Raw genomic sequence first — 144179 nt, 5'->3', positions numbered from 1 at the left:
CAGTTCTTGGCCTATTTATTTACTTCCGGGGTGATTTTACTAGTCTCATGGTGTTAAATACCATCTTTGTGTTGATGACTCACAAATTTATATTTCCAGTCTGACCTTGCTCCTGAACAACAGACTCATGTATACAATTATCTACTCAACAGCTAAGGACGTCCCAAGCTTAACAAGTCTAAAACTGTTCCCCCAGCCCATTCCTTCCCTAGTCATCTCCATCTCAGGAAACGACTGTGCTAGTCATTATTCACTATTCTACTATTCACTGGCTCAGGCAAGTTAACCATCCCACATTCCTCTCTTTTCCTCATACCACACAATCCAAACTATTGGCAAATTCTGCTGACCCTAAAATATTCATCCCCAATCTGACCACTTCCCACCGCTTCCACCAATCCCATCTTGGTCCAAGGCAACACGATTCTTGCTTAGACAATTGCAATAGCCTCTCTACATGTCTCTCTTCTTGCATTCTTGCTCCCCTGTGGTCCATGTATTAACTAAGAATTATCTTTTAAAATGTAACTTCTACTTTAAAATATACCGCATCCCTGTGCTCAAAATTCCCCAGTGCCTTCCCATCACACTTGAAGTAAAATCCAAACTCCTTACCTCATTTCACCGACCTTACCTAATCCGACCCCCAAGTCTCTCTGATCTTTTCTAATTAATTAATTTTGGGACTGCTTCAGGTCTTAGTTGCAGCACGAGGGATCTTTCGTTGCAGTGCGCAGGCTCTCTAGTTGTGGCTTGTGGGCTCCAGAGTGCGTGGGCTCTGTAGTTGCGGCACACGGGCTCTCACGTTGTGGCACGTGGGCTTAGTTGCCCTGCGGCATGTGGGATCTTAGTTCCCCAAGCAGGGATCGAACTGGCGTCCCCTGCATTGCAAAACAGATTCTTAACCACTGGACCACCAGGAAAGTCCCAAGTCTCTCTGATCTTATCTCCTTCCCCTCTCCGCCCTCTGACCCACTGGCCTCATTGTTCTCTTCAAACCCAGGCCTTCCTTCTGTGGGGTCTTTGCATGGGCTGTGTTTTCTATCTGGAATACACTTGCCCCATCTTGTCTCACGTCTGTTGCCCTCACTTCATTCATGTCTTAAGAATTAACTTATCCGTGGAACCTTCCCTGACCTTCCTATCTAAGATAGTCACCCATCTCCATGGCTCGCCGTCCCCTGATCCTGCATTATTTTTTCTCATAGCACTTACACTGTATAAACATTATCTTGTATGTTTATGGCTTATTGCCTGTTTCCTCTACTAGAATGTAAGCTCATGAGAGCAAAGACTTTTTCTGTCTTCTCTTAATCATTGTACTTCCAGTGCTAAAAGAGTGACTGTATATGGTAGGTACTCAGTAGACATGTTTGAATGAATTCTTGAAGAGCATGATTGTTCCTGGCATGCTGCTCTGCAGAGTTTCTTTAAGAGCTTGTGATGGAGGTGAGTTGCCGTGGATCTTAGCCATACACTATCTAAGAAACACAGCCAGGGCTAGTGAAGGGTCTTGCAGCCGGCCTGACTGAAATATGTGAGGGTGCTTCTCCTGAAGAAAAGATGACTTAGGAAGACCAGACTAGCTGTCTTGAAATGTTAAGAAGTACCACGTGAAAGAGGGATTAGTTTCATTTATTATTGCTCTAAAGCTCTACTCTCCAAATTTTTTTTTTTTTTTTTTTTTTGTGGTACACGGGCCTCTCACTGTTGTGGCCTCTCCCATTGCGGAGCACAGGCTCCGGACACACAGGCTCAGCGGCCGTGGCTCACGGGCCCAGCCACTCCGCGACATGTGGGATCTTCCCGGTCGGGGACACGAACCTGCGTCCCCTGCATCGGCAGGCAGACTCTCAACAACTGCGCCACCAGGGAAGCCCTGCTCTCCAAATTTTAAAAGTTGTTCATGTGTATCAGTAAACTATTTCCAGCATCCTTCCAAAAAATGCACACTTATTTTTGAATTATATGCATTTTAGTAATGGATGATGATAAATTAACCCGGTTTCTCTTTTGGGAAGAACCAATGTCCGCTTTTGCGGGTAGACAACCCATTGGATCTCTGGGAGTGCTTATTGGACCTGAAAGACAATTGGCCCTTATTTCAGTTCCCCATGATGGACCCCTGCAATCTGGGCCCCAAGTCCTGTCTTGGAAGCCCTGCCTCCTCTCTTCTGCATGTGGCCTTACACTACACCTTCATCACCTAGGCTCACCTGAGCACATGTCTTCTCAGGACCTGAAAGCACTTCCCTGAAGCACTGTTACATTAAGGAAGAACTTTCTAATGCTAAGAGCCATCCAGCAGTGAAATTTGCTGCCCTCTCAGGAAGTGTGTATTGTCTTATCACTGGGCTTGCTTCAACTCAGGTGGCATGGCTCCCTGGAAATTTGACATTTACTGGACATTTGGACTTGACCAATGACCGATGCCATTGTCATCAGAATCAGCTGTGTGTGTGTGAGGCGGTGGGTATGGTTGAGGAAGGCTGTTTAAAATGAAGGTCCCTGGGCCTTCTCTAGACCCCCTGCAGCAGCATATCTTGGGGAAGGAGCCAGGATTCAGCAAACTTAAGTTGCGGTCCAACTGGATGAAACATACTAAGAGGCCCCTCCTCACTCTGAGAGATTGGGTTCCAATTTCTAATGCTATTTATTAACTGGGACTTGCTGGAGGTCCCTGGGCATATTAGTAAACCTTTTGGTTTTACAAAAGAAAACCTATTTTGTCATCTTGAGAACAGAAGTTAAGCTACAGTCTCTTCTGGCTCTGGAGTCCCAGGCTGTTTTTTCTTAATTTTAAAAATTTTATTAAAATTTTAAAATCGAAAACATTGAGATGTAATTGACATATAACATCGTATTAGTGTACAACATAATGATTTGTTATATGTGTCTATTGTGAGATGACCCTTACCTGCAGTTTTGCTTTCCACAGAAAGATACCTGGTCTCAGTTACCCTTTGTCAACCATGGTCCGAAAGTATTAAATAGAAAATTCCAGAAATAAACAGTTCATAACTTTAAAATTGTGCACTGTTCTGAGTAGTGTGATGAAATCTTGTGCCATCCTGGGACGTGGGTTATCCCTTTGGCCAGCATATCCTGCCTGTTAGTCACCTAGTAGCCGTCTCGGTCACCAGATCAGATTGGTTGTCACAGTATTTCAATGCTTGTGTTAAAGTAACCCTTATTTTATTTAATAATGGCCCCAAAGGGCAAGAGTAGTGATGCTGGCAATCTGGAAATGCCAAAGAGAAGGCGTAAAGTGCTTCATTTAAGTGAAAAGGTGAAAGTTCTCAACTTAATCAGGAAAGAAAAAAAAATCGTCCACTGAGGTTGCTAAGATCTATGGTAAGAATGGATCTTCTATCTGTGAAATTGTGAAGAAGGAAAAAGAAATTCATGCTGGTTTTTTTGTTGCACCTCAAACTGCAAACGTTACAGCCATAGTGGGCAAGTGCTTAGTTAAGATGGATAAGGCATTACATTTGTACAAGATATTTTGAGAGAGAGGGACCACATTCACATAATTTTTATTACAGTATATTGTTATAATTGTTCTATTTTGTTATTAGTTATTATTGTTAATCTCTTACTGTACCTAATTTGCAAAGTAATCTTTATCACAGGTATGTATGTACAGTAAAAAAACATAAGTACATATTGGGTTCGATACTATCCGTGGTTTCAGGCATCCACTGGGGTCTTGGAGTGTGTCTTCCATGGATAAAAGGGGCCTGTGTAAGTTTAGTTAACATCCAACACCACACATAGTTACAGTTTTTTTTCTGTTGTGATGAGAACTTTCAAGATCTAGCTCTTAGCAACTTTCAACTATCCAGTACTGTTAGCCATATTCACCACGCTGTACATTACATCCCCAGGACCAGGCCTCTATTTTCTACCTTGTCTCTCTTTATTTGAAGCTTTTCTTGTAGCTGGGTACAAGTGAGCATGTTAAAAAAAATGTTCGTTGCAGTGAAATGAAAAGTAGCAAGTGCTCAATGATTTTTTGTTGATTGACAGCTTGGTTTAGGGTTAGTCAAAGGAGCCCATTCAAAACAGGAGGAAAGCCACATCATAAAAGCCAGGAGCTTCCCAACCTTGGCTCGCTTCAGACCTTAACATGAAAGCCGTTATTTAAGTTGTGCTTCTGAAGTGGGTTGGCGGGAGGGGCAGTGACTTACCATCACAGGACTGCTACAGGCCAGTAAATGCTCTGCCAGCCATGCTTGCTGTGCAAGAGGCTTTCCCTGTGTGGCTTTATCAAAGGCCATGGGCTGGCAGCTGGACACACAGAGCTGCTCCTGTGTGGGCACAGAGACTCCTTGTCACGCTGCCCATCGGAGGAGCCACAGGGCTGGTTTCCAGCTCCTCTGTAGGGAGGAGGATGCAGTTTGAGAAGGAGGCCTGTGGGGTTTGTCCAGATCCCAGAAGCAGCAGGCAAGACGAGCAGTATTCATGGTCACATCTAGGGATGCAGAAGCCTCAGGCTGGTGACTGTGGCCGCAGTCTCCATCTACATTGTTTCTAAGAGAACACTTAGAAAAGAGAAGAGCTGCATTTTAAAGTCAGGGACATTGTCTGCTGCTGGGAATCTTATAGAGGCGCCTGTCTGCAGGGACCTATGTGGCTCCTGTCAGCTGAAAGCAGCTGTTCAGCGGGCCAGGCGGCCTGGGCGAGACCTGGGCTCTCTCATCAGCGTCTTCCCTCCGTTTCTGGAGAGCCTGCCTTCAAGACATCTGGGTGAGCTCTTTCTGCTGAGGGCCATCCCCATGATCATGGCCTTGGTGAGGACCCCAACGTGGTGACTCAGTGACTCTCATCCCTTAACCTCAGGCTCTGGTCTCATGCAAGCCGTGCCTGGGCTCAGGAGTGAGTCTTCAGGAGACCCCTTCACTTGATCCCCTGCCTTGTTTTTCCCTGAGTCCTGCCTGTAGAGATAAACCTCCAAAATTCACCAGAGAGCTGAGGATGGGAAGACATCCCAAGTGTCTTTTTCCAAGCATGTTCCCCCAGGGAAGAGAATTTGCATCAACTAGGAACCCACTGTGTGCGAGGCACCCATTACGTGTTTTACCCTAATGTTTTCCAAGGTAGGGTGTGAGATCCTCAAGGATGACCCACTGGGGAGCAGGAAGAACATACTAAGACATATGTTTATATTTATTTTCTAATCCAAGGAATAAGAAAGAAATTAAGTATACTTGTATTTAATGGAAACTAGCACCTGCATGTCTGGCACGGGAGGTATCTTAAGGGTGGAATGGGGGTTACAGTCACACAGAGGCTGATGTGACATCCCCAGGCTTTCATTTGCTCATTTTTAGCATATTGAAACAAACTGCAATGAACATGAATGGATTTATGGATTTTAAAATGATCCTAACAAAGTGGACAAATGGCTTAAAAATGAGGCCACAGGTTGAAAATAATACTAAAATTTAAACATAAGCAAAGAACCAAAAAATAGTAGGGAAACACTTCTACTTCCAGAATGAGCTATATCATGTTACAAAACAAAAACAACGGTAATCCAACAAGATCTGATAAGAAGTCGGTAACAAAGGAAAAAATTGGTAAAGAAGACTATTTGAACTACGAATTTACATCCACAATCTTTAAGGGGACCTTCCCTCTAAGTTTACGGCATGTTTTTCAGGGCCTCTCACTGTTGTGGCCTCTCCCGTTGCGGAGCACAGGCTCCGGATGCGCAGGCTCAGCGGCCATGGCTCACGGGCCCAGCCACTCCGCGGCATGTGGGATCTTCCCTGACCGGGGGACGAACCCGTGTCCCCTACATCGGCAGGCGGACTCTCAACCACTGTGCCACCAGGGAAGCCCTTATGGCATGTTTTGAGGTAATAGCTAAGGGTGATATAAAGCCATCACATTTAGCAATGTATTTAAAACTAAGCACAGAAAACATGAAGGCAGGTATCTACAGTTTTTCAGAAATGTTTAAAGTCAAGAAAAATCAGTCCTATTTGTAAGGAAATTTTATTAAATGTAATAATACAGTTTAAAGTCTCTTGAGGTTTCTTATGCAATAGCAAAAGACAAAAAGCCATACACTATTGGAGAAACACATCCTGACTTCCTGGCTGAAACACACAGAAAGCAATACGGCAAAAAACTAAGATGCATTCATCTTTCACAAAAAGAATATTGAAAATTGTTGAATGATGTTTAGAAAACACTGCTTAAGGTTTGAAGCAAGAAGTATTAGAACAAAGTACTAGATTTCTCAGCAAGAGATAGAAGTGGAACATTTGGATGGAAGCAGTGCTGTGTCTAACGTGTTTCACCTTATGGTAATACCTAAATTCTATTTCAATGAAGACATTACATACAAATTTCGCTTCGTTTTAGAACATAAAAAGCCACAAGAGCTTGTTGTGCACACACTAGTAATGAGAAAAAGCTGGATAAAGATTTTAGAAAGTCATTAATTGTTTTTGCATCCATGAAAGAACTGAGGTCTTAAATAAACCAAGTTAACTAAATTCTAAGGTGGTGAGAAGCTATTCTGAGGAGAGACAAGACAGATGAACTATTTCACCTTTGCCAGAGTATGGAGGAAAGAAGTCGCCACAAGAGCCGACAGGTAAGAAGAAAACAGCTGAAATTTTAATGAATTCTTAAGAGCCAGCTCTGGCTCTAGTATGACAATTTAGAATCCCTGGAAAGCCCCAGACCCAAGGGGAGCCCACACTTCCTTGCCAACTGTTTTGCCCTAGCTTCTACCAAGTTCTCATGGAGAAGACTGGGGGTGGGGCAGGAGACCTGAAAGAGTCCTCCTTTCTGCGTTGCAGAGGCATAGGACCCCACTTGTTCCCCAGATTCTTCTTTCATATGATGCAAAAGCCACACGCTTCTGGAGTGAGGAGAGGAAGGAAACTCTGCAGTGCCCCAGTTGTAGGCAAAATCTGCTAGTGCTGGACTAGAGGTAGAAGTCAAAGCCATCTGTTGCCAGGCGAGGGAAAGGAAATCTGCTTGGGGGGTTAGAACATATGTAGAAGCAAAGTATTAGTCAAAAATAGCATGAAGGATGAGCAGTAGAAATGACAGTATACTGTTGCAACGTTCTACTACTATACTTGAAGTGGTATAATAATATTTGATGGTAAACTGTATATTGTAAACCGTAGTACAATCACTAAAAAGCAAAATAAAGAGGTATAATTATTAAGCCAGTAGTAGAGCTAAAATAGAATTATATTAAAGGTTCTCCTTAATACAGAAGAAGGCAGGAAAAGAGGAAAATAAACGAAGATGGGACAAATGATCAAATGGCAGATTAAAATCCAATCATATTTATAGTTATATAGTTATATGTCTAAATACTCCAAATAAAAGGCAGAGATAGTCAGATTGGGGAAAAAAAAGCAGGCCTGATTATATTTTCCATAAAAAACCTATTTTGGATACAAAGACATAGATAGGTTAAAAGTAAAAAGATGGAAAGAGATATCTCATGTAAGCAGTGATTTTTAAAAAGGTAGAATGGCTATGTGAATATTAGACAAAGTAGGCTTCAGAACAAAGATTATTACCAGTTAAAAAGAGGGATAAAAGAAATTAAAATAAATAAAATAAAAAGAGAGATAATACATAGCGATAAAGGGGTCAATTCATTAAGAAAACATAACAACCCTAAACATATATGCACCTAATAAAAGAACTTCAAAATACATAAAGCATATGACGATGGAATGGAAAGAAGGAAGAGACAAACCCACAATTATAGTTGGAAACATCAAAAAACTTCACCCCCAGCTCACCCAACATTTTGGGTTCAGATCCTGAAACTCCTTCAAGCTATTTCCTCTCTTTCTAAAAATCACTTACAGGGAAGATGCAGATACCTTGGCCTGGTTTCCTCATTTCTGTCCTGAGTCGGTAGGCATGGTCAAGTCTTACTTAGACTTTAAGGCCAAAGGCTGTTATGGATGTCCATAATGGAGAAGAGACAGATCAGAGGTTAGAGGAAATACAGACCAATGTCTATTCGGACCTCTTCATTTTACTGATGGGGACAGTGAGGCCAGAATCCTGAAATAACTGACCTGAGATCACACCACTGGATGGCTGTAGAGCCAGGACTAGAACGAGGATACCCGCCCTCAGTTCAGTGCTGTTTCTGGCAGAGGGGGGATCAGAGTGGAGGGAAGAAGAATGAAACAGAGAGGAGGGGAGGAGAGAAGAGCAAGTTTGTAGGGACTTAGTGGTTTGCAGACTTGAATTACACTCTTTGTTATGTTTCCAAACTTCAGGCCCTACAGTGCTGTTGGGGGAAGGAAGTTGGGAACGGTATACACATTGGAAACAGGGACACATTTTAAGACTTTTGAAGGGGCATTTAGAGCCACTTTGAGGAGTGTCAGCGTTCCGGGGAACATTGCATGGGAAAAGTCAGTGATGGCTCAAGAAGTAGCAAGCCAAGGGAAAAGGTTTCCTTTTGGAAATCGAGTGAAGAAGTCTTGTCTTTATAATTTTCCTTATGTCCCCAGTATCAAATAGAGTTTCTGGAACACAGGGGATCAATCCTTCCACAGCCAGCACCCTGACACCCATCTCTACCTGGTTTATTTCAGCATAGGAACGTTGTCTCTGAAGGAACTCTTGTTGGGGCGGAGACACTGCTCAGAGCAGAGTTCCTCTAGTCCAAGTGGGGCACAGCTACACCCAAGGTCCTGCCGGCTGGGTCTCGATGTTCCTCTCCCCTACACATACACAGGAAAATGGTTAGATATGTACTAAAGATGCTGCTCATTGTGGAGTATCTAAAATGTCAGGAGCTAGCGTGAGGACCACCAGCTGGGAAGAGAGTTCTGAACCAAGGCTTATGAATAACAATGTTAGCTTTAGCTGATTCTTTACGGAAGTGCCCATCGCTTTCCCGTACCTGGTCCCTTTCAACCCAGTTACTCTTTGCCGTAATTATGCTTTTCATTTTACAGCTGAGGAAACAGTTTCAAATGCTTAAGTCAGTTTCCCAGGGACATGGGCTGGTAAGTGGCAAAGCTTGGAGTGGGACCCAGTTGACCAGATCCCTACTCACCTTTGGAGGGTGAGAGAGACGTGTCAAGGGAATATTCGGTCTCACGTTGGCCTGGGCTCCCTTAGGGTGCCTGTGTGAAGAATGGGGAGAAGGCCAGGGTGGGTGGTGAGACCAGTTCTGCCTGGAGAGTCAGGGTTTCACAGACGGGGAAAACATTTTAGATGGCACTAAAACAGCTTCCTAAATTTGGCTGTCCATCAGAAACAACCAGAGAAGTTAAAAAAAAAGGCTGATCCTGGACTCCTCCCCAGACCTATCAATTTGGTATCTCAGTGGGGAAAACTGAGAATATACCTGTATTTGTCCCAACAGCTTCCTTGTGGCCAGATGGAGACCCTTGAAGGGCTGGGAGTTGGGGCCAGTCTCAGGGACCTCCCATCTCATGCAGCTGTGGGCAGCCCCCTGCACCCCTCCTCCCTGGGGAGGGGGGAGGGACTTCTGAATGGAAGACCAGGGTCCTGCCTACTCTGGTACCTACCTGGGTCCAGAGACCAGGGTCCCATGGACAGGGCAGGAGCCTCCCAGTTACATGATCTGTGCCGCACAGACTAGTTTACCACCACTTACTGCGGACTGTGCTTACGGAAATGATTTCCTTGTCAAAACACACGACAGTGAACCTATTTTGGCCCCAGGCTTCTGTTTCATAACTCCTTCTATTGGAGCAGAAAGAAGCAGCACATTATTTTTTTTCTGCTCCCTGCTTTCTCATGGCTCAAGACAGCAACAAGCACTTTGTGCAAACAGAAAAGCCGGCTTTGTTGTCTGAGGACAGGGAAGTGAGAGAGACAAGAAGAAGGCCTTTCATGGACCATAAAAGAGACACACAACACAAAGCAGGCTTGGGGCGGGTGGGCGGGAGAGAATGGCAGAAAGAAAGCATTTGCACGCGTTCACTGGCTCATGCAAGTTTCACAGGTTTCAGTAGTGAAAGTGATCTGGGCAGGTATGTGTCAAGGCTGTCTGGCAGAACGCTTTCTACTAGGAGGACTATTCTGGGATGATTTTATGCAACGTTGATGTTTCTGTAAAACCAAGTGAGTCGATCAAGTCGTTGAGGGCATTTTGACGTTTAAGAAACCTTGGTACTAATATATGACAATAAGCAGCGGGCTTTCCATGTGTCACCTGCTCCTCCCTGTGACCTGTGAGGAGACAAGGTGGCCATTGTCATCCTTAGTCACAGAGGAGAAACCAAGGCTCAGAGACTGAGTTCCCTTTCCTCAGCTCACACAGCAGAGCCAAGTTCAGTTCCTGATGTGTGTGTTCATTTTGCTTTACTCTGGTGATGTCGGAAACCATTCAGTAATATAAGTATTTCCCTATGTTATTGGCGTCATGAATCTGAATTTAATAAAAAATTTTATTGAAGTATAGTTGATTCACAATGTTGTGTTTATTTCTGCTGTACAGATGAATCTGAATTTTTACGCGTTTTATTTTCTTCGAGTAGAGCACAGAAGTCGATTCAACTGATAAGTTAGCACAGCCTAGTAAGATGTGTATGTGACTTTGAGAAGCGTTCCTCACTAACAAAATTAAATTTTCTCAACAGTCCAGAAATGAATAAGCAAGCAGAAATTTCCCCCTAAGCTAGGTCTTTTCTCTTTCCACCTCCAGATAAATGCTCTTTCTAGAACAGTGATTCTCAAATTGTAGTGAGCAACAGAATGACCTAGAGGGCTTATAAGCCAGATTGAGGGCCTCAGCCCTAGACAGTCTGATTCAGCTGGTTTGGGGTTGGACCTGAGAATTTGCATTTCTTGTAAATTCCCTAGTGATGCTTAGGCTGCGGTTGTGTGGAACCCATTTTAAAAACCACTGTTTTATAGTGTTCTTTTCTATGTGTACACAAGTGTATATCTCTATAGCTGTGCATATATACACACACAGATTATTAAAATTGGACCCCTGCTTTACTTATAATTTAAAATTTTGTTTGTTTTCATTTAACAAAATAAGATATCATTCCAACTCTGTAGATTAGAATCTGCATCATTCCTTCTTTAAAAAAATTATCTTATTGAAGTTGACTTACAGTGTTGTGCTAATTTCTGCTCTACAGCAAAGTGATTCAGTTATACATATATATGCACTCTTTTTCATATTCTTTTCCTTTATGATTTATCACAGGATACTGAAAATAGTTTCCTGTGCTACACAGTAGGACCTATTGTTCATGCATTCTATATATAATAGTTTGCATGTGCTAATCTCAAACTCCCAATCCAACCCAGCATCATTCTTTTTAATGGCTACATAGGAATCCATTGTATGTCTGTACCGTTATTTATTTAACCAGTCTCTATTACTGGATGTTTAGATTGTTTCTATTTTGTTCCTACTATGAACAATACTACTGTTCTTTTCATATATCTTTATACATTAGTGCTAACATTTCTGAAGGATAAATTTACAGAAGTAGAATTCAGATGGGGGACAGTGATTATGTCTTAAATTACATACTGCCAAGTTATGCCCTACCCTCATAAAGTTTATTCCAAATTATATTCCTAACAGTAGAATTTGAAAAATCCCTCAACACTGAAGGTTAAGAATCATTTTTATCTTTGCTTATCAGATGGGTGAAAAATGCTCTATTGTTATTTTGATTTGCATGTCTTTTATTAGTGAAGTTGGGCATATGTTATTGACCACTTATATTTCCTCTCTTGTGGTGTGCGTGCTTATATCCTTTACCTGTTTTCAGGGGAAAGAAATTCAGAATGGCAGAAAAATGCATGGCAGTTTCCTCCCTGTATTGGGCGTGGCTTGGGCTCCTGATACCCTGTTGAAGCAATTTGGAGGTGCCACAGAAGAGGAACAGGAAACAAGCCACAGAAATGAGCAAAAATTATTAAAGGAATGAGTTTAGAAAAGCAAAATGAATAAAGATTGTTTAGGCCAGAGAATAGAAAAGGGAAGGGGCAATAGGAAGGACTCACCACTTCTGAATGGTAGGCGTTTTAAGAAGGGTGACTGATATGTACTCCTTCTACCAGGAACCAACTTCGGTTCCCATAGAGGGCTTTATTCAGTGTGAGGAAGGCCTTTCTGATTATACGTGCTGGTTCTAGTCTATGTTTCTACTCTTAGAGACATTTCAACTCAGCTGGAGATACACTTCAAATCATGGCACATAATCTTCCAAATAGCTCTGTGTTCCTTTCTTTTTTAACTTAGAGAAATTTAAGATACAGTGGTCAGGTCAATCTGACTTCATTTAATTAAAAATATGGGGCTCTTTCCTACCCACCTTCTGCCGCAGCGTTTGGAACTGTCCCTTCCTGCTTCCCAGCAGCATGTGCCTTTAGCACTTATGGCAGCTCATTTACAAGTTATGTCCTCTGCCTGGATGCTGACTGGGGCGCCAGGGTTAATATGGCAACAACCTAGCTCAGCAGCTGAGAAGTCCCCTCTTTCCACAGGACCTGAGCAAGTGTTTTGCGTTCAGGGAGTTTTCAGTGATCGATACAATTCAGGTGGCAGCCCTCACCTGTGCTCTCTCTCTGCCTCTGCCCCTCTGCGATGATCTTGACTCCAATCTCATTACTGGGCTCTTTTCCCTGTTCTCCAGAAGGTACCCTCTTGAACCAAAAGCATTAGTGAGCACTGCAGTAAGAGGAAGGTACAGTCAAGGACCCGGGACCCCCTGACTTCCCTCTTCTATGAATAGAATTAGACAGTCCAAACTAGAAAACTGAGGCATCACCAACTCCTCCCAAACCCTCCACTCCCCCAGTCCACTAGTGACTGGATCTTATCAAATTTCTCTAAAATGTGATCTATTTTTGCATCCTTATTATCCCTGGTTTAGTCTAAATCCTTTCTCCCTTTCCTGAATGAATGCTTTGGCCTGCTGGCTTCCTCTAGTCACATCACCCTCCAGACCACTTAATCATATAACTATTCATTCATTCATTCACTCGTCTGCCATTCTGTGAGAATTGGCTCGTCTTTGTGCCAAACACATCCAATAAATGCTGTAAGACTGAGTTATCAGTTACAAAGAAGACATCCAGGCAATCAGCCCTCTTGGTTCGAAGGAGCTGGGGGGCTTTCTTGGGTGGGGTTCCAGAGGCAGATGAACTTGAGGTGAGCCTTGAAGTGTGCATAGGTAGAAAATACCATGAGTTGTCCATCCAGCAGTCATTCCCCATTCTTTCTTGCTGCAGTGGTCCACATTCTCATATGCTCAGGGAAGCTGTTTTTGACTCCAGCCATAGATGGGGGATCTTGATTGGTTCAAACAAATCATGGTGATTGCCCTTTCAGTGATTAGCTTAGGCCAATAGGACCTTAGGGGAAGGCTGCTGGGAGGCTGAGGGGAATGCTTCTGGTAAAGGTTTTCTTCCCTCATGAAAACAAATGTATGGGAAGAAAAGCTCCTCTTCTTCACAGATGTTACCATATACGCATGTGATTCCTGAAATCACAGCCACCTACTTGCAACTGTGAGGAGAGATATTGCCAACATGTTGAGGCTGGCAGAAAGGTGGAAAGCATTTGGGTTCTTTAAGGTCACAAGCCTGTGAATTAAGCAACTCTGGAACTACCCACCCGCAAGCTCCCATAACAAACTTATTATTTAAGTCTCTTTTAGTTGGGTCTTCAGTTGCTTGCAGCCCAAAGTACTGTGCAGGTGAGATGCAGCCCAATGGGATGACTATTTCCTGGCTTGCTGTCCTGGGGTCACAGTGGCACTGTTCATTTTTCTGACTTTCCCAAGGTCAGGTTTGCATGCTACAGGGTGTATTATTGAATACCAACTCTGCAGCCTGGCCTGATGGAGAAGCGGAGGATCAGGGGCTAGAACATGGGTCAGAGAGCCTGTCTTTTTTTTTTTTTTTTTTGTACTCAAGCATTGTTATTTATTCAGCAAATATTCTTAAGCACTTACTACGTGTCTGGCACTATTCTAGGTGCTGTAGTGACCAAAGAAAAAGGCACAATTTCTGGGTTCAAGGAGGTGCATCCACTACAGAGGTGACCATGTAGGCTGATGTAATACAGGAACATCGTGATATGCTTTCCAAAAGCATAAAGAAATGGCCAGTGAGTGAACTGTGTACAAATTAGAAATTATAAGGCTTTAGTTTCTTTCCTTTTTTGTGTGTGTTTCTCTGTTCTTTTTTTAAATTGAAGTATAGGTGATTTACAATGTTGTGTTAATTTCTGCTGTACGGCAAACTGGTTCAGTTATATATATGTATATATATATATATATATATATATGCATTCTTTTTTTTTAAAAAAGTGTTTATTTATTTGGCTGCGCCGGGTCTTAGTTGCGGCACGTGGAATCTTTTATTTGTGGCCTGTGGGATCTAGTTCCCTGACCGTGGATTGAACCCAGGCCCCCTGCATTGGGAGCGTGGGCAGAGTCTTAACCCCTGGACCACAGCGAAGTCCCTATACATTCTTTTTTTAAAAATATTCTTTTCCGTTATGGTTTATCATAGGATATTGAACATAGTTCCCTGTGCTATACAGTAGGACCTTGTTGTCTATCCATCCTATATATAAAAGCTTACATCTTCTAACCCCAGCCTCCCACTCCGTCCCTTCCCCAACCCCCTCCCCCTTGGCAACCACCAGTCTGTTAGAGAGCCTCTCTTACCATCTCATCTTATGCCAGAGAGTGCCCAGCACACTCAGAAACCATGAGCTTCCCAGGCCGGAAAGGCATCTTGGCTACCATCTGGGTCAGAGGGCAAGCAAGTGATTTAAATGAATGAACAGGCCTGTGTTAGCTTAGTAAACATGTAGGAATATCCTTTATTTCATGAAGAAAGATGCTGTCTTTAATTTTTTCTTGATGCAGATGGACCTCTTGGTTTACCTTTCATTGTTCTTATGGGAATGGAAAAAGAAGAACTGTTCTATTGAAAAATAAACTCAGCCTCCAGGTTGGGGAGACATAGGCTATATTGGGAGATGTGGTAGACTGCAAAGAGCGCCCATGTAAAGGGGACGGCTGTGGATGGTACCAAGTGATTGCTGCCATATGGAAGTCCCAGAGCAGTATGTTAAGTCTTCTGATTTCTCAAGAGAAGCCAGAAATCTGATTTAAAAATTTTTGGAAGGCGGATATATCCCTTTGTGTGGTGAACATGTGCCTTCTAGGCACAAACATCTGGAAGCAGAACCTAGGGACAGAGGCATTTGGGGTTAGGAGTGCAGAGTGTGTGGGTGAAGATTCAGAGAGAGGGAGACAGGAGCTTGGGCTTTTGAGGGACAGATGTTGAATTCTTGTCTAGGTGACAAACATGAAAATGAGGTTAAAAAGCACATTATAGAAAATATAGAAATGACTAAAGAAGAAAATGAAAACCACTCACAAGCCTGCTATGTAAAGAAACACTAATTTTTAATCTTGTCCCTTATAGTCTTTTTTTTTTTCTCTTATAGTCTTCTTTCCTGACTTTGTTTTTTTTTTTATTTTTTAATTTTTGCCTGCGATGGGTCTTCGTTGCTGCGTGCGGGCTTTTCTCTAGTTGCAGGTAGGGGGGCTACTCTTTGCTGTGGTGTGCAGGCTTCTCCTTGCGGTGGCTTCTCCTGCTGCGGAGCACAGGCTCTAGGCACACGGACTTCAGTAGTTGCAGCATGCGGGCTCAGTAGTTGTGGAGCACAGGCTTAGTTGCTCTGCAACGTGTGGGATCTTCCTGGACCAGGGATCGAACCCGTGTCCCCTGCGTTGGCTGACGGATTCTTAACACTGCGCCACCAGGGAAGTCCCCTTTCCTGACTTTAGATTGTGAGCATTTCCCCCTCATCATTAAAAGCTCTCTACAGACTTACTTTGGAATGGCAATAATGTAAGTCTAATACCAAGGCCATGTCTCGTGTAACTCCAAATATTTTTATTCTGTCAGAATAAAACGCCTTCCTGAATCTTGGCTGGTTGCTGTGTTCGCTACATGTGACACTTGTCATGATACTGCAGTAGGTTGTCTGCATCCCATGCTTGGGGGCAAGATGGGGGGTAATAGGAAGGGATAAAATCTGGCAGACAGAGAAATCTAGGGAGAGGACCAAGGCTAACCAGTCACTGGAGATCTTTAAGTGAAACTTAAATGCCCAAGTGGGATTCCTTTTATGAAACTTTAATTAAATAAACTTCCTGGGTGTAAGCCACATCTGCTCCTGGGTTCTTTAGGGGCCTGGGAGTGTGTAGGAAGTGTTTACATTCACCTCCTACTATTGTTACTCTCAGATCGCCAGGCTAGGAGTGAAAGAAAGGGTACCAGCAAATCCATGCCTGGTCAATTCAAAGTGTTTGCTGACAGATGGCAAACAGGCAAATGAAAAGATGCTCAATATTGCTAATTATGACAGAAATGCAAATCGAAACTACAATGAGATATCACCTCACACCAGTCAGAATGGCCATCATTAAAAAGTCTACAAATAATAAATGCTGGAGAGGGTGTGGAAAAAAAGGAACCCTCCTACACTGTTGGTGGGAATGTAAATTGATACAGCCACTATGGAGGTTCCTTAAAAAACTAAAAATAGAGCTACCATATGACCCAGCAATCCCACTCCTGGGCATACATCTAATTTTAAGATACATGCACCCCATTGTCCATAGCAGCACTATTTACAATAGCCAAGATATGGAAGCAACCTAAATGTCCATCCACAGGTGAATGGATAAAGATGTGACATATATACATATATATACACACACTATATATATATATTTATGTGTACATATATACACACACATTGTACATATAATGGAATATTACTCAGCCATAAAAAAGAATGAAATAATGCCATTTGTAGCAACATGGATGGATTTAGAGATTATCATATTAAATGAAGTAAGTCAAAGAGAGAAAGACAAACGATATCACTTATATGTGGAATATAAAAAATGATACAAATGAACTTATTTATAAGACAGAAATAGACACACAGACATAGAGGACAAATTTGTGGTTACCAAAGGGGATGGGGGTGCAGAGAGAGAGATAAATTAGGACTTTGGGATTAACAGATACACACTACTATATATAAAACAGATGAACAAGGACCTACTGTAGAGCACAGAGAACTATATTCAATATCTTGTATAACTGATTCACTTTGCTGTACACCTGAAACTAACACAACATTGTAAATCAACTAAGCTTCAATTTTTAAAAATTGTTAAAAGAAATACTTGCTGAGCAGCAATTTCCAACAGTTAAGTCCGTCAGCGAGCGAGGCCCTCTAGCTGTCCCCTCTGGAGTAGGTGGCCCTGGGGCCGGCTGGAAGGAGTGTGAGCGATGACGGCCTGCAGGAGTCCCTGGGGAATGAGGTTGTCACATGGCCTCTGAGTCTCATCTTTGTGTCTGTCACCTCTCACTGCCCTCTGGTTTAGGGGAGGGGGGCCCTGGCAGACACACTATACCTACTTTGTGACTGCGTGCATCTCCCTGAGGGTGTGTTCCTGTGCCTTGTGCAATGACGGCTGAGTCGCCGGTCTGAATGCATTTCTCAGGCAGCTGGCATGATGAAAACTGTCTGGCCCAGCTCCCCAGCAAACACTTGGCTCCCCTTCTGTCTACTGTGTTCCCTTAACAGACACTTGACATGGTAGTGGGAACCGGCTTCAAAGATCATTCACAACACACCTGCGCGAGTGAGATCTTGCTTTGTGTGTATGTAACACCATTCCCAGGGATCAATGAGGGTGAAACCAACAAAACAAACTGATGTGCAATGCAGATTGTTTGTAGTGCTAATAATAATTAATACAATAACTATTTATTGAGCATTTGCTATGTGCCATTCTTTGGGTGAAGGGCTTTTATGCATGAACACATTTAAGCTTCATGAAACTCCCTGAGTTGGATATCATTAATATCTTAATTGTAATGATGAGGAAACTGAGGCCCATGAGAGCATATTACAAACAAACAAAACAAAACACCTCCAGGTTGCCCAGGAAGGGTGAAGGACAGCTTCCCAAGAAAATGACACACACTCAGAGCTGGAGTGTTACCAATTTTTTTAAAGGTTATATTTCATTTGGTCAACGAACTGAACTCTTCAAATTAATTGCAGTAGATTTTTCAGTTGCTTTGCTAGGGTTTTTTAAGTGTACAATGAAATCAGTATAATATTTCCTCCTTTTAAAAATTTATATTTCTAATTTCTGTTTCATGTCTATTGTACTGGCCAGATCTTTCCAAATAATGCTAAGTAACCATGACAATGGTGAGAAGTTCATGATTTTAAAATGAATAATTTAGTGTTTTACAATTAAGAATGATGGTAGCTCTTGGTTTGAAAAAGATAATCATGTTAAGAAAGTGGTCTCTGTTCCTACTGATTTTATGTTTTGTGTTGAAAATGGAGATTGTATTTTATCAAATGTTTTTAGGAAAATATTGACCCAAATGTAAGGTTTTTCTCATTTGACTTACTACAGTGTGTTTTCTTAGCTGCCGCTTATATCCCTGTAGTCCTGGATATGCCGCGTCGGCGAGGAAGAAATTTTCTTCTACTCTTCTAGGTTCTTCTGGCTGGTCTAAGAATTACATTGACATGAGACAGACGAACAAGAGAAAGTCACACAAAGTTTGATAACATGTATACATGGGAGAGACCAGGAAAACTGAATAACTCTCCACAATGGCTGAAGCCCTCACCATACATGCTATTCAGCTAAAGAGGAAAGAGGATGTTGGGATAGTGGTTTAGGGCTTCAAAAGGGAAGAAGGCCAGTGCACATGGAGATGTAAAAGTAAATGTTTGGTAAAGAAATGATTGATGGGTCACGCAGAGAAATTGGGACACAGAATTTTAACAAATAGACTTTGCTAGATTCCTCCCTGTCTACACACCTAGCTCAAACTATAGTTACTATGGTGATGGCTCCCATCCTGGAACAGGTCCTCTATCTACATTTTTTAGGCAGTTAGTGGGAAGGTCAAAGTTTCTTCCTGAGTTTTTTGGGCCTTAAGTGTCTTCAGCTTGAAATAATCTGCATGCCAAAGAGACATTTTGGGGTGGCAAATTTTGTTCCCCACAGATCTATTGGTTGTGATACTTTCACTGTTTTGGCCTCTCCCGTTGCGGAGCACAGGCTCCGGACGCGCAGGCTCAGCGGCCATGGCTCACGGGCCCAGCCACTCTGCGGCATGTGGGATCTTCCCGGACCAGGGCACGAACCCGTGTTCCCTGCATCGGCAGGCGGACTCTCAACCACTGCGCCACCAGGGAAGGCCCCTAATCATTTTTGCTTTGAATCTGAAATGAATGCTTCCTAAGCTCCAGAATGATTCTAATTCATTGAAGGAGAAAGGGAAGATTTTCCTAAGCAATACAGGAAACCCAGAATCAATTAAGAAACAGATAGACAAAACTGACTGCGTACATAACAGTTTTTAACACGGCAAAATACACCATAAATAAAGTCAAAGATAAACACTTTGGGAATGCATTTGTGATACAAATGACAGAAAAATCGTTACTATCACACAAAAAGATTCTACAGACTTCCCTGGTGGTCCAGTGGTTAAGACGCTGCCCTTCCACCCAGGGGTCGTGGGTTCGATCCTTGGTCAGGGAAGTTCCACGTGCAGTGTGTTGAGGCCAAAAAAAAACGCACATGAAAAAGATTCTACAAGTTATAAGTGTCAACTACAAATTGGCACTTGCCATTGGCACTTGCCGTCTACTTCTACAAGGATTAAATCATGTGCTGCTACAGCTGCTGACTTTCCCTGAAAGGAGTTCATGGTGGAGAGCAGAAATGCAGCACTCTGTGCTCTGGGAAAAACTGGAAGAACAGGTCTTCAGATAGATATTTTCAGGAGCCAATTTTATGAGCCCAATTCTTGTATCTCCTCATATCTAGAAAAGCACTAAAATCCTTCCTGGTGATGACTGCTCCTTGTGACTAGCAGAAACCTCTGCAAAAAAAATCTGTGCTTGATTGCATGTACTCCCCCTTCACCAAAATCACATATGTACTGACCTTCCCCCCTGCCTCTTTGGAGCAGTATCTCAGAGCTATCTAGAATGCTGTCTCCCGGGCTATAGTCCTCATTTTTCCCCAAATAAAACTTAACTCACAGCTCACATTGTGCATTTTTTTAAGTCGACATAAGGAAAAGAAAAACAAGCCGATTAAAAATGAATAAAGAATTTGAATAGTAATTCAGAGAAGAGGAAATCTCAATGGCCAATTATCATATAACAAGATGTTTAATCTCATTAATTGTTATTAAAACATCAGTGATATACTTTTTCACATATTAGACCAGTAAAAATGAATAAGGCTTCTTTCTGTATATAGAGGTGTTAAGAATGCAAAAAATAGACACTGTCCCTATGATAGGTATGTGAATTATTACAGTTTATTAGGAACCTGTCCTAGCAATAACTATTAAAGTAAAAAACGGTAGACACCGTTTTTTGCCTATCCAATATCCACAACTTTTTTCTTCCTGGCAATAGAATCCTAATTTTGTTTATGGAAGCAAGGCAATAAATTGTAATTGATTTAAACCATCATGAAAATCCTATTCTTTTCTAGCTATTCAATTTCTTAGTTTCCCTTCCACCTGGCAGTGGTCATATAACCCAGTTTTTGTCAACAGAATGTAAGAGAAAGACTGAAAAGTCATTTTGCCTATTTATTTATTATTTATTTTTGGCTGCATTGATGTCTTCGTTGCTGCGCACGTGCTTTCTCTAGTTGTGGCGAGCGGGGGCTACTATTCGTTACAGTGCACTGGCTTCTCATTGCAGTGGCTTCCCTTGTTGTGGAGCACGGGCTCTAGGCGCACGGGCTTCAGTAGTTGTGGCTCGTGGGCTCTAGAGCGCAGACTCAGTAGTTGTGGCGCAGGGGCTTAGTTACTCCACAGCATGTGGGATCTTCCCCAACCAGGGATCGAACCCATATCCCCTGCATTGGCAGGAGGATTCTTCACCACTGCACCACAAGGGAAGCCCAGGCCATCCACCTTGAAACAACAAACTTTAAGGTTGACCAGAAAGTGTACAATTCACACCCTCTAAAGACAATATACTAAAGGAACATTTTTCACATATTATGCTTTATTATTTCAAGAAAGGTAAAAATGCAACTGAAATGCACAAAAAGTTTTGTGCAGTATATGGAGAAGGAGTTGTGATGGATCGAACATGTCAAAAGTGGTTTGCGAAATTTCATGCTGGAGACTTCTCTCTGGATGATGCTCCACGGTCAGGTAGACCAGCTGAAGTTGATAGTGATCAAAGCGAAACAATAATTGAGAACAAATCAACGTTCTACCATGTGGGAGATAGCCGACATACTCAAAATATCCAAATCAAGCGTTGAAAATCATTTGCTTGGTTATGTCCATCGCTTTGATGTTTGGGTTCCACATAAGTTAAGTGAAAGAAACCTTCTTGACCGTATTTCCACATGCAATTCTCTGCTGAAACATAATGAAAATGTTCTGTTTTTAAAACAAATTATGATGGGCGATGAAAAGTGGATACTGTACCACAATGTGGAACAGAAGAGATCGTGGGGCAAGTGAAATGAACCACCACCAACCACACCAAAGGCCGGTCTTCATCCAAAGGTGGCATTGGAAAGGAGTCCTCTATTATGAGCTCCTTCCAGAAAACCAAATGATTAATTCCAACAAGTACTGCTCCCAATTAGACCAACTGAAAGCAGCGTTCGACGAAAAGTGTCCGGAATTAGTCAATAGAAAACGCATAGGCTTCCATCAGGATAACGCAAGACCATGTGTTTGTTTGATGACCAGGCAAAAACTGTTACAGCTTGGCTGGGAAGTTCTGATTCATCTGCTGTATTCACCAGACATTGCACCTTCAGATTTCCATTTATTTCAGTCTTTACAAAATTCTCTTAATGGAAGACTGTAAAAGGCACCTGGAACAGTTCTTTGCTCAAAAAGATAAAAAGTTTTGGGAAGATGGAATTAGGAAGTTGCCTGAAAAATGGCAGAAGGTAGTGGAACAAGAGGGTGAAAACGTTGTTGAATAAAGTTCTTGGTAAAAATGAAAAATCTGTCTTTTATTTTTACTTAGAAAACCGAAGGCACTTTTTGGCCCACCCAGTATATTTAGGTGCTCTTGTATTGGGTGCTGAAAAGAAAAGACCAGCAACCTAGACACTGATATTGATATTTGATAAAATTATGGCTGAAAACTTTCCAAACCTGAAGAAGGAAACAGATATCCAGGTACAGGAGGCACAAAAGGTCCCAAACGAAATGAACCCAAACAGGCCCACACGAAAACATGACATAATTAAAATGATACAAGTTAAAGAGAGAATTCTTAGGGCACGCCACTTCCTTTTGCAGAAAAGGAAAAAGTTTCTGCAGAAAAATCAGCCTTTTGGGGTTCCCTTGTATATAGCTTTTTGTTTTTCTCTTGCTGTCTTAAGAATTCTGTTTCATTAGTTGTTTTTTTCAGGGTTTTTCTCTTGTCCTTTCAACTGAAACAAATTCCTCTGTCTTCTCATTTTGCTTAACTTTCTCTATCCCTATGAAATTAGGTGAAATGGTTACCTATTGTGGTCTTAAAGGGGTGTCCTTGTGTGGGAGCATCCTTATACAGTCTGCGTGTGCTTTGGTGGGAGAGCTGGATCTGACATGAACACCGGTCATCTTCCCTCAGAGTGTGCTGGGAGCTATTACCTTGGTAGGAGGTGGGGCTGGACATGGAAGGGCTAGAGCCAAAACCAGGTGCTGGCGAGGACGTGAAGTAAAGGGAACTCCTGTGCACTGCTGCAGTGAATGTAAATTGGTGCAGCCATTATGGAAAACAGTATGGAGGTTTCTAAAAAAAATTAAAAACAGAACACAATATGGTTCAGCGATCCCACTTCTTGGTATGTAACCAAAGAAAATGGAATCTGGTTCTCAAAGAGATATCCACACCTCCTTGTGCATTGCAGCATTAGTCACAATAGTTGAGATACGGAGACAAACTAAGTGTCCACCAGTGAATGAATGGATAAAGGCGTGCCATATATACACAATGCAATGTTGCCCAGCCACGAGAAAGAAAAATATGTATTCTATGTTATAAATATGTATTATGTTAAATATATGTTAAAATATGTTATAAATATGTATTATATGTTAAAAATATGTATTATACACTTGAAAGTTGCTAAGAGATTAGATATTGAGTGTCCTCACTACACACACAAAAATGGTAACTATGTGAGGGAGTGGAAGCGTTAATTTCCCTACTGTGGTAGTCATTTTGCAATAGATACATGCATCAAATCGTTGCACTGTACACCTTAAACTTACACAATGTTATATGTCATTTCTTTCTCAATAAATCTGGGGGGAAAAATATTCCTGTTAAATTCACCTAGGCTGTGACGAAGTTCTTGGTAAGATACTGGTCAGAACATGTAATGTGTTTTTGCCTAGAAGCAAAGCTCTCATGATAGGTCTTTGGGACTCTCCCTGGTTTCCTATTTGACCTGTGAGGTGTCCAACCGTAGCATCCAACACCAAGTCCAGATAACGCAGCTCCACAGGACCCAGTGATCCCACATGACGTTGCTCTCCTGCCTCCAGAGACAGACATTGGTCCAACCAAAGCCCCGTATATCTGAGGATTTTGTTCAACAAAGAGTTATTGTATCACCTTGCATCCTTCAGCCATCAGGCTAAATGCTGGGGCTACAAAGATGCATAGGACAGAGGTTTTTGACCTTGAGAAGCTCATGACCTGGGGCACAAGATGATCCTGGGCACAGGGCAACTTGTGGAGGAGCTTGTCAACAGTGTCAGCCAGTGAGATGAGTGTCTTAACATAAGGAGGTACAAAGTGCTCTGGGTGCGTTGGGAAGGCTCTGCATGGGGGCTCCAAGAAGGCTCCAGAGAGAAAGTGAGGTGTGAGTCCCTTCTTGAAGGACCAGAAGTTTGCTCAGGCCAAGAAGCAGCAAAAGCCATTCTTAGTAAAGAGAACTGTGAAGGCAGAGAGGCGTGAAAGGGCCTGGCAGAGGTGGAGACAAGTGAACAGCTTGAGAGTGAAGGCTGCCAACGGATGGTGACCTGCAGACAGATTTCGGTGTGGCCACAGAGCGGTTTATGAATTTTAGTCACATTTAGAAACGGAGATATTTCATGAAAAAGTCCAGATTTTCTGCTTCTCTTGGAAAAATGGAAAATCGGGCCACCTTGCTGGATATCAGTTATGGGCTGGAACTGAGACATGATCGCCCCCTTCAGAAGAGGTCTGTGCACCGCAGTTTATCCCAATGCCCACCTCCCATGCCAGATGCAATCTACTCGTGGGCATGTACGCTCCCATCCAGCAGTTGCACTCATTCCCATTAACAGCTTCACTCCTGATAGCATTTGAATTTTTAGCCTCCGGTTAAGTATCCCTGGAAATTAAAGGGCAAGGTGGAGGTTGGGGGGGGCAAGATTGGCAGACTTAAAACTGGCAACTGTGGGGAGCCATTACCACCCCAGAGCAGAAGGGACAAGGGGAGGGAGTGGCGTAAATGAAGTGTGGTGAGAGCTGGAAGGAGGAGGGGCCCTGAGAGCCTAGTGCTGGGGTGTAATTATTGGAGACACAGCACTGGAGCAGGAAGGGAGGGGGGTTAAAATACCTCCGTCTCAGAGAAGTAACAAGACTTTATTGTACAGCACAGGGAAATATAGCCATTATCTTGTAGTCATTTTAAACGGAGTATAATGACTTTATAAAATTTCATATAATCTATGAAAATATTGAGTCACTATGCTGTACACCTGTCACTAATATAACATTGTAAATCAAATATAGGTAAATTTAAAAAACAGAAAAGAGGGCTTCCCTGGTGGTGCAGTGGTTGAGAGTCTGCCTGCCGATGCAGGGGACACGGGTTCATGCCCCGGTCCAGGAGGATCCCACGTGCCGCGGAGCGGCTGGGCCCATGAGCCATGGCCGCTGAGCCTGCGCGTCCGGAGCCTGTGCTCCGCAACGGGAGAGGCCACAACAGTGAGAGGTCCACACACCGAAAAAAAAAAAAAAAAACAGAAAAGAATTGCACCATAAAAACAAACAAACAAACGACCCCGCTCTCCTCCAGGGCCTCCCACTAGCTGAACCAGAAGCCATTGGGCAAGAGAGCCCTACAGAAGCTGTCCATAGTGGGGCACTGGGCAGAGGACGGTGGAGAGTGGATCTGGGAGGGCACTAGTACATCTCGGCACGTGGGGATGGAGGGAGCCAGAGAAGGCCCTCTCGTGAGAGTTACTGGACCTGTGGCCCCTGTATAGGGACCCTCCTGAGTATGGTTAAGCCACAGGGGCTCTAAAGACAGCAGGTGGGAGGGAAGGGGGCTGGGCAGGGCCTGAGATGCCCCTCCATCACCGAGAAGCTCTGGGAGACCACAAGACCCACAGCAGGACAAGGGGAGGACAGAGGCTGAAGTCTGGGCTCAGAAAGACTATTGCGGAAGGGTGCTGTGGTAGGTGGAGGTTTGGAGGGCTGGGGTAGCCCGTGGACTCATGGGCAGGAGATGGTGGTCAGGATACTTAGAGGAAGACTGGCCCCAAGGTCTTCCGGCTCCTGTTCTAGTTCACCAGGCACCCACTGTGTCCCTGGTGGCCACCCAGTCTCTGCTTGATCACTTTGGTGTTAGGGAGAACAGTAGGTGGCTCTGGAACAGGAGGTGGCTCTAATGATGAGAAAGACCCTCTGATGAGCTGAGGTCAACCTCTTTGTCTCTGGCCCTGCAACTTGAGGCCACAGTGAACACCTTCCTACGTCTAAGGAGAGTTTTCCTCACCCTTCTAGGTCCTTAAGCACTTGTAAAGGTGGTGTCCTGGGACCATGACCCTCTGGATGTGGCCCGTTTTGCCTCTGGCTCTCTGGAAATAGTTCTCTTACAATCTCCCCTCCTCATGCCTTTTTTCACCTTGGATTGAATGTCACTGGAGGATGGAGGAGTGAGGCCTCCCTTGAGGTGGGCAACGTGTCAACGGCATTTAGGACAGCACTAGATTTTTTTTTTTTTTTTTTTTTTTGTGGTACGCGGGCCTCTCACTCTTGTGGCCTCTCCCGTTGCGGAGCACAGGCTCCGGACGCGCAGGCTCAGCGGCCATGGCTCATGGGCCCAGCCGCTCCGCGGCACGTGGGATCCTCCTGGACCAGGGCACGAACCCGTGTCCCCTGCATCGGCAGGCAGACTCTCAACCACTGTGCCACCAGGGAAGCCCCCAGCACTAGATTTTTTTATTGCAAGAATCAGGCTGAGCAAGTGGGAGTTTATATGTTTTAACTTAACAGCTCCGTGAGCTAAACGGGCAGGAGCTAAATAGGCAGGGACTGGAGGTTCAGAAAGAATTAGTACCGCCCTAGGGTGACACAGCCAAAAGCAGGGCTGCAGCCAGCCCAGGTCTTCACCTCCAGGCTTCCTTCCACCACGGGGACCCGGAGCCCCTGTGCTCTGTTTTGGGGGCTTCTTTTACAAAGGCAGGTGGGAGCGCCATGCTGCAGGGGAGGGTGCCGCTGCGTGCTCTGCCCTGGTGGGACAAGGTTTAAATGATGCCAGCTCTTTACAGCACAGTCCTTCTGGGATGTCACATTTCTAGACCCGAGGAATCCTTCCCTGGAACAGGCAGGGCAGACCAGCCCAGGGAGTGGAGCTGTTCCCTTGCCCAGTTCTCAACTCCACTCCCCTGACCCCCCTGAGAGGGGCTCCCCTGCCAGACTTGGACTTGCCCTGGAGGACTTCATGGCAGCAGGGGCTCCTCCCGTCCTAGGGCACCTGTTCAGCTGCACATCAGGGCCTGAAGCTTCCATTGAGGTAAATGCCCCTGGAGAGAGGATTTTTTTCCTCTCCTGTTTACTTTTCACTATCAATATCACATTTTCATTCCCAATTGCAAAATTTGGCTCCTGAAAAGCCATTGCCCAGTTGTGCATGCCCTCAAGCATCATGGTACTCCTCGGGGGGCCCTGTTCCCACAGGTGTTATCTCACTTCTTTGCTTTAGATGATCCCACTTGAAAGGAGGTCCAAGCCTCCCTGTTTCCCCAGGGCTAACATCTGCTGGATATTAAGGGATACTTAAGCATGGACTAGGGTGGGACGCCTTGGATGGGTATCTCAGCTCCAGGCATGAAACCTCTCCTGTGCCACGTGCTCCCTGGGGCTTGGCATATTCCAGAGGGCAGTAGGGATTGGATTAGAATCACGGGGAGAGATTTTTAAAAGATGTTCAAGCTCCACCCCTACAGATTCTAGAATTCAATTGATCTGGGGTGAGAGACACTAGCTTAGTGGAAAAGGCATGGCTCGACCCAGGGGTGTGTGACCACGGGCACTTCCTGTTTCTGGAGGTGAAAGGCAGAGGCAGAAAGCTCAGGGCCTGCAGAGCAAGTCCTGTGGATGGCCAGTGTGGAAGAGGGAGTTTCAGGAGACGGGGAAAGAGCGCTGGGGCTAGAATTCCAGGCTGCTGCTGGGCAAGGAGCTCCGAGCTAGAGGGGAGGCAAGGCTAGGTCACACCCCAAGGCCGGGCCAGGCAGGAGTCAGGGCATACAGCAGCCAGGCAAAACAGGGGTCTGAAGTGTGGGCCGACAGCATCCCCAAAGGCTGGGCGCGAACGATCCAGACCATGGATTCAAGCTGGCAGCTGCAAGTCACCTGGATAAATGAGGGAAGGTCTGGCTGATTCCAAGTTCACGGGGGCTTTTTCCTGGATGGGTCCTCTGAGTCCTATAGCACAGTGGTTCTCGAACTTGAGCATGTATCAGAATCATCTGGAAGGTGGAGGGGGCACGGGGCATCTCGAGAGTTTAACAGATTCGGGGTGGGGCCTGAAAATTTGCGTTCCTAAGAAGTTCCCAGGTGATGCTGATACTGCTGGTCTGGGGACCACACTTGGAGAATCATAGCTGTTAACACATCCTCTCTACCTTAGAATTTCGGGCGTTATTTGTATTTTGGCTGGAATTAGTGTGGAATTATTTTCTGCATGTCAGTCAGTCTCAGCCAGATTTTGATTCCTTTGGGGCAGGGACTGTATGTTTCATCTTTTCTTTCACACTAGTTAGTGTATTGTTGGACACATAGTAAATGAAATACTCATATATTGAGAAGAACTTCAGGGAATTTGGTTTTTCCAAGCAGACAGGGATCAACTAAAGTTAATTTTAGGATTCCCACATTTGCAAAAGAGCATCTAGTTTTTTCTCATCATTCACATTCGCAGAGAAAAATCTTAAATGTGCTTCGGCCATCTCCCAATCTCATGAAAGAAAAGCTCTAGTCTTGATTTAGGAAAAAAAAGAGTTCATTCCTTCATCCTTCCAAACAAGGTACAGTACAACTGAACAACAATACACATTACTGAAAAACACAACTGCGTTTTACATTGCTCACTACTCTTTAAATAAGTACAATTCAGACATTAAGGAAAAGAATTGCTAATCTCATTAACGCATTACAGAAATCAAAATTAACTTACCACACAAAATAAATTAAAACATTAAATATTAACCTTTTCAGTGCAACATATACAGAAGTCAGAGTAACAAGTTCTAAAAAAAAAAGCATCAGGTTTGTTATAATAAGATAATGAGAAGTTGAACACTTCAGTAAATTATTACACTAGGAAGAGGGGTTGTGTTCAGTACTATGTGTGTGTTTGCCGTGAGATCTTTTAGAAAGCCTGGTAAGATCAGTAGCTCCAGAGAACAGGTCTTATGTTAGAACATTAAGAACAAACATATGTGTTCATCTTGTTTCTGTGATGTCCCCCTTGGTCCTGGGCTTTTGAATCATCCCCTGCCCCTTCCTCAGCTGAGCAGGTTGGCAGGAATCAAAGCCCAGATCCTACTAAGGGGCTGGGGTCTCCTGAGCACTGTTCCTGCCAAACCTGCCTGGAAGAGTAGCCATAGCCAGCGGTTCTTGTGCCCCGAGGCAGCCCAGACCCGGGAAACCTGAAGATGCCAGACACTTTCTCCACCTGCACAGACCAGGCTCCCAAGAAGCTCTGGAAGCACACCTCCTCCCTCGTCAATATGGATGGGGGAACGTTAATCCCGCCGGCTCCTTTCATGGCAGATAGACTCTGGGGACATTCTGCCCCCCTTCTCTGCTGGCACACAATAGCAAACTCATATCTTGCTTGGTTACATGTGTATCCAGATGTGTCTTCCAGATCAGGATTGGCCGCTGTCTCTCCTTTCATTAGCAGACGTTTCCCGCCAGTATGCTTAAAGAAGTCACAGCCTGTAGAGTAGTGGGAAAATCCGGGCCCCACAAAAGATTTGGAAGCACCCCCTCCCTTTTTTTTTAAATGGGGGCTTTACATTTCTCCTGAGCCAGACATTGGAAACGGCTGTGTTCCCCGCCCCCAGGTGTGTGTGGCCACTTACCATGTCAGATCTTGGGAATGATTCCCTGATCGTAATGAACTTGGCTTTCTAAAAAGCAAGGAAACATGGGGAACCTATGGAGATGGATTAGGAGATGATTTTTAACCTGAAAAGGGGGCGTTTTTACAGCTAACCAATGCCAAAGAAGTACCAATGCCATTAATGGCATAGGAATCCAATGCTTGCTGGCCATCTGATTTCTAAGAGAGAAATCACTAAAGAAGCAAGGTTCTCCTAGCCTGGAGCATGGACAGAGGTCCAACCAGGCCTGCCTTGACCCCACCTCTGCTTCCAACTCCCTTCAGACCTGCTGGTTTACAGAGGACTGTTTTGAGAGGCACTTCTAGGATGGCACTTCTAGCCCATTCTCTGCATGGTTGTACAGGCACAAGGAATGGGGCACCGGCAGCTGTGACTTGCTGGACTGGAGCATTCACAGACCCTAAATATGAGGTCCCCACAGGGAACAAAGAAGGTTCCCTCCGCTTCCATCCTTATATTCTCACCTCTGCAAAGGCTCTTGGACACCTGAAGACTGGACACTGATCCTTCCACTCAGTAGGTGAACATAGCCCCACGAGACATTCTCAACATCAGTTCATACACTTTAAAGGCAACCAGACCTCAAATAGCCTCTAAAAGACTGAGTCAAGATTGTCCTAAAGTAAAAATGTGATCTCAAGTTAAACACAAGTGATGCTACTCCACTTTCATTAGTCTCTCCGAACCGGGATCAGACTTTCAGTAGAGCCTGATGAGAAAAGTGAGTGCACACTGGGGTCCACAAACTAGTGTCAACTGCATTGGTCTCCTATGGTCAAGCCTCAGCCCACAGATCTGCTGCTGTAGGACCAGCCTAAGGAATGCGAACTTAGGCGTATTTTCTTTTATGACTAAAACCCGGGAGCTGTGGTCAGTTACACTGCTGGCGAACGGACCCCATTTCTGCTACGGGCGCTTTGGGGGCTGCATCATTCAATAAAAGTACCAGAGTTAAGACACGTGTCATATAATTGTCTCAACTGTAAGAAATACAGAGAAAATTCACTGAAGTAGACATACTGGGGTAGAAGAATTCGAGGAGGACAAAATGACCTGGTAGGAATTTCAAGCCAACTTGACATATTTTAAAGGTCCCTTTCACGATGTGAGGCGCTACAGGCACTGAAGGGTTAATAGGTAGAAATCTTCCATTTTTCAAATATTAGGGAATAAGAGTTCCCTCACATATGGAGTCTACATATTATTTCATTGTTTCCCGTTTCCAAATTTTAATGACAATTCCTAGGGATGAGCTCCCACTGTGCAGTTGGAGGGAACTGGAATTTCCCACAGGCAGACCCACTGGGTTGGAAAGCACCCAGGAGAACAATTTCTCCTTCCCTGAGGGAAAAGTGAGACCCACACGGTGGAGATGGCTTGTTAGAGTTTTTGTTAAAAAAAAAAAAAAAAAAGGCATCCTGGATGGAAAAGAAAAAAAACGTCACTGGAATATTTCTCCTAATGCTTAAAAATAAATAGGAAAGTTCCATTTCTCCCTTTCAAAATAGAACATCAACTGAGTAGCAACATGGAAAATAAGTGACTGGTCCCCCTTCACGGATGCAGCCCCAAATGCCTACGGCCCTCTGTTAATGCTCTATTTCTAAACAGATTCTCAGAGGGCCCACTAGACGGTTAGCATGTTTAATAACAGAGCGGGGTAGTCTGTGTTTCCCCCATGTGGAGGCACACACAGGCATTCTTCCTCTTCCTTGACAAGATGCCAGATCTCCCCTGCTAGATTTGCTAACTTTTCAACAGGACTGTATCCTGGGGCATTTACTAGTTTTGTGTATTAAATGGCATGACCTCTGAACCCCAATCTTTGCTCCCATCAGCAACTCATCCTCTGCTTCCATCTCCATCTATCCTGGTGGTTATTCCCAAGCTTTAGCTGTTCCAAAGAGACCAGACATTTCTAATCAGTCTAACTTTCTGGCCAGCAACACATACATCATTAATGCAGACGTCTGAAAGGGTTTTGTGCTTTTTACACTGACTTAAGAGATTAAAAATAACACCATCATCCATCTAATAAATAAGAAGTTATCTCTGAGGGTGGCAACAGCTCGGGAAGGTCTTCAACATCATGTGTCTGTGGAAGATATCGGGCTGGTTGCGGGTTTTGTGGACAGAGGACAGACATGGCTCCTCTTACACTGGTGTCTTCACGTAGCAAAAAGCAGTTATGCCTTTTTCCACCTTCTTCCCCCATAAGCGGTAAGAAAAAAACTGTAACAACTAAAGGAATCTCCAGTGTCAGGCAGGATGGAGACTGTTGTGGGGAGATGGGCCCATTAAAAAAAGCACAGCCTGGCATCCGCGACGGGCAGAACACACCTACACACACCTGGACACAGATGCCAACGCGCACAGCTCATTAGGTAAACAGGAGGTCCACCCCGTGCCGTTCATTTCTGACCAGTCTTTAGACTGTGGTCCACTTATTTCTTCTCCAGGTCACACTGGATAACCCCAAGCAGACAGAGTTGTGGACAGAGTTTTGAATGAAGGCCCACAAAAGACAAAAAGCCCACACAGGCGAGGGCAGGCAGAGTAGGAAAGGTCTGCTGGCCCGTCCCAGGCAGCCCTCACCGTGCGGTCCTCAAGAAGTCCTTTCTTTCTCAGGCTGCCGCAGGCCATTTGGAAGAACTCCTCCTCTGGGCTCTTCAGACCACTGGAAGGAAGGAAAAACAGGTTAAGCTCTGCGGGCCAGACCCCAGCCAGGCTGGGAAAACTGGCTTGGGACAGAAACTTGGGGATGCACCAGCCAAAGTCACCAGGCTCTTTTGGGCGGACAAGTCCACCTTCTGCTGGTTAAACCGCAGGGGCAAAAGCTCCTGAAACTGTGCTTTCAGCGCCAAAGGAAACAAGAGAATGGGGATGCGCGCTGTCATGAGGGCCTTCATTCAACTGGAGGTGGTTCAACCCCGTCTGCGGCCAGTTCCCTCACCAGGGCTGGCTTAGTGGGCAGCTCATGAGCTGGTCAGGGCTCTGGCAGCAGAATGGCTTCCCCCGAGGCTATTTAAGAATGGAACCCCTGGGCTTCCCTGGTGGCGCAGTGGTTGAGAGTCCGCCTGTCGATGCAGGGGACACGGGTTCATGCCCGTCTGGGAAGATCCCACGTGCCGTGGAGCGGCCGGGCCCGTGAGCCATGGCCGCTGAGCCTGCGCGTCCGGAGCCTGTGCTCCGCAGCGGGAGAGGCCACGACAGTGAGAGGCCCGCGTACCGCAAAAAAAAAAGAATGGACCCCCTTGTTGCTCAGTGGGTGGGCCCTGACGGTATCCTCTGTGCCTGTTACGGGGAGGCAGCGTGTACCCATTCCCCAGCAGCTCCTGAGTCCAGCCCAGCCTGGATATCTTCCTGCTCTGGTCCCTCCCATGGTTCCTCTGGAGGTGGGAAGGTACCTGTCAACTCAAGGAGAGGGGCGTCAGCCTTGGTGGCCATCTCTGGAAGGTCAGATCCATCCCCAGGTTCAAAGCTAACATTCGCTCAAATGTGGGTAGGGAAGAAGTGACTTAACAAGAAATTTACTCTATCCTAAATGACTCTGCCAAGGTGCAGACCGATGGCACAAAATCTAGTATAAATTTTCTTTAAAAGGCATATGCAGTTTTCCTATTGGTGCTAAAAGACAAAACAAAAATATTTATCTTCATTAGCTCAATGGATGGTCCCCTGAGGTAGTGGAGGAGATGTGAGTGGGGCCTTCAGAGGACGTGGGTCTCATCCTAGCTCCCCTAGGGACTCAGGGAGGCACCCACGCAGGCCTTTAGCAGACTCAGTTTACCCACACCCTCCTCCTTAAGGCTATCGTGAGGATTCATGAATCAGCACCTTCCTAAATCAGAAGGGCTGCCCATGCACAATCACTATGGCTCTTGAAATGAAGACCAAGTGAACCGCGCTCCAGGGCCTTCAGTTCCCTCCAGGTCAGATCACCAGGAGGCCTCATGAACACCGCAGCGTTCCAGCTTCCCAGGCGCTTTTCTTCCTGTCTTCTCCAGGCAACCGTGAGCTTCTGGAATGCTGACTGTGCTATGGCCATACCACTCTGAACGCGCCCGATCTCGTCTGGAATGCTGACTGTTTACTAGAGAAGGACACCCCCAGGTGGACGAGTATGGGGTGATTGTCTCCTGATCCACTACTTCCTAAAAAGGAACTCTAAGTTTCTGACAGGCTTTGCGGGTCAACCCAGTGTTCCAGAAACTTGTTCATGTGAGACTTTTGAGAGCCTGTCTGGATATATTTGCTATTTGACTCAAGGAGCCCTGAGCAAGGGATGCTCGGATGAGGGTTCCTGAGATGTGAGTTTGGCCTCATATCCAGATGTCCAATCTTTTTCGTGGATGTTGGAGAAAATATTCAAGCAACAATGGTAAACTGAAGGAAGATCACAGGATTCTAAGAGTTTAGAGTCCTTCAAGACCTTCTATAGGCCAAATCTCTCATTTCACAGATGGGAAAGGGGAGATGATTTCTCAAGGGAAAGAGAATGAACATCTGCTGAATGTCTACAGTCTGTGACACACCAGGTACTTTATACCGGTACTTATTCAATTTGCACAACATCTTTTTAACAAGAAAACTAAGGCTCAGAGAGGTTAAGTTACTTGTTAAAGGTCACACAGTCACCAGTAAGGATAAAAGAGCTCCCTTCTGAGTAAAACACACATTAGAATAAACTAAACCTGACTCGGTAGGATGAATATCCTCTTCTTTTTCTCCCTTCTTTCTGCTTCATCCTCCAAGAACTTCTGCCCTGACCTGGAGAAGGTGGTCCTTTTCTCTACCCAATAGCGTCTCCCGAGGGAAAAAGGCCTTTCCTTGAGGCAGCCCTCTTACCTGTTTCTGAGTGGCAGCAAGCAGTCCTTCCCTTCAGGAGGGCACTGGGCTTCTCGTGCCGGCAGATGAGGGCCCGGCACCATTCACAGTGTTTTCGGACCTGGCAGCAGCTGCAAAGGGGCAGAGAACACGGTCTTGGCAGGAGCCTGGCAGGGGTGCCCAGCTGGTGCAGCATCTGCCCGAGGGGCCTGCTGGGCAGCTCTGGGCTCTAACCCAGCCTTCCCATGGGGCCTCCGGAGGGAGAGACACAGCAGGGGGCTGAGGGCTTTGCAGGGTGGTGGCCTTTGGGGCAGGAGCTGGCCACCTGTGAGAGGGCCTGCTGGCCACCCCAGAGGACCAGCTCCATTCGGCTGCTCTGCTCTGGGTTGGCAGGGTAACCTGGCAGGCAGGTACCTGGCTCCAGCTGATAGAGGGGACCGGTCCCCCACCGGCTGCTTGCTCCATAAAGCAGCAGTTGGGTAACTCCAGAAATGCGGGAGCAGCCTCAGAACCGCTGTCAGGACTGGGCCAAAGCCACCACTTCAGGCTAGCCAGGGCTGGGAGGGCTAGGGACGGGGCCATCCATCAGGAATTACCAGCCGAAAAGCTGGGACTGTGCGTGGGCTGCAATGGACCCACGGAAGGAATGGAAGAATAAATCATGCACCTCCGTGGCTTCGAATCATTTTCTGAGGACTAACATTCTCTAGTCGTGGCAAACTCATCCTCTCAGTGAACCCAAAACCCGGAGTCCTAAAGCATCAGGACCATGAATGCTCCGGCCACCCTCTGTGGGCAGGAATGAACGGTCTGCAGAGTTAGCACAAAAAAGGAACCAGAGAACCCAAGAGAAGGGCAGAAAAGGAAGCACTAAGACATTAAGTACCTACAGACACTGATGGTTGTTTCCCTTGGGATAGCAGGGAGGACTGTTTCCACTCATTCTAACCCTAAGGTATGTGTAACCTATACACCCAGTGTCTGGGGCTGGGAGGGGTCTCGTGGCTGACGTGAGCCTGGAAACAGATGAGGAAACAAGCCTGTTGCTGTGCTTCCCTGTTGGAGCCTGGTGACATTTCACGATCCCCACCCCAGCCCCTCTCTCTCGGCATTGCCCCAGGAAGGTTACTAGAGCCCCTGAATCTCTGGGCAGCAGAGCTGAGAAGGGACCCTGGGACATTTCTGCCCAAGCTGCTTCTGCCAGGTGTGGCCAGAGCAGTCTCCCGGGCCCGGGTCCTTCCTGAGCCACAGAGTCCGGGGTGGGACCATCTCGCCCCATGCGGGAGGGACCTAGGCCTTGACTCCAGATCTATCAGTGACTGCTGTCTTGCTGTCACCTAGCCAGGAGGGCTTGCCCCGTCACTACCCAGACAGGAATGGCCCAGGAAGTGAGACCAAGGCCTCTAGGTCCCTCTGGCATGGGATGAGCTGGTCCCAACCAACTCTGCCACTCAGGAGGGACCCCGTGCCCTGGCAACCAGCAGTCTGGCGGGGGCTTGGTCTCTCAGGGATTCTGAACTTGATCTCTGGCAAGGATGGACTTGGAAAGGACAGAGGAGAGATGGAATGGCTGCCTCCCTGGGAACTCCTCCCTGGGAATCAGAGAGGCCGCCCAGGTACCCTGGGTTGTTTCTGTCTTTAGAGAACATGGCAAAATGAGCTTTTCACTCCTCCTGGGGGCACGCACGTGGGCACCAAGTCTTGTTCCTACGGCTCTGGGACCCTCCTGGCCACAGAAACAGGACTGGGGGAGTGACGGGCGCCCCCACATAGCCAGCCGGCCATGAGAATCGAGGCTAGTGGTCAATAGGTTGCTCCTGCTTCCCCAGGCGGTCTTCACAAGTAGCAGAACCTGAGCTATGCCCCAGCCTGCAAACATGTTTTCCCAAGACACATGGGAGTAGAACAGCCCAGCTGAGACCTCATCCCTCGCCCGTAACACTGGCTGGATCCAGGAGGAGGATGTGAGTGCGCTGCGGACACTGTCAACAAGCTGGGGCTCTAGGGGCACCCCGTTCATTCCCAGAACCAGGAGCGTGTGCTTTAGACGCTCCAACAGCAACAGTCAATAAACAAACGGGACAGAGACTCTTATTTATCTGTCCCAAACCCAGGCAACGCCAGAGGGCTCAAGTCTGGCTTCCTGCGGGAACACGCGCTGCCTCCTCCAGGCCTGGCTAGAGGGACCTGTCTACTTACTGTTTCCACCACGAGCTACTCTACGCTGAGCTAACCGCAGCCTTTGGCCGGTATGTCCATTTCTTGTGCGTGTCCAATTAGGTAGCATACTCTGAGGGCTTGCTCTGTGACTTAGAGGTCTCCAGATACTTCCAGGGAATAAATCTGGCCAGATGCTGGAAATACAGCCCTAGGGCCTCTCCCTTTGCAGAGCAGTCCAATCGGGAGATATGGGCAAGCGAAGGAGGCTAAGAAACACCGGGAAAAGGGCTCAGTTGGTCTAGGGCTCAGGAAGGTTTCCTGGAAGATGTCAGGCAGAGGCTGAGTTCTGGAAGAGGAGGAATAGGGCAGAGAAGTAGAGAAACGGGGAGGCCTGTCATAACAGCAACAGTGGCTTTAGGATTCGCCAAGTGCCTTCTGTGGAGAGGAAGCGAGGCCGCTACTGCCCACGGGAGGCTGGGAGCCGTGTCTAGTTCCCTCTGGAACCCTTGCACATCCCCATGACAATGGTGAGGGCTCCAAGCCCACGGCAGAGAGAGAGCACCTTTGGCTCTGCTTCCAATGGGGCACCTCCCAGGATGTGTGCTGCAGACCTGCCAGGATGTGTGCCTTTCACACAACGTGGCTGTCACCGAAGTTCCTCTTTGCTTTGCTAACACTCATCAGACATCACAGCAGTAAGCTGTCGTGGTGGCCCTGTTATGGCCCCGGGAGGGCCTGCAGGTGGGGGTCCCAGCCTCAGGGGTAGCAAAGACTCACTGTATCAGCACACACGTGATGATGAGGACGGTCAGGGCCACGATGGAGACCACCACCAAGGCAGTAATGGCCTGCTTCTTCTGGCTGGCGGCCACCACGGCCAGGAGGTCCGCGTGTTCACAGCGTGCACCGACGTACCCAGAGTGGCAGCTGAGGAAGACAGGAACATCAGTGTGCTCTCCAGGCAGAAGTCTCATTCTCCCCACTCCCCAGGAAGGCTGGGCCGGAGGGGAAAAGCCCAAAGGGGCCCCTCCAGCCTTTGCTATTGGAGGCAAAGGCATCAGCAAAATTTCTCCTACTCCCCTGCACAGGCTCCTCTTGTCTGGAGAACAAGGGATAACTCACCAGCTTATCATCTGAGGGGAAGGTGCTGCTGAGGCACTTCGTTATTACGGTAACCGTGCCAGGTCCCGGGGGAGTGAGGAGGGCGGCAAGTGTGTCCAAGACACGGAGCTCATTTTGGCAGTTCATAAAAATCCAGGTTATTTTTAAACTAAATGTGTGTATTCAGAATTCCTAGTGATGAGAGAAAGACAACATGCTAAACCAGCAGAAGACAAAGACTGTGGTTTGCTTTTTTATCTTCTTCATCAAGTTTAATTAGTTCTGCAGACGTTTACCAGGTGGGGCGTGTACTGGACTAGAGGCCAGCACCACTATCTGGTAATAACAGCTGGCCTCTCTCCGCTAGAGGATTAGTAACGGCACAAAACGCTGCATGTTTATGACCATGCATGTAGCCTGTAAAGGGCAATACCAACACAAGGTGATAGTATTGCTTGTATTGCTACTATTCAGAGACTCTTTGGCATCAATCTTTTCAGTAGCAGCCTCCTCCTAAGAGCTGAAGCTGCTTCTTCCACGTAGCCCTCACCTACGCTAAACTCCCCCCACCCAGATTCTGGCCGGGGCCACAAGGGGTTCGTGTATGGTGATTCCTCAGGACATGTTCTAGGCATAAGGAAGCGATGGTCATTTTCTGATGCAAGCCCTTTTTTTTTTCTACCAAGCATATGATTCTTCTCAGTAGAAGATACTTAGCTTACACACAGGTCCCTTTGTCTGGGGTGACTTTTTTATTGTAATGAAAATGTTTGATCACCACTGCCTTCTCAGGTGGGATAGCTTCCTTCCCACAGGGGACTTCCTTGAGGGGCAGTCTTGCACCAAACATCACACTGAATTTAAAGGTTTTTGTCCCTCCCCACCGCCCTTCGGACATGACAATGATAGTTAAACTTTTTTTTTTTTTTTAAGAGTCTACCTTTTGATGAAATAGCCAGACTGTCACCTTCACTTTTAGATTAAAAGGCTTTGGAAGGGCAAGGAAAATGAAGGGGGATTAAGGGTCCTGGTACGCCTGCTCTTGTGCAGGGCCAGCCCCAGGGGCGTTGCATTTGTGATTCCCTTAAACCTGGGCTCCCGGGCTGCCAGACCCCACATGCCAGAAGGAGTCACAGGACAAATATAGTGCATTTTCCTGGAGTACAGGTTTTGCTCAATGCTAGCACAAATTGAATCATTTTCAGGTACTGTGTGGGTTTAAGGTTATGGCAAACAGGAGATACTGCAAAAATGGCTGCTTAAGGCTACAACCTGGGATACCAGAACATATAGCTTCTGTCTTTAACGCTGCTTAATGGAAAAGTCTCTCACTGGTGCTCTTTATCCCAAAGCCCAACTGTTATGTACCTCCTTTAAAGGTATTCTTTAGTTTGAATTCTTTTGTCTGCACTTGCTTTTCTGTTAGAGGTTAGTTTACATTTGACACATGTTTTCTCACTTAGTCTTTGCACAGAAAAGTCAAGTCACTTGCCTGTGCCCACCCTGCCAGGGAAGAGACAGAAATCCATTCCCAGGTCTGCTGACCACAGGGTCTGGGTTCTCGCTCACTCAGCAGGGCTGCTGCCCCTGCACAATATCTGGGGATTGTGATGAGAATGCCGCAGATTCAGCTCTTGATTAAACCTGGCTTTTGGTTTAGCCTCCAATCTTGAAAGTGTAAAGGAGATTTGAGCTTTTAGGTTCAACAAGGGTGCAAAGGGTTTGCAGTCTTCAGTTAGTAAGGAAGCTGGGGAGGGCCAACCGGGATGGAAAATGCCATGTAGAGTTCTCTCCAGACCCGAGGAGGAGAGAGAGGCTCCAGAGAGGAAGAAGATGCAAGAGCTCTGGCAAGAAGACCTTGTCTGAAAAAGGATCTGGACCACAGAAGTGTGAATAAGAACAAAGACTCTCACAGACTTTGGCTAGGATGGCGATGACTAGGGGCTAGGAAACAGGGGCAAGTTTGCTTTTGTTTGGTCTTAATAACAAAATCATTTTGAGGGCAAATTCAGAAACAGCTCACCCTGTAGGCTGGGGAGAAAACAAGGCGCTGGCCCCTTCCCAGTAGGGGAAAGCTGACGGTGGACTGAACTTGAGACTGAGAGGCGATATGCAACAGGCACAGGTGATGCACAAATTGAAGCTGTGGGTGTCTATAGCGAATCCTGCAAAGGGTCCCTCCTCCAACCCATCCTGAATATTCACCCTGCACCCAGATGGCTCCCAGCTGGGTTGTGGGCTTCCTCCATTTGGTATCCAACACCCCTTATCTGCAGGACCCTAACCCACCCCCTCTACTTTATCTCCAGTCACCTAGGTTTCAGCCAACCCAAGAAGTCCCCCCACCCCTAATGTCAACTAAACTAGCGCCCAGCACATAGGCACTCAGGACACGTCGGCCTGTGAATGAATGAATGAATGAATGACTACCTTCCCCTTGCCCATCTCAGCTCCTGCCACCTTCTCTGCCTGGAATATTATTCCTCACTTTCTTCCTCAAACTCCATCTCAAAGACCACATTCGTCAAGGAGATATAATTTAAAGACTCACTCATTCATTCGCCCAGTCATCCATCCATCCATTTTCCATAGCTCTTTCTATGGATCTCCCTATAGCCTCTCCTTCTCTGAAGGCCCTTAGGACTATGCCCACCTCTCTGGCTGCCTCTCCCACCAGCCTCACTTTAGGCCAGCCTCCAGGCTCCCGCAGGCAAGACCTAGCTCTACAAAAACTCTGGTGAACCACAGAGCAGAAGAGGGTTGGGGAGCCTGGGCTTTGGGATGGATTGTTAGATGTCTAACCAGGAGTTGCAGTCAAGCCAGTGAGACTTCTCTGTAGCTGGGTGTCAGTCTGCTTCCTCCTAGGGAAGGGTAGTGTGACGAGGGTTTGCACAGCTATTCGTGAAAGGTCCAGGCTATAGGAAGAGCACCTCAGGAGGCAATTTCACCCAGCTAGAGACGTTCCTACTCTAACCTGCAGGCCCTGGGAGAGGAGGATTCTAACACCTCCTCAACTGCTTGGTTCTGGAAACCCTATGAATTAACAAATCAATGCTGGGGACTCTAAGAAATCCCATTTAAATAAAATAGTGGGAGCTTAGTGCTAATTACATTATCAACGAAGGCTATGCTAAACTCCTACAGGAACTATCTCTGTTAATCCCAACAATGACTACTGCATGGGAGGTCTGGGCTGCTGTTTACCTTGTTTTACAGATGGGGCGGGCAGATTCAGGAGTTAAAAACCTAAGGATCTCAACTGTGAAGGAGACCTTTCTGGGGTAATGGAAATTAATCCAGAAGATACTACTCTGGGATAGTGATCCAATGGCAAACTCACAAACTGCACAGCAAAAAGGAAGAGGGGTGGCTGATTGCCCCATAAAGAGGTCTTCCTGCTGTGGGTGTAGCAAGTTGCAAAGATGCCCCCAAACAGTGCCGTCTTAACCCACTAGGGAAGATAACCCTCTAGGCTGGGTCACATTTTGCTGACTTTCCATCCTCTTCCTGCCATGTATGTGCTGGGCCCTTTCCAACCAGCCTGGCCTCAGTACTGCCCCAGGCAGAGGTCTTTCCCATTAGGAAAGTCTTCATGCCAAAAAGAATGCCTCTGTCCACTTAGTGTCACAGCAGTAAACATTCAAACCCCAGTCTCATTGAGTTAGGGAGCTGTACAGTGGGCCCTCTCATTCAGGTGCAGGAGAAATGGGAGATGCGGCATCTCTGTTTAAGAAAGGAATCTGAGGGCTTCCCTGGTGGCGCAGTGGTTGAGAGTCCGCCTGCCGATGCAGGGGACGCGGGCTCATGCCTCGGTCCAGGAAGATCCCACATGCCGCGGAGCAGCTGGGCCCGTGAGCCATGGCCGCTGAGCCTGCGCATCCGGAGCCTGTGCTCCGCAACGGGAGAGGCCACAACAGTGAGAGGCCCGCGTACCGCAAAAAAAAAAAAGAGAAAGGAATCTGAGCAAAATAGGAATTTTTCTGTCACGAAGGGGAATGGCCCATGTGTAAGGCTGAACATTTTCTTATAACATTTGACCATTCAATTTTATCTGTCGAGAGTGGATATCGTCAAACACAAGACTCTGGAATGCTGATTCTGTCTTCATAATTCTGAAAATGAGGCTCTGGAATCACATGTAGGCTGTTTCCCCCAGACAAGAATAAAAAAGAAGTACATAAGAAAGAAAGGGAAGAGTGTAGCACGGGAGGGGCAAGGAGCTTGTCTGAGCTGCAGGGGCCACCGTGGCTGAAGACGAAAGGCAACGGGCTCCAGCCAGGCGAGTCCCTGAGACCTTCTCATTTTCGTTACTGATTCAGTTTGGAGGTTGCTTTGGTGCTTTTCTTAGGAGCAAACTTTGTGGCTTAGGCCTCTTCATTTTAACAAGAATTAAATGATCAATGATATGCCTTTCTTTCTCCTCCGCTGAGGGTTTTCAGACCTTCTAGTCCTGTCCAGTTGCTCAGTGTTTCCCCTAAGTCCCTTTTGTACCTGGTTCACAGTGCCTTTTACAATTTTAAAGAAATAGGATAATGCAAGTAGAGCTGTGCTCTTATAAGTGTGTTTGTTTGTTTTTTTTCCTTAAGGAAAATGTTCTCCAACTAGAGAAAGAATGTTTCTAAGCAAATTGGAAAGAACATACATCACAATATAATAGAACAGAAAGACAAGAAAAATCCACATTGTTGTACACCCTACCACCTTAAATGGCAGTCTGATTGACAAGGAGTTCTTCTGGACTACTTCTATGTAGTTTTTAACATAGTTAAGATTTTTAAAAAATAAGATTTTGCATCAATTTCTCAGTTAACATCTCTTCACCATTTTAGTATGTCATTAGGAAACTGCAGAAGTTGTTTAAAATGGTTGTAAAGTAAATTATACACGATTTGCTTCACTGAACCCTTACCGTTTAGGCTGTATCCAATTTTGATATCATAAACAATGCCAGGGGATTATCTCTGTGTACACATTTTGTTTGCATTTGAGATTACTTCCTCGGGACAGGATACCGCAAGTGGGCACAACATGGTACAGACTTTGGAGCCAAAGCGTCATTCGTTTGAATCCCATTCCCCGCGTAATGCCTGTGTGATCTTGAGCCAGTTACTCCACCTCTCTGTGGCACTCATTCTGCGTCCTTAAAACATGATAGTAATAAAACTTACCTCATAGAGTTATGAGCATTAAATGAGTTAACATCTTGTGAAGTGCCTGACACAAAGGAAGGGCTGTACGAGTGCCAAAAATGTAAATAAAAGAATGGGAGCATTTTCCAGGCTCTTGAGAGACACTGTCTTCATAAACAATGGTGTACCCTCTGGCAGGAGGCGAGTGCTCTGATTTGTAGCCACGCCTTTTGGCACAGGCTCCGAGATAAAGTTTTTAACATGGGGGCCAAGAACCAAGGTGACCAAGGGCCAGGGACCATGGTTTTAGAAAAACGTTTATACCAACTTGCCTTTAACATGGAGAAAATCCATAGGGCCGTGGTGGGAGTGGGGACATGAGTCGCAGGACACCTGTACTGGGTTTACCCATTTTTGGCTTCAAGAACTGGATTTACCACGTCCTAGAACCTCTCTGCTTGGGGCGCTCGGGAGGAGTGGGCTGGAGGGAGTAGGGGCTTCCTCATTGTACAGCCCTGGGTTCCATGGTCTACCCAACTTTCACTGCTTCTTCAGCAGGACTTGGATCCTTCAGCTGTGGTGATGGTAACAATGTGCTGTTCACAATGGTGATCGTGCTGATGACGGCTGTTCTTATGCTCTGCTAGGAACTGGGCTTCAATATTCTCCAATGTGCTAATAGAACTTTCCGTGATGATTCGACAGATGAATGGATAAAGATGTGGTACATATATACAATGGGATACTACTCAGCCATAAAAAAGAACAAAAGAAGCCATTTGCAGCAACGTGGATGCAACTAGAGATTATCACACCAAGTGAAGTAAGTTAGAAAGAGAAGGCAATATCATATGATATCACTTATATGTGGAATCTAAAATACGGCACGAATGAACCTATCTATGAAACAGAAACAGACTCACAGACATAGAGAACAGATTTGTCTATTGCCAAGGGGGAGGGGGAGTGGGGGACAGATGGATTGGGAGTTTGGGGTTAGTAGATGCAAACTATCACACAGAGAATAAACAACAAAGTCCTACTGTATAGCACAGGGAACTATAGTCAGTATCTGGGGATAAACCATAATGGGAAAGAATATAAAAAAGAATGTATATATATGTAGAACTGAGTCACCTTGCTGTACAGCAGAAATGAACACAACACTGTAAACCAACTATACTTCAATAAAAAAATACATTTAAGAAGAACTTTCTGTGATGATGGAAAGAGCGTCTGTATGTGTGCTGTCTAATACAGTAGCCGCTAGCTGCCTAGAGGTACTGAGTACTTGAAATGTGGCTGGTGAGACTGAAAAACAAATTTTATTGGAGTGTAGTTGATTTACAATGATGTGTTCGTTTCAGGTGTACAGCAAAGTGAATCAGTTACACATATACATATATCCACTCTTTTTTTAGGTTCTTTTCCCATAGAGGCCATTACAGACTATTGAGCAGAGTTCCCTGTGCTATACAGCAGGTTCTTATTAGTTATCTATTTTATATATCGAGTAGTGCGTATATGTCAATCCCAAGCTACCAATTTATCCCTCTCCCCCGTATCCCCTGGTAACCATAAGTGTGTTTCCTACATCCGTGGCTCTATTTCTGTGAAAAACTAAATTTTAATTAATTAAATAAATTAAATAGCCACACATGGCTAGTGGCTCCTGTCTTGGACAGCAAAAGCTCTGCATGCATTATGGTCCCTGGGTCCTCATTACAATCCTGAGAAGTACTAATCTCTCCATTTTATACACAAAGAAACTGAGGCTTAACGGGGCTAAGTCACTCAGATCTGTCTGATGTCCAAATCCACGCCTTTAACTGCTGCGTTATCCTGCCTGGTGTGTGACCCTCAGAACCTGCTTCCGCTGGGGGTAGAGAGAGGGCGTGCACTTTCTCCAGACCTGTGGGTGGGTGATGTCTTAACGTCTTAGCCCTACACCCCACCACCTGCTGGTTATTGAGATGACAGTAGATCTACATAAAGTGGCTCACGCACCAACAAGAAAACCACTCCCAATCCTGATGTCTCGGGAGGCGTGATCTTGGTCACACAGGCAGTCTGCTTGCGCACTGAAGGTGGTCACCCCGCTCTGGGTGTTTGACTCTGTTCAGATCCCACTGGAATGTGCTGTGGCCAGAGCCAGGTGGAATGTTTTCCTTGGCTGACAGCAATGTGCTTTCACACTTTGCTGTGGGAAAGTCAGGGAGTTTAGTCACCGAGGGGCGTTTTTTGGATAGGTGAGACACTTCGATGAGTTGTCACTGGCTGCCAACACTGGAACCCTGAAAACCTGTCACCCGGGTGGCTTCCTTCAACTGTTTTCCTTTGTTTGAAGGTTTCTGCAGGCAGCAGACCAACGGTTTGCAGAATCTGCCTCAGGGAAAGAAACCGTGTTTGAGTCCTACTCTTGCATTTCTATGGTTTTACTTACTACCTTTGGAAATTCTTTCCCTATTTGTTTTCTGAAGTGGTTGGCTCCTAGCAGAGATTTATTAAAGGGAGACCAAAGATACAATCTAGGGTTCATCCGAAGCATAAATGTTTCAGGATAACGTTCACTACCTTTGGTGATTTCTGACTAGTTATTTGTTGTAACTTTTTTCCCTTATCTCATATTTTAGTGTGAGATGTCATTTTAGTTCTCTGGAAACCTAAGGACTATTGTTCTTATGGAAAACAAAGCTTAAGAATGACAGTATTTTAGAAAGAGCTCCCTCTTTTCGGACTATAATCTTGGGCCCCTGTGGGTTTTCCTGTAAGGCCGTGACTGACACGGCCTTAACTTCAAGGTAGGTCAGTTTTATTGACAAGGACGAGTGTGTCAGCTCCCTAAAGCTGGGGTAGTTCTAAGAGCGGGGACAGCAGGTTTTGCTTTCTCTGCGTGCACTCACAGTTTTTGGTCTGGTGGGAATTAATGAATACAAATACAAAAAGGTAAATACAAAAAGGTATAAGGCGTGGTCCTGCCCTCACTGAGCTTACAAGCTCATGTGGCGGCAGAAGTGAGCAAAGCAGGCTGGCGTGAGCGGAACAGAGCGGGCAACAGGAATGACTGGGGACCGACTTTGGCTTCAGTGTTGGGGACCAGCAGGAAGAGGTGGAAACTGGGGAACTTGGGGCGGGGGGAGGCAGGCTGTGTTCCAGAGAAGCTGGCGTCTGCCTGGAGATGTAAAGCCTGACTTCCAAAATGTGGACAGCTAATTACAACCACCAAAGCACGAGGCAGACTCATCTACCGCGGTATGAAACACGTCTGTGGGCTGAATACCACCCCTGGGCCGCCAAGATCCAGCGGGGAAACTGAGGTAAAGAGGCGGTAAAGGTTCACGTGGCCACGCCTCCCCACAGACGGTCAGCTTTCCCACACTGCAGCAGGGTCTCCGCTGATTCTGTAGACCCTGCCCTCGGCCCACAGGCAGGATTCATTGAGAGTCTGTGCTGAGGGTAACGAGTGTAGGAATGACCCTGACCTTCCTCTGGAGGAAGGTTTACCTGCAGGGGGAAGGTGCCAACACCTTTCCTGGAAATAAGAGCTATTTGAGGGGAACTCTGTGAGGCTGAGACAGAGTGCCCTCAGGGGCAACAGCTGAGAACATGGGTTTCAGGGTTGGAATTGATGGGACTGAACCCCAGCTCCACCATTTATGGGCTCTGGGGCTCCGGGCAAGTCGCCTAACTTCTCTGAGCCTCCGTTTTCTCATTCATACAATAAGGGCAAGAATCTCTACTTGAGAGGGAAGCTGGGAGAACGGGAGGACTCCATGAGTCACTGTATGTGGAGTGCTGGGAGCCGGCCCGGCACACAGTTACAGCTTTTACAGAGAGCTTACTACTATTATTAACAGTAAGTGAGTGGGGAGAGAGACAGCCGGTCTTCCTGACCACCAGCACGTAATGGTGTGTAAACGTGATGGACAGTGATCTCCCTGAGCCACGAGCGGGGCTTGGGATCTGGACCGAACAGAACAAGGGAGCCACCACCCCCTGCTCTCAGAAGGCGTCCGCCAGCCGAAGGGGGCTTGGCCACAGGCAAGGTTACCTGCTGACCCAGGCTCAAGGTTGCCAGCTCTCAGAGTTTACAACAGTCCCTGATCTGGTGGAAAAACTGAACTTCTGACACACTTTTGATCAGAACTCCCCTCTCTCTCTCCCATCACACAGCCCGGGGCAGCCTGAGGTCCCGGCACTGGGCACCACTGGAGGGGAGAGGGCCTTCCGCCTGCTGCACTGGTAGGCTTCCTGAGATCTAGGCCAAGAAGCCACCCTTCCTTCAGGGCCAGTGTTTTTCCATAATGACCAGCCTACGATCAAAAGTAATCCCATCAGCTCCCAGAGGCTCCTATGTGTATTTTAATAAGAATGATCACCATGAATGACGAAGACTATTGTCATCATCGTGCTTTGTATTTAGGGGTGGGGAGGGCTCTTGGCTCTGCAGACGTGGCCTGGGGGCCTCACCCAGGCCTCCCAGGAGGAAGGTGGCCAGCGTGCCTCTCCAGGCTTCAGAGGCACCCCGAGGGGCCCGCCCAGGCTCACACAGCTGCACCTCAGGAAGAGGAAAGCCCTACCCACCACCACTTACTGTGGCAGGCTTTCCCGGTCCCCAGTCTCTCCTGGGCTACTCATCCGATACCCTTAAGCATCATGGTTAAGAATGCAGTTTTAGGAGCCAGACAGGCTGGGTCTGGATGTGAGCTCTGCTATGTGATCTGGGCACAGCTTCTCTGGGCCCACCTCGCGGGATCATTCTGAGGGTTACACGAATTAACACATGGACCATGCTTAGAACGTTGCCTGGCATGAAGCAAAGCCCAATAGATGCTGGCTTTTATTAACATTTAGTATTATTAGTTTGGATCATACGAAATTGCTGACTTTTAACCGTTTTTGACCTATAAAAATGGCAACTTCATAGACATGGGTGGTTCTTAATGGGGGCAGAGGGCAATTCTTCCTCTGCCCCCAACCCCCCCACCCCCATCCTGGGGGACATCTGGCAATGTCTGGAGACATTTTTGATTGTCACGACTGTTGGGGGGAGGTGGTGCTACTGGCACGTAGTGGGTAGAGGCCAAGGTTGCTAACACCCTTCAGTGCACAGGCGAGCTCTCACAGCAAGGGGTTACCCAGCCCCAAAAGTCAACAGTGCCAAGGCTGACTATAGGGCCACCTAACAGTACTCCACCACGCACAGATTTACTTCCCTAAAACACCCCTTGCCACAAGTGGCACGGCTCCCACTGCCTAGAGAATAAAGGCTCACTTCCAACAGGCTCTGGCTTCCAATTCATCTCCAATCTTGTCTCCTCCCGACTGTGGCCTCGCTGACTGTAACGGCAGGTCACCCAACACTCCAGGCCTGGAGCAACCTCTCTGCTCTCCACACCAGCCAATCCCCGACACCTGCTCCGGGAAGCTTTCCTTATGGGCCTTTCTTGCCCAGTCGGGCTGACCGTGGCAATCACTGGTGGCTCCTAACTAACGTGACTCCTGGGTCCCATTCCTGGAGATTCTGATTCAGGGCACTGGGGTGGGGCTCAGCTATGTTTTCAGAAGCAGCCCCCGGGGGCCCATGCTCAGCCTGCAGTGGCAAATGCCACGCCCTGGCCTGCATCTTTATTTCCAAATTGCTTTGCTCTGTTACCACTCATGCACACCAACCCTCTGTGTGCACTTCTGGCTTATTTTATTAGCTGGATGAGGGCAGAGACCTCATCTTAAGAGACTCCAGCTGTTCAAAGGGATCCAAACAAGTGCCTTGCCCTCCAGAAATTCTAAGTAGTGAATTAAACTTGAACCAAAATTAGGAGTTTGGGATTAACAGATATGCACTACTATATAAAAAATAAACAACAAGGTCCTACTGTAGAGCACAGGGAACTATATTCACTCTCTGGTAATAACCTATAATGTAAAAGAATCTGAAAAAGAATATATTCTTTATATAAAAAAATATATAGGAATAACTGAATCGCTTTGCTGTACACCTGAAACTAGCACAACATTGTAAATCAGCTACACTTCAATTAAAAAAAAAAAGAAAAAAAAGTGAATCCAGGAATTTTCAGACTTTGTTGAACCCAGGAGTCACCTGAGGTGCTTGTTAAAAATGCAGATCCCCAGGCTCTAAACTCTAGGAGTTCTGCCTCGGTGGCTCTGGGCCAGGGCTCTGGAACCTGTATTTTTCACCAACTGGGTTTGAAGCAGGTGTCCCTCAGCCCGCTGTTCTGATTCTCTAACACGTCGGCTGCAAGGCCTCTCAGGGGCCTCTGGCATGGCTTCTGGAGGGAAGTGCTCTTTTAGTGGGTTGCTGGCGCGTGGGCAGCCCCAGCACCCCAGAACCGCAGGGGACACTTACACACATGCTGGCTTGTCCTCCTGCACCAAAAACCTGCAGGTTCCATGGAAGCAGAACTGACTGTGGGAAGCAGGGCAGTCATTAAAATGGGACACCACAGCTGCGGCCACGGGTGGGTCTGCTGGGGAGAGAAAAGACATTCGGCTCAGATCCAAGGCATAGCAAGACATCCCACGGGTCCACCCCACCGGAGAGGGAGCCTGGATGGCTGGGTTTTCTGGTCTCTACCAGTACCTCCTCTTCAGCTCTAACTTTCTAACAGCCAGTACAGGACCAGAGATGCCTGCAGTGTGAGCCTTCCAGTGGGGCTTTACTTATTTACTTAACTTTGCAGAAAACAAAACAATCTTTCCAAAAGACTCAGTGTAATTCAGAGACACCAGAGCAATTTTACTTTTAAAGCCCGTTCCCCAAGAATGACCTAATTTTACTTTTGCAAGGTGACAGTGATGACTTTTTAAAAGAGAGCCTTCATAAAAATCTGTTTTAAAGGTAGGAAACCGAAGAAAGGCACAAAAGAGTACTCTAAAGCCATTAAATTGATGCTGAGGAAGAATAATGATGCAAAAAGATGTTCATGACATATGACTGTAAGTGAACTAGTGCATTTCCAATGTGGTCTGTATAGTATGATTCTATTTAAACAAACAAACAAACAGAAATTTAGATGTGAGGAAGTCTGGGAAGGATTTACATGAACATGGTGGTAGGGCCTTTCTGGGGTGGTAGGATTAGGCGTGATCGTGCCATGAAGATGACTTAATGCATAGAAGTCCACCCAGGAGCGGCACAGGCAGTACTGGGAAAGGCTTGATGCGGAGGGAGAGGCAGCAGAGTTGGGTCCACTCGGAGCCCTGGCACCTGTAACTCTCAAGGGTTTGGGGCATCACCAAACCTCTCAGGCCAGCTGGAAGCATGGTAAGGAACCACACATGACCTAATGGCCAGCCCAAAGGGTATCACTTTGGATTTATTTTATTAGACTCCAATAGCCTTGTTTTGTCCAAATAACCCTTGAGACATAGTAGATAGCAATTTCAAGATGGCATGATACATGTTTCTGTTGCGTCTTTCAGGGGGCCCTCTTATATTTTGTGTTTCAGGCATTCGGGGAGTGGGTCTTTCTCAAGTATTTTTTGGGGAAAAAAATATGTGCTTGGAGTTCTTGCTCTTTGAGTGAATTAAGCCCCAATTTCATACTGTGGGATTTTTGACCACCACGAAATAGTAAACTCATGTTGCTGTCTATTGCTTCCAGAAGAATCATAATTTTGGAAACCTCATAATTCCAGTGGAAAAAGCAGAGGCTAAAAATATAGCAGAGTCCGTGATGCAGAAGGCGAGAGGGCACTCAGAGGTTATGAGTGTGGGCTTAGGAGGCAGAGAGACACGGGTCTGGGTCCTGCCTCTGCCGCCTGGATGCGGTGCTGAGCTTCCGCCCCTGTGAGATGGGGAGTCCACTGCCTCAACGTGGCTCTGAGGCTGAGCGAGGCCAAGCGGGTTAAATACTGTGCTCAGCAAATTGTCTGGTACGTATCGCTCAGCCGTTAGCTCTTCTGTTATCATAGCTGACAATCCCACTATGCTAATGAGTCCCCACACGTGACAAGACCACTCTAGTATATAATCTCCCCCTCCCTCCATAAGTTCAGTGCAGCATAACTAAAAGTCAAGGTGGGCCCTTCAGCTACTAAGATAGTGACTTTCACATGTGAGGACAAGATGGGAAGCCCAGAGCCAGGTGCAGATGGCGACGCAGGGCTGTTGGACGGCCCTGCTCTTGACGGCAGCACATCCCTGTCCAGCAGGGGCCTCTAGGACATGGGTTCCGACTGCCTTGGCTGGTAACAGCCACCTGTGAGTCCCAGGCCCAGGGGGCCGATGAGTGACTTGGCCACTTGCTGACAGCGGACACTGGGATGGTAAGCTGAAGCTGGAAGGGTCTGCGGTAGCTCACATAACTGGTGTCTCTGTGCTGACTAAACTCATCAAGGGGCGAATATGGAGAGATGAAGTGGCTGGAGATTAGTGGATCTAATTTGATTCAGACATTAAAAAAGGCTTTTGCTAAGCTCTACAAAAGGCCATTTAGACAACCATCTCCAAGGGGCTAGTGGGAGTCCCTTGTTAGGGCTTAGAGCCGGGCTTCTTAACATGTGGTCCAGGAACCAGCAGCTTCACACCCCCAAGAACCTGTCAGAAGGCCAAGTTCATGGACCCCACCTCACACTATGGAATTAGGGTCCGTGGGGTGGGGCCCAGTAATCCATGTGACAAACTCTCCAGGTGGTTTTTTTAGAAGTTGGGTTTACTGAGGTAGAATTGATATACAGTACCATTTGCCCTACAGGTGATTCTGACGTGCACGAATGTTTGAGAGACAGGCTTGTATCAGAGGAAACAAAGGATAGAGACAAAAGGCCTCTCAGAGAAGTAAAATGACAGGGATCCTGAAAGGGATCCTTGTTGGAACTGATCATCTTCCAGCTCTTCAAACTCCTGTGTGATACTAAAGCCTGGAATCTGCTGAGGTTCTCTGTGGTCAAGTGTCAGGTCAATAGAAATACATTAAAAGGAAAACTCAGGATCTGTCTTTGGGAGCTGACAGGGGAGGGGCAGACTCAATGCCGCGATCTTGTTTAACCTGTATTTACGGCTATTTGGCCTCATCTCATAAACGACTTGAGGAGACCTTATAAAAATAGGTACCATAAAAAGGAGACACAAATGGGAAAGACATGTGTGTGTGTGTGTGTGTGTGTGTGTGTGTGTGAGAGAGAGAGAGAGAGAGAGAGAGAGAGAGAAACACAGAGAGGGAGGGACGGAGGGAGAATTAGGTGGGGGGAGGAGGCAGAGGAGACACACAGACAGGAAGGGAAAGAGGGAAGGAGGGAGAGACAGAGATGGAGAGAAAGGGCCAGAGAAGGGGAGCGGGGCAGAGAGGAAGAAACAGAGAGGCAGTGAGAAAGGGAAGGACAGAGCAGAGCAAAGGAATATAAGGGCAGGGGTTGAAAAGAGCGAAGAGCTCAGGTATCAGGTTACATATGAAGACACGCGTCAGACAGTCACGCGCATGTGCTGAAGCGCCATGTCTCTTAGCCACCTCAGCAAGGGTGTTCACAGTCCATTAAGTAGAAATGCACCTATTTTGCATTTGCAGGACAGACTCGGCTTTGCCCAAGTCTAAGGTCAGAGAGCAACTTCTCTTCTGCAGCTGCTTTTGAAAGGGACTTCACGTGTTATGGTGGACGACATCCTCCACGAAGACAACAGAGAGGCATCTGCCAACGTAAACCGTCTGCCGTTCAACAGCTCACTAAGAGCCGAAGAGCCCAGGCAGTGAGGAAACTCCCTGCCCTGGTCACAGTGGTGGCAGCAAATGCCTGCTGGATTTGCTCCCTGCAGTCAGAGACCAGGGTAAGGAGGGGAGTCTGATGCTTAGAGCTTGGGGTCCCACTCCTCCACAATCCCACCTTTCCCACTCAAGCCCAGGTGCTGAGGGGACCAAGGGAGCTTGATGCTAGTCAATGATCATGATTACTAAAAGGCTATTTCTTTTAAACACCTTTTTCCTGATTACGAAAGTGATACATCACCGTGGAAACCTTTAGTAAATGCCAACGTAGAATTAAAAAAAATCTTAGGGAATAAAATCCATCTTCAATCCACCATTTAGGGAGAACCATGTAACGACACGCTGCCTGTGTCCCTGCACGCACGCACGCACGCACATACGCACTCATGTAAACTTCCTGTTTCTATTCCGTTACACAAGCTTGTCCTCCTAATATAATCCCAAACATCTTAAAAGTGAGCATTTAGTTCAAGACTGCATTGGGAGCCATCGTGATCCGTAACCCCGAGCGGTCCATCGTGCATAGTGAGGGGGGGTCCTGTTTCCAACAGCACATTCAGCGGCTTTGGGGGGATGTGGTTTGCACTGGGGAAGTGGACGGGGAGGAGGGAACCAAATACAGTCCGCAGGTGGGCCACATCCTGGCCCTCTGCGCTTGCGGCAACCTCAGTGGGAGGTGTAGGCTCCTGTGCCTGGAGGTGCTGGGCAAGCCTCATGGGCTGAGTGTGACAGGTCAAGGGGAGGCACTGCTCTTGTTTTAGGGCTGTTTTTTTTTTTTTTTTTTTGGTACGCCGACCTCTCACTGTTGTGGCCTCTCCCGTTGCGGAGCAACAGGCTCCGGATGCGCAGGCTCGGCGGCCATGGCTCACGGGCCCAGCCGCTCCGCGGCATGTGGGATCTTCCCGGACCAGGGCACGAACCTGCATCGGCAGGCGGACTCTCAACCACTGCGCCACCAGGGAAGCCCTGTTTTAGGGCTTTTAAAGGTGTTTGCCTCAGACACCACTAGAATCAGCAATGAAAACCCCAACACTGCAGCACACTGAGCTCACACAGACAAGACCGGTCCTACTGATGTTCCCAGAAGCTTCAGGGGTGCTCTGGAGGAGAGGGACTCTGGGGGAGGCTGGGAGGGGAGAAGACAGTCACCACTTTCTGAGTGTGGGTTACGTGCCAGGTGCTGGCCTTACGTCCAGGCAGGGCAGACGGTCATAACAAGTGGAGGATTTGCTAGTTACTTAAATAACAATGAGCTTTATAAGGAAACGCCCCAACTTCCAGCATCTTCCCAGAGAATGAGTCTCGAAGCCTCTCTCTGTCTCTCTCCTTTCCTCCTCCTCTCCCTCTCCCTATTCTTCCTTTACCCTCCTCTACTTTCTTCCCCTTCTAATTTTTCTTTCTCTCCTTTCTGAAAACTCAAGGAAATATCAACGTGAAGGAAGGAGAGGCCTAGACACTTAAAATGGAAAAACCCCACCTCATTTAGAAAAGGAAGGCAGTAAAGGCCAACAGGGAAACTCCAAGGGGGGGCGGGGCGGAAGTCCAGGCAAGGGAGGATAGGGCTGCCCCTGCCCCCTGGCCCAGGACCCTGCCCTCCTCTCCTCCAGGCACCAGGTCTGATTAGCACGCAGGCTGACTGGAAAATCAAATGCTCTGGTTTGAGGAACAGACATACCAAGCCCATCTGCCGCGGGAGTTTCAAAGCCGCTCAGTTCCTGTTGCTCTGAAATTTACGAGAGGCCTCTCGGGCTTGTTAACTAAACGCATGTCTCGCAGACACCCCTGTTCTCCCGAGAAGCTGTGAAAGCTTTGCCCAGAGACCACAGACCCACTCATAGGGCCTGGAGCCCCCGCCCCACTCACAGGAAGAGGGTCTGGAATAGCAATCGAGGGGCACGGAAGCCACAGATTCGATTCACAGCAGGGGTCTCTCCAGTTCAGAAGGGCTGGGAGGCAGCCATCTGGACAGCGCCTTCTGACAGCCCTGCTCCCCTGGAAGCGGCGCCCACACCGCTGAGGTGATCACCCCCTTTAAAAGCTGCCCTAATCGGACTTTCTGCTGGGCTGCTCGCTGGGAGCGGATACCTCACTCTCTTCTCCAGGTGTTAGAAGTTGCAAACACGTTTGCCTGTTGCAAAGCTTACATCATTTATAGCCGTTTCATTACTTCCTCAAATATCATCGCTAACTTTCTGACAATTTAAGAGTGACACCTGGCTTTTTAGCAGGAACTTTCAGCCACGTTTTTGACCTGGGATGAAGTATTTTCTCTTCAGATGCTATAGTGGGAAAGCCAACTAATGCTTCTGGAATGTCTAAGAGAAAAGGCAGTAGATGAATTTAACGAAGATGGGAACTGGTCAGCAGCCCCGGTGAAGCTAGGGGAGCACATGGACCTGAGTGCATCTGAGACCCACACGCTGATGCCCCCAGGGCCAGGCTAGAGTCACAAAGTCATCTAGGCTCAGTTCTGGGATGGAGAAGGCTCGCTTTAGGCTGTCAGTGGGCCCAGTTTACAGGGATGGAATTCTAGGCTTACATGAGGCAATGCATGAACCTGCAAACTTTAGCCAGCGTGTGAAGGAAAGGCTAGTACAGAGGCTTCACACCTGGGTGGCGGAAGCGCTAAGCCAGGGCTTAGAGAAATGCATGGTACAGAGCACAGGCACCTCTCCAGACAGAGACTGGCAGGCAGGGACCCTGGCCTCCCTGGGCATTTGGGGAGTGAGAAAAAGAACGACTAGAAGTTTTATAAATGATCCCAAGGAGGAAGAGCATTGTCAGGATCAAGCATGGCAACACTGCTGACCTTTACCACAGAGAGGAACATCCCACAAAGGAAGACAATTCCTAAGGGCATTTCCTGAGGCTGTGTGAGGGGGCAGATGAACAAGGGGGCAATTTCAAGCGAGCAGTGGAAGTCAGCAGAGTACGGAAGAGTAAGCCCAGCTACATTCACAGAAGTAGGAAAACACATGTTATTCTTAAGGCCTACTGGCCAATCAAGGGGAATTCGATTTTGCTGTATTTGGGATGTGTGTGGCGGTGGTATGACATAAATACAATCACTCAACTCATTCACTATTAAAACTAAGGACAGTGGATACTTTAAAAATAATAGATATAAAGCAATTTGAAAGCAGTTTGGCTTCACAGTACCATCATTTTTTTTTTTTTTTTTTTTTTTTTGCGGTACGCGGGCCTCTCACTGTTGTGGCCTCTCCCGTTGCGGAGCACAGGCTCCGGATGCGCAGGCTCAGCGGCCATGGCTCACGGGCCCTGCCGCTCCGCGGCATGTGGGATCTTCCTGGATCGGGGCTGAACCTGTGTCCCCTGCATTGGCAGGCGGACTCCCAACCACTGCGCCACCAGGGAAGCCCCACAGTACCATCATTTAAGAGGGAGCGGTCATTTGTTTCAGTTAAGTGATGAGAGAAAAATAAGTAGCCCTGCAATTCCTCTTGCCATTCCATGGATGGGGGGAGTGTAGCACTATTGTTTTTACTACCATCCCCCACCGCAAGATGCTCAATTTCCTGAGAGTAAATCTTATACTTAAAAGATATATATTTTTCCTATTACATGATCTCTGACTACAGATTTACTACTTTTTAAGCAATCTTTTCCAACACCGGCTACTTTTGACCCTATTTGATCTTCACATTTTCCCTGGTCTTAAACTGACTTTAGACCCTACCCATACCTTCATCCCCACTTAAGAACACGGATACCATTTTATCTCCTAAAACCTCAAACCACCCTCTGGGGTAAGCATTACTATTCTCTGTTTTTCAGATGAGAACAGGAAACTAAAGATTAGATAAACTTGCCAGTGGACACGTAGCTAGAAAGTACTAGAGTTGGGATTTTATCTCAGGTCTCTCTGATTCTAAGAGAGTAAAGAGCTGTAGAAAATTAGGACACTATTCAAGTCCAAGAAGACAAATGCTGGGAAGGCACATAATCAAAATCTACAAATCACGTGGCAATGAGGAAGGGGAATTCTCAGCTTGTTAGGTAGTTAGGAAACTAGATTACTTTCTAGTAATCAGAAAGGCACACTTTTAGGAGAAGCAACGGGAAGTATTACTTTATCTGGGGGAGGAGTGGGGAACTATACATATGGGACTTATTATTCCCACAAGGGAGTAGTAGCTGAAAAACAAAGATGCAAAAGAGATTTCTATCTGTCCACAGATGATGCTTAACTGAGGAGTAGCTGGAAGTAGGGTGGGGGGCTGGTCCATAGGATGGTACTAAGTGGTCTCACAAAGCATGCTCTCCCCAGAGCCCCAATCTCTGGGCTAATGGTGCTCATGCCCTAGAAATCGGGAGCTTCTGGCTTAGGGCACAGCTAAAATGGACTCTGAATTGCTTTTACAGCTTTAAACAAGATGCTGGGGGAACCTAAGGGAGCATCTGAGCTAATTTAATTCCCTCTGAGCATTTCTCTCTTTGGGTAAAACCCAAGGGGAATCAGACGTGATGGAACCAAATTCAAAGAAAGGTATCGGTGAAGAAGCAGACAACATAGACAACATATTTCCTATTTTCCTACAAAGATACTGTTTTTAATAACACAACACCTGTGTGTGTGTGTGCGCGCATGTGTGTGTGTGTGTGTGTGTGTATGTGTGTGGGGGGTGGGGTGGGCGGAGAGAGCGAGAGAGAGGAAAACAGACACACATTCAGAGAGAAAGTCACCAGTGGTATTTGACTCCAATGGGGTTCATCCTGCTTGTGCCTATTTCTAAGGCAAAGGCAGAATTTGCATCACTTCTGGTGTCCTTTTCTAATCCAAGAGAAGAAGAGAATCACATAGCATGAACATAAAAACAATTTGCTAGGTTCATATCCCACCTAAAGTGGGCTTAGAGATTTTAACTGGGCTTAGAGTTTTTAACCCAGTGTGGATTTTCTGCAGTTGGACTACGATGATGCGAACGATGATGATGACGACCATTATTATGAATAGTAGCTCCCATTAATACATTGTCTACTAAATGCAAACACTATGCCCAGCATTTTATACAGAGAATTCTGTTTAATTCTCACCAAAGTCCTGAGAGGTACTCATTACTACCCCAGACTATAGATGAGGAAAGTAAAGCCGGGGGAGGTTAAGGATGTTCAATGTTGCTAAGTTTGCAAATGGCAGAGCTGAAACCAGAACTCATGGCTGGCAGTCTCTAAAGTTCCTGCTCTTCCTAATATGCCCCATTGTCGCTTCAGGGTGTGTGTGTGTGGGGGGGGGGGCGCGTGGAGAGAAAGAGAGTAGAAAGAGGGCGAAAGAGAGAAAGAATGAGTTGAGGGTTAAATCCTTATGGGCACCTTCCGGCAGTTAAGACAACTCTTTCATTTGAAGAGTAAACAAATCAGGAATTACCATGAAATTCTCAGGGCTGTTTTTAGAATTAAACGAGCTAAAAGTCCCAAGGCAAAATGGTTTTAATTAGCAAAGTGGCTTTAGGAATCGAAAATAAAATCTCAGTGACATCATGTGAAGTATGGGCTAAAACGAGACTCTGGGCGTACTCATCTAAAGATGCTCAGAATACAGATTTCAACTTGGCCTCTTACCTGCGTCCAGCTCTCACCAGTAACACCACCTCCTCCCCCAAAGCGCATGAGGAAGGGAGAGGCATGCCTGAGATGCCCCGAGTAGCCCCCAAACTGCATTTTAAGTCCGTGAAGGATTAAAATGAGATGGAAATAGAAGGGAAATGCACCACACATGGAAGATTACCGACCCCTGCAACCCAGCTCTTCCTTCTTCTCCTCACGACCCTGCTCTCCAGCCCCCTGGCTGCCCCTTCTCTCTCTACCTTGGCCTTAGTGATTTAAAGCAAAAAACCAATTAAGAAAATTGCCAGTCGTGATTTTGCTTTGAAGACTGAAAGTCAAACCTCCCCTCTCTCTTACAATTTAATAATTTGATTTCAAAGCGACAGATCATCTTTCTTTCACATCATCAAACCAGAAAGCCCCTTATTCTAATTACATCCTCTTGGGTGTCAACCAGCATTTTGAAAATACTTCATTTCAAATTTCCACTTACAAAGTAAACAAGGATATCTTCCTTTGGCTCTCATCAGCCAGCTTTGAATCAAAATGTGAACGGCTCTGGGAACTAGAGCCGAGTCCTGCTGGACGGGGAATTCTCTTCTGGCTTTGTTGGAAGAACAGCCCCGCTGGAGCCTGGGGCCACCTAGGTTTGCAGTCTCTGTGTGTCTCTGTTCTCCTCTTTATTAATATCAAAATTGTTAGGTAAAGTGGTTGGCAGGAAACCCTCAATCCACCCTTAGGAAAAAATGCTTCCTCCTGTTGAGTCTTTGAACCATAATCCCTTCAAACCCTCCACACTGAGTACATGTAAATACTACTAGGACAACTGTTTCTCTAGAACACTCTATGCCCTCAGAACTTTTTGACAGATGCCTTGTTCATTTACAGTCTGCAGATGCGGTCTGGGTAGATGAAGGACACTCCTCATTTTAAAGTGAGGAAATGGAGGCATCCGGAGGTAAATTTTAGGCAAAGCTCAACAGCCTTAAAATCATAGATGTGATTTTTGCGGCTGGGACTTTGTCCCCTGACAAATACATGGCTCTTCCTTCTCAACCTGGCAGTTATACTGATGATTTTTGGTTGACCTTAGATAAAAGCCCTTTAATTAAGATTATATTCCAAAAGGAAAACACCGAGACGTTGAGAGGGTGGTGGGATTATGGGCAATCATTTTCTCTTTCATAATTTTCCCAATTTTATAAAATGAACATTTAGAGTTTGAAAATAAACATTATTTAAAATTAAAACTGTACAACGTTAAAAAGATAAAGTTTAAACCATTTTTATTTTTCATTGTTTTACTCACAGATAAAACTGTAGTTTTATAGAAACTGGCCTTTATGAATCTAGATTTGAATCTGCATAACATAAATCATGTTACTGCCTTGTGTTTTATCATTAAAGGGGCCATGAGGAGGAGGGATACACAAAATAAATGTTTAGAGAAGATAGAGGATGCTAAGATGAAAGATGTTTAGTAAAAGCTGCCCTCAGGCTTGGCCTCTAGGTGCAGAAACCTCACATGCTCCCACTATAAACAACGAACCCCAGAAAGAACATGGCCTGTGTGATCCACTCCACTTCCAACTCCTATACTCATGTCTTTGTTTGTTTGTTTTGTTTTGTTTTTTAATTGAAAGAGGACATTTGGGAAACCATTCTATGAAGGAGGCAGGGAATGAGAAGAAGTAAAAAATCTGGGGCAGAAACTCCCGTGAGTTCCTCTAAACCTCTCTTACTTTCCCTCCTGGACACACAGACTACATTTCCCATTCCCAGACTCCCTTGCAGGTAAGTGTGACCATGTTACCAGGTTATGGCCAATGGATGTGAGCATAAGTTATATGCACCACTTTGGTCCATATAAACCTCTCCAGTGAGATCTCCCTTTTTCTTTCCCTAGCTGCTGGCTAAATGGAGAGAACTCCTCCAAAGGCATGGAGGAGGGAGGAGACACAAGATGGAAGGAGCCTGGGTCCTTGGATAACTGGAAGGAAAGAAGTCTGTAAGGCCAGGAACACCTGCACAGGCTTTGAAATATGCAGGAAATAAACAGCATTCAGGGCTTGTCTGTTACAGCAGGGAGTGTTACTCAAGTGCTAAGTCTGAACAGTGTTTGGGGGTTAGTGAATTTCTGATGAGGGAGAAATCCTCTTAATAAATCATTTCCTTTTCTCCTCTTCTCCCATAGTCCCTTCTGGGAAACTCACCCAAAATACCAACATGTCTTACACTTAGTATCTCAAGTCCATTTGACCCTTACTGGAAGCCATCAGTTTGAAACCCTTGCTCCTCAGCTTATGGTGTGTCCTGTCCACTCTCTGGTCAGGTCAACCCTCACCTACCTCTACAGGGTTGGTAATAATCTTTTGCGGGCCAGGAGTGACTTGTCCTTGCTCAATGTTTATGCGACCAGCATTTGTAACTGAGCAAAGGCTACCTCTTCAAGTGTGAGTCTGAGAACACAACAAAATATAAAGCACTGTGGCCACAACTGAGAGCAGGCAGGGTCCAGCTGTCTTGTTTGAAATGACACAGCTGATGTGAGTTTACTAGATTATCAAAACTCTCCAGACAAAAAATTCACCAAGGCAGGATAGCAACGTGTCTACCACATCTTCAGTCTTCCTGATACAGAAGGTGGTGCCCTATAATTTCTCCAAATTGCCACATCTTGTATCTCACCAGTTACAAAATCTTCAATCATCTGCCTCAGAGTATCTTGATAATATCTCATCAATATCACTGGGGGCTTTCCATCCAGGCTTTAGTTTTACCGGTGGTGTGTTACATATAAAACAACTTTTTATAACAGCCCCAGAAAGAGTTTTATAATTTGTTATTTAAAACGTAATACATTTTCATTGTAGAAATTTTAGAAAATAGAAAAATCCTAAGAAAATTACTTGCCATTGCTGAGAAATAACCACTGCTTTCACAGAACATTTTATAAATGCTTATGATTTCTAGTTGTTTTCCCTTTTTTGTTGTTGTCCTTTGCATAAGGGACTATGTTTCTTTGACTTCTTTTCCCTTGTAATGATTTAGATATATCTATTTATGGTTATCTTTAAATTAAAAATATTTAACTTATTTTCTCTAATTATCAATATTAAGAATGAAAGGGCTTCCCTGGTGGCGCAGTGGTGGAGAGCCCGCCTCCTGATGCAGGGGACACGGGTTCGTGCCCCAGTCCGGGAAGATCCCACATGCCGCGGAGCAGCTGGGCCTGTGAGCCATGGCCGCTGAGCCTGCGCATCCGGAACCTGTGCTCCGCAATGGGAGAGGCCACAACAGTGAGAGGCCCGTGTACCAAACACACACCAAAAAAAAAAAAAAAAAAAAAAGAATGAAATTGGATGTTCCATTCGATATGGAATTCAGTGTACTTTTACTTCCTCCTTCCTCTTGTCCCCAGTTACCAGTTACTACAGCCTGATTTCATATCCCTTTTGCATTATTTCTATATGTAACTTTTATTTTACTAATTAATTTTGACACTTGTACTAAATATAACTAAATCAACAACAGTTACTTGGACACACATCATCACTTTTTTCTACACCATATCTTTCCCATTTTTGGGGCTTTTGACCTTGATACAGCTGCTATCTAGCTGTGTAGGATCTTTGGACATTTTTCCAGGAAGGGCATGCGAGGGGTATGTCTACATCATGAACTATTACGTGTCTGAGAATATCTTTCTATGTTCTCGTCCACATTCATGGCTTTGCATGTGAATGACAACTTGGGTCATAATCTGTAGACCCCGTAAGGCCTCCTACCACTGACTTGTGGCTTGTAGTTGATGAGAAGCCCAAGGTTAGCTTTACTGTATTCTTTTGTAAGAAACCTGTTTTTTGTTTTCACCTGGATGCTTATGAGGTTTTTTTCTTTGCAATGAAAACTTGTCAAGTCACGTTGGAAGTTAATGCTTTCAATCTTAAGGACACATCTTTTTTTCAGCTTCAGAAAGTTCTCTTGAATTACTTCATCGATGACTGCGTCAACCTTAGTCTGGTTTCTTCTTCTGCAATTATTATTATCTGTGTATTGGACCACTTAATTCTGTTTTTCAGAATTTTCTCCTCTGTATTTTTATCTTTGCATCCTTTTGAGCTCTACGAGATATTTCCCAGGTCATTAAAAAAAAAAAATCACTGATTTGACTTACTGTTACATCTAATCTGTTACTCATTGGTCCATTACGAATTCAAAATTAGGTGCCATATTTTTCATGTCCTTGCAGTTGTTTCTTTACTAATAGCTCCCTGATGTGGTTTCACAGATGCAATGTCAGCTTCAGTCTCAAGGACACGAATTAGAGATAATTCTACATCTTCTCCCATTTCGTAGAAGTAGAGACAGTCATTGAAATTCCTCACAAATATTCTCATATAATATTGGGTTGGCCAAAAAGTTCATTCCGGTTTTTCTGTAACATCTTACAGAAAACCCCGAACTAACTTTTTGGCCAATCCAATAGATCTTTCATGTGGCCAGTAATTTCTTGCATCATCATCTTTACAGACGAAGATCTACTTTGTAGGGTATGATGGAGAGTTAAGATAGGCTCCGTCAGAGACCGTGTGGCCCTGTTCAATATTTTTGGCCCAGATAAAGATAGAAAGGGAAAAGTTTAAATATTGGCTTTAAATATCTGAGGAATCTGTTCGGTAGAAGCAGGAGACAGAGCAAGTACAGCAAAGGGTTTTATCTCTGGGACAGAAGCTTTTTCTTTTCTTCCCTTGTTTGCGAGGCACCCATGCCATGCCAGGAGTAAGAGCTGACGGAGTTCATCATTCAGTGTGGCCCTGACTGGTGTCCTTTCTTGAGGTGTAGACAGGATCCAGATGGACCTTCCCTAACCCTACTGCCACATGGCCAGCTCTCACCTACATACCCTTGCCTTCCAAGGTGTGATTCTGCTTCTGACAATCCCCTCGCCTCCTGGAGGGGTGGATGCTGTTCTGGGGGGGATGCGTCCCATCTGAACATTCACTGGCAGAAATTCTTCAGAGCCTCTAGTACTGATACAAGTTTAGAAATAGTTTCATGTTCCACTGATCACTCATCTCAATGAGCATCCACGGGCAGATGGGAGAAAGGAGGAGTGAAAGTGGTATGCTCATGTCTCCCTGCATTTTCCTATTGACATTTTCTACATTACGGGTGACCCGTGTAACACTCCCTCACCACCCCCCACCAACGCCCTTAAGTTTCTCCAGGAACTGCATTCTCAGTTCTCCCTATGGAATCCCCAGTGAAGTGTCAGCAAGTACCTTTGCATGCTCAGAGTGGACTGGTTTCCCCCGGTAGATGTCTGAACCTTACCTGGCCAGTATGCCCCAGAACTGCATACTCAACCCTCTCTCCAAGGTCTGCTGGGATTCCCAAAGAGAAAACTCAGTGCCAGTGTTCCTGTCCCTTCCATGATCTAAAGGCTTTGTCTCATAAAAAGTTGGAAATTCCTGGTTTTAACTCCTAGATGTAAACCAATCACATCAGAACTCTGTTCTTAAAAGGAGAAATGTAAGGGGATTCCAGAAACACCAAGGTCATTTTACCTCTTAATAGCTTCTCCAAGCCACACTGGTTCAGAAACAAAGATCTTATATTTTGATGAAACATTTCTTTTCTATCGAAAGTAAAATAAAAAAGAGAAAAAAGCCCTATAGGGTCCCATCTCCCCAGATTCCTCCCTAACCAAGGAATGAAATATTACGGAGATGGAGGTGCTCAAATCTAACTTTCTAGCTGGCCCAGAGACCATCCCTCCATATGGTGTCCCTGAGGGGGGCACCCCACCTGTGCTTGACTTTTCTTTTTTTTGTTTGTTTTTTGTTTTTGTGGTACGCGGGCCTCTCACTGTTGTGGCCTCTCCCGCTGCGGAGCACAGGCTCTGGACGCGCAGGCTCAGCGGCCATGGCTCACGGGCCCAGCCGCTCCGCAGCATGTGGGATCTTCCCGGACCGGGGCACGAACCCGCGTCCCCTGCATCGGCAGGCGGACTCTCAACCACTGCGCCACCAGGGAAGCCCTTGACTTTTCTTATACACAGGGCTCACTACTCCCTAAGGCAACTCCACACGGCCAGCTTTCTTTGGAGCAGTTTATTGCAAGGAGGTCCCTCCTTAAACCAAGTTGACATATGCCTGCCTGAAACCTCTCTGTTTATTGGTTTGACTGTTGGAAGCCACACAGAATAAGCCTCCCTCTTCTAGACAACAGTCCTTTCACGTATCTGCAGTCGGTTCCCAAATCTCCGAGACTTTGTGGTGATAAACCCAAAGATGGCCCCTCCAAGATGGCTCGTAACGATCCCCAGCTCCTGGTCCCCATGGCCTCGTGAATTCGCCTCCCACACTGTCTCAGGATTGGCCTGTGTGACTGACAGAATGTAGGTGGTATGAGACTTCAGAGGCTAGGTCACAAAAGGCACTGTAACTTCTGCTTTCTTCTACTCTCATCATTTACCCTGGGGGGGAAGCTAGTTGCCAGGTCATCAGGAGAGGTCCATGTGGCAAGAAACTTGAGGTCTCCAGACAAGAATTATGTGAGTGAGCCCTTATCCAGCCCCCAGTCAAGCCTTCAGATGACAGTGCAGCCTTAGTTGATATCCTGACAGCAACCTCTATAAGAGACCCTGAACCAAAACCTCCCAGCTAAGCTGCTTTGGAATTCCTGACTCTCAGAACCTGTGTGAGACAAATGTTTACTGCTTTAAGCTGCTAAATTTTGGGGTAAGTTGTTACACAGCAAGCGATAACTAATATACACTCCAATTCCTATAAATGTTCTTTAAGTGAGAAAGTCTGTTGACTTTTTGTCTGACATTTTTTTTAGTGCCATTCTTATAATTGTCCACTACAGGGTAACACTGACAACAACAACTATTACAAAGACATTTACCAAATGCTTTAGGTTTACATGCAGCAACTCAGTTAATTCTTATAAAAGCCCTGTGACATAGCTCTGTGACTCTAACCATTTTACAGATGAGGAATACAGGTTTAGAAAGGTTTAGGGCCTTGCCCAAAGGCACAGAACTAGGAATGGGCAGAGGGGAAATCCAAAAACAGGTGGTGTGACCCCAGAGCCCACACCCTAAAGCTCTGGGCTATGGGGACAGAGGACAGCAGGAATCAATCTCCTATGATCTGATTTCTACAATAATATAACTCAATTCTTCATCAATTTGCTAGCAGTTCTAGAGCTTATATAAGCTTGTGGTCAACTAAAGCCTCTAGCTTTTCTCCACGTATATGATTGTCAGAATTGGCCTCATATCCTTCCTAATTAAAGAGTTATTCTTAACCTAGATACTGTTAAATGTGTCACTGTTCAATTTAACCTGGTTGGTTGGCTTTGATCCATTGTTCTAGCTCAATACTTCTTTTTTTCCCCCTTTTGAGTCTTTATTCTATCATCCAACGCTTCAGCTATCCTTCTGGGCTTTTGTCACCTCTAAAGTTGATAAATTTGACTTATATGTCTTTTTTCAAGTTGCTCATAAAAATCTCAACAGAAAAGGTGGACAAATCTTGCTGGCAAACCCTCGAGGCCCCCTCCCAGGTCATATGAATACATCAGCGACCACTTTTGGGGGATGTTCTGATTACAAACTTCCTGTCCTTCCCAAAAGTTCACTGGTGAATCTGTGTAGGGTATGCCTGGGGATTCACTCATTTAAGGGGGTCTCTACCATTGTTCCATCTTATTGATCAGCCACCTTTTTTTTTTTTTTTTTTTTTGCGGTACACGGGCCTCTCACTGCTGTGGGCTCCCCCGTTGTGGAGCACAGGCTCCGGACGCGCAGGCCCAGTGGCCATGGCTCACGGGCCCAGCCGCTCCGTGGCATGTGGGATCCTCCTGGACCGGGGCATGAACCCGTGTCCCCTGCATCGGCAGGCGGACTCTCAACCACTGCGCCACCAGGGAAGCCCGATCAGCCACCTTTTTAACTCCCGTTTCTCCATTTTGTACTACTGAATACTTTGATCTGGTCCTGTGCCTTGCTGAAATCAAACTGCGTTACCTTGATAACATTGTCCTAGCTGCATTTTCCTCATCAATCTATAACACTAAAAAGGAAATAAAGTTAGTCTGCTATAACTCATTTTTGATGGATTCATTGAGAGGCCCAAGAATTCATTCTCTATCCCCTGTAATAGTTAGATCTGGAGTTTTTCTGAGAGTATCATCAAGTTTTCCCATCTATAGTCTAAAGAATCTTAAGGTGTTTACTTATTTAAAGTCAGAAACATCTTTGTCTTTTTTCTTTCACTGAGCAATTTTTACATTTCCTACTACTTCTTAAAAATTCCCAACAGGGATGGAAAGATTTTTGCTACAAGAGTCCTCAGTATACAGAAGTGTAATTCATCTGTACCCCTGAAAATAAATTCATTTATGGCCTTAGGTGGTCTTACTAGGATCCTCATTTGCCTTTCTATTTCTTATTTGCTATGTTTTATCTTCTATAGTTAAAATTTTAGCCAGCAGTAGTCTTTTCTTGGTTCTGCACTAACCTCATTCCAGCTGCCCCAAGGAACGGACATATTTCTTCCTTCTTTACCTGTCTGTTCCCAAGTATAGGGTTAAAAAGTCATTTTCTTGTGTGGCCAATAGCCATGTGGGCAAGCCTCTGTTTCTCATGTCCTTCAGTTTTCCTGACATTCTCGTGAACACCTGCCAGTGCCCAGAGTAACACCTGGCACCCAGAAGGCACCAACGTGCTTGTTCACTTAACAAAGTGTCATTCACTACTGTTCTTTGCATCTCTTGGGGCATGTCTCTCTTTTGATCTTCTCTGCACCACTTATTAAATGGTACCGCAGAGACCTCCCTCTGCAGATGCACTCGGGTCTTCTTCAAATGTTTACTCTTCGTCTTTATCATGCACCCTCTGACTATAAACTCGGAACCATTATGAGCCTTCCAACCTCCCCAGGCCATATTCCCTTTTAGAATCCTACTCATGGAGTCACATTTGGTTTTCCTCTGAATTTTTGGAGACTCTGCTTTTCTGAAGTTGAACTATGCCTAGTGTTTCCTTCTTTCATGTTAGAAACTTTAAAATGACACAGAGACACACCAGCCTGTTATCCTTTCTGGTCAAGGCTGCATTCAAAGAAGCAGGTGTCCCTGTCTTCTCTACTTTCTGAGTGATATGACAGCCAACAGGTGTGTAAAGAAATTTTCAGCTGTCCAATCTGTGGCACATTGAGACTTCCAGAAAATGTACCAATCTGACATTTGCTGTTAAACCACATTCTATCCTTATGACTACTTTGGAATCAGGATCCATGCAGTGTTAATTACTTGGATAAACCATCTACCCATAGAATTGACCCATGATGATATTACTTTTGGTATTCCCTTTTTTTTTTTTGCGGTACGCGGGCCTCTCACTGTTGTGGCCTCTCCCGCTGCGGAGCACAGGCTCCGGACGCGCAGGCTCAGTGGCCATGGCTCACGGGCCCAGCCGCTCCGCGGCATGTGGGATCTTCCCTGACCGGGGCACGAACCCGTGTCCCCTGCATCGGCAGGCGGACTCTCAATCACTGTACCACCAGGGAAGCCTGGTATTCCCTTTTTTTTTAACCTTGAATTAAACATCCATGTCTCTGTTGAGCTCATGCTCAACAATTTAGGGCTGCGTGGCAAATATTTCTCCACTTCCAAACAGCACCCAGATTTTATTTTGGGGAATTACTTTTTCCACCATGGGTTTGTACTGGTTTATGGCCACAGTCAGACACCTACCGTCCCTCACAGAATTTGAACCTTGAGAAGACACAGAGATAATGAGGGTGGAGTTCATGCATTACAATGGCAGTGTGTTGAACACAGTTCTGTCCTGAGATGCCTGGCTCCCTGGAGGCACCTTTCCAAGCATGATTCTCTAGCTTTCTTGCAGATTTTGTGGGCTGTCAACGGCCTTCCAACAAGGCTGCTTTTGTTTAAGGTAGCCAGAATTGATTGCTGCAACCAAAAAAAGCCTAGCTGATATACTCCAGGACAAGGCATATTCTCCAATCACTTATTCCAACGACGTTCTTCCCACCAAGTCTCCAATGCCCACAGCATCATGGAATCACCCATTCAATTCACTAGACTCATCCATTTATTTGTTTTTCAGAAACAGTTCCCTAACAAGCCCACATGGCATAAACCGGATTAAAATTTCAAGTTGAATTTATTCGTTGCCCCCAAAGAGAGCTCTGAGACTACAGTTACCAGAAGTTTTAAGTATTGTTGATAGTAATGCTGTATTCTGCATTATTCTTGTTCTTTGCTAAGCTCTCCCTTCCTAAATTGTTATAACTTCATGGTCTCCTTTAAGGTTTTGAGAAATTTAAAAATAAATTCAATATTGTAACTGAGAATTAAGAATCAGCTCAAAGGGGCTTAGTGCTGCTTAATTTTCAAACTACACTTGCCACCCTCTCCGCAGCATCTGGCTTTATATTTTTACTGGAATCTTTATCTTTCTCACCCCCAAATTTCTGTTTAAGGACATACTGATTAGCTGGGGGGCTCTTTTGCCAAACACGTGCTTACTCCCCTGTTTACACGTGCTATAGTCCATCTCTTGATGAAATCTTTATAGGCGATGGTTATATATATATATATATACACATACACACACACACACACACACACACACAAGTATATATGAGAAAGACCAGACACCTGCTAATTAGCTACACCAGGATCAACACTGTACCCTTCAACAGGATGTAACAGTTCACAACTGTGTTGCTTCCTCCTGGAATTGAGGACTCTTAGGGTCTTCTACTCTTCAGGTGGTATCACGGTGATGCTATTTGAAAGGCAAAAGCTCACATAACTAGTCTCTTAATTAACCTGTCCTGAATATATTTTTCCTAGCCTTCCAAGTCAGAAGTCATTGCTTTCTACTACCCACTGGAGTGTAGCTGTCCTGCATGTACCCACTTGTGAGATGCTTTTTGTGAATGGGGAAGGTCTATATTTGCCTCTGGGCAACGCAGCAGAAATTTCCTCTGTAGACCTAGACAGTGAAACCACGAACACTCTGATCTATTGCTCCTTATGGGAAGGAGGGCCTGGGGAACAGGGCAGGGTGTTTTACCTCCTTTGATCCTGGTTTGGGCACCTCTAGGGTGCACTCCTCCTAGTGGTACCAGGCCCCGACCACAAGTCACTTATATAGTCTCTCAAAGACAGCTGAGCAAATCCCACCCAGATTCTTACAACTACACCTCCTGCCTTTCTTTTGTCTTCCTTGTTTTAATAACTTTTGAAATTTCCAAAAGCAACATATGTTCAAGGCAGAAAACTTGAGAGAATAGAAAAGCACAAAGAAAGAAAAAAAAAAACTAAGTCACTTGCAAGCCCACCACTTATAGATAACCACTGCTGGCCCATCACTCAGGGATCACCAGTATAAGCACTTTGGAGTATAACCTTTGTCTTTATTCTGTCCCCAACAGGAATAAATGATGCTATCATGAACATTTCCCCAACTCAGTAACATTATAGTACAAGGTAATCTTCAATAGCTGAAGTTTTCCACTGATACACATTTTCTTTAACCAATCTCCTCTTGTTGGACACTGATAGCTTCCCAGTAACTCACTACTGTAAATAATACAGAACTGAATACTCTTCTACACAGACCTTTGTTCAAGCACATTTATGATTATTTTCCTGGGAGCAGAATTGGTGTGACAAAGGAATGCTCATTTCTAAGACTTCTGAGGCATATTGTCAACCTGCATTCCAGGACATTTGTAACAATTTATGCCCCAGTGAGGAGATGAACGCTCCTAACCTTCCCAGCACTGGATATTACCTTCCCTTTCCCTCCTTCCAATTTCATGGAGGCTTATGGAAGCCTCTCATATAAATTTGCATTTCCTTGATTACATATGATGTTGCATGTTTTTTTCATATTATTATTAGCATTTGTGTTTCAGCTTTGGTGAATTAGCTGCTTATATCTTTTGTCCATTTTTGTACTGATATGTTCTTTCCTGTTTATTTGTAAGAGCTCCTTAAAATGATAGGAATGATAACTTGGTATCCTGTTATATACATATATATACATATGTATAGACAATAATCTGTGGTTTGCGTCTTCATTTTGCTTGTGCAGAAATCACCTCAGTGTTATGATTAGAGGCCTTCCCTTCCTTAAGATTATGCAAATATTTACCTATATTTCCTTCTACTATTTCATCGTCTACATTTAACCCCAAACAATCCATCATTTATTTTACATTTATTTATAGTGTGTACTTTATTGTTTTCTAAACAGCCAACCAATTTTCCCAACACCATTTATTGAATAGCTCATCATTTCCCTATTGATTTGAAATGTTATCTCTATCATAACTATACTTATTTTTTGGTCTTTCTGTTTAGTTCCACTGAGATTCTATTTCTCTATCAGTACCAAACCACTTTATTTACTGTAACCCCGTAACACGGTTTCATACCTGGCAGTACAAATTTGTCGTTCTCCTTGCCCCCATGACACATTATTAAAAAAGAAAACTGTTAGATATTCTCATCTGTTTATTTTTTCCAGTTGAACTTTAGAATCATTGTCAAGTTCCCTCCCTGATACCCAAATATTTTGGAGACTGACATTAGAAATTAACTTAGAGATAACTGGATAATATGACGTTTTCCTAGTCACAAACATGCTATGCTTTTCCATTTATTCAAATCTCCTTTGTGTGTCTTGCAGTCTAGTTCTATGGAACTCTGCACACAACGACCATAGCTGCTGTGTAATGCCCTTGGCTTGGTGTGAACCGTCCCTGATAGGATCTGCAAAGGCCTCCAGCCTCGCTGGCCTGCTGTAGCCCTGTGCGCAGGAAGATGCAAGGGTGTGCCAAGGCTGGAAGGATGGCATCATGAAACACTGAGGTGGCAGCCTGGGTCCTAGTGGTGGCTTGGACACCCACTCTTCATGACTTTGGCCAAGTCACTTCCTTCCCTGGGTCTCAGTTTATTCCTCTGTAAAATCGGTTCCCAAGGTTCCCTTCATGTTAAAATTCTGATTCTATCAAAAGTGAGATGGTGGATGAGAGAGCCCTTTGAGGAGGATGGAGTCTCACAGAAATGAAAAGGTAATGTCTGTTAATAATGGTATGCTTAGATGCTGAAGGAGTAAGGAAGACAAGGTGATTATTTAAATGCAGCTAGTTTGGTCTGAGGAAGCTTGCTGGAGAAAGTGAGCTTGAACGTGGGATCTTCAGAAGGGCAGAGCAAATATGTGCAATCAGTCCCCTGATGCAGAACACATGTGCAGAGGCGCAGAGGCGAGAGGCAGGCGAGCGGGTGGGGGAGGCACATTCGATCTGCTCGGGTGGGTCTGGGGAGCGAAACCACAGTGGCCAGAATTTGAGCAAGTTTTCATACGTCTGTTTCTTTTAGCTCAGTCTTGGGTGGCCGTTCTACAGAATTCACCCACTCTCTACATAGAGGGGCCTAGTCCAGAAAGTCCAGCCCGGTCCTAAGACTTCCTTGGTCCAAAGATGGTCAAAGAATCCAGGTAAATTAAGTTAGGGGTCTTGGCCTTGAATCAGACCTTTCCAGGCATTGAGAGGGCGTGGGGAACACAGAGCGAGATGATCTTTCCCAGCTTGGGGGACAGGACGGGGCCTGGAGATCGTTTGTGGGGTCCCCAGACGGGGAGGCGTGGGCAGGAGCTGCCCCTCCAGTCCACACCCAGGCCCCAGAGCGAGGCTCAGACAGGCCGTGCCCCCAGAGCTCTGCCAGGGCACCCGCGTCCTGGTGCTTGGCACCGCCGGCCTCTCTGGGCAGGTGAGCTGCTGGAGAAGCGGGCGTTGGAATGCTGCTTCCAGGCACCCTGGCATCGCTCAACCTGGTGTTTCACACACCCAATCCTTAACCTCATTCTCAGCCCATTTCATTCCTTTTCCCACGCAGTGTTTACCGAGGTCTCTCATCCCCACCAGACAAAGCACGAGACCAGCGTTCCCGGGGCACGTCCCCTCAACCAGGCGAGCTGCCAGAGCACAGAATACAGGTCGCCACCCTATCGACTGCAATACCCAGCCACCCACTCAGGGGTGACAGACCCCAATCTCCACCTCGGGGGTGACTCATGTTCTCAAGGACACACCGTCAAGTGAGGTCTGAGAAGGAGGGGTTTTTCCTTTGGGGTTTGCAGATAATAATTTTAAAAACCTCATAGGAAAAGGAAGATGAACTCTGGTGGCTTTGCTGTCTGTTTACACAGCAGGGGACAGCAGTCAGGGGACACGCGGGAACCTGAGCAGCATATTATCATCACTGTGTCTGCCACGTGGCATCTAGCTGTAAGTTCTCTTCTGTAGTCTAGGACCTCACTGCTCAGTGTGGTCGGTCCGCAGACCAGCAGCACTGACACCACCCAGGGGCTTGTCAGAATGCAGAGTGTCAGGCCCCACCCCGGAGCTGCCGAATCAGAATCTGCATTTTAACCCGACCTCCCCGTCCCCCACAGAGGGTTGTGTACACACTGCAGTTTGCTAAGTGCTGCTTTGGTCCAGAACTTCTCAATCTTGGCCACACATTGGAACCACCTTGCAAAAGTACCTATGCCTGGGTCCAGCCCCAGAGATGACAACTTAACTGTTCCTGGGTGCAGCTGGGACAATGGGATTTTTTTTAAGATTCCCCAAGTGATTCTAATATGCAGTAAAGTTTGGGAACCACTGGTCTAGTATACATAAATATATTAAAAGAAAAAAACTAAGAAATTCCTTCTGGAATGCCTGGACTATAAACAGAACCACAGAAAACTTTGCAAACAACTAAGCAAAATTCACTGAGAAGAAACTGGACATATAACCACTGATGTGATGGGCCTTTGCTATATGGTGTCAATAAATGATGTCCTTAAGGAAGAGAAAAATAAAAACAAGGTTGAATCATATTCTTTGGTGAGGTTAAAAGGTAACACTTCCTCTCTCCCATCTTCTGACTAATAAAAGAAAACCCTCCTCATACAACAATTTCCAAACCACGGCAAGTGGGAATATTTTTATGCTCCTGTCTTATTAGAACATTTTTACTTCTGCATTGCAAATTTCGGGTCTGATAACGCATTCTGCACTACGGTCCCATAAGCACAGTGGAAGTTCTTGTGTTCACTGGCAGAATACAGAGTATCCTTTTACTCACATACTCCTTTAATGTAGTTGGACATCAATCTTTCTAGCCTAGAAAGGAGGTTTTATTTCATTGCCAGGGAACAGAACTTCCAAAAAACACAAATGTCTTTCAGCATCATGTTGGGTAAATAATCAAGGGGGTATGAATTGGTCTCTCTCTGACTTCCTGCCTTATTTTGCTTTAAACTCATAGGTGAGCTATGAAAAGACATCTGCCCTCGTGTTCCAGCCACCTAGGCAGGAAGGACATCAGCCCCAAAGCCAAGTCTCAGCTTACAGGGCTTCCTGCACTTTGCACATTTATCTGGCCCTGGAGCCAGCACAACAAGGTGTAGACATATCTGTGGACCACTCAGCGTCTTTCCTTTCAATTCAAGCCATTCATAAAAGTGACTCAGGAAAATATAAAGTGACTCCTGGCTTGGGTTTCCCAAATCACATCAGGTTTGACATACAACATGACCATATTCAGTGGGAACTGACAGTGGAAAAAACGGTCAGTATTCAGTATTTCAAGCCCAGGGGCAGCACAGAGTTCACCCACCTACCCACCCACTTTTTAAAATTTTTTTTTGAGGTACGCGGGCCTCTCACTGTTGTGGCCTCTCCCGTTGCGGAGCACAGGCTCCGGACGCGCAGGCTCAGCGGCCATGGCTCATGGGCCCAGCCGCTCCACGGCATGTGGGATCCTCCTGGACCGGGGCACGAACCCGCGTCCCCTGCATCAACAGGCGGACTTCCAACCACTGCGCCACCAGGGAAGCCCCACCCACCCACTTTTAACTCCTAAAGAAGGCACTGTTAGCTCCCATGCCCCACCAGAAACCCAGCACGTTCTCTGAGAGCCGGGCTGAGGACCAGGACCTGAGCTGCTGGCTGGTGCTTCCCTCAGGCTATTCAGCCCCAGGTGTGCAGTGTCAGCAACGGTGCTGGAATGGGGTCCCCCAGGGCAAACCCACGTTGAGGAAGGCAACAATTAGGTGTCAGGAGGTTGGCCAGGACCAGAAGCTTACAGTGTTCAGGGGACCCACAACCTTCCAGACCAGACCAAACTTTCCAGTGTGGCACGGTCTAGAAGTCACTCCACCACGCATGTGCAGAGGAGAACTGCTCCAGTCTAGAGGGCCCTGCCAAAGCCCGCCTGTGCTTCTGGGAGTTTCCTCGGCCTGCGAAATGGCCTTTATGAAAGCTGGTTTTTAAAGACATTCATTCCCTTCATCTTCTTGAGAATTCACAAGGAACACAAGTGTATACTGTGAGAGGTCTCCCTCTCACCCTGCCCCAAGCCAGCCAGGCCCCCTTCCTGAAGACTGGCCTAACAAGGTCTTATGCCCATTACTGTTGGTACCACTTTCCTTCTCAGAAGCGCTCCGCTCTGATGAGTGAAAGGGTTTCTTTGCTCTCCTCTGACCCCCTAAGAAAAGGCTCGTATACATCTTCTGCGCCATGTGGAAGAGACCACGACTCTGTCAGTTTCCTACCCTCATCCCTTGGGAACTCCCAGGGCACCAGTCCGCACAGCACGGACTACGAGCTCACACAGCCCAGGAAATGAGTTGCACAAGGTACATCTCCAGTGTCTTGGAGGTGAGATCTTCGATTCTACAATTTTTAAAAAGCAAATATTAACTGAGCTCTTTACCTGTACAGGAAAACTTAGTACGGAAGAGAAAAACCACAAGCAAGTCACGCCCTACCTTCAAGGATCTTATATTCGGGTGAGGTTACTACTCACACTCCAGTTTGTGCTGATACAAAGGAGAGAAAAACAAAGGTATCAAGAGGGATGAGAGGAAAGGAGGCAAGACTACAGACAAAACCTGGGTCTCAACACAATAAGGGATAGAGAAGGGGAAGAAGGGCAACAGAGCTTGTCTCCTACTGATGGGAGCCTTCCACAGCCACCATGGGCCATGACAGGTACTGGAATGTGGCACTTCCTTCTCCACACCCGGCCAAGGTGGGGAGAGGGGAGAGGGTTCTAGAGCAGTAATGAATGAGCTCCATCTTGGATCGTGGTCAGTTGAGCTGGGCTGTGCATCTGTTGAGGTCAGTCATCATGGACAAGATGAGTGGCTGCATGTGTCAGCCATGGTATTTCTCACCACCACCAGACAAGAAGGTATTTTTTTCCCATTTAATAGACAACGAAACAGACTCAAGAGGTTAAGTGATTTGCCCAAGGTCGCTCTGCTGGTTGGCAGCACAGCCATGACTGGTTAATCAAGCCTGGGATTTTTTCCCCCTTTTTTTTTTAACTGTGCTAGCCTGTTTTGGTCACCTTCATGTTCCTTGATATCCCTTTTGATGACTGAAATGATATCCCGTGTTTAACTTTAAAACCCCAGTTCCATTTCACAACGTTTCCACGTGTTGGGATAACAAGTTAGAATGGCACCCCCCCCCCCCGGCATGGTTCTCAATCACCAACTGTGCTTCCAATTGCTCTGAAAAACAAAGATGTCTATCAAGTTATTCCCTGATAAACACAGCTTTACTTTTGGTGTGCATGCAAAATTCTACAGTAGTTCATTCCCAATGGTGAGAAGACAAATTCATTCTCATTTTAAAATGTAGCTTGGATCCCTCATAGGAACAAACTTCAGTTTGAAAACTATGTGTATGTATTTATCTTTAATATAGTCAAACTCAAACAGTAATGGATACGGATTGTGGTTCTTGTGCTTATATGCAGAGGAAAGAATGTACGTGATAAAACCACGAAATGCCCGTGTACCAATTAAACATGCATACACTCTAGTATCAAGTGACAACTCTCACTGCTAATGTTTTGAACAGTTTTCTTCAAAACTGTGCTCCTTCTGTGAGCCAGAGAGCAGACCACATGTGAGGAGAGAAGATGAATAAGGCCCACTCTCTCTCCTGGGCAGGTCCTGTGGGTCTGCTGGGCAAGTGACTATGGACACCTGAGCTGCTCCACGGCAGGGCCGTGGTGTGACATTATAGTCTCAAACTTCTCATTCTGCATCTGCAAAACTCTGCAGTGATTTGGAGTAGGGGTCTGAGTAGGCGAGATCTAGAAAATCCTCCTAGAAAGATCTCGGATCACCATGGGAGAGTCTGTCAGGCTTGCATGCCCAATCTCAGGTCACTTTGTAATCCATTTGTTGTAGTTCTAATGGCTTCTGACCTCTGTGTGTGTCTTCACTTGACTCCACAGCACTCACTGTGATATTCCAAGATCCTCCGTATGAGGACACACCACACACCCCAAAAAGGATAATGCTAACAATACTGTAGTCAACTTCCAAAACAAATCAACTAAAATTCATTCACCAGCCTCACACACTCATCAGTGTCATCATAATGATGTATTTAACGATGGTAAACAAATGCTGAGGAAGACCAGAACTTTATAGCAAGAAGTGAACCTTAAGGATGAAGACAATGAGATCTAGAGAGGTGACTTCCCAAAGTCATGACCAGAATCTAGGTCTCTGAACTTCTCATCCGGGACCAACTAATGTATAACTACGGCTCAAGTATAAGTTTGATTTTTCCTCCTTTTCCAAATGTATTTGTTTTCTATTGCGCTATGCCAAATTACCACAAACCTAGTGGCTTTTAAAACAACACAAATTTATCATTTTATTGTTCTGGAGGTCCGAAGTCTGAAATGAGTCTTATAGGGCTAAAATCAAGGTGTCATCAGGGCTGGTTCCTTCTGAAGACTCTAGGGGGGAATCGTTTCCTTGCCTTTCCCAGCCTCTAGAATCAGCCAGAACTAGTCTTTGACTAGACGCAGCATCACTTCAATCTCTGCTTCCCGCATCTCCTCTCCTGTTCTGACTTTGGGCCTCATGCCTTCCTCTTATAAGGGCCCTTTTGATTACATTGGGTCTGCCCAGATAATCCAAGACAAGCTCCCCATTTCAAGGCCCTTAATTTAATCAACCTGCAAAGTTCCTTTTTCCATGCAAGGTCACATATGCACAAGTTCTGGGGCTCAGGATGTGGACATCCTTGGAGGACCATTATTTAGCTACCACACCTAACAAAAATAATTCTATTTGTCCAGTAATCTGTTGTTTGCAGAAAAATATTTGCAAGTTTGATGGTCCTTCTAAAATGCAAAAATTGGTAGAGCGGGAGGAAAAGGAAACCTATACATATATATTTTTTTCTTAATAAATTTTTAAAAATTTATTTATGGCTGCATTGGGTCTTCGTTGCTGCATGCGGGCTTTCTCTAGTTGCAGAGAGCAGGGGCTACTCTTCATTGCCGTGTGCAGGCTTCTCATCGAGGTGGCTTCTCTTGTTGCAGAGCATGGGTTCTAGGCGCATGGGCTTCAGTAGTTGTGGCACGCAGGCTCAGTAGTTGTGGCTCGTGGGCTCCAGCGGGCAGGCTCAGTAGTTGTGGTGCACACGCTTAGTTGCTCCGCAGCATGTGGGGTCTTCCCAGACAAGGGCTCGAACCCGTGTCCCCTGCATTGCCAGGCGGATCCCTAACCACTGCGCCACCAGGGAAGTCCAAACCTACATTTTTTGCTTGTACAATTATAATCCGAGGGCCAACACAGTTATAAGTTCAATCAAATGACTATGTCCACAGGTACTATACAAACCTAAGCAAGTGTTCAATAGTTCAAAACTATAAATGAGAAATGTGGACCCCAATTCATAGTAACCTGAAAGACACAAACCTGAAAAACTTCCATCAAAATGAAAAAACAAAGCCCTAAAAAAAGGCCATCAAATGCATCACTGCCATTTACTTGTACACTTCTTTGGCCCCTCAGATGGTGACCTGAGTGCTAAAGGTTCTGTGTGGTCCAGTAATATGGACACAGGCTCTGCCCACCAGAGCAATCCTAAACCTTCCCCAGCACCTCTTACCATCTCAATACTTGGAGCTTTCCTGAAAAATATCTTGCTGCCATGAACATCATCGTAGCTAAGTCATACAAATCTACCCACGCTTATTTCCTTAGGATAAATTCTTAGAAGTGTTATTTCTGGGTCATTGGGTAAGCAGGGCATTTTAAAGACTTACGATGAGCATTATGAAACTGCTCTCATACACGTGAGACTTACAACTTACACACTCAACGGTATGAGTCTCCAACCTTACCTATTTTGTACACCAATTTTTACCTTAGCTAATTTGATCAATGAAAATGATATCTTGAGTTAATCTACATTTCTTTGATGACTAGCAAGGCTGGATATCTTTTCTATGTTTATTGCCCACAGGTACTTATTATTTTGTGACTTATCCAAATAATTTGCTTGTTCTCTTACTGGTATATTAAAATTTTTGTTATTGGTTTGTAAGAGTACTTTATGTTTTAACGATTGGCAAATATTATCTATGACTTTTCTTTATAGTGTTCTTTCTGTGATATTCAGAAAATTACGATTTCTATATATCTATTTTCCTTTATGGTTTCTGTCTTCAGTGTTCTGATTAGTTCTCCTTTTGTGTAAGACATAAATATTCACCTATATTTTCTTAGATAAACTTTTTGCTTCCATTTAAACAATTACTCTAGTCAGCTAGAACTTATTTTAGAATGTCATTAGGTTTTCCTATCTTTGTCTCTTTTTCAATGTTTAGCCTGTGACCCCAGAATCATTTATGACGTCATCCCCTCTTTCCCTAGGGATGTGAAATGCCACTTTGTATTATGTCAACCTGTTACATGTAATTGGCTCTCTTCTGGAACCTTCCACACTGGCTCATGAATATATCTATTCTTTTTTTTTAAAAAAAACATCTAATGCCTTTAAAAAAATTATTTGTTTATTTTATTTTTATTTTTGGCTGCGTCGGGTCTTATTGTGGTCCGTGGGATCTTCGTTGAGGCATGTAGGATCTTTTGTGGGGGTGCATGAGCTTCTCCCTAGTTGTGGCATGCGGGGTTTCTCTTCTCTAGCTGTGGTGCGCAGGCTCCAGGGCACGTGGGCTCTGTAGTTGTGGCATGCGGGTTCCAGAGCACGTGGGCTCTGTAGTTTGAGGCACGCAGGCTCTCTAGTTGAGGCACGGGAGCTCAGCAGTCGTGGCGCACGGGCTTAGTTGCCCCACGGCATGTGGGATCTTAGTTCCCTGACAAGGGATTGAACCTGCATCCTCTGCATTGGAAGGTGGATTCTTTACCACTGGACCACCAGGGAAGTCCCGAATGTATCTATTCTTGTGTCAGTGTCATAATGTTTTAATTAGTGCAGCTTTATATTAATTGTTAATACTTGATGGCACAAATCCCTCCACCTTTTAAATCAACATTTTCTTGTGCCTTATTCTTAAAGGTAAACTTTAGAATCATTTAGTCAAGTTGCCCCTTCCCCATTCTGATCCTGTGTAAAGACTATCTAGGACTGCCTTGGGTTTATAGAGTAATAATAGGCAGGACTAACAGTTCATATCATCGTGCTTTGCTCTGGAGGCATGGCTCTCTTTATTTAGTCAAATCAGTTACCTCAAAAGGAAAACTTTACGGTATCCTTCAAACAGATGCTGAGCACATCTTTTAAAGTTTATCCCTACAGAGTCTATAGTCTATGTTTCATAACTATTTTGAAGGTGACCTTCCCCAGCACACTTTTAATTGATTTTTAGGAAACCACTGATTATTTTCTTACTTGCACCCTACTAGATACTCTTAATACTTCTAACAGGCATTCTGGTGATTTGTGTGTTTTCCAGGTATATAACAATATAGTTTTTAAAGACAGCAATTTATCTCCTTTCCAACCAGTTTACTGGGCCCCCTCTGTCAGTCTTCTAGTCTAAGAGGCCTGGCTCTGACAGATCTCAGTGCTGCTGCTACACCACACAGGAAGCTCAGAAGCTCCCGCTGCTGGGGAAGTGTTGTTACCAAGCATCATCAGTGTTGCCTGGAGCTTAGCCCTGCTTTCCATTTGCTGCCATTATTTCTATTTTCCAAAACCTAGACTTTAAGACATACATTACTTCTCGAATCATCCATAACCCTCAGGCTCAAGCAAACGTCTATAGCTCCCTCCAAAATATGCTTCTGCTGGAACATTTCCTTGTTTCCACAGGTTCTTTTGCACAAAACTGTGGGAAATGACCTGTTTCAAGGGCCACGGACAAGAATTTTTGAGTCACAGGAATAAACCAAATACTTGCTATTAACAAATCCATGAAGGTACAGAATAAGGCAAAAATCTGAACCCTAACCTCAGACCTGACTCTGGTACAAATTTTTGCAGACGGGCAGACTGAGATCAAATCTCAGCCCTTTGTTACTAATTCTGACCTTGGGCGAGTCCCTGAAACCCTCTGGGCCTCAGTTTCCCCATGTGTCCATAGTGAGTGTTGTAAAGATGCAGGGGTAACGTAAAGCACAAATTCATTCATTTCTCCATTCGCTCACACAAATATCAAGTGCCTTCTACGCGGCCAGCATTGCGCTGGGCACAGGGAGCCGTTAATGAACTAGCCAGACAAGATCCCTGCACTCAAGGAACTGAGGGCGACTGGGGAAGGCAGGCAGATGATAAGTCAATAAACACATGAAATCATTACAGACAGCAGAGAGTGCTACGAAGGAAAGGAAGAGAGGTGTGATGGAGAGCTGCCGTCGGAGGTCACCATCCAGGGAAGAGCGCTCTGAGAAGGGGAAGCAGATCTGAGACCCTCAGGACACAGACAAGCCAGTTATGGAAAAACTGCTGAGAGAGCATCCCAGGCAGAAGGGAGAGCAAGTGCAAAAGCCCCGAGATGGAGAAGGGTCTGACACCTCTGAGGAAAACAAAGGAGGCCAGAGACTTGGAGCATGGAGAGGAAAGAGGAAAGAGGCGTTTGCTGAAGAGGGAGGTTGGAGCTGCATGCAGCGGGGCCTCATGGGGCAGGAGCGCCTTGGGTCTCTGGCTGCTGCTACTGCGGCGGCCAGTTCTTATAGCCGATGGTGACGTGGGAGATGCTGCATTGGGCTGAGGTTCAAACCAGAGCTCAAATACGTATTCAACTATCTTCATTTGCAAGAAAGCATACCAAGGAGATCTGGCCTAAGCAGGCTCATTTTCAGATTGCTAAGCATTTCTGTTTAATTCAACGAATCTCTGACGTCTGTACGAGACCGGACACCATGCACAAATCAAAGAAAAACATCAATTGCACCTACGATGTGGGAGGCACTGGAAATAAGGAGAAGCTGCACCTGCCGTCCCTGCAGACAAGGAGCTGAGCCCTGGAGCTCTTTCCCTTTGGGCACATGGCACTTCAGCCCTGCTGACTTCTGAGAAAGAGCTCAGGTGGAGAGGACGCTCTGGCTGATGGGCAGGAAGGAAGTGGGCTCCAGCTTTGGAAAGGTCAGTGTGGCCTGTAATCTGATGCTTGACATACAACCTCCACTGGCAAGTTCCTCAGCCGTATTAGCTGGACCGGTAAGAATCATTTCAGAGGATCTGTATCACAGCTGTCCAGGCTGCTGGATGCTTTTGATCCTTCTATAAAGTCAACAATTCGCATCAAATGCACAAAATGGGTTATTTTCGTAAGTGGTACTGCATTTATTTCCTGAGAGGTACCCTTGCATTGTTCTGCCTTGGAAATTGTTAGACATGAGAGGAAAAATAATTAAAAACAGCTTATTCCAGCATAAACTCTCAGCTCTGTCAATGGAAGAAAGCCAATGTGGTATTGTTAAAACTAAAGACAACTGACTTCGGAGGCCGTTCCCAGGTTGTAGAACGGCAGCATTTCAAGAAGTTGTTGCAAATCAGTTGGTTAGATCTCAGGATCTAACCTGAAAAAAAAAATTAAACCACAGGAAACAAGATATTATAAAGAGTGGGTAAGAGTGCTAAACCAGCTGGCCTTACCTATTGCACAACTCATCTCTCCAGTTCTGCTGAGTCTGCCAGTCCTAATGATACTGCTATGGGACAACGCCTTGGATTCCAATTTTCTGAGAATATGGATTTCCTATGCTGCTCAAACCCATCAGAAAGCAGGAAGGGGCCTCCTCCAGGGCCAGGGTGCTTGCTGTCTGCCCTGGCATGGGACTGGGGTGTCAGTGGGAAATGAGCTTTAGGGAGAGGTTGGCAACATGGTTGTAGGGGCTTAGAGCTATAAGGCACAGGTCTCAGAGTGAAGGGACAGTGAAGGGAGGGGCCTGGGAAAGGAGACGGCACAATAAGAGCCCTAGGCTAAGGGTTCTGGAACAGATGAGGGAGAGGAAAATAGAAGTGGGGAAGGGTTTTTTTCCCCCTCTTTCGCTTCCTTTTATCATGAAGATAAGCAGAGGGGAGGGAGGAGGGACCCCACCACCCCCAATTAACTGACTGTAAAAAGGAGGCAGATGCAAAGGTGGGGAGGATGCCTTGCTTCCCCTCCTGGCTTTGGGTGGGGGAGGGAGAGGACTGGCGTGTGTGCATATAAGAATGTACATGAATCCAGTTTATAAAAAGTCCACACCTGCCAGTGTATAATTATAGCCAATATTTGTTCAATATTGTAGCTGACAAATACTTTCACATTTGTTTGATCTTCACTGCTACCGACAGGTATGCAAACCAAGGTTTAGTCTGTAGTGGAGTCAGGATTCAAAGGCCCTCGCTCTTTTTCCGGCACCTGTGGTTTTCTACTCTGGCCTTATACTAGGATCTCCTGGGAAGACTGAACAAATACTAATGCTTGGCCTCTGTGAATTAGGGTCTGTGGGGGATAGGGCCAGGACATCAGTGTCATTAAAACTCCCCAGGTAATTCTAATGTGCAGCCAATGGGCCCCAAATGTTAGTGTGAATATGGACCAGCAAGGAGTTAAAAATGTGGATTCCCCAGCTCCACCTCAAAGATCCGCGTTTGGCTTGTGTATCAATAGATGCATCCCTCGACTTCCAGGCACACAGGCTTGGTCTCCTCAGGCCACTGTATAGGTACGGCCATAGGCGTTACTTCAGGCAACGAAATGTGAGCACTGAAAAGTGACCCATAACTTGGTGAGAACATTCAGCTGTGGACACTTGACCTTACATCCCACAGGAGGTTTAACCTGAACCATCCGTTTCCCTGCAGAGTCACCCAGGGCCCACGGTGAATTTTTTATTTATTTGGCTGTGTCAGGTCTTAGTTGCAGTGCGCGGGCTCTTTGTTTCGGTGCACAGGCTTCTCTCTAGTTGTGGCGTGCAGGCTCCATAGCACGTGGGCTCTGTAGTTGTGGCACGTGCGCTCTCTAGTTGTGGTGCACGGGATTAGTTGCCCCGTGGCATGTGGGATCTTAGTTTCCCGACCAGGGATCGAACCGGTGTCCCCTGCACTGCAACCACTGGACCACCAGGGAAGTCTCCCACAAGACTTTAAATGGGTGAGAAAATTCTGCTGTTAAGGCAATGAAATTTTGTTACTACAGCATGACTTAACTTCTCCTGACTGAACCTGTTAGTCTAGAGTGAAGCCTGGGAATATTAATTTTTATAAGCCTCCCGCTGACTGTTATGCTAGCAGCCTGTGGCCTCCACTTTTAGAAGTAAACCCGATGCTATGTTAACTTGCTGTATTTCATGTCTTTATACAGAACTTGGTGTTACAGAGAGCTAGTGTTCATTTACTCATTCAACTTTTACTGTGCGCCCGCTGCGTCAGGCGTGGAGTTAAGCATTCACCTTATATAGAGAAGAACAAGACACTCCCTTGTCCTCAAGCATTACCACAGGAGAGAAGGCAGCAGGGGGGAAAAACCAAATATTTCCAATATTTCAAAACAAGAGGATGCGACAGAGGAGGGACGAATTAATCTTGCCCAAAGATGGTCAGAGAAGCTTTCTAAAGGAATAGATGTATGACTTAGATCTTAAAGGCCAAGTCCACATTCCCTTAGCAGAACATTGTTACAGGTACAGGTACACGAGAAAGCACTAGACACATGCGTTGGAGCAAGATACTGGGATAAGGCTGATGAGAGAGGAACCAAGGGGCTGGCTTTTAGGGGAAGACCCAGGATGGAGGGAAGTGATGTGAATGGGAACAAACGTGCTGCAAGGCCCTGGGGCTGTGTTGTCTAGTAGCAATTAACCTCAGCCGCTTGGGTGACTTGGCATTTTCTGAAGGTCACCTTTCGGGAAAAAAAGTGAAATGGATTTGAATATTTTATTTAACCCAATATGGTCAATATAGTGTCATTTCAACAGATGACAAGTATTAACAGATATTAATAAGATAGTACATAAAAAGAATAAGAAGTCTTCAAAACCTGGTGTTTATTGTATATTTTAACGTATGTCAACTTGGCTCCGTAGCCACTGGCAGCGGCTGTATCGGACAGCACAGTTCTAGACAGCTGCCAGAGGTTTCTAAAGACATCCTCTCTTCAAGGAGGATACACTGAGCATTGAGCGCTCATCCTCTTAAAGGCAAACCATGAACTGAGCATGCTCCAGATTTTTAATTATATAAGCCTTTGGAGACCAATACAAATACACTGATATTTAAAAATATTGACATTGTCAAAGCCTCTCCCCAGACAACATCCTGGTTCAGGGGATTCTATTTACTCATAAAGCTATAGTATTTAAGCCAAGTTAAAAAAAAAAAAAAAGTCAGCCTGCAGCATTAATAGGCAAAAACATACCTCTGAAGAATTACTTTGACTTAATTAGCCAACACGAGTTTTTACAAGAATGACCATTTGCATAGCTCTGTAATACCAACACTCTTTACCAAGGTTGATCATTTTCACTTGAAATGTGACCAGTAGGAAGCAAGGCCCGCTCAGTGGACCTCCTTCCCTCAAGCACAGTGAACACGGGCTGTCTGTGCCTCCCCCGCTGTGCCCTAACCACAGGTGCCCCTTGTCCTTCTAGGGGAGCCAACTGAGGGCATGAGTGGCACAAGGCACACCAAGGTGTACACGGGGAACGGGGGGCCTAGACTTCCCCTTGTTTCAGAATCCTCAACAAATATTACATTTCATTTGTTGAAAATGCTCTGGAGGCCGTATCCTTTTCCGTGGTTCACAGACGAGAGATCCTGGACCCTGAACCACTCAGGATCCTCCAAACACACGTTTTCAAGCCTCCTATTGTTGCTGAAGCTGATTTCAAGCTGAGAAGACTGTCCCTGGAGCAGAACACAGATTATTCACAGAATTCACTTCTCTAAGGAGCCTTCTTCAGGCCCTCAGGCCCTGCACCTGGCCCCTCCTGACAAGGATTTATTTATAATTCTGGTGGGCAGTCATTTACAAATTTTTTAAAAATTTTATATTGGAGTAGAGTTGATTAACAGTGTTGTGTTAGTTTCAGTGTACAGCAAAGTGATTTAGCTATACATATACATGTATCTATTCTTTTTCAAATTCTTTTCCCATTTAGGTTATTACAGAGTTTGGTGGGCATTTAACTCAAGTAAGGTTCGAAGTTTTACTCCTCACTTTTCCCAGTTAAAGGGCCCTGAGCGTGGGGACTGTCCCTTGCCCATCTCTGATGCCCAGCACAGCTGTCTGTAGTAAGCCCTCACAGTCATATGAATATTTTTTTTAAATGTTTAAAAAAGAAAGAAAGTCAAGTCAAATTCGGCCAAAGATCCCTTCAGTATAATATCCTCTTTCTCAAGCTAAAAGCCATTTAATCCCAATAGCTCACAATCCTCAATTAGGTATGTTCTCAGTTTCACTAGCTAATTATTTCTCCATCTTTATACATTTCTAACCTGTGCTTCCACTTAAGATTCTGAAATCATTAGGATCAAAAGGGGAATTAGAACTGAACTCTTCTCTTCTAATAGCTATAAATAGTCCTCACACAGGATCACCAGCCTCTCCCTGAAGCCTTCACAGGAGGGAGAGCAACCCATTTGCACTTTATTTTAAACAACGGTGTCAAAGGCCTTTCATGTAGCGGGAATGTGAATCCCTCAAGCATGTGACTGTGCGGCCTGTGCCAGGTACCCCGTACAGGGAGCTGAGACCTTCGCCTTGCTCGTCTGCCCTCCGGTGCCTTGGCTTCTCATGGTGGTTCAGTTTCTCCAGCTTCTCTACGTCCCTCCTCAATCTCACTACTCAGAATAGAGCACAACATCCCACGTCTCCCATCACTGTCACCGAAGGGCCAGGCTGTGTTTCCTCTACGTTGGGTACCACAGTTCTAAAAGGAGAGCTTAATTTTGGGATCTTCTAAGTGGCAGGTTCTATAACACCACTTCCCAACAGGCTGAGTGGGGCTTCCTCTGACCTTTCCTTTAAGTTTCAAGGGCAAGCCCCTGAGCGTGGAGTTATATGGCTTACCCCGGCTCAGTCCTTTACAACTTTAAACTCAACTCGTGTCCTGGCTACCAACTGCTTCAGGCCATCTCCGCATTTCGAATACCATTTCTCACATGTATATCCCTGCTTTCACTATCTTTGAAAAGATTTATGTGACCAATACACAGACCTTACTCTGCACCTTGCCCTGTTTGAGCACTTTACAAGGTCATCTCTTTAAACCTCACAATGACCCTATGAAGGACGCTCTGTTGTTACCTCTACTTTACAGATGGGGAAACTGAGGCACAGAAAAGTTAACTTGTCCGGGATCACAGTCCCCAAAGGGCACAGTTAAGACCTGAATCCAGGCTGACTCTAGATTCTACTGTAACTACTGTGCTATCAGCCTTATGATTTTTATTTTTAGGCACCTTTTCATCAAGCCACACTTAAGTAGGTGAAAAGGCATAATTCCCTCACCTGCTAATGAGAAGCTGAAATCAAGTGAAACTGAAGCTCTAAGAATAACTGAGAATTTCTAACTACTTCCACTGGATATACACCCAAGGCAGCTAGCAAATGGGGCCATCACACATGACAAAGCTAAAGAGTGGGAGGGCTGTGTTATCACCCACATGGACTTTGTGACCTTGGAGTTCTCTAGATTTAACCCCTTGTGTTTCAAAAGCCGAGTTACAACCACCTTAGGTAAATCTAGGAAAAGGTTCCCTCAGGAAGCACCTTTCTGTGACTAGATCTATGCAAACATTTACAATGATAATAATCTATACACCTCAGAACAAAGTCCACGCACGGTCTTCCTCAGCTGGCTACCGCTTTCTTCCAGCCTCACCTCCACACACCTGCAAGCACGTCCTCTCCCCAAAAGTCTGCCTGCCTAACTCCATCTCAGCCTCCAAAACTCAGTTCAAAAGTCACTTTCTGTGAGAAAAGTATATAGAAAAGTATCCAGCATACAGTGAGAGTTCTATAAGTGTTAGGTCACATTACTACGTGAACTCTGTTGTGACCGATAAAATACAAATTTACTTCGAAGTGTTCCTGAGTTCTCACTGCAACTTTCATATATTAATTAATTTAGTATTAAAGGCACAACTGGGCTTCCCTGGTGGCGCAGCGGTTGAGAGTCCGCCAGCCGATGCAGGGGGCACGGGTTTGTGCCCCGGTCCGGGAAGATCCCACATGCCGCGGAGTGGCTGGGCCCGTGAGCCATGGCCGCTGAGCCTGCGCGTCTGGAGCCTATGCTCCACAACGGGAGAGGCCACAACAGTGAGAGGCCCGCGTACCGCAAAAAAAAAAAAAAAAGGGCACAACTACTATCTATGAAGTGTCACATACTTTTGACGTTCAAATTAGGTTTTTATTCTGAAAAAGGTTGGGAAGCACCGACCTAGGGTTAAATCCTTAGGAAATTGCCTATAACAACTATGATGTGGTTATCATCTGGTTAGATGTGCATCTAGGTTTCTAGAACCTTTCGCTGTGCTGGGCTGTGGTTATTTAACAGGATATCAGGTGGAAAGCCTGCTAGACCCAGACTTTTTTTTTTTTTTAACATCTTTATTGGGGTATAATTGCTTTACAATGGTGTGTTAGTTTCTGCTTTATAACAAAGTGAATCAGTCATACATAAACACATGTTCCCATATGTCTTCCCTCTTGCGTCTCCCTCCCTCCCACCCTCCCTATAGACCCAGACTTTTATAGAGGCTCCTGTGGGTGGTTACATGATTCATGATTGTATTTCCATTTGTCACGCCCCAGAGCACCAGGAAGATTCATTAGTGCCAGATTTCCTAGTAAGAGCTAACATTTTTCACTTTCAAGATTCAAAAAATGCCTTCCTAGACCTACTGTGTAAGGCAGGGAGAGATGTTTATTATATCCCAAGCCCCCAATAGTCAGGACAAAAAGGGCCAGAAAGAGAGCTTCCTAGGCGGGCTGCTAAACGACAACTGAGAAGAAAAGCAGCCTTCTTCTGAACCTAGCTCCATGGCACGAGTCAAACTGAGCCCTCCCTTCTATTTCATCTTACCCATTTTCCCCCTTGTTTAGTGCTAGCATGTTTTGGTATTTCAGAAACATTTTAGCCAGTGCAGCCTAGTGATTAAATGGTCAAACATATGAAATCACCTTCTGTTACACATTCTGATAAGAAAGTTGCACAATAACTTTCTAGACAGGAAACGAAGAAGAGAGATTCAGTATGAAACTGTAAGTCAAAGTTACTGAGGCTGCTAGGAGGACATCTGAACCCGGCTCCGTCAAAACAGCTAAAGGTCCCTTCATTAGTGAATAACCAGACACCCAGGCTGTTCCCCAAACTCAGAGGCAGGAGGTTTGGGTCAGGCTCTCAGAAAACAAAGCTGATGCCTTACCCAAAAGCTTCCGTGTTCATCATTTCGTCATAGCAAGGCTAACAAGAAAGAGGAGGTTTTGAGGTGATGGCCCAAGTTCTGAGGTTTTGGGTTGTCTTTACCAAGCTTCCAGGTGAATGCTAGAAAGTCAGTCCTGGAACACAAACAATTTCACAGACTCCCAGAAACCGGCTCTGTCCAGCGAAGAAGCAAGAACTCCAGGGACGGGGAGGGGCTGTTGTCTTACGGAGAAAACCCCTCAGCCTACAAGGGTGTGTACCACTCAACTTCTTCCCATCGGGCCTTAGCAAAATGTGGTTGAGGACCAGAAGTGCTGATCTGGGCCACATGATGACGGGGGCCCAGAAATCTGCATTTTAACACAGTCAGCGGGATGACTATTCTGCACATTGAAACACGAGAACCACTGCCTTAGAACTGAACTGCAGGGGATAAAAGCACCCATAAAGATACAGGTCTGGCATCATGACATGTGCATCACCAATAATACAGTAAGAGGCGTAGCAGCAGAGTACCTACGTGTGTGTGCACACAGCTCCAAGTGTTTCACGTGTAATCTTTGAACCCTCACAACAACCCGAAGAGCAGGTCCTATTACTCCTATTTCGTAGATAAGGAAGCTGAGGTACAGAGAGGTTAGGTGATTTGCTTAAGGTCCCACAGCTAGTAAGTGGCAGAGGGAGAATCTGAACTCTGTCCAGTTCCAGAGTTTTCACATTCTAGAGACTGACTCTAGGGCTGGGGGCCTGGAAAAGCCCAGCCTCTCTGTTGAAAACCAGAGATAAAACTGGATCAGGGGCTTCCCTGGTGGCGCAGTGCTTAAGAATCTGCCTGCCAATGCAGGAGATCGGCAGCCCTGGTCCGGGAAGAACCCACATGCCACAGAGCAGCTAAGCCCATGTGCCACAGCTACTGAGCCTGCGCTCTAGAGCCCGTGAGCCACAACTACTGAGCCTGCGTGCTCTAGGGCTCGTGCGCCTAGAGCCCATGCTCCGCAACAAGAGAAGCCACTGCGATGAGAAGCCCGTGCGCAGCTGCAAAGACCCAATGAAGCCAAAAATTAAAATAAATAAATAAATAAATAAAAGTGGATCAGGATTTAGGAGCCAAAGGGTCACCCAAGAAGAGTTTGGATGAGCATCCCCAGAACTTGGAGGTGAACTGGCAATTACCCTGTTGGGGTCAACATCTCCAGACGGCGAGGTCCCTGGGGGTGGGTGCCAAGCTGCAGGGACTGGGGCAGCCCTCATGCAGGCCAGTATGGCAGGTCCCTGTGCTCCAGAAACAGCGGCACTGCCCGAGCCTCAGTGACAGCTGCAGCCCTGGCAGCAAGACCGAGGCAGCCTGCATTCAACCTGTGCTGGCCAACAGACCTGCAGGGCAGGATGTCAGCCACAGCCTTTTCTTTCTTTTTAAAAATGTAGCTCCTTTCGGGACTTCCCTGGTGGCGCAATGGTTAAGAATCCGCCTGCCAATACAGGGGACACAGGTTCGATCCCTGGTCCAGGAAGATCCCACATGCCGTGGGGCAACTAAGCCAGTGAGCCACAACTACTGAGCCTGCACTCTAGAGGCCACGAGCCACAACTACTGAAGCCCGCGCACCTAGAGCCCTCGCTCCGCAACAAGAGAAGCCACCGCAATGAGAAGCCCGCGCACCACAACGAAGAGTAGCCCCCGCTGCCACAACTAGAGAAAGCCCGCGTGCAGCAACGAAGACCCAACGCAGCCAAATAAATAAGTAAATTTATTTTAAACAATGTAGCTCCTTTTATTTCTGACTATAGTATTAAAACACGCTTGCTGTAGACAGGGTGGAAAAACAGGAAAGTACAAAGGAAATTAAAATCACCTACATTCCCATTAGCCAAAGATAATTAATGTTAATACCATATGATGTTTGCCCTTTATTTTTGCATCTCTCTGTACAATTTTGATATATTCAATTTTATATACTACTTTTTCTGTTTATTTACACGTGCATTCTCCCATATTGTTAAATATTCTTCAGCATGATTTTAAAGGGCTTTCATTTAAAATCTATCCACCTGTCCCATCACTATTTCCCTCTTGCTGACATTTAACTTGGCTATATTTTACTATAATGGAGAATAACCTAACATCGCTGGTTATTTTTGTAACATAGATGGCTAAAAGTGTAACAGTTGAGTCACAGGCCATGGACCATTTTAAGGTTCTTACTAATACTAAGGAAGCAAGTTCCCCATTAATACTAAGCTCTTTCCTAGAAAGTCAATATGCACATCCATAAGCAATATATGTAGCTGTCTCACCTCACACACACCAGCACTCAGTGTTGCCATTCTCAAAAATGCGCCGATTTGATAGATAAAAATTTAATAGTATGTCTATCTTTCCCAACAGAGTACAAGGTTCTTAAAAACACAGACTTTATTTTGATCAGGGCCTGGCACATAATAAGTGCTCAATAAATCTTTGTTGATCTTTGGCACCTTGTTACCTGCAGCTTCCCCTTGCCAGTCCTGCCACAGCTGTTGGGTTACCACTTGACCAAAGGGGGCAAACCGATCCAATTCTCTCTCTTGAGACTCTGAGCTAAGTGGCGCGGAGATGGAATGAACTGGTAGTAGAATGATCTTCACGGTAGGTACAGAGTAAATGGCCGCAGTCTGTGGGGCCTCACTGCTCAGCAATTCTGGGATTTTGCCGGCTCCACAGATGCCAACCACAGCCCAGACGGGTGATCAGTCAGATGGAAAACCAGCTCGGCACCACGGGCCAAACTGAGCACGAAGCAATTTATCAAAGAAAATAAAAAGTATACAGTTTGGCGCTTGGATTAAAAATGGGGGGCTTCTCTGGTGGCGCAGTGGTTGAGAGTCTGCCTGCCGATGCAGAGGGCACGGGTTTGTGCCCCGGTCCGGGAGGATCCCACGTGCCGCGGAGCGGCTGGGCCCGTGAGCCATGGCCGCTGGGCCTGCGCGTCCGGAGGCTGTGCTCCGCAACGGGAGAGGCCACAGCAGTGAGAGGCCTGCGTACTGCATTAAAAAAAAAAAAAAGGGAAGTCTGCATATAGTGGAAGCAGGTGTTTTCTTCAAAGAAATCCATATGGTAGATCACATGGTCTATGTTTATGATTTACTTTGAGATGTAAAAATCATCATCATCATCTGCCTGCCCCTATGCTCTCTGATGCCAGGGCTCATAGTGACTTCTCATGTGTATCTCCAGGGCCTAGCACGACGCCTGGCATAAGGTAGTACCTAATAAGTGTGTGCTAAATAAAAGTTGAAAACTAAAAAGTGGGAGAACAGTAGGCTTCTATAGGCCTTGATTTTTAGAAATCCAGGAGTTGTGTCACTTGCTTTGCTTTTTTCAAAGCTGGTAGATGCTCTCTTATCTGAGCTCAACTTAAACCAGGGCCTTGATTTCCCAATCCATCCTCTCCACTCCTTTGTTAAAACAACTAGACCAATGTCCTCAGAGTGCAAAAGCTCAATTAGTTGGCTACTCTAGCTTACCAGCCCGTTTCTGTTTTCACCAGTGAAGCTATATATTTACCAAGAGGACACGTGTGTTTGTTCCCAAACCTATTTATGTCAGTTGCACTCTTTATTGTATTTACATAATTTAATTACATATTACATAAACTAATGACATATCTATGCATAAGGAAAGAGCTGTTGTTTCTATCGTAAGTGGAGTGTTCTGGAAAGACTTGATAAAGGTGGGTAGATAAAAAGAACTGCTGTCATATACACACTACCAAATGTAAAATAGCTAGCTAGTGGGAAGCAGCCGCATAGCACAGGGAGATCAGCTCGGTGCTTTGTGACCACCTAGAGGGGTGGGTAGGGAGGGTGGGAGGGAGATGCAAGAGGGAGGAGATATGGGGATATACGTGTATGTATAGCTGATTCACTTTGTTATAAAGCAGAAACTCACACACAATTGTAAAGCAATTTTACTCCAATAAAGATGTTAAGAAAAAAAAGAACTGCTGTCAAATTAGGGGTGAACAAGACAACTAAAAAAGACTAGGTGTATGGGGGGAAAAGTATACGTAAATCTACAAAGATTTACAGCCCTTACTTTGCAAGCGTCTAAGTTCTTACGCTGAAGAAATCAAATATGGAAATTACAGAGGATGCAGTAAGGGTGCAGCTTACACAAGTAAACGAATGCAGAATGCCAATATATAAATCCATGGATAACCCCAACAACAGTATCATGAAACATTACCTGACTTTCCTTCATGTAATGCCCTCTGAAATTCTCTAGTCTAAACTATTCGATCTCCTTTTAAAAAAGGTTGGTTGTGACCCACTAAAGTGATTTTGTGACTCACAGTTTGAAAAGACTGCCTTAATCCAACTCCTTAATTTTATGAGGGGCAGCTGGGGTTCAGGGAGATTTAAGAGCACTACAGATGTCACACAGCTAGTGAGTCAGAATTACAATCCTGGATTCCACATCCTGTGGCCTGTCTACTACCCCAAGCAAACATCCCTCTGATCCAGCACAGTTTCCTCTGCAGAAAGTCAAAGGTAAAATGAGGAAAGGAGAAAGAGTCCCTCTCTCTCTCCTGAGGCTCCACGGTCCACTAAGTGTCCTCTGAAGTGAGCTAGTCCCAGCACCTATGGCTGTCTGTGCCTTTAGCCCCTAACAAAGTCATACCAAGTCTCTTGTGCTCCAGACACATATTTGGAACAGTGAACCACGTACCTGGGTAGAACACGTGAGCTTTCTAATTTTAGAATGACTTCAGCTCCACGTGGGAAAACTCCAGACAATGGAACGGGGAAGTGGTTTGCAGTTCTGAAAAGCTTTTGTTAGGTGAGATGAGCAATAAACAGATCCCTTGCTTGCTGGCTGACCCATGTTCTACCTGTTTTCCAAACAAGTAACGCCTTCAAAGACTGCTCCCTATAATCAGATTTGCCCTCCCTCTGCACTCCCAGCCCAAACTTGCCCTTCTCTACAGAGTTAAGCCCAAAGTCCCCACCAAAATCTGACCACCATCTCCCCGAGCTAGTCGATAAGAGTGACCTTCCCCATGAATAACAGCACTGTGGATTTTCCATGGTCTTTTATCATCGCCCCTGAAGTCTCCCAGATGCTGAATTAGGTAAGGCTTCCAACACTGCCTGGTTCCCGGTGGGGGTCACTAGACACAGGCTAGAGGAAGGAGCCGAATTCAGAGGTTTAAAGAGCCACCCGAGGACCCAGATCGTGCAAGGAAGACAGCCAGGTGCCCGAGCAAGGCCCTCACCACACCCCTCGGTCACTACAGCAAGTCTCACGAAAACACGAGAACCTCATGGGCAGCCTGGGAACTACGCAACATTTCCGAGGGTTAAGCAAGCAGCCACCCAACAACTTACCCAGGATGCATTCTGTCCCTTGTCAGGGGCATGAAAAGGTGCCGTTGAAGATAGGCTGTAACTCTTTGTGGAGGATGCGAAGCTCTAAGCTGCAGGTGCTGCCTGCCACCCTCACCTTGCCTCCAGCTAATGTTTCTCTGCACGCTTTACACATTGACAACCAACCGGAGACAGATTTTCTGTCCTGACTCCCAGACGACTGACTTCACTTTTGTAGCAATTATTTTCTAAATCATACACTAAGCAGTCAGCTGTGGTTGCCTTCTGTCACTATGAGGCTCTCATTACGGGTTCACCTGTGTAGTGCGGACGAGGACACAGAAGTTGTCCAGTAACTATAATGTTAGAACCTGAATGTACAATAGCACCTAGCTCCAAGAGAATGAGATACGTGGCGGTCACACTACCACCAGCCTATCTGAGGCCTGTGGCAGGCACCGCCAGTTGACCACTGCCATATTTCCCGACAGTCTGAAGGCAGCCATATAATCCTCAGCAAAGCTTTCCAGGTAGTCTCTATCTATCCATCAGAGTGATCACGTGAAAAACGTCACAGGTGATTTCTGATTCAAGGCCAACAGAGGAGGAAACTACGATCCAAACAGGAACCAGATGCATAACTTGCCCAGGAACTCGGCAAAACTCAGACCAGATGGGCCCAATGCCCAGGATGCCTAAACTTCAGCCTAAGGCATGTATCCCTCCAATGGCCCACCCAAAGCAGATGTCTGAGAAGCATCTACTGATGACAATAATGCCAGTTTCCCATGCCTCTGGCATCATCTACCCTCCACGTATGGGGCTTTATAAAAAGGAAGATCGGAAGAAACCAATGAAACCTCAACAAGAAAGTCAGGAGCAACCATGAAGTCATGAGAACATGGAACTTTTCTGGGGGAAAAGCACAAGAAAGCCACGTGGGATCAGCCCCTGTTCCTTCAAGCTCATATTCTACTCCTGATTGGCACATGGAGTTTGCAATTTTCTCTCTGTGCTTCTCCATCAAAACGTTAGAGCTGAATTCTGAGTGTGCCTGCACTCCTTTGCTCCAGCGCCATCAATCAGGGATGTACCAAAACCTTCTTATGTCCATTACTGCTTCTCATTCCAATCAACTCTGAGAGTGGAGAGACCTGCATATTTATGCCATGGGTGAAGCTCTCATAGCTTCTGTCCTAAAACAACCCATCTTCACACCTAAATGGACAGTTTGACGATTTAGTAAATGAGCCCACCAACAACCAGAGCATGAGGGTTGTAGGAGGGACTCAGATGTGGAAGTCAGTCACCCAGTATATACATGAGCACATTTTCCAAAAGCACTGTTGACCTGAAAGGAAATATAAGTAGAAAGAAAACTATGAAAACATCAAAGGGAATGAAAATTGGGGACCTCCCTGGCGTTCCAGTGGTTAAGATTCCTCGGTTCCACTGCGGGGGGGGCACGGGTTCGATCCCTGATTGCGGAACTAAGATCCTGCATAACACGTGAGGAAAAAAAAAAAATCTAGAACGACAACAACAACAAATCTAAAACGTCTCATCGTGTGACAAAGGGAATGCAAATTAAAGGAAGCCCACGGATTTGAAGTCGGCATCATCCACCCTCCATATTTAAGGATCTAACAAAAAAGGAATTCTCGTTGCTTTTGTGGGTGTAACTGAACTAGGGTTTTGTTTTTAAAGTTCCTACCTGTTAGATATAAGCAGTGTTCACAAGTGAAATGGACTTTGTTTTAAACTATCCCAACAAAGATAAAACTCAAAAAGGTGAGAGAACATATGAAAGAAAAAATTGCAGAGTGTCCTAATTGCTGAAGCTGGGTATATGGGGATTGATTTCACTATTATTTCTTCTTTTCTATGTATGAAGATTTCTATTATAAACAGTAACAAATAGTTTTACTTCCTGAATTAGTCAAGAATTAAATACACACATACCCCAGTGCTGGGGTAGTGAGTATGGCTGGCAGGGGTTGTCCCCAGTTTGAGCTGCACCCACAGCAGGATTTTAGCCATGTCTGGAGAGGACAGCGTCGGGGTGGCATGGGATGGTCAAGGCCTACCAGGGCCTGGGGAGTCTTCTAGGAGATAGGAAGGTCACCCTAAAGGAAGAGGAAGTTGAGCAGACAAGGCTGATTTAGTCACAAAGTCCTAGCCCTTGGAGGGGTGGCTATGACACGGCCATCACCATTTGGACTTGTCTACTAACTAGCCCAGCCCTCTCTGGACTCATGGCTCGGTCCAATGGAGTAGGGTAGAGAGTAAGCAAACATGGAAAGAACTAGTCCATTAACCTCTCCGGGGCACAAGTCCCATAGCTAAGTAACCCATCAAACAGAGAGCAATGCAGAGGCCAGATGGGCAGCCCACCTCCCTTCTCCACATATCGCCAACCAACTCCAAGATCTCAAGGCCCCCTGGACACTAGAAGGCGTGGCACCGCCTCTGCTCTCACCCACCACACTGGGCTACAGAGGGGCACTCAGCCAGTTACAGGGTCATGTGCAAAAGGGCAGGACACAACTACTGTTTTCTGAACATACATCATCATGAGGGAGAGTATGTCTCTGATATCAACAAGGACCTGAGACTATCTCACAGAAGCAAGTCCAGAAAGGAAAGATGGAAGAGAGGTTGGTCACTACTGCAGCAAGGACAGTCATTCTCTGGATAAATGTCCCAGGTTTTCCCATTTCTACCCGGAAGAGCCTGTGAAACCACAAAGGGCCTCAGCAGGAGCCACGCCAGGCCCCTGAGGGGATTGGCTGAGGTACGACATCCCCTAGGTCTCTCTTGTACAAATGGATGCAATGGGAGGAGGGGATAAAATAACCAGGAGTACCCGTCCCCATGGAGGTAGCATCAACATTTGCCATCACCACAAACTGTCACCTGCAAGTGACTTAGAGGAGACCCCGGCTCTTGGCCCGCCAGGTCCTACAGTGAGCACCAGGAGAGGCTGGAGATGCACTTGGGGGGTACATGCATCCCAGAAGGGGGGGTGGGGCAGTTCTGAAAACAGCATGGGGGAGTCACAAAGCTATCTCCCCCTCCCTATATACCATATCTGAGCCCTTTGTGACGGGGGAAGTAATTAAAAAGTGAAAGAACTACTTCATGGAAACTCTGGCAGACCCTGGACTCTAAAAGCACCGCTTTGGGAGGGACAGATCCTTCTACCCCGAGTCCCAGAAAAGAATACCACAGAGGAAGAAAGGCATCTGTGGCAACATGGGCCACCAAGTGGCTTGGACACCTTAATGGTTCAAGTGCATCAAGAATAACAGCTCCAAGAGGAGACTGGTACTCAGTGGGAGTGGCAGCATCACCTCCACTGTGTTTGGATGGAAAGGTCTGGAAGAAGAGAACAGCCAAGTACCAGGGACACTGTGTGGTTGGTTAGAGAATTTATGAATGCATAGGACCACCTCCTGCCCAGGCACCTCCCTGAGATAACTAGGGAAACACAGCAGGGGCCACTGCAACAACAGATGGGAGCATACTCCATGTCAACGAGGGAACAGTGAAACTGGCAGAATCATGCATTGCTGGCATAGAGATCAGCTCAATTCACTTGGAAAGCTATCTGGCAATTTGTTAAAAGGTTCATAAATATATTTATCCTTGCTCCTGGAGATACGTCCTCAGGAAAGAATCCAAAAGAAGGAAACACCTTCTAGGCATCAAGATGTAGCATTATAATTTAAACTGGAGGCAACAAAAATATCCCATGGGACATGCCTAATTAAACCACATAGGTCCGTTTTCATGGAACATCATGACATTTTAAAAGGATAAATTTCAAGACTTTCTAGCAACATGGAAAAACGCACAACGCCAAATCTTGAATTTAAAAAGCAGGAATCCAAATAGTTTCCTCATCATGACTAACTGTATAAAAATATTAGCGCACATGGACAAATGCTAAAGGCCGATGCTTTCTGTGATCCTCTGCCCGTGGAGGGTTTGCCTCCCACGTTTCCCAACTAACTGGATAAAAATATTAGCGCACATGGACAAATGCTAGAAGCCGATGCTTTCTGTGATCCTCTGCCCGCGAATGGTTTTCCTCCCACGTTTCCCAACTTTCCAATCTGTTGATCGAGGATCTTGCAAACGAAACCAGGGAAATATGACTACAAATGTCAAAAGATAAACTGGAAAAAAAACTGAACAAAATCACCAGGCAGAAGGAGACAAAAGGGTTTAGGAATCTGGGTTCTTCTTTAGATGGTTTATAACGTGACGGTTCCCAGCTTATGGGTCGTGCGGGCTCTGCTTTCCGGCATCCCTGCCCACAGTGATTGTCTGATCAGAGAAGGGAGAGGGCAAGCCCTGAGGCCAGCAGTTAAGACCTCCCAGGGGCACTCCCTGGGCCCCTGGCACAGAGGACAGAGAGGGTGCAAGGGACAGCTGTGCAGGAGCTCAGCGGCCAGGAGCCCCGGGAGGAAGCTTAGAGCTCAGGCTCCACAAGGCAGCCAGGGTCTGCCGCCATGCAATGCTCTGCACACCACCCCACACCAAGGGGATGGGACTCACCACTCAGAGCGGACGTACTGTTCGCCAGGGCCTGGCACACAGCCAACAGAAGACCTGTGAGGGGAAGAAGAGAGGACAGGTGAGAGTCTGGCCAGCAGCCCATGAACTCAGGCTTCGAGAGTGGGCCCTCACAAGGGAGAGTTGGTAGTTTCACAAGGTGGCCAACGGCAGGCTTGGTGACATACTTCGGGGAGCTCAGTGCAAAGTGAAGACGTGGGACCCTCTGTCCAAAATGCAGGGAAAAAAGTGCCTATCGAATGGGCACTCTAAGTTACTAAAATATCAAGCTTTTCCCTTCCTTTCCTGGTCTCTCTGTCAACACTTGTCATGATGTTTCTTGTTTCTGTCTTTTTAAAAACACCTTATAAATATTTTTCTTGTGGTCAAACATACACAGAAGTTACTATCTTAACCGTCTTTAAGTGTACAGTTCGGTGGCTTTAAGTACTGACACACTGTTGAGCATGTCGTGATGTTTTTTATTTGCTCTTTCTGGTCTTGGAGACTTGCAGGGTGAGCACAGCTCCTCAGAGGCACCCTGGGCCCCTGCGACAGTGCACAGGTGCGCACGTGACCCCGGTCTGCCGCGTTTCCCCTCCCCCAGCGGCGGGATGGATGTGTGCAACCCAGCTGGGGGCAGGGGAGCCTAGTCAGGGGTTTCTTCTTCCCAGAAACCAGTCGCCCCAACCCAAGGTGGGCAGGTGACCCGCGAAGGTGTTGCAATATCCACCCTGGCAACCTGGATGGGGGGAGGGGAGTCAGTCATCCACAGAAACGCAGTGGGGCTGCCAGCCCAGGATGGGGCAGCTACCAGCATGCCCTGCTCAGGATGCCGTGGGGTGTGCACACCTCACCCCAGCCTTTCTTGTGTCCAGGCCCCAGGTGGCAGGGGTGAGAACCCACCCAGGGGAGGCAGGGAGGTGACGGTAGGTGGGACCACAGGAGGCAAAAGGCCCAAGTCCTCCCCGGTGCACACCCCAAGGCCCCATTGAACTTCATTTACAAGATACAAATGCAAAGAGAAAACTGTTAAGAATTTCAAGACTGCAGCTGCACAGCGGCAGCGGCGTTAGCCCCCCAAGCCCAGGGCCCACCTGAGCAGGAGATCCTGTGACCACCTGTGAAACTGCCCCTGCCAGCAGATGACCTTATATGCCAGCATGTTACAGTACCAGAGGTTTCAGGAAACAGAGCAGCAAAATTCTGATGAAAAAGGAACCTCTCTGAGTTGTGCAATCAGCATGAATTAAGTTAGAATGACTTCCTAAAACCAAACTGCAAAAAGACGCCGTGGTGGCCATGCTAACAGGCTGGGCCGCCTGCAGGTTAGCCCAGAGGCGGCAGAGAAAACAGGCAAACACTTCTGCGCTGTGACCCCTACCCCAATGCTCAGGACCAGCTCGCCCCCCGCCGTGCAGGCTGTGAGGGCTCCTTTCTCCTATCCCTCAGAGTGTCGACGCACCAGCCCTTGACTCTCAAGGGAGAAACACGCTTGGAACAGATATGGCAATCTGCTCACGACTTTCCTTGAGGCCTTTGACATGAGAAACATCTCAAAAACTTCAGACCGCTTTTACTGCAGGCTTGGCATGGATTTCCCAAATACTCCTACAGAGTGTTGAACCAGACGTTTGTGCTGGAGTTGGGTTGGGGGAGACCAGTTGACAGTGGGCGACAAGGAGAGAAAGTTAGTAAAATCACACATCTGCCCCGTGCAATTCTTTCTTGCTGCTCAACAGACACTAACTTTGGAAGCATGGTCTTAGGGTTCCCCTGGACACATCTAAAAAGCCCAGTTTGTAATCCGCACACCAAGCGTCAAAACGAGGCTTTCCTACCAAAGCCAGAAAAAGTCTTAGAGGTTTCTCACTGTCAGCTGCGGACCTGTCACAATCTGATTTTGCTGACCACCGCAAACCACTCTGGGCCAAAGGTGGCCTGTGACCTGTGGTACCAAAAGGAACGACTCGGGGATGCTTTGCAGACCTCTCGACAGAAAGTGCCCATGGCCTGTCACAAACGGTCCCTGAACGAGTGAATGACCTTCCCATCTCCGTCCCCGGCCCTATATCCTGTCAGTCAGTATAGTTCCTGGGCTCCACGGTGACCTCTGCTTCAGCAAAACCAGAACAAGAAAGCGAATACTGTCCAACTCCAGCCGGGACAGAGATGCTTACCAGTCGGCAGGGTGTGTGGAGGGGGGCTCCCGCAGACTCGGGGTGAGTCCCCTTGCCCCCTCTGCTCCTCACTGGGAGTCCGCAGCTGCCAACTTGCAAAGATGTCTTGGGAACTAATTAGAGTTTACAAAACCACCATGTCCCACAGATGAAAGACACTGGGTTTTTATTCATAATTTGAGCAATAGGAGAAGAATCGTTCCTTTCTATACCCTCACGTTCCCATGCAAAAACGTTTTAGCGCCCTGGGCTCTCTCTGCAGTCTCCATTCGGGCACAACTGCAGTTGAGGCCCTGGGATGGGAGGCGAGCCCTCTGCTTTCCCTTCACTAGAGGGTCCCAGACCAAAACGACAGGCTCAGGCCTCTTTCAGTTCTCACGTGGGCGGATACCCCTTATTGGACAGGTGCCACTCTCAGGCCCACCACTCGGCTTTTACATGCATTATCTTACTTAGTCCTCACGATAACCCATGATACAGGGCACCTCCTGGCCTCCCTGCCGTCTGGTCCAGCCCATGGAAACATCCGGTTTTACAGATGAGGAAACTGAAGCTTGGAGAGGTCGAGAAGTTTGCCCAAGCTCCTGCAGCCAAATTCAAATTCAAGTCTGTTCAACTCCTGTGCCCAAGACAGTGTTTAATTACCACCCCAAACACCAGTCCTTCTGACCACAGCCTGTCATGACACACTGGAAGGTGTGTGTTTACCAGTGACAACCCCCAAATGAGTCCAGACAACAGATTCAGCAGGCTTAGCCTCCAGGTTGATCCGTCTTTTCCAGAAGCTACATCAGTTACCTCTTGGGATACTCCCACTGCCTCCAATTCCCCCACTACGAGTGAGGTCTGCCGAGAAGGGTCAAGGGTGTGACTGTCCAGACTCCCTGTAGCCTAGTATTCGTAAGCCCAGCTGCCCAGACTGCCAGCCCCCACCCCCGGGCTGTGCACAGGCCTTCCAGAAACATGTGGACTTGGCAGGCTCCGAGGCTCATCAGAAGGACAGGAAATCCTTCCCTGGAGCACCTGGATGGGGACAGTACAGGCCCGGGGACAGCGTCACAGTCAGCAGCTCCGGGGAGACGACACACACTCCAGACGGAGGCTTGGCAGCCACAGGTGTCTCTCGCCTGAGGTTCAAAGCCGGACCTCGCCTGCCGCAGGGCCACCCAGCCAGCCTCCCTCTGGGCCAGGAATCCCTTCTGGGCTGCTCCTGCCAGCACCCTGTTTCTGTTTAAATAGCTCCAAAGAGGGGAATCCCTGCATCGTGAACTTTAAAAAGGAAAGGGGGTGGTGGTGAGGGGAAAACCACGTGCAACGGAATAAAGACCTTATGAAAGGCGGACCCCGCTCCTTGAGGTAGAGTGGGAACCCAGGCTGCCCTCCAGGAAGGACAAGGGCTGCAGTGCTTATAATTCAGCTGTTTGGAATGCAGGCAGACGTTTCCAACAGGAAGAATGTCAAGATAAAGGCTAGCCTACTTATCTGGTAAGCTCACAGGACCGGGCCATTGTGAAGCCCACCCACCTCTGGGCCAATGGGAACAGCTGCTGATGGACGCTGGGCACTCCTCACCCCCAGGCCACAGAGCAGGGTGCCCCCTCCATGCACGCCTTCACTCAGGCACGGGACTGGGACCCGGCTGCACCTTCAGCACTGGACACCCTCCACCCATCACCTGTTGGCCTACTGACTGCCTCGCCTCCTCTGTGGACATTCAGCTCTAGGGCCCCAGCCTGGAAGAAGCATCCTCAGGGCCCCAGTCACCCCAGCAGAGCTGACCATGCCCTCCCTGCTCTGGCCTCTGCTACAGCCAGCATTTGCTCCTACCTACTCCACTGTATAAATCAGCTGTTCTGGTGATAGCCATTCTGACTGGTGTGAGGTGATACCTCATTGTAGTTTTGATTTGCATTTCTCTAATGATTAATGATGCTGAGGATTCTTTCATGTGTTTGTTGGCAATCTGTATGTCTTCTTTGGAGAAATGTCTATTTAGGTCTTCTGCCCATTTTTGGATTGGGTTGTTTGTTTTTTTGATATTGAGCTGCATGAGCTGCTTGTAAATTTTGGAGATTAATCCTTTGTCAGTTGCTTCATTTGCAAATATTTCCTCCCATTCTGAGGGTTGTCTTTTCATCTTGTTTATGGTTTCCTTTGCTGTGTAAAAGCTTTTAAGTTTCATTAGGTCCCATTTGTTTATTTTTGTTTTTATTTTCATTTCTCTAGGAGGTGGGTCAAAAAGGATCTTGCTGTGATTTATGTCATAAAGTATTCTGCCTATGTTTTCCTCTAAGAGTTTTATAGTGTCTGGCCTTACATTTACGTCTTTAATCCTAATCATTAGAGAAATGCAAATCAAAATCACAATGAGGTATCACCTCATACCAGTCAGAATGGCCATCATGAAAATGCCTACAAACAATAAATGCTGGAGAGGGTGTGGAGAAGAGGGAACGCTCTTGCACTGTTGGTGGGAATGTAAACTGATACAGCCACTATGGAGAACAGTATGGAAGTTCCTTAAAAAACTAAAAATAGAACTACCATACGACCCAGTGCCCTGGGCTCTCTCTGCAATCTCCATTCGGGCACACCCTGAGAAAACCATAATTCAAAAATTCATAATTCAAAACCATAATTCAAAAATTCATAATTCAAAAAGAGACATGTACCCCAATGTTCATTGCAGCTCTATTTACAATAGCCAAGACATGGAAGCAACTTAAGTGTCCATCGACAGATGAATGGATAAAGAAGATGTGGCACATATATACAATGGAATATTACTCAGCCATAAAAAGAAACGAAATTGAGTTATTTGTAGTGAGGTGGATGGACCTAGAGTCTGTCTTACGGAGTGAAGTAAGTCAGAAAGTGAAAAACAAATACTGTATGCTAACACATATATATGGAATCTAAAAAAAAAAATGGTCATGAAGAACCTAGGGGCAGAATGGGAATAAAGACGCAGACCTACTAGAGAATGGACTTGAGGACACGGGGAGGGGGAAGGGTAAGCTGGGATGAAGTGAGAGAGCGGCATGGACATATATACACTACCAAATGTAAAACAGATAGCTAGGGAAGCAGCCGCAGAGCACAGGGAGATCAGCTCAGTGCTTTGTGACCACCTAGAGGGGTGGGATAGGGAGAGTGGGAGGGAGGGAGACGCAAGAGGGAAGAGATATGAGGATATATGTGCATGCATACCTGATTCACTTTGTTATAAAGCAGAAACTAACACACCATTGTAAAGCAATTATACTCCAATAAAGATGTAAAAAAAAAAAAGGATGCCTTGGATTTAGAGATGGTGAGCAAAGGCCTATGGAGAAAGCGCTAATGCAGACGAGAGGGGCAGGAATCAGGTGAGAGAGGCAGAAGGGAGTGTGGGTGTTTGGAGGGTAGCCAGGATCCCCCCTTCCTCTCCTGCCATGCTTGGGGCCGCAGGGTCATAAGGGACAGAACAGGAGCTCAGGAAGTGAGGGTGGTGCCTAGAAGGTGAGAATCCTGCATCTCAGCATGAGGTCTTCAGGTGACACTCATGGACAGCCATATAGGGCACAAAAGTATATGGAAATGGGTCACGGGGAACCCAGGGCCTGCTGGTATCTTCTGGTACCAGGTTCTAAGGTATCTTTTCTTATGAATTATACTCCAACATCTGAATTTCATCTGCAAACATGGCAGAATTTTTAACTGCATAGCAAAAACTGCAATATTTGTGACTTTATCAGTATTTTTAAATGCAAGAGGTTTAGGGCTTCCCTGGTGGCGCAGTGGTTGAGAGTCCGCCTGCCGATGCAGGGGACACGGGTTCGTGCCCCGGTCCGGGAAGATCCCACATGCGGCGGAGCGGCTGGGCCCGTGAGCCATGGCCGCTGAGCCTGCGCCTCTGGAGCCTGTGCTCCGCAACGGGAGAGGCCACAACAGTGAAAGGCCCACATACTGCAAATAAATAAATAAATAAATAAAAGTAAATGCAAGAGGTTTGATAGCCAAGTGAAGATGCTGGCTTCAGGGTCAGAACTGATTTGGAAGAAAGAAAAAGGGAACACACTGCAGGCAGGGACAAGGAGGGAAGCTGGTAGGACCAGGACACCCGGGCCTGCCCTGCCTTCGAGAATATCCATAAATGCCATGGTCGAAAGCAGCCACGAGGCATCCCCATCGCCCCAGTGCAGCATTTCTCTCCAAGGAAGAGCTGGCAGTTCACAAGTGCTCCTACTTACAGAGACACCAGTTACACTGGCTTCAGAGGATGGCAGGCAAAGCAGCAGAGGAATTTGTGGAGGAACTGGCCAGACGGGATTAGGACAGCTCAGGGGAAGGCAAGGAGGCTTTAGAAATATGTGACACGGGAATGAATCACCTTAGGCCAATGGGCTCATGGGACAGAGGGCTCTTTCTTTCACCATCCCAGCATCTGGAACTCTGCTTTCAAAACACAGATTGGATTCTGCTACCCAAGGAGAATCTTATCGAGAAATTATTTGAAATGGTTAGTGCTGTGTTTCAGGTGGCGAGTCCAGACACACAGAGCAAAGAAACCAACTCTGCAGGGAGAGGGCAGCTCTCAGTTACAAACCCACCCAAGTGAGGTTCTGACCCTGTGCCCAAACAGCCCCACATTGGATACATGAACTGAGAAGACACTTGTATGTCAGTGGCGGGTGGTAGAGGGAAGACCACCAGCGCCTGATTGGTCTTCTGAGCTCCCTCCTCACACCGTCCAGCCATAATTATTATTGTGGCTGACAGCGTTATTAACAATAATAGCAGCAACATTTGAGCACTTATGACATGCCCTGCATCATCTCATTCAATACTCAAAGCCAGTCCTAGGAAGTAGGTACTATTTGTGCTCCCATTTCAGAGGTGAGAAAGTGGAGGTACACGAGATGAAGTCACCTGCCCAAGGTCATCCAGCTTGTAAGTGACAGACACTGCAGGCTCATGTTACAGGGCCCAGCTGGCCCCCCTTTGCTTCCCCTTACCCTATGAAGTACAGCCAAAGAACACAGACATGCTAGAAAAGTCCACCTCCTCCTCTTCTGGATCTAAGCCAGATGTACTGGGATATGCAGGCTACCAAGGGGTCCAGGGACTAGGGTCATTCGTGAATGGTGTCACCTTTAGCAAGTCCCTTCACCTCTCAATCTTGGGCTCCTTACGTTTAAATGACAGAGCTGGGCCAGAAGATCAGCCCAGTCCTTAACTTCTGGGACAATATGGGGCTGTGCATCTTCTTCAACCAGCTATCTGGGGAAGGGGGGTGGGGACATACTTGGCCTCATTCCAATGCTTTGTAGGTGGATCCCTCGCCTTGAAGAAGGATCAGGCAAGATGCAGGCTGCGTGTGCTTATCTCAGTGATGTGCTCGGTTTACAGTAATTTTGTCTTTCCATTTAGCTTGGCACTTCCATCAAATATCAGAAGATGGGAGAGATCCGAAAACCGCAACCTAAAAGGGCACTTTTCATTTCTACATTTTCAATGCAGTCTTTTCTCTCTTTTTTTTTTTTAATTTATTTTTGGCTGCGTTGGGTCTTTGTTGTTGTGCACGGGCTTCCTCTAGTTGCAGAGAGCGGGGGCTACTCCTCGATGCGGTGTGCAGGCTTCTCATTGTGGTGGCTTCTCTTGTTGCGGAACACGGGCTCCAGGTATGCGGGCTTCAGTAGTTGTGGCTCACGGGCTCTAGAGCGCAGGCTCAGTAGTTGTGGTGCATGGGCTTAGTTGCTCCGTGGCATGTGGGATCCTCCCGGACCAGGGCTCGAACCCGTGTCTCCAGCATTCAGGTGGATTCTTAACCACTGCGCCACCAGGGAAGCCCTTCAGTGCAGTCTTGACACTGGCTTGATAATATATTCCGAGTTTATAGTCCATGAGGAATGTTCTTGGGTCAGTGAGCTTGGGACCCTTCCTAATGACCCCTGGGTGGCCACAAGCAGCAAAGCCCAACTTGATGCGTCTAAGGCAATACCTCATAACTATGACATTGTGGAAAATAAGCCAGTGTTACCTGAATGCTCATGGGTATTGTGGATGGGAAAACCTCAAGTATTCAGAATGAACCTGCAGGATGGGGAGGTGAAAGAGTCAGGCGGATGGGTGCCTGCATTGCAAGCCTGTACCACTTTCTATTCCTGACTCAGGGTCTATTATGGCAGAGCAGAAAGGAGCCTTGCCGTCAGGCCTTTGTTCAAATCCCGGCTCTGCCACTCAGCTGTGGGACCTTGGCTAAGTTATCTAACCTCGCTGAGCCTCTGTGTCCTCATCCATAAATAAGGATAACACTTCCTCACGTGACTACTGCAAGGACTAAATAAAATAAAATGGTGTACGCAGAGTCGGAGGAAAATGGACTCTTCCATACTACATCGAAGGCAGATGAGTATGGGCTGCGGAAGCCAACACAGAAACCCCATGTTCCCATAGACACCCGCCCACTTCCTGGTCCCACGCACCACCTCCGATCCGGACCCCTCTCCAGAGGCGTGCGCCTCAAATGTCGTGTTCCAAAGTAAGCTCACCTGTCTCCTGACCGTTCCACTCCTCCTCCTTCGTTCTAGGTGGGGCTGAAGACCCGACAGCTGTCATCGAGCCCTGCCTCTCCTTTACCCGGTATCCAAGCCAAGGTCTCCTACACGTCCTGCCTCCACCTCATCCATCCCCCTGCATCCCCACTGCCCCAGTTCAGCCTCGTCATCTCTCCTGGGCTATCTATCACAAGAGTCGCCTGACTGGTTTTCCTGACAACAGCTTTTTCACCTTTGCTCCTGCTGCCAGAAGTGAGCTTCCAGAGCACTTCTGGGCCATCAGACTCCTTCCCTCTAAACCCCGCTCACAGAGCCCCCTCCCCCAGTCACGAAGTCCCAAGCAGAGATTTCAGGGGCATAACCCGGTCCCCAACCCCATTTCCATCTGGCTCCTCCCACCCGCTCCTGTTAGGCACCAGCCTCCTGGCACTGTTCCCCTTCCCTGCACACGACCTGTCTTCACTCAGCTTGGTGCCTTGGGGCTCACGCCACTAGGGTCCTGACTCGAGTCCTTGCAGCTGTGTGACCTTTGCTTAGTTGCCTGAGTCTCGGATTCCTCCGCTATGAAAAAGAGATAACGATAGTGGTCTCCCACTTTACAGGGTTACCGTAAAGACTGAGTGAGGGGACTCCGGAGAAACGTGTAATACATGGAGTGGCCCGTCACAACCATGCAACATGTGGTCGCTGCTATGACCGAGAGTGTCCATTTCGATGCTGCTCTCTGAGTCAGCCAGCCCCTTCCTCTACCTGTAAACAAATTTGCCTCTGAAAGCCTCGCTCCAGTGTCAGAACCAATCATTTCTTCCTCAGTGCCGTCCTTATGACATCCCACCTTGTAGTTAAGAAGTTCTCACGTCTCACCCCTCCCCGCCAGCGAGGTGGGCAGCCGTGTCCTGCTCATCTCTACCCTCACACCTGGTGCAATGCCAGGCACCTGCTTAGGGTTTAGATACACGTATGTTGAACTGAATTTCTCTAAGAGGTCACCAGCTTGAAAACAGAGTTGGAGGGGGGTGAGTACTGACAGTGTACAGGTGGGGAGTGGGAAAACCCACCGACCCCCTGGAATTCCCCCCTCACTTCTCCCCCAGCTACACCTCTCTCAGTGTCGGTTCTTTTTCTGATTTCAGTGGAGTTGGAGAACACGGAAACCTGGCATTCACTCATTCAACAGTGTTTACTGAGCACCCACTACGTGGCAGAGACTGCTCTAGAGGTTGCAGAGATAGGGGAGGGACTCAAAGGCCCCTCTCTCACAACCTCTGCAATGTACTCGTCTTGGGAGGAATAATTCTTCCAACCCTTAGAAACCATCACACCGAACTCCATTATAGAAGTCAGGCTGCACCATCATTCAGTCGGGTGCTGAGTTAAGGTGCCTCTTCTCTTTCAATCCTAGTTAACGAGTCTCACTAGAATATAGAGAAGACCACGCAGGATGGGGAAGCATCGCCCTTCTCCTGAGCCTGGAGTAAGTCTGCCGAACCAAGATCATGCCAAGATGATCCTGAGTCGTTTGGTCACCTGATGAGATGACCCCCGAAATGTTTTACACCCTTAACTTATTTTGTCAGTTTTTCCTGAAATCTTTATGAGAAAGCAAGAAGATACGGTTGAAGCAAACACACTCACCTGTGTCCTGGGAGCCTCTCCCACGCTCGCTATTCAAGTCCTTTGCTCCACCCAAATGTGTCCACCTGGCCCAGGCCTCTTAAATATTCTCACTCGCTCTCTCCTGCCTGGAAAACCCTCAGGCTGCCCTGACCTCACTTCTTTGCAGCCCCCAGGCCCAGACCTCTTTTCCCACCATCTCTGACTTAGGAGAACAGATGACTATCTTGCTTTCCACACTTCAAAGGCCAAATGAGAAGATTTGCAAACTGCTTTGGGCTCTTGAGAGTCCAGGTCCTAATAAATGCCCAAGACTTAAACTACATGCACAGGCATCAGAGAAGCAATGCAGCTATAAAAGGAGGTGGCACGCTCATCCTGACTTCTGGAAAACACGCAAAAAAGAAATGACTAAATAAAAAATCCACAGAGACCCTTGCAGGAGGGGGGTGGGTGCTGCCCTGTTGAGAAACCTTTGTTTCTGAGGCCTGGCAGGTGTGATGCAACCCCTCACACTGCTACGTACATATCTTCCTCTCTGCTCTCCCCAGCACCCACCCACGTCCAAGCCTTACAGAACAGTGCTGCCTACTGATCCGGTGGTCTGAGCGGACCCCCTCCTACAAAGCAAACAGCACACAGGAGCAAAATATCTTTGCCAAACAGTAAGTTAACCAGGATGCACAAAGCATCTCCTCTGGGCGAGGCGGGCCCTGTGCTCGCTCCCATCTGTGCCCCGCCCTTTCTCGGTAGGAGGAAGCAGAGCTGAGGGTTTATCAGAGATCTGGACCAGGGCTGGCGACTGAGTCAAACTTCCTCTTCTACAGGCCCCGCTCCCATGCTGGCTGGCCGAGGGCCCCCGCCAGGCACTGCAGGGCAGCAGGGCGAGTATCGCCGAGCCCTCCTGGAGTTTCCCGGCTGCTGAATCACCAACAGGCTCTACCAGGGCTGAGCTCCGAGGCCACAGGAAGCTGTGCGGAGGTGCTCGCGACCCCGTTGCAGCCGACTGACACTGACTTGAGGAGTAAAGGTGTCAGCGCCGAGGGCCACGCTCGACTTTCCCAGAGTCCCAGAGGAAAGGAGGGGCGGGAGAGTGGACCTGAGACGGGCCGGGATCAAGTGGTAGATGCAAGGACACCACCTGCAGGGCCCGGGCTCCTCGGCTGCCGGGAATTGCAGAAATCAAACACCAAGCCCCCTCCCGCTTCGTGGAGGCCCACTGGCCCCATGCCAGCTCCCCCTGGCCTTGTGGTGTCCCCATAATTACCACCCTCCGGGCCCAGGGTCAGCAGTGGCTCTGCCTGTGTGGACCTCAGCCCAGCAGAGTTAGCCTCTTGGCAGCCCCAACAAAGCCAGGCCCATCCCTCAGCTCTGTCAAGGCCCTATGTACACATCACTCACCGCTAGTGGCTTGGAAGTAGGCTACGAGCGGGGAGGTAAAAAAAAATAAGCAATCCTTGAACTCTGCCCCATTTCCTCCATGTGAATAGCTGGGTGATGACAAACTCATCCCTTCCCTGGGACCCCTCTGTAGAAGGCATGACGAGGCGTGGGGTTTGAGCCAAGATAAATACCAGTATGACTTGGCCGAATTTCAGATCAATGCAGCGTCAGCCTTGGGGGCTGGGGGAGGGTTGGACGGAGGGGACAGCGCCGCGCCAATGCTAATCGCCACCGTCAGGCTTCCATCATGTTCTGTGTTCTCGGGGCTGACCACAGAACACCCCTTGGGAGAACTCACTTGACTGCGCGAGGACCACTGAGTGAGAAGCAGGGCTCAAATGGAGAAAACAAATCCTCAGAAGCCCAGATTTTCAAGAGTTAAGGGAAAACACCCTGAAGTTCTTGAAACCCCACATCACACTGCAGGCTGGAAAAATGTCTACGTTCTTCTCCTTGGGCCCTGGAAGTGAGGGCAGGAGGAGGAAGAGGGGAGAGTAGATGAAAAAGGGTGTGGGTGAAAACAGCAGGTACCAGCTGCTGAGAAGGGCCCGGATGAGGAGTGGGCAAGAGGCACTGAGAGTGACCCCTTTTAACTAGGAGACCCTGACCAAACCACCCCTAGCCCAGGGGTTCTCATTGCTGGCAGGGCCTCCTGGGGGCATATGGTAACAGGTGGGGTAGCTTTGATTGTCACAATGACGTGAGGGGCTCTCTTGGTATTTAATGGGTGAGAGCAGGGAGGCTAAACTGCTGCGATGCACAGGGCTTTGTCCTGCCTAAGACGCTAACAGTGCACCTTGTTGAGAAATTCCAGACCCCAGCAGGGAAAGTCCCTTCAGCCACAGGTCATTCAGCCTCCAAAGGCACGCGGGCAGAAGCACCCTAAACTCAGGGGAGATGGAACAAGCCGGCAGTCACAGGAATGGACAGGGTGGCTCAGGAGAGCAGGACTGTGGGGTCAGCCTGCCCTCAGGAAACTGGGAAGCTCCCTTCCCCATTCAGCGATTCCCTCCATTCTCTGTTCATCTGTCCGCCTCTCTATAATAACCTGAAGCATCTGGGTTGCACAATAGGAAGCCTACCTATAAAGTAACAAGATCGACAAGCCATCAGCAAACCTGCTCCCGGGGATTTGTAGTCATGGGGCTCCAAGCAGACCCCTGGGAGCCCGGAGTGGGAGGGAACTGCAGGAGGGGTGAGGCAGGCAACTGTCTCTTGGTGCACTGATTTTAGGGCCCCTGACGTATTTCCCTTTGGCCAGTGTATGTTCTTCTGGCCACATATGGCAAAGCTGTTCAGCGAATGCCCCCAAAGCACTTAGTCGTATGGGAAGAGTCTCATGTACTGACTGGAGACAAACCAGTGAGGAATAAGGTACACCTGACCCCACAGTTTTGGGTGAAGAGCAACACGTACCTTTTAGTAGTATCAACTTAAATCATTTTAAAGGAAGACACAAAAACCCTGGGGAAGCACGGTAATTCTCCCCTACCAACCCTGCTTCTGCCCTTCCCCTACTCCCCTCATTGACTTTTGGCAGGGAGGGTAGAGGTGCGAAGCAAAAGAAAAGAGGGAGGGAAGAGGACGTTTTCTGCTAGGATGGTTTAGCTCGCGCAAGAGGAAGATGACGGAAAGAAGAATGTGTGCGGCATCCCTGGAACATTCGGCGTATTTCTGAAGCACTGCCCAGGAAAATCAGCCTCCTCTAAAAGAAAGTGGTGCAGGAACCAGAACAAGCCGATGAAATGGTACAGCCACTCTGGAGGACAGTTTGGCGGTTTCTTACAAAACCAGACATAGTCTTACCATAGGGTCCAGCAATCGAGCATCTTGGTATTTACCCGAATGATTGAAAACGTATGTCCACACACACGCACAGAAAGCTGCATACAAATGCTTAGAGCAGCTTTATTCACAATTACCCAAACTCGGAAGTAACCAAGACATCCTTCAGCAGGTGAACGGATAAGCTGTGGGACGTTCAGACAATGGAATATTATGCAGCAATAAAAAACGAGCTCTCAAGCCACAAAAAGACACGAAGGAAACTTAAATGCATGTTCCTAAGTGAAAGAAGCCAATTGGAAAAGGCTATGTACTGTGACTGTGTGATTCCGACTATATGACATTCTGGAAAAGGCTAAACTATGGAGACAGTGAAAAGATCACTGGTTGCCAGGGGGTTGGGACCATGGAGAAAGGGATGAACAGGGGAAGCAAAGAGCATTTTTAGGGCAGTGAAACTATTCTGTGTGATACTACAATGGTGGACACATGTCATCACACGTTTGTCAAAATTCATGGAATGCACAAGGAATAAGCCCTAATGTAAACTAGGGACTTTTGTTTACATTTAACCTTAGTTAAAAATCATTAACTTTCATTAATAATAATGTACCAATATTGGCTCATCAATTATAGTGAATGTACCACACTAAAGCAAGATGTTAATAACAGGGGAAGCATATGGGAACTCTCTGTACTTTCTGCTCAATTTTTCTATAAGCCTGAAACTGCTCTAAAAAAACTACAGTCTAGGGCTTCCCTGGTGGCGCAGTGGTTGAGAGTCCACCTGCCGATGCAGGGGACACGGGTTCATGACCCGGTCCGGGAAGATCCCACATGCCACGGAGCAGCCGGGCCCGTGAGCCATGGCCGCTGAGCCTGCGCGTCCAGAGCCTGTGCTCTGCAACGGGATAGGCCACAACAGTGAGAGGCCCGTGTACCACAAAAAAAGAAAACAAAAAAACCCTACAGTCTAGAGGGGGGCAGTGCTCAGCCCACCTGGACCCTCGTGGCCAGAGGAGGCACTGTTATGGAAGCAACCTAAATGTCCATTGACAGACAAATGGATAAAGAAGATGTGGTACCTATATACAATGGAATATTACTCAGCCATAAAAAAGGAACGAAATTGGGTCATTTGTAGAGACGTGGATGGACCCAGAGTCTGTCATACAGAGTGAAGTAAATCAGAATGAGAAAAACAAATACCGTATATTAATGCATATATGTGGAATCTAGAAAAATGGTACAGATGAACCTATGTGCAGGGCAGGAATAAAGACGCAGACGTAGAGAACGGACATGTGGACGCGGGGGTGGGGGGATGAACTGGGAGATTGAGATTGACGTATGTGCACTGCCATGTGTAGCTGGTGGGAGCTTGCTGTATAGCGCGGGGAGCTCAGCTCGGTGTTCTGTGGTGATCTAGATGGGTGGGATGGGAGTAAGGGGTGCCAGGGAGGTCCAAGAGGGGGGAGATATATGTATACATATAGCTGATTCACTCTTTTGTACAGCAGAAACTAACACAACATTGTAAAGCAATTATAGCCCAATAAAAACAAACAAAAAACTACAGTCTATTACAGACAACTGTATACTGATGGTGGCTGCCAGGGAGAAGCTTTGATCAGTGGCTGATCTGACTGGACTGAGCCACCATGGACCCTGAGCCTCACTCTCAAACTGGGAGTGTGTCAGAATGCGAGGAAGCTGAGGAGAACCCTCTGGACATGGGCCCCGGATAAGGCAGGCGGGAGCCTGGAGGGGAGGAAAGGGAGGAACAATGGGTGAGGGGTCTCCCAGAGAAGTCTTCCTGTAGAGAGGCTGATAGGCACCACCGGGAATCTGAGCAGCTTTTGCAACAGCCAAGGAAATCCAGTGCCCTGGTTTCAGGCAACTGGCCTTGCTTCTGTGGTTTCTGACGTAAAACAGATGATGTATCCTAGATGTTCCCTCAGCTGAGGACAAGTGATCAATACAATTTTCAATCTGTAGCCAGCCAGCTGTCACCTCTGAGACCGAGGGAGCAGAATTCAAGAGTTGCTAGAAGGATGGTTTCATCCTGCTTCTGGACCCCCCTGCTATATCTAAGAGGGGGGCTCCTATGCGGGTAACAAGCACAGCCTTTGGCATAACAAAATGCAGCTACCGTTACAGAGAACTCTTCCACCCTCCTCTTCCTGTCCTTTCTTACACTTCAGGTAGGAAAGGAACAGAAATTGGTGTCAAAATCACGAGATTCTGCAATTTGTTTAGCATCAGTGACAGATGTTTGATAAACGTAATCGCTGGTTTTCCTCAAACATTTAATTCCTTTGATGCTGTCAAGAGCATTACGCACATTGAACGTGATGCAGGCATCATTTGGCTTGTATCATTAATTTTACTTAATCTATCACCTAAAATTAATACTGAGTAAATCAGATTTAAAGTTGATATTTTCAGATGTGTACCTTTGACTTGCATTCTTTATCAATTACCTTTATCAATAAAATCAACAGTTTTTTAAAAAAAGAATATTAAAAAAAAGAAGAGAGAGAACTAGATGGCTTTCAACTGCCCGAAAGTATCCTTCTGTGAAGACCGATTTGCAAGGTAATGAAGCTAGTGGCTCATCCCCATCCCCAGCACTGTCAAAACCTGACATTTTATTGTAGGTTTATTTGTTTATTTTCTGTCTCCTTGGCACCAAGTGGGGGACACCCTCTAGGGAACAGCGCCTGATGCATCGACAGCTCTGAACAAATACCTCCTGAATGAATTCAGTTCCTTTTAAAGCCAAACCTGGGAGACAGTTCCACAGAGATGTCTAGGAAGTGTGAACTAAAGAAGGTGACACTTAAACTGCTATTTGAGCAGGAGCCTTTTATACAGACTTTGTGGAATATAGGTTCTTTCCTTCTGGAATAAGAAGACACCATTAAAACTTTTCTGTGATGACAGTTCTCCAAGAAATAATGCAGACACTGGAGCATTTTCTTCATCATGGGTGTGTGCATAGATAGATAAAGTCATCACAGATGTCCTTTCTGAACAGGTGACATTTAACAAAGACCTGAATAAAATGAGGGAAGCAGTCCTGCAAAAATGTGGAAGAAGAGCAGTCAAAACTGAAGGAACAGCAGGTGCAAAGGTCCTGAGGTGGGAATGAACTTAGCATGTTCAAGAAAGAGCAGGAAGGCTGGTGCAGCTGGAGGACAGTGGTGGGAAATGAGGGTGGAAGGATGCCAGGCAGGTGTCTGTCACAGGGAGCAGTAGGACTCCGAACTTTTCCAAGCTGGGCAGCCACTGGAAGGTTTTGAGAAGACAAGCCACAGCATCCGATTAGATGGATGAGAACAGAAGAGGCCTTATAGAGGCAAGACTGGAAACCAGAGGAACGGATGAGGCTACGGCAGTCCAGGCGGAAGATGAGAGGGGCATCTGGGAGGACATGAGGAGTGGTCGGGTATAGAACAGAATCAGAGCCAGCAGGACGCGGGAACTCGGGAGGGCTGAGCGTGGGACCTCCTCTCCTCACCCCATCTCTACCTCTACTATTTCCTTGCCTTCAAGACCAGCTCAAACATCAATGTCTTCAGAAACCTTTCCTGACCACCTCAGATGGAGGACCCCCTCTCCCTCAAAAAATTAAAATAGCAAGCAAATGAGTCAACAGGGACACAGGTCTGAAGAAACCCATTCGCAAGTGCCAACAAGCACCAAAGCCACAGAAGTCAATCTCTTCTTGGTCCTGATGTTCTCACAGTTCTCTAAAGAGTGTTCATTAACAGGGCCCAGCCAGGGTCTGTCCACTACCCCCAAGATCCTCCAGGATGCTACAAGTTGGAATGAAGGCTCTGGCCCTGCTCATCCCCAGACAGGTGCTAGGAATCTCAGTCCAAGGGCAGCCCAGGCTTACCTGTGAGACTCACATTCAACATCCAGGATACGTTAGGGTCCAGACAACAATGGCTGTGCCCAAGGCTTTCTGGAGGCTCACACAGTATCTAACCCTGCTCACCATACACCCCTCTGCTACCACCCCTGGGGTGCTGAAGCAACCCAGACTCAGAAGTGAAGGGCCCACGAGGAGCAAAGCGCACAGGCTCCGAGCCAACCTGTGACCAGAGCACAAGCAGCTGCAAACGTACAGACCCAGACACCGTTCTCTGCTCCGGGTTTCTCTGCCCTACAAGTCCTGCCTCTGCCGCAACCTCTATGCACCATGTGGACACAGCCCTTCTCTCTACTTTCTTTCTTATCCCCTCACAGTGCCTGTGCGGGACGATTAAACAGGGATGGTCACCCCCACTGATGCGGGTGTAAGGATGTTGATGACTGCTGGGGCGGGAGTGCCACGACACGCTACATATCCTCTAGGGAAAGGAGTCCCTCCCTGTAAGAAAGTGAGATATCAGTGTTCCCTTCTGACTAGCAGGCAAGTCAGAACACTCCTGCTAATAACCCAATGAGGGCCCAAGATCGGCAGACATGAACATCAACACAGAGCTTTGTCATCCAGCGTTACCTGTGGTTTTCTGCTTCTTACTTTGAAGGTAGGCAAACACCCCCGTGTCCTGAACGGCGACAGGATGTACCAGTCCATACCCTCACAGGCTCTCTGCCTTGCTGGATGCTAACCCTGCCTAGCAGAACTCAGTGGCACTTATACATGGTTACGGTATTAGGTTTATGGAACACATTTTAAAATTTAGAGTACTGTATTTTTTAAAAGGCAGGAAATGTAAGCAACACCAGTGGGAACAACTTCAAATAATTCCTTGGAGAAACATATGACTTTTTCTCATTCTTAAGAAAAATGGCCCACCATCTCAAGCAGGAATGCAAGTATATGTGACACCACCTCCACACTGGGTCCACAACAGACATTACTAATTGATCACAGCATTATCTCCCACTGAACTCAGATGCAGCCTCCAAATCCTTAGAAACAGCCATTTCCAAGGGATCAAAGTTGGCCTAGAAAATGGAACTATTTCCCACTTCTGCTCAAAAAATACCTGCTGCTATGTTAGTGATGTTTTGAAAGTTAGAGGTGGGGAGAGGAAGGAAAGAAAAGAGAAGTGAAGAGAGACTCTGTGGGTAAATTATTTGTCATCAATAAAAACATAAGGATCAATCATTAAATGTTAGGTATTGTGTGAAGCACTGCAGAAGTTGAGGATGGGGGCAAGAGGAAATCTGAAATAAAAAGCCCATGAAGTAGGAAACGAAACCTCTAGATGAAACACATGCACACATTCCCACACCCTTGCACACAATTATTGTCAATGGAGCAAGATGCCATCTGTTGGTATGGCTACAAATGAAAGTGGATTCTTCTTTTCTCCGCCAGGATAAGGGAGGCAGTACCAGAGAATACCAATAACTCTTCACACCAATTTGTCCACCTCCTCAAAGCAAAAGGTTTTTATATACATCAAGGCCCTAGATTTTCAGAAAATTTCTGCCTGTGTAGCCTCTGAAAATATCTCAGGTGATAAACAGCCCAGGTGAAAACAATGACTGAACCGATGATAAAAGAGGCTAAAGTGGAAACGACCCAGAGCAGCACAGAGATAGGTAGTTAGAACGATGCAGATTTCTTTAATGCTTTCTAATTAACTTACTGGGAACCTAAACATGCTCATTCACAAAAGGTGATGACTTTATCTTCAAGGCCAAACAGTGAGGCCACGTGCCCACTTTGGCTCTGCTTACAGTAGAATCAGACGACATCACAGTCCCCAGAGAACATTCTTGGCTGGGCCAGGACCGGCTTCTGGGGTCACAGCACGCTCAGGGATGAAGACCACACACCTAGAAGGGGGTCTCACCTTGCAGGCTGGTACCTGCCTTGTTTAAGGAAGTATTTTTAAGGGAAGGTGCATATCATATCCTATTTCTTTAGGATAAAAAACATACCCCCCCCCATAGCCCTGTGGTTCACTTTGCAAGGCTGAGAGCTCAGATAAGCTCTCCATCCGCAGGGCGGGCTTGTGAGGCTCTCAGCAGTGGGGGCTGCCTCTCCATCCCTGGCCCGTGAACAGTCACCCACTGGAGCAGAACCCTCTCCCTGCTTCACATGGTTCTTCCCACAGGAGCACAGAAAATGGCCGCAAGGCATTGTTCCCTGATTAGTAGGTAAAACACATGAGTGAATGCTGAAGCACGTTTATTTTCTTCCTGCTGGAAAACAGCTAGGCTTATTTCCCTAGTCTTTTCCTCATTATCACACACCAGCCCTGTGCAATTTGGGTTCCTTGGGTTCTGAGGCACAAGCTGAAAAGATGAAGACATTGTGTCCCCAGAGGATTACTCTGTTCCAAAATGTTAAACCTTTCTTTTTTTCTCTCCTGTTGAGTGTCACAACTAAAGAGCATCAATCAGAGGAAGAAACGTTAGAGAGCGGGTCACTAAGACATTAGAAGATGCAAACAAAGATCAAGGAAGCCTGCAGCCCAGTGTGGAGAAGACCGTGGAAAATGCAAGCAGGCCCTCTGCTCTGAGAATATCAGGAGTTTCATAAGCAGCTACTATCTGTGTGGGTAACTCTCGGGGGAGAGTTTAGGTTCTTGGCTCCCTTAAAACATCAACTTCCTCTCCCCCATGGCCAACTGGATGGGCTTTACCACAATTCCCAACTAGTTAACCTTTTCTCGAGAGGAGTCGCCACAGTAGAGGCAACCTACTTCAGGCAAACCAGAGATGTGAGTGCTTTAGATTTACAAACCAATTAAGGAGAGATTGTTCTAGAAAAGGATGACCAAATAAGGTCCTTTAAACAAGATACAGATTTTTTTAAATCCCACATTTTTTTTCAGAAGCTCACTCACTGCAAGAGAGGTCTGTCCCACTGGCTGCTTTGTGTGTGAGTAACACACTGATTGCCAGTGCATCTGACCCCATTACCTTTACCTACAGGGGAAAAAAATCACCTTGAATCAACCTTTGTCGACTGTCCACGCTGCGGCACTGTCCTAACACCTGGGCATCCGATACTCAGCTGTCTATTCAGAGGTACAAAGGCCATCAAAAATGCTGCCTGCTGAATGAATGAAGTTCCTACACACAAGTGAAACAGTAAATGCTCTTTCTGTTCTGACCCGAGATTCTATCAAGTCTCAAATTTATTATTAGAGGCTCCCTGGTCACAACAAAATATATTTTAAGTCACACACACCTCATGTGATTATCTGCCTTCTGAACATCTGAACTTTTGATTGAAGAAGGGGGGATAAAACCTCTACCACTCTTGTTTCTTTACATTTCATGGCATTGTGAAGTAGTAATATTTCTTTTTAGCCAGCATGACAATTACCTTCATGGCAATTACTCTCAATATGGTAAATATTATTTAGGGGAGCAGCGGTCTGAAATCCTGATTACACTTAATGTCTACTCCAAAACGGCACTCTCACACATGACTGATGCCAGGAACTTCAGTATCCACAGCCTTCCATGGATGACCTGGAGAAGCAGAACAGTGGCAAGGCTAGGACAGCAGGAAAGGGTCCTGGGTTCAAATCCTTGTTCTGCCACTTGCTGGCTGTAGGAACTTCGGCAAGTTACTTGACATTTTTGTGCGTCAGTTTCCTCACCTATAAAATGCGGCTCATCACCGTATGTCACAGGATTGCTAGATGGGTTAAAGGAATGTGTGCGATATGTAAGGCACTTAAAGAAATTACCATGTGCCAGGCACTGTTCTAAGTACTGGCCATTATCTCCTCAAAGAGTGCCTTGCCCCGTCATACCAAGAACGCTCATCTTTTCTTTGTTCATTTTGGCCGCGCCACAAAGCTTGTGGGATTTTAGTTCCCCAGCCAGGGATTGAGCCCGGGTCCTCAGCAGTGAGAGTGCAGAGTCCCAAACACTGGACCACCAGGGAATTCCCTCAAGGACCCTCCTCTTGAGCCCAAGGTATTCAATGTGTACCTCATGTCATACTGCGAAAAACTGTGTTTTCTTCTGCTACAATCTACAAAGAGTTCAGGGGCTGGGGGCAAGGGCTAGGTCATGGCCCTCTTTGCTTTAATATCATCAAACCCAGCAGACGGTCTGATACACAGTTAAGTGTTTGCTGAAGTGAACAATCCATGTATAAAATAACCTAAACAAACAAACAAACAGCATCCCTCGCTTTGAGCTGACAGATCTTAGTTTTGTTATTCATCCCTTGGGCTCTAGAAGTGAATAAAGTAGCTAGCTTGGGTGAATTAAGAATAAAGGGTTAGGCCCAGTTCACAAAAATCACAACCACTGTTTCATCACTTGGATCTATTCTACATGGGATGACAGCTGAGATACTCCAAATGCTTCTGTTATTACTGTTAAGAGAAAAATGTCCTGCCTTTTATCTGAAATCCAAAAAAATCCAATTTAGTTGAAAGGACTTTTTATTTTTCCCTCTGTTCCACAGCAGGGGAAAAGGGCACTTCACAAGAAAGTAAATCAATATTACATAGTGAGTGGATGTTTTTCTAAGTGTAAATCTCTAACTCTCAAGCGATTCACTGGGGCGTAATCCATTCACCAAAACCTTCTACAACCTACAGAGGGTTCAAAATAAGAACTGATTTGAAAGGATGGCTTCAGTCAGTGAAGGTCCAACCACCTTGATCCTAACAGAGCACTAGTTCAGGACCCTGGAGTAATGCCTTTTATATATTTTTCTCTCTCCACAAGGAAAGTTAAAATAGAGTTCTGCTTAACTAAGGAAGAAAGCTCTCCTCGTTCGCAGGTAGTAACGGAAGTTTTGCATTAACTACAGGTACCACATGTGGATGAAGGATTTACGAGTGATGATCTTCAGGCACTGGGAGACCCTGAATCATTAAAGAACCATTAAAGAATGATGAAATTACATAACAATTTTTAACCTGTATGCACCTAACAATAAAACATCACAATACATGAGGCAAAAATGAATAGAACTACAAGGAGAGACAGATGAAACCCCAATTACAGCTGAAGATTTCAACACCCCTCTTTCAGAAATGGACAAATCCAGCAGGCAGAAAACAAGAACACAGTTGAACTCAACGACACCATCAACCAACTGGATATAATGGATATCTATAGACCCCTTCACCCAACGACAGCAGAATATGCATTCTTCTCAAGTTCACATGAACATCCACTGAGACAGACCACATTCTGGGCTATAAAACACATCTTGACACATTTAAAAGAAGAGAAATCATACAATGTCTGCTCTCAGACAATAAAGGAGTTAAACTAGAAATTGATAACAGAAATATAGCCAGAAAATCCCCACATACTGAAGATTAATCTAAATAACACATGGGTCAAAGAAGAAATCTCAAGAGAAGTCAAAAAGTATTTTGAAGTAAATAAAAATGGAAACACAACTCATCAGAATTTGTGGAATGAAGTGAAAGCAGTGTCTAGAGGGAAATTTATAGCACTGAATGAATAGATTGGAAAAGAAGAAAAATCTAAAATCAATAATTAAGTTTTTGCCTTAGGAAAACTTAGAAAAAGGCAAATTATATCCAAAGGAAGCAGAAGAATGATGAAGATATTCATTTTAGTTACTATTCTGCTCTAAGTATCTGAAAATTAGTCATCCACGTGGGACAGTACTTCTCAAACTTTTCCATTAAAACCCCCAAAATGGCAAAGAGAAGGAACTCATACCCGCTCCTCTAGAGTCTGGGGGCACAGCCTGAAACAATCGAAGTGAAAAAAAAAATCATAATTTATTTGAGTCTTGTATCCGAAAAATTAATTATGACATTTCAATCTTGCATTCTATTTGCTAATATATCTGAGTTTGTTTTAGTATATAAAACAATGTTATGACTTTCCAGTGAAGTTCCTTTCTGATTAATTATTTCCTTTACTATATCCTGGGACATGTGCCAGGTTTGGTCTATGGCTCCAGGTATGCCATGGCAGACTCCACCGTCCTCCCATTTGAGAAGGCGACATGAAAATATACAGTGTCAGTTAACCAGAATGTCACATGGAGTGAGGACTGCAGGCCTGCCTCATGTCCCCCAACTCCTGCAAAGCACAAAGTTCCAGAAAAGATAGGAGGGCAGAGGCAGGTTCACCATGCCTTTCAGGACAGTGAGACTCAACGCCCCCCCAATGCCTGCCTACTTCTCAAGATTTTTCTGCCCCAGCTTCCTGGGGCAATAACACATTACCAGCCCCAAAGAATGGTTCATTAAAGGGTGAGCCTCAGATTAATGGAACAGAACAGAAACTCCAAAAAGACTCGAGTACGTCTAAGAAAGTCTCAAGTGACAAAAGTGGGATTTGAAATCAGTAAGTAGAGAATAAATCCAACAAATGGTGTTTGAGGAACCGGATCATTTCGACAAAAAGTCAAGTTAGAGTTTTGTCTCACATCTTACACCAAAAAGTGAAATTTAAGTCCAAAAAAGTAACAACATAAAAATACAAGGGGAAATGAGAGATCAGAGAGTCATAGCAAATCCCTTCCTACCACAAAACAAAAGTAGAAAGCACAAAGAAATAATGAACAGATTTTAAGTCCTTAAAAGTTAAAAACAAAACCATACTTCTGTAAACCCAAACATACACATACACGTAAAATTAAATGACAAAATAAAGAAAATATTTAATATATCTTTTATAAAACTGTTTACAAATCAATGAGAAGATAATTCACCCACCCAAAACGTGACCTGAGGACAGAAATGGGTAAGTCCCAAGAAAAGAAATTCAAATACACAAACATGAAAAAGCATTCAATTGTAGCAAACTTTGGTGTTAGCCAAAGAAACACAAATTAAAACAAGGAGATACAATTTGGCCAACGTCATCAGCAAAGTCTAGAAAATGATAATATTCATCCTAGGTAAGTTTGCTGCTGATAAACAGGCAGTCACACATAGGACAGAAGTATAAATTTGTCTACCTTTTCTGGAAGGCAGATAGTCAAAACACACTGAGGGGTGAAAGAGTGTGTACCTTTTGACCTAGTAATCCATTTCTGGGGATTTGACCATAGAAGATAATTCAAAGATGCTGGTAACGTTTAGCTGTAAACATTTTCATTTCAGGTTTGAATATTTAAAAGTTTGAAACAACCTACATCTCTATCAATAAGGGGTGGATAAATGAATAATGACAGAGCTGTGTAACGGAATGCGTTAGTCATTAAGAATAGATTGATAGATACATTTGTATCTTTGCCACAGAAATATTTTCTCCATACACTGTAAGTGAAAAGCAGATTTTAAAATACCAAATGCCATTTCTGAAGGAAGAAGAGTGAATATACAAATATATCTGTAACCACACACAGAAACGGATCTGGTGAGATCCCTGACAGTTCAACCTCATTAAGCAGATGTCTCTGATGAGCTGAATGTGTGGGTGTTTTCTAGATACTTTTGTTTGTAGATTCTGATTTCTATTTCGCTGTGGAAAAACAATGATTAGGATTTAGCGAGGCTGGCAGAAAAGGAGCGTACCGAGTGGCCCACATGGGAGGTGGCGACCACAAGGTGTGTGTTCTGGTAACACTAAGTGGCCCGCACTGGGGCCAGTACAAAAGATGTGTTTGTTTGTTTGTTTTGTGTGTGTGGGGGGGTCGGGGGGGCCTTGGGAGTCTTTGATGAGGTTTAGGGAGAGTCCAGATCCAGAAGGATTCCCCATCAATGTGATCTATGAGTTTACCTCACCTCCCTAAAAAAATGCTCAGGCCCCGGGCTTGCTTTCATTCTAGCTCAGGGACCTATGATTCATCCCCTGAAACTCTAATTATAACACCCAAGGTCTGCTATGTGCAAAAACATCTGTCATTGTTCAAATGTGCTAGCAGAGAGTGTGTACGGCATGCAAACCCGCCTGTTGATGTGCTCCTTCAATGCCAAAGTGGTAACCCAGAAACCAGTCCAAGGTGAGAAGTGCCCAAGCCCAGAGTTTCCAGCTGAGCTCAGTGACAAATAAAGTGACCAGGTTATGTCCCTCGGCAGCTCACATGCCAATTCCTCAAAGCCACCGCCACGGTGAAAGTTACAAGTCTTACGTGCTTTCTTTCAACCAAGAAAAGTCTCCTAAGTTTGTGTTTTCCCTGCTGCCAAGGCCTGGCAGAGGGAGGGGAGCAGAGTGTGTAATTGCAAACCGCTCGTTTATCAGCTTTGGCTGCTTTTCTGTCACCACTTTACGTGTACCATTTAGCCAGTTAATCTCCCGTACCTCTTGGAAGTATAGTAGTTACCCAGAGAGTGCCTCAGCCCTGGAAAGAGAGGACGGAAGAGCCATCAAGGTATATCTATTCTCTAAGCACCCAGGAGAATTGTTTACTAACCTCATTCAAACTCAGATTAGAGGCCTAAAATCCAAGAGGAAGACATGGTCTCTTTGTCAGAACCCAACATTTTTTTACCTAGAAGTACTGATCTTAAAAACAAGTGAAAAAAATAAACAAAAAGCAAAGGAACAAACAACAGAAATGTCCCATTTGCTCCAAACACTACAGTAACATCTAATGGACACGATAGTGTATCTGGAGGTTTTTAAACTTTTGAAAGCTTAAGAAACCATCAGGAAGCTACTTAGCAGCCTCTGCTAGAAATCACAGTGCCATGCGTCATCCAAATCAGAAATGGCATTATTACAACAACTCTGGCACATGCATTTATGCAAACAGACCATCAAATATGAAGCTTTGACTTGAATTTGGTTGATGATTAAAAAGAGGTTTTTCTTCAAAATATCATTATCAAGAAAAACAAATTAAAAATATATTTTATTTGGGGGGGGGGCTAAGTGTTTGCTTTGTTTCTTATTTGGTAAAGTCATATTAACTGAGGTTGCAGGTACAAAAGAAAAATTTTTAATTAAAAGGAGATCATTTATAAATCTGTGCTAAAGCTTTAGAAATCTGAATTGAATAGATTGTGAGGAAAATAAATAATTACCAAAAACACCTCAAGAAGTAGAAAACTTGAACTGATCACTAAAAAGGGACCAAGCTCAGAAGTTTCATAAGCAATTTCTTTCAAGCTTACACAGAACCATTTGATTTCCATGATATTTCAGCTACTCCAGAGGGTAAACCAGATGGAACATTTTAATATTTATTTTAGAAAGCTGACAGAACACTGATATCAAAACCAGAAAAAGAAAAAAGGCCCCAAATACTTCAGAACAGATCAAATCTAGCAGTAGATACAGAGGATAATACCACACAACCAAGAAGGTTCAGTCCAGGAATTTAAGAATGGCTTTAATTTTTTTTTTTTTTTTTTTTTTTTTTTGTGGTACGCGGGCCTCTCACTGCTGTGGTCTCTCCCATTGGGGAGCAACAGGCTCCGGACACACAGGCTCAGCGGCCATGGCTCACGGGCCCAGCCACCCCACAGCATGCGGGATCTTCCCGGACTGGGGCACGAACCCGTGTCCCCTGCATCGGCAGGCGGACTCTCAACCACTGCGCCACCAGGGAAGCCCCAAGAATGGCTTTAATTTAACTGAGTCAATAAATATCCTCAAAACATTTGGAAAAACAACAACACATTATCTCCCCTGCTTCAAAAAACAAAGCAAAATACCAAATCTTTTAGTAAGTTATGAAGAGAAATATATTTTACTAACATGATAAAGTTTATATGCATATATATAAATATACAAATATACAGTCACATATATATGTATATTATATATAAATAACTGAAAAGTCAGCCTCTTGTGTGACTTAGTTAAATGTTACAAACATTAGCAGTACATCAAGAAAAATACAAGGATATCTACTGCCTTTAAAAAAATGTTGTCCTTAAAGTTCTAGTCAGCATGATAAGAAAAAGTAATGAGATGAAAATATAAAAGGAAAGAGGCAAACTTATCACTATTCAAAATTACATGATCATCTACATAAGAAACCTGAATCCACTGAAAGACTATTAAAATTAACAAAACCCATCACAAAATACAGTTGATCCTTGAACAACAGAGGTTTGAACTGTGTGGGTCCATTTATATGTGAGGTTTTGTTTTGATAGTAAATACTACACTACTACACGATCCAGGTAATTGAGTCTGCCCATGGGGAACCTTGGAAATGGAGAAACCGGTGATGTGAGGGCCGACCATAAATTAAAGGTGTATTTTTGGAGGGTTGGCCCCCTAATCCTTGTGTTGTTCAGGGGTCAACTGTAAATATTCTTAAAAAGCTTTTAGATAGAGAAATGCAAATCAAAACTACAATGAGGTATCACCTCACACGAGTCAGAATGGCCATCATCAAAAAATCTACAAACAGGGGCTTCCCTCGTGGCGCAGTGGTTGAGAGTCCCCCTGCCGATGCAGGGGACGCGGGTTCGTGCCCCGGTCCGGGAGGACCCCGCATGCCGCGGAGCGGCTGGGCCCGTGAGCCATGGCCGCTCAGCCTGCACGTCCGGAGCCTGTGCTCCGCAGCGCGAGAGGCCACAATGGTGAGAGGCCCGCGTACCAAAAAAAAAAAAAAAAAAAATCTACAAACAATAAATGCTGGAGAGGGTGTGGAGAAAAGGGAACCCTCCTGCACTGTTGGTGGGAATGTAAACTGACACCACTATGGAGAACAGTATGGAGGTTCCTTAAAAAACTAAAAATAGAACTACCATACGACCCAGCAATCCCACTGCTGGGCATATACCCTGAGAAAACCATAATTCAAAAAGAGTCATGTATCACAACGTTCACTGCAGCCCTATTTACAATAGCGAGGACATGGAAGCAACCTAAGTGTCCATCGACAGATGAATGGATGAAGAAGATGTGGCACATATATACAATGGAATATTACTCAGCCATAAAAAGAAACGAAATTGAGTTATTTGTAGTGAGGTGGATGGACCTAGAGTCTGTCATACAGAGTGAAGTAAGTCAGAAAGAGAAAAATAGTGTATGCTAACACATATATACGGAATCTAAAAAAAAAAAAAAAGGTTATGAAGAACCTAGGGGCAGAATGGGAATAAAGACGCAGACCTACTAGAGAATGGACTTGAGGACATGGGGAGGGGGGAGGGTAAGCTGGGACAAAGTCAGAGAGTGGCATGGACATATATACACTACTAAATGTAAAATCGATAGCTAGTGGGAAGCAGCTGCATAGCACAGGAAGATCCGCTTGGTGCTTTGCGACCACCTAGAGGGGTGGGATAGGGAGGGTGGGAGACGCAAGAGGAAAGAGATATGGGGATATACGTATATGTATAGCTGATTCACTTTGTTATAAAGCAGAAACTAACACACCGTTGTAAAGCAATTATACTCCAATAAAGATGTTAAAAACAAATAAATAAATAATTTTTTAAAAAAGCTTTTAGATATCAATAACCAATTAGAATACAAAGCAGCGGAAAAGGTCTCACCCACTAGAATACAAGATCCATGAGAACAGGGATCAGTCTTGGCTGATTCCCTAGCACCTAGAAGCAGTTGCAGCACGGAATAGGTGCTCAATAAATATTTGTAGACTACCTGAATGAACAAGTTCACAACAAGGGCAAAAATACAAAATAAAAGAACCAAACTGAAATCCCACAAACAGATTCAAGTTTAGAAGAATTTAGCATACGATAAAAAAATGGAATTTCAAACCACAGTAGGAAGGATAGATTATTCCACAAATGACAATTGACAATATTAACTGGTGGGCTGTTTTAAAAAAAAATGAAACATGAGTTGTATTGATACCTCACACCATACATTAGAATAAATTACAGGTAGATTCGTTCAATATAATGAGACCACTAAAGAATTAGAAGAAAAAAATAAGTAAATGTTTGCCTCAACTTAGGACAGGGAAGGTTTTCCTAATTATACAAGCAAAGGTAGAAAGCTTAAGGGGAAAGATTTACAGTTTCTCTTACATAAAAACAAAAACCTTAGGCATGTCAAAAATATCATAAACAAAACAGTAAAAGACAAACAATAAATGAACACTTGCCAAGTATTAACAACCTTTTTACATAAAGTGTGTTATAAAGTTCTAAGAAAAGGATGATCCGTCAGTAAGAAGAAATTTTGAAAGGTTAAGATGCAAATAACAAGATGATAAATGACGCACAAACTTACTCACCCTAACAAATATTAAATATGAAATTGGGCTAAGATTTCTTTTCTCCAATCAACTTGGTAAATGTTAAAACTAACTTCTGGTTATAGAAGAATCTAGAAAGTAAGCATTCATATACTGCTGGTGGGAGAAAAAGCCAATTTCTAGAAACTTATCCTAAATAATCAAAGATGAGCCAAACATTTATATACAAGAATGTCTGTTGTGTCATTTATGCATTATAAATTTAATATATGCTTACTATAAAAGACTAATCAGGGCTTCTCTGGTGGCGCAGTGGTTGAGAGTCCGCCTGCCGATGCAGGGGACACGGGTTCTTGCCCCGGTCCGGGAAGATCCCACATGCCGCGGAGCGGCTGGGCCCGTGAGCCATGGCCGCTGAGCCTGCGCGTCCGGAGCCTGTGCTCCGCAAAGGGAGAGGCCACAACAGTGAGAGGCCCGCGTACCGCAAAAAAAATAAATAAATAAAAAATAAACTATAACAGTGTGGTACTGGCAACTTTTTTACTGGCAACGTGTTTACTATTATAAACAAGTCAACAATCATCACCCTTTTCATTTTTCTTCACACTTTTAGACAAGTATTTTTGTAGCATATATATCAAAAAGTGAAACTGATGACCCAAATTATACCCACGTAAAATTGATAGCTATTGTCACGTTGACTTCCAAGAGAAGCTGTATCCATTTATATTCCCAACAACACTGTGTGGATTATTCATAACAGTGAGAAATAAGAAAAATCTGTATGTCCAAAGGGCTTCAAAATTATAGTAAACATAATCAAGGGATTATTTCCCAGCCACTAAGAATGATGTTATGGATGAATGTTAAATGATATAAAAATGTTTATCATGAAAGATGGTTAAGTTACAAAAATAAGTTAAACAGTGTGAGCCTCTTGGAATTCATACAAGTTTTTAAAGAATATCTATTGACCTATACATTAATCCATCAGGCTGTGCAATGGAATGTTAATCATAGTTATCTTTGGATGGTGGAATTACAGGCCACTAAAATAACTTTTCTCTTATGCTTTCCTGAATTTTCTATGTTCTAGAGAAAAAAATACGTTTTTGCAATCAAAACAAATCATAATATATTTTAAAAAAACAATAAAACACTCTCTGAAAACTAGTTGTATAGAAGAATTTATATGCAACCACTCTTGATTATCATAATGAAGAGTTTTTCAGGATAAATGTTACCTACCCAGCCAAGTGTTTGCCAACTGAGTCCACACTTGGAGTATTCAGTATGGGGCACCCCAAGGAGTCATCAAGTGCTCACTGGTCTCCCCTGAAGGTCGGCCTGTGCTCAGGGTGCCAAAGGCAAAGATGAAGACCAAGGGGCTCTGCCCTCAAGAAGCCCTCAAACTAGAAGGGAAGAGGGGGCAAGTACCAGCCAATGTTAGCTGAAGGCAGGACTTGGGAGGGGTCAGGACACGCTGTTGAGGTTCCCAGCCAGAAAAGTTAACACATTCAAAAATTAAAACCAAAAGAGGAAAGGCAACAGCAGGCTGGAGTTATACAAAGTTATACAAGCTTGTTATAGAAGGGAGTTATTCGTCAAATCTCTCCTAGAGGAACCCCTAACCATCTGCAAGTACTAGAGAAGTATAAACTCTAAGGTGGGGAAAACTAAAAGCTTTTCAAGGTAAGAGGACAGCAGAATATTAAGGACAAAACTACTGGGCATATAATACACTAGACTAGGGAAGTGAAAGAAAATTTTGTTTCCTCTGACTTAAAAGAGAAAGAAAAATACTAGAAAATACATAAAACTCCATTTCAATAAACTTCCTACTTTTTCTAAGCCCAAGTAACAACTATTCAAGTCATATTTAATACAACTAATTCCTATGCCTCAAAAGAATTTACCCAAATTTTTAGAGAGGGTCTAAAGGGAATGTGCCTTGGGCTTAAAATGAAGAGCTCCTAAGAGATGGTTCTGGTAGCCTAGATTTCTGGCTTTCCTGATTCTACAAAAGATTTTTATACTTGACATTTCACAGGAAAAAAAAAAAAAACCAAAACAAAAGTCACCATAAAAGTGCCCCAATCCTCCATCTAGATGCCATCTAACACATACTACCTTGAGCATTGAATTAAGTTCATACTTTAAAATGAGGGGATGAAAAATATTTGAAATGACAGCAACACAACAGTCAATTTTTGGTGATCCACACAAAAGAAAGCGTGACATGATTAGCTTTGGTCAGCTGGAGTTTAATAACATGGGATTATTACATTTTCCATAGGTAGAGTACAAGAACATTTAGAACAGGTAAGAGTTCTCAGCACGACTTCTAACTCTGCTCTGGTAAACAAGACAGGCCGTAGAAGTGCCTTTAATAATGCTCAGAAACCCACGGCAGCATTTAAAACATCAAACGCCAAATGCAACTCGTTAGACAAATGCAACTCATTAAGCTGGAAGCTTCCCTAACAGCACCAACTGTAGAGCGATGGGTCTCAGAGTGTCCCTTTACTCTCCTCCCCACCAGCAGCACAAGCCACACTGGGGAACTCTTTACACAGGCAAACTCTCCCACCTCCTGCCCAGCCATCTGGTTTACCAAGCTCTCCAAGTGGTTGTAATTTGAGGATACTGCTGTGGAACACACTACAGAGGTTGTGAGTGTGAAACCAGGCACAAGATGCCCAATTCAGTGTGCCAGGCCAGTTCCATTTTGTTTGACCCAACCTCCACTTCCCATCCCCTGTCCCTTTTAGTGGGCAGCCCAAAGAGCAGGGCCTTGTTCAAAACATACTTTCAAAAGGCCTTTAGAGATAGGTCTAATGGAAAAACCATCTATTTTTCGTATGTTACCACAGGAACATGAAGCATCATTTACTCCTATAAGAAAGGTCTCCTTTGCAGGGGACACGGAGTATTTACAGAAAGATCACTTTATCCTAGGAAATCAGATTTTGGAAAAGTAAATACAGGAAACTCAGGCTCTAAGCCTTCCATATACACCTTTACAGCCCTTGTTCAAAGTGAACTTTCCCTAATTTCAGCTGCCCAATAATGAAAACATGTGTCCTGGGCAAACCTCCACTGTTCACTCTGAAAGACAACATTACCAAGTAATGGAGAAGAGAGCCGGCTTACTTCATGCCCCCTGCTGGTCCCTCAGCCCTGAATCCACAGGGAAGCTGACCTGTTTCCTCTCTACCCATCCTTCATGGCATTTCATGTCCTAGGACATCCTTCTTTAGCCTACATTTAGTCCTACTTCTGGGAGCTGCCATAAAAATAATAATGCTTTTTTTCTGGATGATAAGACCCATTATAAAATCAATGTCATTTTGTGTGTAGTGTTACGATTTATTTTTATTTATTTTTAAAGTTTATAAATAGCTTCCACATTTACCATCTCATTTTATTCTCATAACAACCTGTGAAGTGGGTAGTTTTATTATTCTCACTTTATAGATAAGAAAACTGGAACTTAGTGCTGACTTCAATAAACAACTGACCACTGAACAGTAAGAAGGAAATACAAATGTTCTGCATCAAAAATTAAAGAATTCACAAGGTCCAAAAGAACTCCCCAACTTTCTTGAAGTTGTCATCTGCCAAACGATATTCGCTAAAATCTCTGAGTAGGTTTTTAGTTTAGGTGGTATTTTCTGTCTTAGGAAGGGTAGGGAGATGGAAAATGAGATAAGTAAGACAAACTCTCAGTTACAGAATGGACATAACCTGCAATGATACCTGGAATTCTATGAGGTTCAAAGTGACAATGACGATGATTGATTAAACTCTTACTACGTGCTAGGCACCATTCTAGGTTCATTAACTATATTCAGTGATCCTATTAATATCACCATTTTACAGATGAGGAAAACAAGGCACAAGGAGGCTAAGTAACTTGCCCAAGATTACACATCTTGCTCCCTTGACACAGGGAGGACCTGGGACCGGAGAAGCCAAGCCCCTGTGAGGTTTGCTCCGCCAAGGACGGAAACCTGACATGGGAGCGCAGCCACCACAGGAACCTAGATTATGTTCCCAATGTTGCCACTTAAGCAACAGTCTCCACATTCTCTTGGCCAAAACATCAATCAAGTAATCAGAAGAATCAGCTGAGACTCCTAACAGTTCCTTCTCAGACTGTTCCCATGGAGGTGGGGAAGGAGGGGAAAGATCCCGGTTTTCTAGATCTTGATTACTGATGGAACACTGGCTGATTTGCCTGGAACTGCCTTTAACTAATTTAAGAAAAATTAGCGAGGAAAGCAGCTCTGGAGAAAATGTGCAGAATAAAGATGCACATGGCACTGACAGGTATTTAGTAATCTAGCAGAAAGGGAGGTGGGAGGCAGAAGCGGTCGTCAATGTACAGAACGACATTGGCTACTTTTGGCCAAGTTCAATGGCTTTTTTTTTTTTAAAGCAATATAAATAAAAAGGAATCCTCACTGGTGTAAGTTCCTCCTGCCTTCTTTTCCTCTACTTTTTTCAACTGCTCATAGTTTGGACCTGTATGAGCCAGCTTTCACATATTGATCAACCTCTGCAAATTTATACATCTTTTTCTTAAGGGAGGAAACAAAGATCAAGTTGAGCTCAGGCAAAAGAGAAAAATTCCACGATGAATGAATGCAGTCTTCATGGGCAAGTATAGTATGATGGCGGGGGGGTGGGGTGGGGGGGAGGCAGGGGCAACTTTACAAAGCTTCCTCAAATTTGCTTACCTTCATTGTTTCTTGCCTCTGATTTTCACTGAATAACCTAAGACCGCCTTGAGATCCTGAGAGTCCAAAAGAAAACCCAATTAAAATAATCTCCAGGGTATTCCACCCATCTCGACTCGAGGAAAAGTCCCAAACCTAGGAGATGGAACTACAGTGACCACAGTTCGGTGACTTTTAATATCCACATTCCTTCCACACTCTCGTAATTCTGGCCCAACTACCTACTAACTGTGGGACCATGTACTTCACTTTCCTCCTCCATAAAATGGGGACGATAATACTTTCTTCATCAGGTTGGTGTGAAAATTAAATGAGTTAATACATGCACAGCACTTAGAACAGTATCTGGTACAGAGTAAGTGCTCAAAGAGTGTTAGCTATTAATATTATTACTATTAGCATTTGCAAAAAACATTACATAGGGACTCAAATACAGGAGGCTTCTACTGTATTGGTAATGTTTTACTGCTTTAACAAAAAATCTAAAGTTAGAACCATCAATACAAAAATATAAAATGGTCTTGGGAAAAGAAAAAAAAAGCCACTCAGAGTCATGTCACCTGTTGGGGAGTTTCAGGTGAGGGTACACCTCGGAGCAGCTGTGGAATCCCGTTCCACGGCTGCTCTGTATTTCCCTTATATGATGCCTCCAGTTCTGCTGCGGTTCTTAATCAGCGTTTCATGGGCAGGATTACGGGCGGGTCCGTGAACCCCCTGAAACTGTACACGGAACTGGGTGGGGCTGCGGCTCTGGGCATTTTGCAGGCAGGGGTTCTATAGCTTTTCTCACGCTCTAATAAATGATCTTGTAGGGAGCAACTCGCTTTACAGGGTTAAACGCAGGAGATAGGGACTGAACAATTCATTTCACGGAAGCTACGGCAGTAACCAGGACACCTGGGCTGTCAATCTGCTCTCTCAACACGAGACCCGGCGCCGCGAGGGGCAAGAGCCGGCCGGGCAGTGACCTTCACCGTCGAAAATCTCACCGGCTCCCCAGACCCGACTCGGGTTTGCCGGGTTTAACTTCCCCTCCCTTCCCCCATCCCTCGTTCTCTTCCAAGAATAAACTCAAAGGAAATCAGCAGCGCTTCGTCTAGGGTTTCACTCCTGCCCTCGGCTGACACTTAAACCACTTCTCCAAGGGAAGTTAATTAAAACAACAATTAATCCGCACAAAAATCCACCCCCAAAGCTCGAGAACTCTCAAAGTTAGAAGACTGAGGCGCCGCTGCTGATGGTGAACATCTGCCGGTCGCTGGGGCTCACGGGTAGGCGGCGGGTACGAAAGGGAAGCAGCCAAGGTCCGGCCGGAGGGTCGGACGCTGGCCACCCTCCGCGAGTCTACGCGCTACCGACGCCGGTGAAGACTGGCTTGGAGGCAGCCAGGTAAGCAGGTAGGTGTGGGCAAGTGTACGAGCACACAGAGAAGGCGGATTAAAGCTCAAGCCCGTTCACCCACCGCTCCTCCTTCCCCGGCGGGTGTTCTCACGCACCGCCCGGCGGCCACTTACCGGGGAAAGCCTGAGCGCTCGACGGTCCCCCTCTTTGGAATAGGCTCCGCCAATTCCTAGTAAGCCCGAGTAGCTCCCCTTGCCTCCCAGCCTTCAAGCCTCGAAAAGAATTCGCCGCCCTCTCCTCTTAGGCGGGCGCAGAACACCCCCGGGAGAGAGAAGTGGAGGGGACAGGGGAAAGCGGGGTGTCGCGGAGGGCAGGTGCCACCGGGCGCGCAGTAGGCAGCGTACGTACCCAGCACGAAGAGGGCGAGCTGTCCAGCCGAGGTAACCATTTTACGGGCGGCGGGCGGCAGGCACTCCAGCCTCCTGCCCTACCTGAGGTGCCCAAGTGGCGAAGCGGCGCCGCGGTGCGGGGGAAAAAGGCGCCGGCTAGGCAGGGCCAGCCCCCGGCGCGGGCGGGCGGAGGGAGGACCGCGCGCCTCTGCTGGCACTCGCCCCGCCGCGCCGGCGGCCGGGCGGAAACGGGAAGATGGTTACCGTCACCTCCGCCACTCGGCTACTGGGCCTGGCGGACCACCTTCGCGCCCCGGTTGGGGGGGCCCCTCTAGGGGCAGGGGGGTGGGGGTGGAGCGGGGGTGGGGTTGGAGCAGGGGCGGGGAGACTGCGCGCACCGTGCCGGGCGGGGCGGGGCGGCGCGGCGCGACCCGGGAATCTCCGAGTCCGCGGCGCGGGCCGGGCACCCAGGCCGAGGGAAAGGCAGGAAGCGCCTGATTTCAGACACCACCCTCAGACTAGCAGCTCAGTGCGGAGCCCGAGCGGCCGGGCGCAGTGGCCGCTTCTAGCCAGGCAGGGGAGCGGAGCGGCCCTGGCGTCTGTCACTTGCGCCAACGGCAGCTGCCGGGGGCTCTCCCGGGCAAGGCACTGAGACTCGACCCGGAACGGGACCTGCGAGCTTCACCTGCCCCTGTCAAGACTTGGCCCAAGGAAAGTGCTCCCCAGAATCGAGCGAAGAATTTGTTCAACCAGATTTCCCACCTGCGCCCCCATCCGAGAGAACGCTGGATTGTCGGGACGCCTGCCGCGGGAGCACAGCCACCCCACGTTCTCAGGCGGCACGTTGTTAAGATCAGCGGGCTTTCGTGCATCTGGTCTGATGCTGACAGTGAAGATGGGTCTTTGCTGTGGGGCACCTGGTTATCTATCACCACCAGTACCCCCAGACCACTCCACCCCATCCCGCCACAGGCCGTTGAGGCCGAGAACAAGGTAGCATGCAGCCATATGTCCCTGAGAGAGGATGTGTATGGGCAGGAGCTACCTGAGTGGTTCTTTCAAGGATTTGTAGCCTTGAGCTGGCCCCTGGTGCTGGAATTTGGGGAAGTAGAGGGGACAGAGGGAAGACATTCTGGACAGAGAATGGAAGAATTATATGTTCCCTAGGGGCCATCCATAGGGGACAGTGTGCCCTTGAGAGGCTGTGACTGGTGTATTCTCCAGATGCCCCGAGCTCAAGGATTAAGTCTTCTCCTGGTCCCTCTAGCCTACCTGCTCAGGGTAGACCCACTCTCCTTGAAGGGGCAGGGAGCAAAATCTCTTTCTGTTTCCTTGGTGCAATGCTCAGACTCTCAGAGTTGATGTTTGTTAAGTTTATTTCATAGGAGCTGAGTTTCAAAAAGGAAGCACCAGGCCACTGGCCTCAACATTTGAGCAGGAAACACCGTGTAGAAAGGGATTTTGAAAACAGTGTAAATTTACTCTGAGAAACCATTCTTTGCAATACATTTGTCAGAGGATATTTTGCTGCTCTTTCAACCGTTAATGATTGGTGGTGAGGGTTTCATGATAAGTCCTTGGGTACATCTTTTCCTAAGTCCACACGTATGCATGTACAGAGCACACACACACTCTCTTTAGTGAGTGGTCCCTGACTCCCTTCAGCATCTGTGTCTTCATCCTTCAGACTGGTCTTGACCTGTTCCAGTGGCTCTTCTGTCTCCTTCCTAGACTAGCCTGCCTTTTCGATAGGAGGAAAGAAATCAGGAGTTCTCCACACCCTTCTCCTATTCTCCAGGGCCCCCAGCTAAGAGTGGAGAATTGACCTGTCAGCTTGTTTCCTGCTGGGACACACACATCAAGTTCACTGTGGCTGAGGGCTGACTGTCCAAACTGGCAAGAGTCAGGTTCAGCAGTTTCCCCTCCTCTGCCCCCTGCCTGCACACAAAGTCTTGGGTGGAGGGAAGTAGCAGCAGAATCAAGACAACGAGCTTGTCCCCTTCAGCGTTGTAAAATCTTTGTAATCAGAATATAATTTGATATCTTGCAGGCTAAAGAGTACTCACATCAAAGGACATTCTAATGCTTGGAAATCATTAATTCTTCCCTCAAATTGTCAATAGCCAGTCCACATCTGTAGTTTTATCAACCTTCCAAATCATTCAAGTCAAAGAGACAACCAGGCATTGAAGTTTTTTTCTAAACATCTACAACATTTTTTTGTAAACTGAAAAATAATTTTTGGACATTTATAGAACTAGGAGGAAACCCAATATCCTAAAATGTTAACACTGACTCTGGCATCTTGTATATCTGATTGAATCCTCACAACAACCCTATGAGGTAGACTCCATCCTCCTTTTATATGAAAACAATCGAGACCTAGAGAATTTAGTAACTTACCCAGAGAAACAAAGCCTGCAATTGGCAGAGCCCGATTTTGAAAGCAAAATGAGCCGGTTCGAAAGCCTCTGTATTGGCTTCTATACCATGCTGCCTCAGTTCCCATGGTTTTCATAAGGATAATACTGAACTCACTGGGTTGACTTGAGGACTAAATGGAAGAATTTCTTTGTATGCTTAGCACATTATTTAATATCAACAAATATAACTATTGCTTAAAGAAAAACTCTCTCAGTGGACATAAATTTCCCACTCTCAATTTCCTACCAGTGTCTTTTTTTTATTATTATTATCATTTCCATATCAGTTCTTTGCTTGTGCATGTGTACACCTTCCTACGGGGGATAGTTTCACAGGTAAGTCAGGAGCTATGAACTTGTTTCTCAGCCTGTGGTATAAGAAGAATGAGGAAAAAAATGACAGAATGCGATTTAGAGGGAAGAAATCATTTTTCCTAGAGGAAGCTGTGATGTTTTTGTATTTTAGCAGTATGGAACAACGGCACCCCAAGCTGAGTGAAATTCCAGCTGTAGCCCCCGGACGCTGCGTAGAGAACGCCGCTGCGTTCCTTTACCTATAGGCACAGTAGCTGTCTCGCGTGGCCACTGAAAGTCCTGTTTCTGTGTGCGTGGAGACTGACCAGCGTGTGGCCTTCCTCCTAAGAATATGCCTGGGCTACTGCTGCACATGCTTGATTCAGCTGGCCTTGAGCTCAAGGATAATACCTTCTGTAAAGCCAAGCATAGCCTTTTCTCCCCGTGCAAACAGGAGAACTACTCTATCTTCTGCTCAGAGGCCAGCAAAGTCCCACTGTCAGTTTTCCCTTTCCTTTCTTCCACATACTTATTACAGAGTGTATGTTTAAAGAGTCTCCTTCTTCACTGTAATCAGCCGCCCCCTCCTTCCTGATTCATTTGTGGAAGTGATTGTGGGACCACTAGCATCAGAGTCTTCCCTGAATGATTCAGGCCAGCAGAATTCGCTGTTTAGATCGGCAATTAACCCAGATATTAGTGAGTAAACAGCCCAGACATTCTTAGGGAGGAAGCACTGCCATGGGCCACTGCATTGAAGGAATTACAATTCCTGCAGACAAGCCTTGGAGGGCAGTGAGCAGAGAAGTCTTCTGGTGGCTGCAGGACCTTCCTCGGTGGCAGCAGTAGACAGGGGGACTCAGAGGAAAAACAGGAAAGGGTGCCTGACTCAGTAGGATGTCAAAGGTCAGATGTCATCTGTGTATGAGAGAGAGAGAGAGAGAGTTTTTTTTGTTGTTGTTTGTTTGTTTGTTTTTTGAGGTACGCGGGCCTCTCACTATTGTGGCCTCTCCTGTTGCAGAGCACAGGCTCCGGACGCGCAGGCTCAGCGGCCATGGCTCATGGGCCCAGCCGCTCCGCGGCACGTGGGATCCTACCAGACCGCGGCACGAACCCGTGTCCCCTGCATCGGCAGGCAGACTCTCAACCACTGCGCCACCAGGGAAGCCCGAGAGAGAGGTTTTATAAAGGACTCTGGAGAACTGTGTTCAGGCAGAGTGAGGTTTTAATGTGTTAAGGGATTTAGGAAAAGAAATCTAATCCAAAGTAAGGTATTGTTCGAGTATCAGCCCCCTGCAAAGCCTCAGCTATTAGTGTATTCCTTATCTCTAGCCAAAAGAAAAAGTAGGAAACCTTATGCGGAGTCCACTTTTACAGTTTTCATCACCAGCATAATGGGTGAGGTAAGAAGCCATCAGAGGCGTTTGCTTTGTCCTCAGCTACCTAGGTGGTTTTCATGCCAGTATTGTCGGAAGACTGGTCTGACCTTCTGCTAACATCTTCCATCTATCTCCCAGCTCTCAGGTCTACCTTGGGAATGCACATTCAAGTTGTGTATTCAGCTTGAATCCTTCCTTCGCAAGGGATATTGCAGGATGGCTCTAAAGCCCAGTATTGAAGTCTGGAGGCTGATGGTTCCACAGGTGGTCCAAGCGGCTCCAAGATGTCAAGGTATTAGTCAGAGTCTCTAAGACTCAGAGTTACCAGGCGGCTGCTACAACTAAAATCCTTATCTTCTCATATAGCTCGTGAACTGCCTAGTTGACCAGCATGCAGGAGAGGTACCCAGAGGATTCAGCACAGCTGATGCCAAACCATTCCATTAAGCACACTTGGAGACAGAAGAGCTATGCATTCAATTCTGTCCTTGCTGCTGTCCCCCGACCTCCTGCAGCCTCAGCCGTACAGCCAGAGCTTTCTGAAGACTGGGAAGATTGCCCTCCAAATTCTCAGGAGTGCCGGGGGAAAGTCCTAAATCAAATGCCTAGCTATCCTTACGCAGGTGAAACTAATGGTATTGATGGGAAAGAGTAGTGATGATCAAGAGAAGCAAAAGAGAGACAGGAAAAAATATATAAAGAATTGAGGAAGGAAAAATCAAAGAAAGATAGAGAGCTGCAAAATAGACTTAAATATTTTTTAGTGATGGGTCAATCTGCCTGATAAGCTCAAAAAATTCTTCCCAAACTCAGAGGAAAAGGAAAAAAATTATGAGAGATAAGATATGAGACAGAGGGACTTCCCTGGTGGACCACTGGTTAAGAAGCCACCTTCCAATGCAGGGGACATGGGTTCTATCCCTGGTCGGGCAACCAAGATCCCACATACCACGGGGCAACTAAGGCTGCACACCACAACTACTGAGTTGGTGCGCCCTAGAGCCATGCGCCACAACTAGAGAGAAACCCACATGCTGCAACTAGAGAAGACCACGTGCCACAGCTAAGACTGGACGCAGCCAAATAAATAAATACATAATTTTTAAAATATATGAGACAGAGAAGGACAAAGCCAGGATATCCAAAATATTTTTAACAGAGAGCCAAAAAGGGAGCATATTGCTGATAGAGGAGAAACTGTTCTTGTGTCCCAAGACAGGAGGGGTCCTCAATAAGGGGAGAGGGATATACATCCCACAGATCTATAAGGGGGAGGGGATTTTGAGATAATAAAAAGTGCAAGGACAGACTTCTATTCTGTGACATACATTTAAACCATCACATTGAACTTCTCCTCCTGCCTCTCTTTCAAACTCCCATTGCAACAGGCAAAGGAAAATAATGACGGGGGGAAATCTGCCATTGTTCAAAACTGAAAAACGATTCCACCCACATAACAGACATTTTAAGGAATTTCTCTAAGACAACGCAGATGAGACCAGTTTGAGAGAAGGCTTTGACAACCTTCAATTTACCTCACAGAAAAGAAAGGTATCTCTAGGGAGCCACCCCCATCAGAACCCAGCAATGCTCCTGAGGTTGGTTGTAACAAAGGCTGTAGGCAGAAATGAACCACAGAAAAGGCAGGAGGGGCAAATCTCCATCCTCTTGAAGAATCCAGGGAGTGTCCAGGTACCGGGGTGCACACAGGGCAGGGATCCCTTGGAGGGGGCTCTCACGTTTGATGCCTGGCACAGAGAGCACATTGCCGAGGGGGCCGTGGTGAGGGCAGCCGCACTGGCTCCCAGCTAGCGTTATGTGGTTACACGTGCAGGGGAAAGAAGCTCTTCAACGTGCAGGTGAAATGCAGGGGCTCTTTCGGGAGTCTCCCACAGACACCTGGCTCTTTTTTCTTTCATCCATTCATTCCACACATGTCCATGACAAGCCTGTTATGTTCCAGGCACTAGGGATTCAACAATGGACAAGTAAAGTGCTCTCTTCTTTGTGAAGCCACACAGGCAGAAGAATCAGGTAACCTCTGAAGGAAACACATCATCTTCATGTTTGCTGCATAAATGCCCAAACCAACAAAGCAATATGTATGGAAAATGCATTTTTTGGGGAAATGATTGTAACACAAAATTCTGTTTCTTACCAAGCTATTTCAGACAAGCAGCTATAAAAAATGTAAATCACTCATGTACCACCCCAATGGAAAAATAAATAAATAAAAAGACTCCACCGAAAATATTCCAGCCAAGCAAATAAACTCAGTAATGTAAAAGAAATAGTGTAACGGAAATGGCAGTGAATGATAAAGCAGTAACACTGTTGAGCCTTACTCCCGATTTTTAATATATTGTGGCACTCACTGTTGGATGCCCGTAGAATGGACATTTTCCTTTTCTTCCTGCTAACAGAATCCCAGTTTTGTGTGATTGACAGCATGCGCTGACCCAGGGGATGAAGCAAGAGGATTCCTTGCCCATTGTTGATGATTGGCTTAGGGCTGGACATGTGACTAAGTTCTGGCCAATAAAATGTCAGGGAAGTCTCCTGTTAGGCTTCTTGGGTAGAAATTTGCTTCTTCTTCTTCTTTTTCCTTTTAATTGAAGTATAGTTGATTTATAATATTATATTAGTTTCAGGTGTACAGCATAGTGATTCAGTATTTTTGCAGATTATACTCCATTATAGGTTATTACAAGATAAAGGCTATAATTCCCTGTGCTATACAGTGTATCCTTGTTGCTTATCTATTTTATACATAGTAGTTTGTATTTGTTAATCTCATACCCCTAATTTGTCCCTCCCCCTTCCCTCTCCCCTTTGGTAACCACGTTTGTTTCTGTATCCGTGAATCTATTTCTGTTTTGCGTATACATTCATTTGTATTTTTTCAAGATTCCACATATAAGTGATATCACACAGTATTTGTCTTTCTCTGTCTGACTTTTTTCACTAAGTATAATATTCTCTAGGTCCATCCATGTTGCTGCAAACAGAATGTTGTTCTTTTTATAGATGAATAATATTACATATTGTGTGTGTGTGTGTATGTATACCACATCTTGTATACACACACACACCCCACATCTTCTTAACCCAATTTGAACATTGGGGTGCAGATTATCTTTTCAAATTAGTGTTTTAGTTTTTTTGCAGATATATACCCAGGAGTGAAATTGCTGGATCATTTTAGTTTTCTGAGAACCTCCATACTGTTTTTCATAATGGCTGCACAAATTTACATTTCAACCAACAGAGTACAAGGATAGCCTTATGAGAGTTCCCTTGTATGTCATTTGTTGTAGCTTTCAGACTTAGTAGCGTCTGACGTCTGGGAGGTATAACCTCCAGACTTTGCTCTTTTTGTCAAGATTTCTTGGGCAATTTGGGGCCTTTTGTGGTTCCATATGAGTTTTAAGATTATTTGTTCTAGTTCTGTGAAAAATGTCATGGATGTTTTGATAGAGATTGCATTAAATCTGTGGATAGCTTTGGGTAGTGTGGCCATTTTCACAGTATTAATTCTTCTAATCCGAGAACATGGATATCTTTCCATTTCTTTGTATCAGCTTCAATTTCCTTCATCAGTGTTGTATAGTTTTCAGAGTATAGGTCTTTCACCTCCTTGGTTAAGTTTATTAGGAATTTTCTTTTTGAAGCCAGGCAATGAGGTAGCCTGATCTTTCTTCCTGTCTTGAAGATGGTTGTCTAAGGATGAAGTATCTGGAGTGTGACATCCATCCTGTGACCATGAGGAAAAGGCCAAGAGAATCTGAGAGCACCTTGGCATTTTAGAGCTGCTGAACGAAACATAGACCTGCTGAACCAACCATAGACCTGCTTCCATTCACTCTCCTTTCTATGTGGTGTAAGTAAATGTCCTTAATGTCTGAGCCACTGTTAGGTGAAGCTGAAGGTATGGTTGGAAATTTAATAAAACTATTGAAGATAATTCTTGAAAGAAAACATATATACATGGATTAGTAGTCAGGATTAAATCATAGTAATAATCTAAATCTAAAGGCCCAGATTATCGTTATAGAAACTGGAGGGACAGGGTGGCATAGAAGGGAAAATAAAAATGTGCTTATTTTGTTATCACTCACTGAAGAGAATTAATAACTACTATAAAATTATTTTCTTTGATAGATATATAAATTCATTCAAAGATTTAAAGGTCACTAGTAATAGAATAATACAACATTTAACATAATACAACATTTAACATCCAAATTTCTAGAGGAAAAAAGGGAGCAGAGAGAGATATATTGAGTTAGCGGGAAAAGGGAATGAGGAAAAAGTCCAAGAAATGTAAAAAATTATACATATGATCAGATGGTAGAAGTAAGCACAAATGTATCTGTATTCCAATTAAACATGAATCGTTTTAATTCCCCTTTTAAAATACAAAATCCAACTAGAGGCTTTTAAAAAAACTCACCTGTCGGTGATATAAAATCAAAAACTGTAAATACAAACCAAAAGGAATGTGGTAGGGTAACATAATTATGAGAAAACTAAAATTTGTAGCACAAAAATGAATTCATATATAAACAAGATTATTTTGGTCAAAACTATTAGAAATGCAAGGAGAACCACAGGAACAAATTTTCATCCTTTTGTGTGCTAGACTCTCACGTCGATGGTCCCCAATGACGCATACTTCCCCGATACCCATGCTCTTGGATTGCCCCCTCCCACACTGAGTCTGGGTTTGACCATGTGTCTTTCTTAGTTCAATGGGACTTCAGTTAATGGGAGGATACAAGCAGAGACTTGAAAAACTCCTGTGCATTAGAGCTTGCTGTCTTAGAATGGTTCCACCACCACGTGCAGAAGCTCAGTCTGGTCTACTGGAGGATGACAGGCCATGTGGAGCAGAGACAAGCCACCAGTCCTGAACACAGCCCCTGTCTGATCCACCAGTTGAATTCAGCTGTAAGAGTGAACCCAGCCCACTCAGAATCCTGAGAAATAATAAAATGTCGCTGTTTTAAACCACTAAATTTGGGGGTGGTTTGTTATGCAACAATAGATAAGGGATACCCTTTTTGAAACTGGAGCATCTCTGTGGCACCTCAAAAGGAAAAAGAAACTTAGTAAATTTACAATGAATTTGGATAATTTATCTAATGTAATTAATTTAATATGTACAAATTAAGATTTTGTATTCTACAAATATACATACATTCCTTTCAAAAATCCTTAAAGATTTTTAAGAAATGAACATATGCTGACCTTCAAATGAAACCTTAAATTTCAGGAAGAAAAAACTTCTTTCTTAGGCTACAGTCATTAACTATATAATTCAATTAGATTAGAATTTAATAACAAAGGACAACTTAAACATACAATAAAAACATTTTTTCCTAAATTAC

The 144179-nt window shown here is 45.8% G+C and overlaps 1 protein-coding gene across 2 annotated transcripts; it reads right to left on the bottom strand.

Annotated features, from left to right (window-relative positions):
• Nucleotides 1-30861: 30861 nt before the first annotated feature.
• TGFA (transforming growth factor alpha) lies at nucleotides 30862-134920 on the bottom strand. Of its 2 annotated transcripts, none has more exons than XM_067704783.1 (6): nucleotides 134713-134920; nucleotides 98646-98699; nucleotides 49063-49180; nucleotides 37240-37389; nucleotides 34324-34433; nucleotides 30862-32152 (listed from the first exon to the last, which is right to left on the bottom strand). In XM_067704783.1, the coding sequence occupies exons 1-6, from the start codon at nucleotides 134750-134752 to the stop codon at nucleotides 32145-32147; spliced, it is 480 nt and encodes a 159-aa protein (XP_067560884.1). In that variant the 5' UTR covers nucleotides 134753-134920; the 3' UTR covers nucleotides 30862-32144. The 2 variants fall into 2 exon arrangements, with proteins under 2 accessions (XP_067560884.1, XP_067560883.1); XM_067704782.1 differs by having other exon boundaries at nucleotides 49063-49183; nucleotides 134713-134919.
• Between the last annotated feature and the right edge of the window lie 9259 nt (nucleotides 134921-144179).

The sequence above is a fragment of the Pseudorca crassidens genome, chromosome 14 (assembly GCF_039906515.1).
Source record: "Pseudorca crassidens isolate mPseCra1 chromosome 14, mPseCra1.hap1, whole genome shotgun sequence".
In the NCBI taxonomy this organism is placed as follows: Eukaryota; Metazoa; Chordata; class Mammalia; order Artiodactyla; family Delphinidae; genus Pseudorca; species Pseudorca crassidens.
Note: the sequence above shows the minus strand (reverse complement) of the source record. Positions and strands in the feature narration are given on the sequence as shown.

Excerpts from the sequence above, each read along its gene's own strand:
- TGFA (XM_067704782.1), bottom strand. The coding sequence starts at position 134,752 with ATGGTTACCTCGGCTGGACAGCTCGCCCTCTTCGTGCTGG. Across the intron at positions 98,700-134,712 it reads GCTCGCCCTCTTCGTGCTGG|GTCTTCTGTTGGCTGTGTGC; the intron begins GTACGTACGCTG and ends TTCCCCTCACAG. Across the intron at positions 34,434-37,239 it reads ATCACGTGTGTGCTGATACA|CTGCTGCCAGGTCCGAAAAC; the intron begins GTGAGTCTTTGC and ends GCCCCTTTGCAG.